This window comes from Perognathus longimembris, chromosome 13, assembly GCF_023159225.1.
Source record: "Perognathus longimembris pacificus isolate PPM17 chromosome 13, ASM2315922v1, whole genome shotgun sequence".
NCBI lineage: Eukaryota > Metazoa > Chordata > Mammalia > Rodentia > Heteromyidae > Perognathus > Perognathus longimembris.
The window spans coordinates 60,348,144-60,483,791 of record NC_063173.1 but is presented as its reverse complement, the minus strand read 5'-3'; the positions used below and the strand labels follow the sequence as shown (position 1 = coordinate 60,483,791).

General features: G+C 61.6%; 6 protein-coding genes across 8 annotated transcripts; 3 read left to right on the top strand and 3 right to left on the bottom strand.

Moving 5' to 3' along the window:
- Window positions 1-8,219: 8,219 nt before the first annotated feature.
- Ighmbp2 (immunoglobulin mu DNA binding protein 2) lies at window positions 8,220-25,512 on the bottom strand. The gene is made up of 15 exons (XM_048361447.1): window positions 25,384-25,512; window positions 24,221-24,390; window positions 20,824-21,016; window positions 20,609-20,706; window positions 19,190-19,353; window positions 18,197-18,397; window positions 16,109-16,256; window positions 15,251-15,425; window positions 13,802-13,984; window positions 12,931-13,049; window positions 12,075-12,169; window positions 11,699-11,822; window positions 10,504-11,520; window positions 9,356-9,528; window positions 8,220-8,604 (listed from the first exon to the last, which is right to left on the bottom strand). The coding sequence occupies exons 1-15, from the start codon at window positions 25,467-25,469 to the stop codon at window positions 8,401-8,403; spliced, it is 3,150 nt and encodes a 1,049-aa protein (XP_048217404.1). The 5' UTR covers window positions 25,470-25,512; the 3' UTR covers window positions 8,220-8,400.
- Window positions 25,513-25,571: 59 nt separating this feature from the next.
- Window positions 25,572-36,175, top strand: Mrpl21 (mitochondrial ribosomal protein L21). 2 transcript variants are annotated; one of them, XM_048359753.1, is made up of 7 exons: window positions 25,572-25,680; window positions 28,646-28,703; window positions 30,103-30,188; window positions 31,057-31,220; window positions 33,242-33,294; window positions 33,612-33,715; window positions 35,970-36,175. In XM_048359753.1, the coding sequence occupies exons 1-7, from the start codon at window positions 25,581-25,583 to the stop codon at window positions 36,032-36,034; spliced, it is 630 nt and encodes a 209-aa protein (XP_048215710.1). In that variant the 5' UTR covers window positions 25,572-25,580; the 3' UTR covers window positions 36,035-36,175. The 2 variants fall into 2 exon arrangements, with proteins under 2 accessions (XP_048215710.1, XP_048215711.1); XM_048359754.1 differs by lacking the exon at window positions 25,572-25,680 and having other exon boundaries at window positions 28,646-28,715; window positions 35,970-36,174.
- An 8,513-nt stretch (window positions 36,176-44,688) lies between these two features.
- On the bottom strand, window positions 44,689-45,830 carry LOC125362632 (vegetative cell wall protein gp1-like). The gene is made up of 2 exons (XM_048361446.1): window positions 45,815-45,830; window positions 44,689-45,386 (listed from the first exon to the last, which is right to left on the bottom strand). Exons 1-2 carry the CDS (start codon window positions 45,828-45,830, stop codon window positions 44,689-44,691), a joined length of 714 nt encoding a protein of 237 aa, XP_048217403.1.
- A 12,112-nt stretch (window positions 45,831-57,942) lies between these two features.
- Cpt1a (carnitine palmitoyltransferase 1A) lies at window positions 57,943-93,860 on the top strand. 2 transcript variants are annotated; one of them, XM_048359695.1, is made up of 19 exons: window positions 57,943-58,051; window positions 70,724-70,875; window positions 72,472-72,617; window positions 74,440-74,611; window positions 75,111-75,212; window positions 76,512-76,649; window positions 77,170-77,247; window positions 77,354-77,461; window positions 78,640-78,727; window positions 81,101-81,296; window positions 83,291-83,479; window positions 83,569-83,674; window positions 84,612-84,728; window positions 86,764-86,928; window positions 88,106-88,240; window positions 89,714-89,866; window positions 90,655-90,768; window positions 90,867-90,959; window positions 93,280-93,859. In XM_048359695.1, exons 2-19 carry the CDS (start codon window positions 70,735-70,737, stop codon window positions 93,364-93,366), a joined length of 2,328 nt encoding a protein of 775 aa, XP_048215652.1. In that variant the 5' UTR covers window positions 57,943-58,051; window positions 70,724-70,734; the 3' UTR covers window positions 93,367-93,859. The 2 variants fall into 2 exon arrangements, with proteins under 2 accessions (XP_048215652.1, XP_048215651.1); XM_048359694.1 differs by lacking the exon at window positions 57,943-58,051 and adding an exon at window positions 60,931-61,218 and having other exon boundaries at window positions 93,280-93,860.
- Window positions 93,861-97,430: 3,570 nt separating this feature from the next.
- On the top strand, window positions 97,431-126,770 carry Tesmin (testis expressed metallothionein like protein). Its single transcript, XM_048359723.1, has 9 exons — window positions 97,431-97,823; window positions 98,035-98,193; window positions 99,339-99,459; window positions 100,072-100,148; window positions 101,676-101,767; window positions 118,839-118,941; window positions 122,422-122,559; window positions 125,899-126,074; window positions 126,578-126,770. Exons 1-9 carry the CDS (start codon window positions 97,431-97,433, stop codon window positions 126,768-126,770), a joined length of 1,452 nt encoding a protein of 483 aa, XP_048215680.1.
- Window positions 126,771-129,866: 3,096 nt separating this feature from the next.
- On the bottom strand, window positions 129,867-133,606 carry Gal (galanin and GMAP prepropeptide). The gene is made up of 5 exons (XM_048359762.1): window positions 133,526-133,606; window positions 133,274-133,328; window positions 131,011-131,100; window positions 130,781-130,858; window positions 129,867-129,931 (listed from the first exon to the last, which is right to left on the bottom strand). Exons 1-5 carry the CDS (start codon window positions 133,604-133,606, stop codon window positions 129,867-129,869), a joined length of 369 nt encoding a protein of 122 aa, XP_048215719.1.
- Window positions 133,607-135,648: the final 2,042 nt, after the last annotated feature.

Below are 135,648 nucleotides of genomic sequence, written 5' to 3'. Positions count from 1 at the left end.
TCCACGCAGACGCCCGACGTCATCCACGCAGACGCCCGACGTCATCCACGCAGGCGCCCGACGTCATCCGCGCCGACGCCCGACGTCATCCACGCAGGCGCCCGACGTCATCCGCGCCGACGCCCGACGTCATCCGCGCAGGCGCCCGACGTCATCCGCGCAGGCGCCCGACGTCATCCGCGCAGGCGCCCGACGTCATCCACGCAGGCGCCCGACGTCATCCACGCAGGCGCCCGGACCCTCCCAGGGCGGAACCCGCGGAGGAGACCGCCGAGCGGCCCAAGCACGGCTTCCGGGACAGAACCCACGCGCAGGAACCGGCCCTCCCCACGGGGGCCTTGCTCTCAGGCCTGGACGCCCCCGCCACTCCTCGGGGGGCTCCCACCCCTCAGGGTCCCCAGAAGAAGGGCAGCAGCGTCTCCTCTGGGACGACGAGGCCCGACCTGCCCTCCCAGTCCTCTGGGTCCAGACTCAGGCCCCCCACCCTCCCCACTCACCGATGGGGGGGACGCGGCCCGCGCGCCAGCGCCTGAGCTCATCGGGGCGCAGGGCGCGGGTCACGCCCCCCACCCCGAAGCACCCGGGGGTCGTGGCGGCCAGGCGTGGGGGCCGGCTCCTCGGGAGCCGCCCGTTCCCGGAGCCCCGGCCCGGCCCCGGGGGTCGGGGGTCTTCCGCTCGCGCCCGGGCTGGGTGCTTCTCCCCCGCGGCCCAGGGGCGCCCCCGACCCCACGGCGGGCGGGCAGGGGAGGGGCTGCGAGGAGCGGCCAGGAACCGGAGCACACGCCGGCCGGCACGGCGGGTCGGGGCCCTGCCTGCCATCCCAGCACCGCGGGAAGCGAGACCCCATCTCCAAACACCCCGTGGCGGGGGCGTGCCACGGCTCCCGCCTGCAATCCCGGCTACTCGGGAGTCCTGAGGGAGGCCGCCCTCTGATTGCAGGGGAGGAGGGCACGGAGGCGGCCCGGCCCGGGGCTCACGAGGGCACTGATGGAAACCCACAGCCTAGCCGAGCTCCGTGGCGCCTCCCTATACTCCCGGCTACGCGGAGGGTGGAGATGGGAGGATTCTGGCTCGGAACAGAAGCTCGCCCAGCCCCCATCTCAGTCAACGTGTCAGGTACGGCAGTGCACACCACCCCCCCAGGACTGAGGTACAGGGGCTAAGAGCTCCGTCTGAAGCCAGCCCTGGGCAGAGACCCGAAGCCCTACGGAGCAACTAGAAGCCGCGGGAGGGCGGGGGTCATCGCGGAAGTGGGCGAGAGCCCCGAGTTCAAAACCGGGGCCCATCAACATAAACAACACAGCACTGAGCTGGGCATGGGTCGCTCGGCGATCCCGGAGGTCCGGGCTCGCGGGGGACGGGCCCAGGCCCCCCCACATGCCCCGCTGAAGAAGACAGAAGACCCAGAAAGCCAAGCTGGAAGAGCAGGCTAGCGGGTGTTTACTTAATAGAAAAAGCGAGCGGAAGGAAAGCGCTGCGGAGTGGAAAATCGCCCCCAAAGCCCCGGCACAAACAAGGCCCCCCGCGGGCTTTCTGGGGCGCCTGTGTACCTTGGACAGCAGCGCAAAGCCGGCAGCCCAGTGCCCGGCCCAGGCATGGGGAGGGTGGCACATTCCTGCCCCGGCGGCCACGGGCTGGGGGGGGGGGGCCCAGTCCTCCCGCAGGCCCCCCAAACCCGTGATCGCTTTGTTCTTGCGGTAAACACGGGGTGTGGGGTTCTGGGTCCTGGAGGCCGATGCGGTGCCTTCTGGGGCATGGGGAGGGCGGGAGGAGGAAGGGGTGAGGCCAGCGAGGCGGGGGGGGGGGGCGCTCAGCCAGGCCTGGTGGCGACCACTCAGTGGCCTTGGGGCTGTAAGTGGGGACCTTCCCAGCTCACCCCACGTCTCCTGCTGATTGTCCCCCAAAGCCTCGGCCACACCTTCATCCCGAGGGCACGTGTGCCTTGTGTGTGCATCATTGTGCACGTGTGTGTTGCGTGTGCGTTGCGTGTGCATGTCTACGCGTGTGCTTCCCTTCGATGGGGGATCTTCCCCCCCTCCCGCCTCTCCCTGGTGGAGGGAACCTTGGCCAGCCCGCGAGCCCCGAGAGCCCCCCCCCCCCCCCCCCCGCCTTTCAGCCTGCTGTCTCCCTCGCCCTCCTGTCTGGGAAGCGGCCTTCACTTCTGCATCCCCCCCACCCCCCACCCCCAGGCCGGGCCCAGAGGCCCTGGACGGCAGGACAAGCCAGTAACATGGAGCAGATAGGACTGAGGCATCCTGTAGAAAGGGGGGCCCTCCCAGCCAGGAGGGGGCCCTGCCAAGGTCACGGCATGGAGGGAGTGACCACCAGGCTTCCCAGGAGAGCAGGACATGGTCTTCTGCGGGCCAGGAGGGCTGTGGCCGGAGCCCGGAAGCCTTCCAGAAGCATCCGTGGGGATGGGGCAACGTTAGAGGGGGAGGGGGGCTCCGGGCAGGGGATTCAGGGGGGTTTCTGGCCCCCCCATCCCCAAGAATAAATAGTAAGACTTCCCGGGGGCCGCTGCACCTCTGGGCTGGGCAGCTCGGGCCGGTGGGGATCTGGCTCTGGGGTGTGGGGTTGCGGGGTGCCTCGTGCCCCTCACCCAGGAGAAGCACCCGTGTCCGGGACGCTGGGGGACAGGAAATGGAGGCGGAGCCCGGTGACCCGCAGAGGGAGGCGGGGCTGGGACATGGGACACACCTCATGCCGCTCCTCCTTCCTCGGGGTGAGGAAGCCGGCGGCGGGGGGGGGGGGGGGGGGGGTGGGGGGTGGGGGTGTGTGTGTGTGGTCCCCCCTCACCCCCACGGTGGGCCCAGTGGGGGGCCCGGCTGCCGAGTCTGTGCACAGGGGGCCACGAGGACCCTGGGCTGCCACTGGGCCCCTCATCCTGCGGTGCAGGTGCCAGACCCTGGGGCCCCTGCGGGCGTCCTCTGCCCCCCCCACCACAAGGAGCACGGACACGCCTCAGGCCCAAGCCTGCTGCCAGGCCCCTCCGCGCAGCCCCCTCCGCGCAGCCCCCTCCGCGCAGCCCCGCGTGCCGGTGCCCCTCGTGCCACAGGCCCCCGCCGGCGCGGCCTCCTCTCCCGGCTCCAGGTGGCGGACTCCGCATGCCCAGCCCGGCGACCCCCCCCCATTCCCACCTGTGCCCGGCTCTGGGCATCGGCAGGCTTGGCCTCCGCCGGCGGGCACAGGGAGCGAGCACAGGGGCGGCCACAGCGCCATCCCCAGCCTGGGCAGAGCCCCTCGCTACCTCCCGGGGGGCACTCGGGGGGGGGGGGGGCTGCCGAGCCAGGCAGAGGGAGGAGCAGGGGAGGGGAGGGGATCCCCACCCCAGGGAGGGGGCCTCGCAGCAGGGGGAGGGGGCAGGGCCCGGGGCACTTGGGGGGCTCCTTCCCGGCCGCGCGGGCTGCAGCTGAACGCCAGCAGGTGAGCGGCTGCGCGCTGGCAGCACGTCGGGCCATCTGAGCTGTGCAGATGGCCGGCCCGGGAGAGGACACAGCGGGGCCGGCCTCCCCCCCCCCCCAGCGGCAAGCCCTCGCTCTACCGGGCTCCACCCCCCACCCCTGCCCGCCCCTTCAGACCTGCCTCCCCCCCAGCGGCAAGCCCTCGCTCTACCCTCGCTCTACCGGGCTCCACCCCCCACCCCTGCCCGCCCCCTCTTCAGACCTGCCCCGCCCCCCAGCGGCAAGCCCTCGCTCTACCGGGCTCCACACCCCACCCCCGTGATAACCGCAGCTCCTACACAACCCCCCATCCCGTCCCCCTAGAGACCTGCTGGGCTCCAGCCCCGGCCCCTGCTCCACCCGCCTGCTCCCCACTCTCCCCGGCTCCCGTCTGGCCTGATCCACTCTAAAGCCCTGGGCTGCCAGGCACCAAAGGAACCCCCCCCCCATACTCCCCTGTCCCCCCCCATGTCCATAGCACCCGTCCAGAAACAAAGTTCAAAGGGAGCTGGAGGGGGTGGGCATGGGGGGGGGTTGAGGTCTACCGGCCGCGCAGTGACGTCAAGAACGGGCCCCTTCCGCACGCACGGAGGAGCTGGGTTTTGCTCTCAGGCACGTTCCTAGACACAGAAAGGCTGCAAGGCCCCCGACATCACACATCCGCACAGGACGTTTAAAGGCCCCTCGGCACGTGTGCTCCTCCTCCACGCCCCAGGCCTCCCCGGCTCTCCCCACAACCCAAAGCGGCCAGCACGCCCCCCAGCCACGGCCCTGGCCCGCGATCGCAGACCGAAGCTGAGCTGCAGGTGCGGCTCCGTGGTGAAGCGCCCGCCCGGCAAGTGCAAGGCCCCGAGTTCAAACCCAGGCGCCAAGGGGAAAACATTAAGAAGGAAAGGACCGCTCTTCAGCCTCTGTGCCCGGTCAGCTTTGGGCCGCGTCGTCTCCTGGGGCTGGCGGAACCAGCCCAGGGCTGGCGGCACACACCCGTAACCCCAGCTGCTTAGGAGGCTGAGCGCCGAGGATCGCGGTTCAAAGCCAGCCCGGGCAGGGAAGTCTATGAGACCAATTTCCAGTTAACCACCACAGCAGAGCCGCGGCTCGTGGGGGAGGACCTCAGCGCAGAAGCTCGGGGGCAGGGCCCGGCCCCGAGTTCAAGCCCAGGACCAGCACAAAAAGAAAAGGAAAATCCTTTCCTAGCAAGCGCGAGACCCTGAGTTCCAACCAGTATCACACGCGCGCATGCGCACACAGCCAGGGGTGGCAGTGGCAGGTGAGGAGACCCCAAGGGACACCCAGTGACCTGAAATGCAGAGCCGAGAGGACACACAGACGGCATGGGGAGGGACGCAGGAACTGGCGGCAAATGGCTGCCACCGCAGGGCTGGCGTCCCGGAGCAGAGCCCGACGGGGGCACCAGCCGAGCTTAGCAAAGGCTCGGTGTTCTGAGCTCAACACCCCTGGGCAGGCCAGGGGGCAAATCTCCCCTCGGGGTGGAAGCAAGCGGCTGCCCCTCCCATCTCCCGTCCTGCTGTCACAGACCCCAGGAAGGGCGGCCGGTCCCCAGAGTGTGGGGAAGTATGCTACGCTGCCATGGTAACAGCAAGGGCCTTCTCCCCGGGGAGGAGGGTGGGGGTTTGGGGCCAGCCCTGCCGACAGTCCAAGGGCCTTGTATCCCAATCAACAAACAGAAAACCGTAAGCGGAGCTGTGGCTCACGGGGCAGAGTGTTAGCCTTGAGTAAAAAAGCTGAGGGAGAGTGTGAGGTCCTGAGTTCAAGTCCCACTACCAGTGCGCGCACACACATGCACCACACACTTGCTTGGCGAGTGTTGCAAGGCCCTGACTCTATAGTGCCATCAAAACTGAATTACTTAGGCTGGGTGCGAGTGGCTCACACCTGTCATCCCAGCTACTCAGGAGGCTGAGACCCAAGGACCATGGTTTGAAGCCAGCCCAGGCAGGAAAGCCTGTGAGACTCTTGGCTCCATTCAACTGCCAAAAAAGCCAGGAGTGATCTGTGGCTCGTGCGGTAGAGCACGAGACTTGAACAAAAAAGCTCAGGGACAGCGCCCCGGCCCCGAGTTCAAGCCCCAGGACTAACACTAAATAAATATAACTTGAAATGGATCACAGACTCACATGTGAGAGCTAAAGCTAGAAAATATGGAGAAGAAAAAGAGACCTTCAAAAACGTTCTCAGAAAAATGACCTTAGTCATGACACCAAAAGCAAAGCTATCACAGAAAACCAGCCCTGACAAATCTTAACTTCCATAAATTAAAGCTTTCTGCGGCTCAGGGTGAGTGCCCGGGGCTCAGGCCTATAATCCTGGCTAGTCAAGAGGCTGAGATGTGAGGATTGCGGTTTGAAGACAGCCTGGGTAGGAAAGGCCATGAGACTCAATAAACAACTCAAAACAAAATTGGAAGTGGCGCTGTGGCTCAAGTGGTGGAGTTAGCCTTGGGCAAAAGAAGCTCAGGAACAGTGCCCAGGCCCTGAGTTCAAGGCCCAGGACCGACACAAAAACAAACTTTCTCTACTTTTAAAGACAGTATGAAAATAATGGAAACACAAACATAAAAGAGGAGGAGGAGGAGGAGGAGGAGGAGGAGGAGATGAAGACACAGGAGGAGGAGAAGGAGGAGGAGGAGGAGGAGGAGGAGGAAGAGGAGGAGGAGAAAGAGGAGAAGGAGGAAGAGGAGGAAGAAGGGGAGGAGAAAGAGGAGGAGGAGGAAGAGGAGGAAGAAGGGGAGGTGAAAGAGGAGGAGGAGGAAGAGGAGGAAGAAGGGGAGGAGGAGGAGGAAGGGGAAGGATGGGACACAGGCAGGCAGGCCAAGCCTGGGAGGGGGGGGTGGCCCTCTCCCCAGAACAGAAACAGCTCAAATCTGGATGCCAAGTGTAACAGCAGGGAAAGGCGGGGTGCCTCGGGGGTACAGCACTCCCCTAGCATGTGGGGCCCTGGGCTTGATGTGCAGCACAAAACCGGGGGGCGGGGGGTCCTCCGGGCGCTTTCCGTCGCCCCGAAGCAGGTCCTGGGTGGTGGGCGCAGCCACGTCGCCGCCCGCCCGCCCGCCCGCCCGGCTGCTCGCCCCGCGCTCCTCTCTTCCTCCAGCAAAGAAGTTTCCACACCAAATAAGGCTGCGGCTTTGCCCGACTCCTGGCACGGAGCGAAATTCCTGCTAAATGCCAAGACTGCAACGCGGGCCCGAAGCCTCCCAGAGCAGCCGGTGCCCAGCACCCCCTCGGCCATCTGTCCCTCTGGGTAGCGCCCCAAACAAAGCAGGGTAACCAGAACACGGGGCTGGCCGCCCCGCAGAGCAAGCCGGGCACTCGCGCGGGGTGGCCGAGGGGCTCACGGGGCCCTCCACGCCGACACCCCGGCCGTGGGGAGCCCTCAGCCAGCCACGATGCGTCCTCCTCTGGGGTGACCCGTCCCGCCCGGCTTCCCGGGCGTCTCCAGGGTGAGGGGCGGGCACTGCCGCCAGCTCCCACGGGGCCGTGTCACCGGTGCCCGTCAGAGCCGCAGGGGGGCGCTGTGGGGCGCAGCGGGCGAGGCGGGGGCTTTCCAGACAGGCAGACCAGTGCTCGTCGGAGCCACGCGTGGGTGGGAGGTCGAGGCCCGTTCGCACCCCACTGCCCTCCTGGCTCCTGCGCCCCAGTCCATCCCGCTTTGTGGGGGCGGCGCTCGGCCCTGCCCGCAAACGCGCAGATACCGGGGCGGGGCGGGGCCGCGCGGGCGGAGACCCTCCCCCCCCTCCCCCCCCCCCCCCCGGCCGCCAGCAGCCAGCTCCCCGCAGCCCCGCTCAAGCCCAAGTTCAAAGAGGATGGGGACTTGCTAGTTCCGAGCTCTGGGAAGGCCGGGGCGGCGTCAGGCGCGGCCCGATCCAGGCCGCCAGACCCCCAGCGCCACTTCCGGACGTGCCTCTCTGGCCACGGCGCCTTGCGCGGCCAGGCTTTCTCCAGGGGGCCGGCAGAGGGGAAGGGCCGGCCCCGCGATCCAGCTGACCCCCCAGCATCAGGAGACTTGGCCGGGCCTCCAGGAACAGCGCGCCGGCTCCACACTGCGGGCTCGGGGCACCTCGGGGCACGGGCCCAGTCCCCGGCTCTTGCCTGGCCCACCCAATTCAGCTCCAAAGCCAGCAGGGGCAGCGAGGAGGGGTGGGGGGGTGGGGGCGGGGCCGGCTCCCGGGACGCGCAGCGGGCGCTGTGGCCCACACCCGCCATCCCAGCTGCTCAGGAGGCCGACGCCGGAGGATCGCAGCTCAACGCCAGCCCGGGCAGCAAAGTCTGTGAGACGCCCACCTCCGGTTCATCACCAAAAAGCCCGAAGCGGCGCTGTGGCTCCAGTGGTACAACACCAGCCTCAAGCAAAAAAGCTCAAAACAATGCCCAGGCCCCGAGTGCGAGTCCCAGGACCCGCACAAAATGAAAAAAAAAGCAGGGACTCTCAGCTGCCGGGCCCTGTGGGGCGTGTAAGGAGAGGAGGAGGGCTGGAGGCGGGCCTGCGGCGGGGCTGGGAGAGGGGCTTTGGGGGCGCAGGGAAGCCCGGCCCCTCTTCCCCTCCCTCGGAGGCCGCAGCCTCCCCTCCGCCCGCCGGGCTTCGCTCCCTCCCTCCCGCCCACAGGGCCGGCACGATGCCCGCGCCAACGCCCCCCCACGCGCACGCCTGCGGTCTGCCGCTCTGCGTGGCAGCCACGCCGCGGAGCGGCATCGGGCGGAGGGAAAGAGCACACGGAGGCCACGCGGGGCGTGTCCACACGTCATTCCTAAATAACTTATTTCCTGAGGCTCTTCAACAAAGTAGGACGGCCGCGTGGAGGCCCGATCCGTGGGTGACAGGTGGCCCGCCCCCCCCCACGCGTCCGTCCGGGGCCCCTCGGGGATGCAGAGGCCGGGCGTGGCTGCAGGGCTCACCGTCCTCCACGCCGCCGGACCTCCGTGCCGCCCTGGGGCGCGCGGGCTCACGTCCCCCTCTCCTTCTCCTTCTTCTTGCTGCTCCTCTGACCGCTGAGCTCGCCCAGCCTCGCGTCCAGCCTCCTCTGGAGCTGGGCCCTCCTGGCGGGGTCCAGGGGCCGGGCCTTGGCCCCGCCGCCCGCACCGGGGAGCCCCTCCCGGCGGAGCCTCTGGCGGGCGTGTGCCCGGGCCTTCTCGCCGCAGCCGTGGACCTGTGGAGGGCACGCATCAGGGCCGGCCACCGGGGGCGGAGGGCCAGGGTCAGCCATCACGGGACCTGCGGCGAGGAGGCCGGGGCGGGGCGGGGCGGGGCGGGGCGGGGCGGGGCGGGTCCCGACGCCCCACCCGAGGCCGGGGCAAAGCCTGGCGGGAGCCCTGGAGCAGGCTCGGGAGGGGAGTAGCCCCCCCGACCACTCGGCCCGGTCTCCTCCCGCTGCCCGGGCCCCCAGTCTCTCCAGGCTGCCGCAGGCGGCGTCAACTCTGCCCGCACTTCACCAGCCAGGGCCGCCCCCCCCGCCCCCCCCCCACCGGCCACGTCCGCGGCCTCCACAGGCCTCAAGGGCCGCCCGCCTTCCAGCCATCAGCCGAGCTCCCTGGGCCTTCGCCCTGCCCTTGGGGTGGCGGCTCCAACTCCACAGTCCCGGCTCGGGCTTCCCCTCCCTCCCCCCTCGGCCCCCGCACGGGCCCCGCGCCGGCCTCTGTGCAGAGCCCCACCAGGCCGAGATTCCCTCCCACAGCCCAGCAAGACGGCAAGGCTGGCCGTGAGGGACACCGATACCCTCCACCGTCCACCGGAGGAACGGAGGAGGAAGCGCCTGCACCGTACCGTGCACGGGCCACAGGCCCTGCCGGCTGCACCGGGCGCGGGCCGGGCCCCCGACTCCCCCCGGCCCCGCCTTGCTCGGCCAGCGCCAGCTCAAACCGTCCCCCCGAAGCGGCTCTGCCCGCCCTCCCGTCACCCACCTCGGGCAGGTGGTGGCTGAGGCAGTAGCGGCGGCCGCAGTGCTGGCAGAGCTGGCCCAGGGTCGCGAGGCCGGCCGCACACTTGGCAAAGCTGCAGGTGTTGTCGGCCTTGGTCACGGCGGACAGCAGGGCGTCCAGGTCCTCCTCGGCGGGCAGGGCCGGGCCCCCGGGTCCTGGAGGGAAGTACCACTCACGCCCGTGTCCCTACCGCGTGCGTGCCCAGAGCACACGCGTGCACCCCGGTGGGACTCGTGGTTCACCCAGGCTGCCAAGGCCCCTCCATCCTCACTCCGCCGCGAGCCGGGCGAGGGCTGCCGCGGCACGGCGGTGCACGGCCGAGCACAGAGGACGGGCACAGAGGACGGGCACGGAGAGCGTCTCTGGAGGCGCCCTCTCCGCCCAGAAGCCCCAGCCCCCAAGGTGGGGACGCCAGCGCCCCAACACGGGCAGGTCCCCCAACGGCCAGGTCCTAGCGACCTCAAAGCCCAGAAAGGCGCAGCTTCTGCTACGAGACAAGGTCTGTGGTCCCAGGGGCCGCGCCGTCCACAGGCGAGAACCAGAGCCTCTGTCCTCAGCGCCGCCACGCCGCCACGGGTGGCCTGGCCTGCCACCGGCACGGGGCCGGCGTGGCTGCTTGGCAAGTGTCCGAACCCATGAACAACACCTGAGTGGCTCCGCTCGGGGGGACAAATGCCCCGGAGCCGCCCCCCGCAAGCCCGCCCACGGGAGCCCACCGTGGCCACAGCCCGCCCCCCGCAAGCCCGCCCACGGGAGCCCACCGTGGCCACAGCCCGCCCCCCGCAAGCCCGCCCCCCGCAAGCCCGCCCACGGGAGCCCACCGTGGCCACAGCCCGCCCCCCGCAAGCCCGCCCACGGGAGCCCACCGTGGCCAGAGGCCGGGCCGGATGACCAGCCACCCCAGCCCGTGGACACAGAGTGGGCAGCGTAGAGGACACAACTACCCTGCAGCTGGCGCAGCCTTAGCCGAGAGGCCACAGTCGCCCTGAGCTCAGAGCCCCGCCCAAGGCCGCTGCCACTGCGGTGGCAAAGGCCCCGCGGGGTGGAGGGCAGCGGCTGGGAGCGGCCACTGCCTCCTGTCCCCAGGGGGTGGCCAAGGAGCGCCTCCCGGGGGAGAAGCCTCGACTTACCCTTTGCCTCCTTCTTCTTCTTCTTCCTGCTCTGCGGAGGTCTCTGGGGCTGCTCCTTCCTGGCTGGCTGCTCCTTCTCTGGCTGCTCCTCCTTGGCTGGCTGCTCCTTCTTCTCTGGCTGCTCCTTCTTCTCGGGCGGCTCCTCCTTGGCTGGCTGCTCCTTCTTCTCGGGCGGCTCCTCCTTGGCTGGCTGCTCCTTCTTCTCGGGCGGCTCCTCCTTGGCTGGCTGCTCCTTCTTCTCGGGCGGCTCCTCCTTGGCTGGCTGCTCCTTCTTCTCCGGCGGCTCCTCCTTGGCTGGCTGCTCCTTCTTCTCTGGCTGCTCCTTCTCCTCCGGCGGCTCCTCCGTGGCTGGCTGCTCCTTCTCCTCCGGCGGCTCCTCCGTGGCTGGCTGCTCCTGGCTGCCCTGCTCCCGCTGGGGCTCATCCCGGGGCTCATCCCGGGGCGGCGGGGGCGGCGGGGCGGGGGCCCTCTTGCTCACGGTGACGCGCCGCGCCGCGCCCTCCCCCGCGCTGTCGTGCCGCAGCCCCAGCTCCTCGGCCAGCCGGTGGACGCGCAGCCTGTCGTGGGCGCTGAGCGACGCGGGGAACTGCAGCCGCGTCTCCTCGCCGGCCAGGAACGAGGCGATGGCGGCCCGCAGGCGCTCGGGGCCGCCCGGACGCCCCTCGTCACCGCGGGGCCGCGGGGGCCTCGCGCCGGGCGTCCCGGGCGCCCGCCGGGGCGCAGCCCGGGCCTCGCGGCGGCTCGGGGGCCTGCCGAGGAGCGTGGGGCTCCCGGGCCGGGGGGCGGCGGCGCGGCCGGGACCCCGCGAGCCCTCGTGGGCGTAGTTCTCGGGGACGATGTCCTCCAGGTACTCGAAGGCCGTGCGCACCGCCCCGTGCTCCACGAAGTAATCCACCAGGGTCCTGAGGAAGGCGTGGCTGCTCACGGTGTGCGAGTCGCAGATGACGGCCACGTGGCGCCGGGCGCGGGTGACGGCCACGTTGATGCGCCGGTCCTCCGCCAGGAAGCCGACCTCGCCTAGCGGGGGGCCCGCGGGGGGAGGCTGAGGAGCGGGCTACCGGCCGCACCTCGCTCCCCGTCCTCGGTCCCGGCCCGTCTAGCCTCTCGCTGCCCCGCCCGGCCCTCCCCTCGGGCAGGGGCCGCCCCGCCCTGAGCCCCCGGGCCCCCCCCCCCACGGCCCCGCCGGGCTGCCCACCTCTCCGGTTGGACCTGACGAAGGAGAGGACCACGGCCTCCTTCTCGCGGCCCTGGAAGCCGTCCACGGACTTGACCTCCAGCGCGGGGTGCCGGTGCGTGAGGCTCTGTCGGAGCAGGTCCACCTGAGACGGTAAAGCCACACGCGTCACTCCACACCGGCCTCGCCCTGGCGCCCGGCGCCTTCACAGGCACCCCCAACCCCAGGGCAGGCGCGTGACCACGGGGCCCGTCCTGTCCCCGCACGGTCCCGTCCCCTCCGTCACGCGGCCACTGGCGTGAGGCAGCCGTGCCGTCCGTGCTGGGAGAGGCCACCGTCCCCGCGGCCCTCCCCCACCTGGGAGAACGGAGACGCGGACAGAAGGGGGCCCCGGTACCTGAAGGTTGTAGGGTGCGATGACCGCGATGTCTCCTGCCTGGACACCGGCGTCCACCAGAGCCTGGACGTGCAACGAGACGAGGCGGACCTCACCTGGGGGACAGAGCAGGCGTCAGGACGGGGCGCCCCTCACTGACACACGCCCCGCAGGCCCCGTGTGGCCCGAGGCAGGCGGCATCCCGGGAACGCGTTTCACACGCGTGGGGAGGACCAGCCGCCTCGACGCCGCGGAGGCAGAGCCAACGGCTCGATGGTCTCCCAGCCGGCCCCAAGTCGGGGGCTCACGCCCGTCACCCTCGCTACCCGGGAGGCTGAGATCGGAGGATCACAGCACACAGCCAGCCCCGGCAGGAAGGTCGTGAGACTCTCATCTCCCACCGACGGCAGAACACGCGGCCGTGGGGCGGTGGCTCACGGGGCAGAGCGCCAGCTTTGAGCAGCGGAGCTCAGGGACAGCGCCCAGGACCACCGCGCAAGATCGGGACAGGCCAGAAGAAGCAGCAGCTCACGGGCAGGGCCCAGGCTCTGAGATCCAGCCCAGGAACAGCGTGTGCAACATACACACACACACACACACACACGCACACACACGTGCGCGCGCGTCTCAGGGCACCGGGCAGGTTAAGGCACGCTGAAGGACTAAGCAACGCTGACAGTCCGCCGGGCCCTTCCTCGGGGGCACCTGGGCCTTGGGAAGAGCACGGCGTTTCCTGCCCCTCCGAGCGCCGGCCTTCCCCAGCGGCTCGCCGGTGCCCTCTCCTCTGCCCTCCCCATGCACCTCCCCGGGGGGGGGGGGGGACCTGGCTGGCCTGAGGCCCAGGGGAGGCGCGCGGAGGTGTCCGCGGGGAGCTCACCCGGGTTCCCCCGGGACTGGCTGTCGTCCTCCTCCAGCTCAAACAGGCCGCAGCCGGCAGTGTCCACCAGCAGCAGGGGGACGCTGGTCTCCTCCGTGTCCGCCACGCCGGGCAGGTCCCTGGCACCCGGGGGACAGAGGGCAGCCATGAGCTCCTGTGTGCCAGCCCTCGCCCTTCCCGTCTCCGCAGCGGAGGGGCCGGGACGGGCGAGGCAGGAGGATCAGAGCCACGCGGGCCGGGCGTCCCGGCGAGACCTGGTCCCAAAGGCCGAAACGGAAAGAAACAGAACCGAGGCTGTCTGCTGCCCGGTCCCCAGGCGGGCCAGGGCTCCCCGGCTGAGCGGGGGGGGCGGGGGGCGGGGTGCTCAGCCCCCAGGCGGGCCAGGGCTCCCGGCTGAGCGGGGGGGCGGGGGGCGGGGTGCTCAGCCCCTAGGTGGGCCAGGGCTCCCCGGCTGAGGGGGGGGGGTCGGGGTGCTCAGTCCCCAGGCGGGCCAGGGCTCCCCGGCTGAGCGAGGGGGCGGGGGCGGGGTGCTCAGCCCCCAGGCGGGCCAGGGCTCCCGGCTGAGCGGGGGGGCGGGGGGCGCGGGGTGCTCAGCCCCTAGGTGGGCCAGGGCTCCCCGGCTGAGGGGGGGGGTCGGGGTGCTCAGCCCCCAGGCGGGCCAGGGCTCCCGGCTGAGCGAGGGGGCGGGGCGGGGGGGCGGGGTGCTCAGCCCCCAGGTGGGCCAGGGCTCCCCGGCTGAGCGAGGGGGGGCGGGGTGCTCAGCCCCCAGGTGGGCCAGGGCTCCCCGGCTGAGCGAGGGGGCGGGGGGCGCGGGGTGCTCAGCTCCCAGGCGGGCCAGGAGGGGATGGGGGGCCGGAGCCCGGCCTCTCACCTCAGGAGGTGTCCCGCCACCGAGGGGTGGGCCGTGAGCTGCCCGCGGTACATGGCTTCCGAGGCCCAGCGCATGACGGCCTGGTGCATGCGGTACTGCACGGTGAGCATCCGCACCACCGCCGGGCCGAGCTCCTGGGCCAGGCGCTCCATCAGGCTGAGCGACAGCCCCGCCAGCGCCGCCCTGCAGGGGACGGGAGGAGGGGCGGCTGCAGGGCGGCGGCGGCACCGGGCGCGGAGAAAGCCGCCGGCACCGCGTCCAACCTGCCCGGCCACCTGCATCCTGACCGCCAGGATGGGAGACTCCGCCCCTCACGTGACCCCCCAGGACCTGAGACCCCCCCCACCCCTCACGTGACCCCAGGACCCGACACACCCTAGCCCCTCACGTGACCCCCCAGAACCCAACACGCCCCCACCCCTCATGTGACCCCAGGACCTGAGACCCCCCCCCGCCCCTCATGTGACCCCCCCAGGACCTGAGACCCCTCCGTCCCTCATGTGACCCCCAGGACCTGAGACCCCCTGCCCCTTATGTGACCCCCAGGACCTGAGACCCCCCGCCCCTCATGTGACCCCCAGGACCTGAGACCCCCCACCCCTCATGTGACCCCCAGGACCTGAGACCCCCCCCACCCCTCATGTGACCCCCAGGACCTGAGACCCCCCCACCCCTCATGTGACCCCCAGGACCTGAGACCCCCCCACCCCTCATGTGACCCCCAGGACCTGAGACCACCCCACCCCTCGTGACCCCCCCAGGACCCGACACGCCCCCACCCCTCACGTGAACACAGGTGCTGTGCACTCTAGGGGTGTACGAGAGATGGGTCAGAGTCAGAGGAGCCCCCGGGGAGAGGAGAGGTGAGGGGCTTCGCTGCTGGCTTGGAGGAGGGGACGAGGTGAGAGCCCACACAGGCAGTGACCCCGGGGCCTGGAAAGTGCCAGAACCCAGACCCCCCCCCCCCCCGCAGCCGATTCCACCCCCCCACCACCCCAAAGCCACGGAGTGTGCAGTAACACACCACAGCACCACACTGACTGGAACCCGACAGGGAAGCCTTCAGGAAGGATTGCAGCCGGGCGCCGGGGGCTCACGCCTCGAATCCTAGCTACTCGGGAGGCTCGGGGATCAAAGCCAGCCCAGGCAGCAAAGTCCTCGAGACTCTCATCTCCAACGACCCAGCAACATAGCCACAAGGAGAGCTGTGTACAGCTCAAGAGGCTGAGTGCAGAAAAGGCTGAGGGGCAGCACCCAGAACCTGAGTTCAAGCTCAGCATCGGCACACACGTACACAAATGCCCCCACGCCCCGGGGCCTGCTTGTAACCGAGAGGAGTGGAGCGAGCCACACACAGGAAGGCCCGAGCAGTCCTGGCAGTGGGCCCTGAAGGACGGGGGTGGGGGTGGGGGGGCGGGGGGCGGAGGCTCCGCGGGCCGAGGGCCTTACTTGTGGGAGACCGTGGTGGGCGGCAGCTGCCGGTGGTCGCCCGCCAGGACGCACTTGCTGGCCTTCAGCAGGGGGATCCAGCAGCTGGCCTCCAGGGCCTGGGCGCACTCGTCAATGACCACCAGGTCAAAGTGGCCCTCGGGCAGCAGCTTCAGGGGCCCGTCGGGAGACGCGCCTGGTTGGGGAGGAAGTGTGAGCGGCAGGCGCAGACCGCCGCGCTGGGTGGCTCCCCACGCAACGCCCGCCCGCACTAACGCTGTGTGCAGGTAGCAGGGGGGCAGACACGGCAGGAACCCCACGGCCAGTCAAGGGCGATGCATCCCGACAGACGGGGGACAGAGGAAGGAGGCAGCAACCAGCAGGCGTGGAGCCCTGAGCAGGACCCCCAGCCCCACAGACTCATACAGAGAGCATCCACTGGACATGGCCGACTTGCTTAGAAACACACGAACTAAATTAAAGGTCAGCATCAGAAAGACGCCTGGGAAGCCAGACACGGGTGGCTCACGCCTGGAATCCTGGCTACTCAGGAGGCTGGGTTCTGAGGATCACGGTTCAAAGCCAGCCCAGGCAGAAAAGTCCCAGTAAGACTCTGATCAACAATCAACCACCAGAAAACCAGAAGTGGAGCTGTGGATCCGAGTAGCAGGATGCCACCCTTGAGCTCTAAGAGCCCAGGGACAGCGCTCAGGCCCTGAGTTCAGGCCCCACGACCCACAAACAAACAAACAAAGGAAATGTAGAGTTACAGCCCTGCCTCACCAGAGCCCCGCAGGTAGGGCCGGCTTCCCGGAACCCCCGCCCCGCTGGAGGCCCAGGCCCTGCTGGCAGAGACAGAGTCCCGGGCTCGCCGCTCACCGGTGTTGGTTGCTAGCACCACGCTGGCTGCGGTAAGGCTCTCCACCATGGCTGCTTCTTCCCTTTCCTTCAGCTCTTTCCTCAACAGCTTCATCTCATGGCGGAAGTTGTGTTTCTCCCTCTTATCCTGGGTCTTTTTGTTCTTCAGCTGCAATGATGAAGAAGATACAATGATTTCAACAGGACCTCGTACTTTTACTTTTTTGGGGGGAGGGGGAGGGAGGTGGACAGGCAGGGGGTTTACTGGGGCTTGAACTCAGGGCCTGGGTGCTGTCCTTAGACCTTTTCACTCGAGGCTAGTCACTTCCAGTCTTTTAGTAGTTAAGTGCAGATTAGTCTCTGGGGCTTTTTTGCCTGGGCTGGTTTTGAACTGCGATCCTCAGATTTCAGCCTCCTGAGCAGTTAGGGTTACAGGCATTACGCACAGATGCCCAATTCCCCATTTACTTTGACAGCGCAAGAAGCCCACAGCCCTTGCCTTACTTGTGAAGTCTGCTTTGTAGACTAGAGCTTGGCAGGGGGGAGGGGAAGCGGTCCAGTGTCTAATTCACCAAGAACCAGTCCTGAAAAGCAGGCTTGCGCAGACACAGAGAACAGCATGGCCCACGTGAACGGCTCCACACCTGCTCGACACCTTGACAGTGACCTTGGCGGTGAGCAACACCCACCCCCCCCATGGCCCCGGGCAGGCTGTCTGCCCAGGCCAGCCTCTGCTTACAGGGACTGCCTGGACTCCAGCCCCCCTTCCACCACCCTCCCAAGGCCAATGAGGGTGCAAATATAGGCAATGGTTGACAGCTAGGTGCAGACGCTGGCCAGGTCATTATAAAAGTAGACACGAGGGCAGACGCATAAACCAGAGGACAACAGGGCAGATGCATAGACCAGAGGACCACGGCCTGACTTTGAACGCCCACCGGCTCTGCAGGAGCAGGGAGGACAGGACTCGGGAGGAGGCTGGATTTTCAAATGTGTTTTCAGGCTACTCTTCTCCCCTGCCAATTTCAGCTAGGCCACATGCCTGGCTATAGGGAGACACCTGGAAAATGTCTTCTTTAATTAGGACGATTTGTCATCTGCCCCGGAGAACCTGAGCGCCCGGATCCCCACTCAATGAGCATCTAAAATGAGAAGTCCACGTCAGTGTGGGGTACGAGCCGGCAGCCCAGGTGCGCAGGGGGGCAGAGACAGGAGGAGCCCCCTGGGAAGGTTAGAAAAGACCCTCCCTCACAAACAAAATGCAGCTGGGTGTCAGTGGCTCACGCCTGTCATCCTAGCTACCCAGGAGGCTGAGATCTGAGGACCGTGGTTCAAAGCCAGCCCAGGCAGGAAAGTCCATGAGACTCTTATCTCCAATTAACCACCAGGAAACCAGAAGTGGCGCTGTAGCTCAAAGTGGTAGAGCACTAGCCTTGAGCAAAAAGAGCTCAGGGACAGCGCCCAGGCCCTGAGTTCAAGCCCCACAACTAACCAGAAGTCAAAACAATCATTGAAATGCCACCGCTGCGACCATTAACAGAGCAGAGGGGGTGAGGGGCTGGAGGTGTGGTTCGAGTGGTAGAGCGTCTGCTTAGCATGTGCAAGGACCTGGGCTCGATCTCGATACCTGAACTAAAATGTAAAACTATAAAATGAAACAGCCATCCCAAGACAGGAATAACAGCACGACTTCAGTTCCCGAGAGAACAGACGGGGAGGACAGGAGGGTGAGCGGAGGGGCAGCGGGGGTCAGGGTCATGCAGCGGGGGTCAGGGTCATGCAGCGGGGGTCAGGGTCATGCAGCGGGGGCCAGGGTCATGCAGCGGGGGTCAGGGTCATGCAGCGGGGGCCAGGGTCATGCAGCGGGGGTCAGGGTCATGCAGCGGGGGCCAGGGTCATGCAGCGGGGGTCAGGGTCATGCAGCGGGGGTCAGGGTCATGTAGCGGGGGTCAGGGTCATGCAGCGGGGGTCAGGGTCATGGAGTGGGGGTCAGGGTCATGCAGTGGGGGTCAGGGTCATGCAGCGGGGGTCAGGGTCATGCAGCGGGGGTCAGGGTCATGCAGCGGGGGACAGGGTCATGCAGCGGGGGTCAGGGTCATGCAAACTTACGAGGACCTGGTCCATGTCCCTCCTGATGTCGGCGACGACCTGGGCGCCGTCGCTGCGCGCCAGCACGGCGTCCAGGCAGTGCTGCTGGACGGACTCCAGGAGGCGGGCGGGGTGGCCGAGGCGCAGGACGCGCAGCCTCCGGCGCGCCAGCCGCTCCACCAGGTTGTCCACGGCCACGTTGGAGGGCGCGCAGCACAGGACCTGCGGCACGCGAGCGCGCTGGGCTCCCTCAGGGCCCTCGCCCGCCAGTCACCCCGACAGCCCCGCCCCCCGCTCGGCCCGGCCCCGCCCCCCGCTCCCGCCCGGCCCCGCCCCCCGCCAGGCCCCGCCCTTCCTTCCCCCACTGCCCCGAGCACAGCAGGGGAACGCGGGCTCTTGGGGTACAAGGAAACCGAAGGCGGCCCGTGAACACCTCCGGCCCCGCGCCCACGAGGAACACCCCCAAACCCAGCCACAGCGGGAAAGGCCGAGGACGCGGGCGGGCAGCGAGCCCCAGCTTTCCGACCTCGGCCCAGCCTCCCCGCCTCCCGCCCAGCCCCAGAGCCCCGGCCCCGTTTCAGGGGCCGCCACGCGTCCGTCCTCACCCCAGGGTTCGTGAGGATCGCTGTGGGGGTTCACAGGCCCACAAACACCCGACCACCCCGCCAGCTCCTGCTGGAAACAACGCCGGGGTGGGCGGCAGGGGCAGCGGCGCGCACGGCGTGCAAGGCCCTTCCTACGCGTGCGCACACTCGAGCGGCTCACGGCACGCGCCGAGGCGCTGCGGGCGGGGCCTTTCCCTCTCCCGGGCACCCGCAGGGCACCGGGTCCTGGGCACCTGGGCGCCAGCAGCCTGCGCCCACAGAGGAGCACGAGCGCGTGGCCAGGCCGTGGCCCTCCTCATGGGACCAGGAGAGCGGGGCAAATGAGGAAGGGCTGGGCCCCTGGCGAGCGCCTGTCCGAGGACCGAGCGGCCGCCCACAGGAAGCCACGGGCAAGCCGTGCGCTGCCCACCTTGGAGCCCTGCTTCACGGCTTGGAGGATTATTTCCACCACGGTGGTGGTCTTCCCGGTGCCAGGAGGTCCGTGGATGATGGCAATTTCTTTCTGGGCCAACGCAAAGGAAACGGCTTCCTTCTGGGAGGCATCCAGCTCGGGGTTGTAGAACGTCAGCGGGGCTGCAGGAGAGGTCTGGGGTGAGGCCACACCTGCGGGGAGGGGGGCGGGCAGGAACCACCGGGGCACCCATTGGGGCGAGCTAACCGGGGGGCAGGAACCGGGGCACCAGGAGTAGCCAGGGCTCCCGGGCAGGCCAAGCAACTCAGAAGCAATCTGCACAGTGTCAAAAGACGCCCCCTAAATCAGGACCCGGCATGCCCCTGCTGCGTGTCCCCGAGCTTTGCCGGAAAGCAGACGTGTGCATATGCAGCGTGCAGACGTGTGTCTATCTGTCATTTATGTGGGGCTTGGTGGGGGGTGAGGGGAGGGAGAGAGGGAAGAGAAAGAGGGAGGGGGACAATTTCTAAGTGTATCACAACAGCGATGTATGAAGATGGCATCCGCAGGTGCAGGGAGAGCTGTGGAGGAGCAGGCAGCCGGGAGGGAGGGAGGGAGAAAGCAACGGAGGCTCTTGTGAGCAAAATACAACGTCTGAAATGCCAGGGGGAAACTCCTTGGTGTCATTAATACATGCTTTAAATAAAAACGTCAAGCCAGCGCAGGTGTGGAGTGGGCGCCTCAGGAGGGGGAGGGGAGGGAGGAGGGGAAGGGGGGAAGCCCACCAAGAAGAGACATGAAGATGACTATGGCCAACAGAGGCCGATGGGGTACACTGTGCACAAGGGTGGAAATGTCACAATGAACCCCCTGTGTACAACCAATGCACAATAACTTTAAAAAAAAAATCTCTGCATTAGGAAGGACAGACACAGTGGTGCCTGCCTGTAATCCCAGCTACTTGAGCAGCAGGGGCAGGAAGACCACAACTCTGAAGCCAGTCCTAGCAGAGGCACGGGTGAGACCCTTTCTCAAAAGCAAAACAAAAATAAAATGGCCGGGAGCATAGCTCAAGGAATAGATCATTTGTGTACAAGGCCCTGGGTTCAATCTCTAGTACAGGCAGAAACAAGATAGAGAAAAAGAAAAACAGAATGGGAAAGAAAAAAAAAAGGAGGAAGGGAAGCAGGCGGGTGGGAAGGAAGGAGAAAGAAGAGAAGAAGAGGGAGGGCAGGAAGGAAGAAGGAGGGAAGGGGAGGGAAGGAGCTGCCACTTCGGTCTAGTTCAGGGAGGACAGACTTGTTCACACTAGAAATCCACAAGTCACATGTGCAAAGGTGTAATTAAGGCAGACTCTTCTAACTGTACATTCTCAAGCCTCTGCCAGGGAAGCCCAAGGTCACGGTGCCCTTGATCGTTTTGGCAGCCATTTCTCACGTATTTCACTGGCAGGACTGGGGGCAGCTCCGCCGAACAGAACCTCGATGAGCGAGGACGCGGGCCCAGAGTGGTGCTTCTTCAGAGAGAGCAGCGCACTGCGAGAGAGGAGAGCCCAGGTGAGGGGAGGGGGGAGGGGATGGCGCAGCTGCTGCTTCTCAGGAGGGCGCACAACCACGCCTGACCAGTAGGGGTCAGCACGAGCCGGGACGTACTTCTTGAGTCGCTTGTAAGTGACATCGTTGGCAAGCTTTAGCAGTCTGTAGGAAGCTTCTGGGTCCAGGTTCAACTGGAAGTCCTGAGACTCGTCAAAGGCCACGGTGACCGACCTCGGGGTGACACGGGTCAGGACGCCGGTGGCCAGCTGACCATCCTGGTTCCCAGTGCTATACAGACCCACGATATCACCTGCAAAGAGCAGAACTCAGCGGCACAGAACACCGAGAAAGCTAGACGTCATCACAACGTGGTACGTCCTAGCACGTTTCAAATGCACGTTACTGTCTCTCTTTCTTTTTCTTTCCTGCAATGCTGGAGACAGAACCCAGCAGGTTCCCGCAGGCCAAGCAAGGCCTACCACTTCAGCCACCCACCAACCCTTACTCCCTCTAGTAAGTGAGCGCAGAAGGAAAAACGAGCTGGGAGGGGCCTGGGAAGGTGGCTGAGTGGTACAGTGCTTGCCAAGCACACATGAAGCCCTGGGTTCTGTTCCTCAGCACCAAATAAACAAAAGTAAAGAAAAGAAAATTGAAAGAGAAAAAAAGTATTAAAAATAAATAAGGGCTGGGAATATGGCCTAGTGGCAAGAGTGCCTGCCTTATATACATGAAGCCCTGGGTTCGATTCCCCAGCACCACATATATAGAAAACGGCCAGAAGTGGTGCTGTGGCTCAAGTGGCAGAGTGCTAGCCTTGAGCAAAAGGAAGCCAGGGACAGTGCTCAGGCCCTGAGTCCAAGGCCCAGGACTGGCTAAATAAATAAATAAATAAATAGCTGGACATCAGTGGCTCACACCCATAATCCTAGCTACTCAGGGAGACTGAGGTCTGAGGATCAAAGTTCAAAGCCAGCCCTGGCAGGAAAGGCTGTGAGACTCTTTTCTCCAATTAACCACCAGAAAACCGGAAGTGGTGCTGTGGCTCAAAGCTCTTCAGCACAAAAGCTCAGGGACAGCAGCCAGGCCCTGAGTTCAAGCCCCATGACCACCACCAACAACAATAAAGTAAAAGTAAAAGCAAACGCTGCCCTAACCCCTAAGTCACCCATGAGTGGGATCTACCTGAGGATGAACTGCTAGGAAGAAGCACCACAGTCGATCCAATCCTTAAGATGGTGCACAAAAACTCTCCTGCTCGTGGACACGGGACTGGTGTGGGTGGTCAGAACCACCCATAACACCCAGCTCCAGTGGGGGCTCAGCAGCCGGGGGGACCTTGTGCCTGGGCTTGAGCCTCTCCAGGTGGACACACGCTCTGAGACGGTGCGGGGCTACAACGGTGCCGAGTAAGCGGCCCAGAAGCCAGAGCCAAGAAATGGAGAAAACAGTCGTGGTGACCTCCCAAGCCCAGCAGCCAGCCTGTGCACTCCAGCTGCCGGGCGTGACCGGCTCGGGCAGGGGGTGGGCGGCAGCAGCCTGCGTGACTAGCTGGGGCCGGCGTGTCCAGGTTTCCGTCACCTGGAGCAGAGGCCATTCTGATGGGCGCAGAATCCACTGGGAAATAAAAGCTGGATCGCCTGCCTCTGTTCACACCCCACAAGCCCTTCCCAGCACCTGCACCTGGAGCCTTAGCCTGGGGACGGGGGGGGGGGGGGGGGAGGGGGGAAGGGGGGCCTGTGGCAGGAGCTAGACATCACCAGCTAAGCAGAGGAAGTCTTCCCCTGCCCCCACCCCGTCCAGGACCCCACGTTTCAGGATTTGTGATTCTGAGTCACTGAGGCTCGAAACTGTGCCCCAGATGGGCCGACGGCCACACCCCCTGATCTGCTGCCCTCCCACCCCAAGCCTGCCGCCTCTGGTTTCCCCTGGCTTCGCTCATGTCTCCATGCACTCTCAGAATGGATCTGGAGCTCCGCCTCAGCTCTCGGTGCTTATCGGCCCTACACGCTCCTTCCTCCCGATGGGAAGCTGCGGGTGCTCCCTCCTCCTGATGGGAGGCCGCGGGCAGGCCATGCTCCCGTGACTCCTCTAACAGGTTTCCCTCGTGCTCTTCCTTGCTCCTCTCCTCTCCTCCACATCCAGCCAGGATTGCAACCATTGCTGGGACAAAGGTGAACAACTCAAAATACAAACTCCAGCCAGGCATTGGTGGCTCTCGCCTGTCTTCTCAGGAGGCTGAGATCTGAGGATCGCGGATCAAAGCCCGCCTGGGCAGGAAAGTCCATGAGACTCTTAGCTCCAATTAACTACCAAGAAGCCAGAAGTGGCACTGTGGCTCAAAGAGGCAGAGCAAGAGCCTTGAGCACACAAGCTCAGGAACAGTGCCCAGGCCCCGAGTTCAAACCCTAAGACGAGCACAAGCCCCCCCCCCCCCCAACACAGTCACCACTGAAACAAGGCAGAGCCGCTGACGGTGGAAGCAGCGTACTGGCAACGTTGCTGTCTGGTTCCAGGGCTGAGGGTGTCAATACAGCAGTCCCCGTGGGGTCCAGAAGTTTCCTCTGGCCTGGGGTAGAGGGCTGGACCCACGTGCTTGAAGCCCTCGGCTCCATCCCCAGCACTGCAAAAACTAAGCAGCCTTTCTTTTCCAGAAGGGCTAGCGGGAGCTGAGCCAAAGCAGGCTTGGCAGAGAAACACCTAGAACATAAAGCTGCGCAGCCCTCACACCCAGCAATCTACACGCTGCTGTCAATTCTACGGGAATGTCAGGTCATACCATTTTAAGCTTTCTGGTAGCCATATTCAACCACTTTAGAGAATTAGAATATACAGCCGGGCCCGGTGGCTCATGCCTATAACCTTAACGGGAAGGAAGCTGAGATCTAGGGATTGAGGGGCTAAGCCAGCCCAGGCCGGAAAATCCATCAGGTTCTTATCTCCAATTAATTAGCAAAAGGCCAGAAGAGCTCAAGTGGTGGAGTGCCAGCCTTGGGAGAAAAAGCCCAAGGGACAGCACCAGGTCAAGTTCGAGCTCTGGTATTAGCAAACAAAACAAAACAGAGTACACAGGCCTGCCTGAGCCCCTGGTAAACTCTGGACTCGGGTGACAATGACGTGTCACTGTGGGCACACAGGCTCTGGGAGGGGGCCCTGACCGGGGAGCTGAGCGTGCTGGAGGACACGGCATGCGAACCCCTGCTTTTAACAATCACTGCGCCTAACCCACTATACGCACCCCGTCATTGGGGCTTGCTGCCAATGTTCCACACAGCTACTCTTTCCCTACTCATTTGCAGCAACAGCTGGCCGTGGGTCGTGTTCTCAAACCATGAGGGCTGTGGTTTCCACATTGGACAGTAAAGACTCAACAACTAAAGAGCCAGGTAAACCGTGGGACTCCTAGGTAAGAGCTCTTGAGAATGGTGCTTTGCCATCTGGCTGGGCCCGCCGTCCAGTCTTTGGGGGAACACATGCGGCGGTCTGAAGGCCGGCACTGTTTCTGGTCTGCACATACCGGAAGTGAAGCTGTTGCTGGGAAGGCCTGGCACAGACCCACACCGCCCGGGCTCGAAGGTGACCAGAAGCTGTCCGTACAGCCCTGTGCGCTGGCTGGCCACCTGCAGCTTCAGCAGACACACACCCCGGCTCTGGAGCTCTTTCAGGGAGCTGTTCTCCTGCCAGGCCCTGCAAGACATCCGGAACCCACACTCCAGGACTTGAACCCTTACCAGTTACTTCTGCCCACAAAGGCAAAGAAAACCAAAGCTCTGTGCACAGGTGCTAAATATGCCCCCGTGGGAACTCAGAATCTGCTCCACTCCCAAAGCTGTTCCCCCTGCAGCCCGAGGGCAGCTCCTGCCTGGCCCTGCCCTCTGTTACCCAAGATATTAAGGAAACCACACACACACGCGCGCGCGCGCACACACACACACACACACACCAAGTCCTGATTCCCTTCTACCACGAGGTCCTGTGGGGCTCCTCCTAGCACAACCGGACTAGCGCTGTCATCCTCAATACCACATCCTGAACACCTGGACCCACACAGGCTCTGTGTCTCTGGGTTTCCCCATCCAACCACCACCCAAGTAGCCCTAGAGCGTCGATCTCTTCGCTTCCCTGGCCTGCTTGGCTGGGCTGGGCTTCTTGCACAGCACAGCACAGTCTGGCCGAGCTTCTCTGTGAGAGGAGGACCGGCCACCAGCCAGGCTGCTCAACTCTACCTGCATCTGCACTCAGTCCTTGTTCATCCTCAAAGCAAAACCGGGGGGCGGGGAGCTCCCACTCCACAGATGAAGGGAGGGGGGCTCGGAGACGAGGCGGGCAAAGCCTCACCGTGTACACGGGGAGCTGGGACTCTGCTAAAGTCGGGGTGGAAACCCGCGCCCACGACCAACCCGCCCCCGCCCCCAAGTCCCAGGGCCCGCCAACTCGTCGTCTCCATCTCAGTCCGGGTGGCTCGGGGTGGCGGAGGATGGAAGCGCGCTAGCTCTAACCGGCTCAGGCAGGTGCACGTCCCCAGGAGCGGGCCTCGCTCCGCGGGCGCCCACGTGCGCCGGGGCCGCGCCGGGGCCCCCCGCGTCGCTCCAAGCCGCGCTCAGGCCCCGGTCTCCGAGGAAGGTGCCGACCCGCCCCAGGCTCGCCCGCAGGCCGGCCTGGAGCCCGCGCCGCTCGCACCTGCGCTCCTGCACCTCCGCGTCCCTCTCGAGGCCCAGCAGGGACAGCTGCTTGGCCACGAAGTCCTCCACCGCCGCCGAGGCCATCGCCGCCGCGGGCCCGGCCCGCCTCAGCGCCAGGTCGGCGCTCCCCGCCGGACGCGTGCACCGACGCACGCGGCCCCGCCCCTTCCGCTTCCGGGCCCGGCGGCGGGCAAGATGGCGGCGGCCGCGGTGGCTTCGGCGCTGACGGGCGCCTTGGGGCAACTGGCGCGCGCGTGCGGCCGCGGCGTCGGGGCTCCTTGGCAGCCCGGGGCGGGTGAGACCCGGGCGCCCGGGGGGAGGGCGCGGCGGGGCCGGCCGGGCGGAGGCGCGGCGGGGCCGGGCGGGCGGAGGGCGCGGCGGGGCCGGCCGGGCGGAGGCGCGGCCGTCCGCCGCTGCGTGTCCGCCGGGTGCGTCGTCGGGGAAGCGCGGGACTCGGAGTCGGGGCGACCCCGGTGACAGCGTCGGTCCGGACGGCCCCCTCCAGCTTCTTCACAGGCCTTCCGCCACGGAGGCCCGGAGGAGCTGGGGGGGGGGCCGCACAGCAGGGCAGGGGCACGGCCCGAGCGAGGACCCCGGCCCGCCCCGCGCGAGCCCTGGCGGCCCGGGCCCGGACCGACGCCGCGCCTGGCTCGAGCTGGCCAGAGACGCCAAACGGCAGCGGGCGCCGGTGCCCACGCCTGTCATCTTGACTACTGAGGCTGAGGAGGGGATCTGCGTTCGAAGCCAGCCTAGGCAGAAAAGCCCATGAGACTCAAACCCCAATTCAGTGGGCTGGGGGTGTGGAACAAGTGGTGGAGCACCAGTCTAGCAGATGGTAGGCTATGGAGTTGAAGCCCCAATACCACGAACAGCAGCGAACATCCGTCAGGAGTTATGGAGGGTGAGGGATAAACAGGCAGAGCAGGGAGGATTTTCAGGGCTGTGACACTTCCATGGGATACCATAGTGGAAGATGCCCCTCATTAGATAAACCCACAGTCTGCATGGCCCCTAGAGAGCCCTAAAGTAAACTCTGGACTGCTAGATGCACTGCTCAGGGAGGGGACGTGGTTAGTGAGGGGCTGGTATGGTATTTTAAAAATGACCATTATCGGGGCTGGGGATATAGCCTAGTGGCAAGAGTGCCTGCCTCGGATACACGAGGCCCTAGGTTCGATTCCCCAGCACCACATATACAGAAAACGGCCAGAAGCGGCGCTGTGGCTCAAGTGGCAGAGTGCTAGCCTTGAGCGGGAAGAAGCCAGGGACAGTGCTCAGGCCCTGAGTCCAAGGCCCAGGACTGGCAAGAAAAAAAAAAAAAAGACCATTATCTGAGATGATTTTGTCCAAAAGAAAAGTGTACACATTACCTGAATTATAAAATTGTAACCCTCTGTACACACTTCGATAAAATTATACATTTAAAAAAAACCCATAATCACAGAATTGGGCCTAATATGACTGAGGATAAGACTGGCTATAAGTTGGTAACTGTTGAGTTGAAAGAGAAATTGCCCCCCACATTGGGTTCTCTCGGCAGCACTGGGGTTTGAACTCAAGGCCTCCCGCTTGGTAGGCAGTTACTCTACTGCTGAACCACGCCTGTGCCTTAGTTATATTTCAAATAGGGTTTCAGGCTTTTCCTCAGGGCAACCCTTGCACCTCCATTCTGTACTTGGGCCTCCCAAGTAGCTGAGATCATAGGTGTTCACCACCAAATCCAGTCATATTCTGTTTACTTTGATGCTTGACCCTTTTGGTAATAAAACTTAGGCTTTAGTTGGGAGGGACATTTTTCCAGGAGCAGTAGGACTTCCTTGTTCTGGTGTAGATCAAATGCTGTTCAAAGTCCAGACAGGGAAGTGAGGACAGAGAGAGTGACCAAAAAGTGAACAGACAAGGCCTTGAAGAGGGAGTAAAGGACCCAAGGTGGACAAACAGTCCCAGCTCTCAGGAGCCTAAAGCATGGCGTGCTCTCCAGCTCTCCACTGGGCCGTGGGCAAGGCCAAGGCCATAGGTTTGGGTTACACGAAGAGCAGATTGGTTGCAAGAACTTTCTCCCTGAGCCGTCACCAGTGCACGGCTCTCATGACAGGTACCAAATCCCTGATCCCTGGAGTGACGGCAGAGCCTTTACCTGAGGACTCAGGAAGGCGACCAGTGCCCCTGTCCCCTGTCACACCTACATTGTGCTTTGAGGGAGCTGGTGCAGGAGAGACTCGGGCAATTTTGTAAAGTAACTCATAGTGTATTTGGAAGCTCGTAGGGCTTATGGGGAATAATAAAGCATGGATTGGGAGGGGGTTTGGTTTGTTTGGTTAGTGGGTTAGGTTAGCTGGATTACTTGGTGATACTGGAGTTTGAATTTCGGGTCTTAGCTTGCCAAGCAAGCTAACAGCGGAGCCATGCCCAGCTCTTCCCACTTCATTATTTTTCAAATAAGATCTAGGTTTTTGTCCCAAGCCTGCTTGGACCGCAATCTTGCTATTTTCGCGTGCCACGTGGCTAGGATAACAGGTTGTTGTTCCGCTGCACCCAGTTTCTTATTGGCTGAGATGGGGGTCTCATACACTTTTCTGCCTGAGCTGGTCTTGAACCATGATTCTCCCAATCTCAGCTTCCTGAGTAGTTAGGATTACAGGTATGATCCCCCTCCTCCAGCGGTTTGCTTTTTGTGACGGTCGCCCTCTGTAGTCCAGGTTGACCTGGAACTCGTAATCCTCCTTCTTCTACCTCCTAAATATTGGGACGTAGAGGCGGGAAGACTGGTATTACAGGCATACACCACCACACTCGGTGCAATTCAACTTGAGAGGAATATTTGGGGAAGTCCTCTCTTCTGAGGCGGAGCTTGGTGGGCACCCAAAGGATCAGTTTGTGGGGACCCGGTAAGGCTGAGGGTGGGGATGTGCCAGCCCCGGGCAAGGCTGGAAGGTTCCACCGGGACCCGGAAGCCAGAGGTGAACCAGGGAGGTGGGGAGCTGGAGCCTCCGGTGCTGGGGGACTTGGCGTTTTCACTGAGTGAGATGGAAGCTGCTGGAAGGTTCTGGCCAGAGCAGCGTGAGAGCTGACTGGTGTTTTCGCCGAAGCCCAGAGCCCCCGTGCTGCTCCAGCAGGGAGGGGGCTGCGGTGACATCCCCACGTGCGCGCCGGGGTCCCTCGGTGAGCTTCCTTGAGGCTGGCGCAGGCCGGCAGAGGGCGTGGACATCGGGGCGGGACCGTGCGTCCGCGGTGATGGACACGTTCTCTTGTCCCCCCAGGCTCCCTCTGGTCCGTTGCTCGAAGGATCAGCTCGCAGAGCGCCCCGTCTCCATCTGGGTAATATCAAATGTGGGTTTGCTGATCCCCTCCCTCGGCATGGGGCTTCCTGCGGTGGCGTTTGGGTTTGCATTTTCTCTTTAGCTTTTTTTGGCCCTGTTTTCCACAGCCCTCCAGTAGCGTCGGCACTGTGGAGGCCAAGGCTGGGGTGACCAGGCTGCGTCCCCCACATGGTCACCCACCACACCACCTTGGCCGTGGGAGGCGCCGTCAGGGCTTCTAGACAGAGAAGGCATGTTCCTCCTTAGGATGCTAGGCTTAGAAAGACCTTGATGTGCACCAGAGACAAAATGACCCAGTCGCAGCCGGTGGTGGGGAGCGGCAGGAGGCTGAGGGCCGCCGTGGGTCCAGTGCCAGCCGCGCCTCAGCCAGGGACACCCCGCGGGCTCCTGGGGTGCGGGCCACCGGTGCTGATCTAGTGGGGCCTGAGTCTCCAGCAAAGGGAGTGTTTAAGGAGCTAGCGGGGGGGGGGGGGGGCTGGTTCCCTCCCCAGAGCCGCAGAGTCGATAAGCGGCGCACACGTCTCCAGTTCTCAAAAGCAGAAGTAAAGGCTGGATGTGGAGCAGGAAGACCCTCAGGTTGCCAGAGCCCGTTTTCCCCTTTGTGGCAAAAGGCCCCAGCCCCCCGCCTGCCATTTCTGCCAAGCCCTCTCTGCTCGTGGTCTCTACCTGGTCCTGGACCCCCGGGCCGGGAGGCTGACCCGGACAGACGCCAAAGAATAGCTTCTCAGCCCGTAAGCCTAGCTGCTCTGGAGACTTGACATCAACCAGGGCAGGAAAGTGTGTGCGACTCGTATCTCCAGATTACCAGCAAAAAGCCACAAGTGGAGCGCCAGCCTTGAGCAAAAACACGTAGGGACAGTGCCCAGACCCAGTGTGAGTGCATGCTCACGCATACCACACACACACACACACACACACACACACACACACACACAGAGCTTTCCGTTCCTCCTCGCTCCTCGAGGTATTCCTGCCCCAGGGCTCAGCAGGGTGGCAAGCGCCCTCCGCGGCTCAGTCTGCACACGGCCCTGGGCTGTGCGGTCACCGCGGGCCGCCCCGACCTCGGGTCAGCGCGTGCGCATGGAGCTGGACACCGGGAACTGGGGAGCCGCTGCTCCAGGCTGCACGCAGTCCTAAGGGACGTGTGGACCCCTCGGGGTTCGCCAAGGCCCTGGAGCACCAGCGTTGTGGGGCCCCTCCACCTCTCCATAGCTCACTCCCAGCACCTCCTGGGCACCCAGGCTGGCAGGGTGCAGGGCCGAGGGCGGCTCACCCGGGGCTCTGAGGACACAGGCTGAGGGGGGGACACAGCCCCCACTCCGGACACGGGGCCTAGAGTTCTTTCTTGGGGACTCAAAGCTGCCTGTGACACGTGACGTGTGTGAAATGTGTTCCAGGTACGTCCCCAAAACCTCCCTGAGCTCCCCACCGTGGCCGGAAGTCGTCCTGCCAGACCCCGAGGAGGAGACCAGGTACCACACAGGTAAGGACGGGAGCCAGCCCGCACGGTCCTGCCTCGCTCGGGGCAGGAGTCGGGTTCCCACCTGTGCCTGGCCAGAGCCGGGGTGAAGGGGCCTGCTCGGTTCCAAGGTGAAACACCCACATTAAGAAGCTCATTCATGGAACAAGCAGCCTCTGGCACTTGTTTCCAGCAGGTGGGTGGGGGAGCCCTCTCCACGGTGGTGTGAGTTCCGGGGCGGCGTTCCCCGCCACACTGAAAGCCGGCGCCAGGGCTCATGCCTGCCGCTCTAGCTACTCAGGAAGCTGAGCTCTGAGGATTGCAGCTCAGAGCCATCCTGGGCAGCGAAGTCCTGAGATATGCATAGCTCCACTTAACCAGCGAAGGCTGGAAGCGGAGCCGCGGCTCAAATGGTAAAGTGCCACCCTTGAGCGAAAAGGGCTCGGGAACAGCACCCAAGCCCTGCGCTCAGGACCCAGTGTGGGCATCGAAAAGGAAACCAGGCTGAGCCATGCGCGGTGGCTCACACGGATCCCAGTGGTCGGTAGGAAGAGGAGTCTCTGGCGGCACAGAACCTGCCGGTGTGGGGGGGTCTCATTGGCTGCCCCTCCAGGGAGGCCTCCCCTTCCTTTCCTCGGGCTGCACACTTCCCCCGTTTTCTGGTTTCGTCACAACCCCCGCAGCTGTAGGAGCGAGCCCGGCTTGCTGTGCACTGGGCCTGTGGAGCTGGGGACACGCCAGAGCTCCCAGGAGCACAGCCGGGGGGCAGGGGGGCAGGCTCGGCAGCTGAGGGTACATCTGGCACTCCGCGTTGGGTGGAAGACCGGGCAGGGCAGCTGCCATTCCAGGTGGGTGACCTTGCTGCCTGTTCCCGCCCCCCCACCTCCCCCAGAGGTCGTGAGGAAGGTGAACGAGCTGATCGCCGCGGGCCAGCACGGCCGGCTCTTCGCCGTGGTGCACTTTGCCAGCCACCAGTGGAAGGTGACCTCGGAGGACCTGATCCTCATCGAGAACAAGCTGGACGTCCAGTGCGGGGAGAGGATTCGCCTCGAGAAGGTGGGCCTGGCCGCCCACTGTGCCCTCCCCCCTGGGGTGCCGGGCGGGAGGTGAGGGCGGAGCAGGCTGCATGCCCCCCACTGGGGTGCAGGGGTGGATGATTGGGGGGGGAGAGGCGTGGGCAGAGCAGGCCGCATGCCCCCCACTGGGGTGCAGGGGTGGGTCGTTGGGGGGGTGGAGGCGTGGGCAGAGCAGGCTGCATGACCGCCACTGGGGTGCAGGGGTGGGTGGTTCGGGGCGGGGGGCGGGGAGGCGAGGGCAGAGCAGGCCCTTCCTCCCAGTTTGCCTGGCCGGGTGGATTGACTCCTAGAGGACAGAGGTGTGCCCAGCGCTTTGCCCTGCCGTCTGAGCCCCATCACCGTCGTATGCCCCTTGCCCCTTGCCTGGGTGACCCCTGGATCTCAGGGGTAGGGGAGTCCGGGGAAGACTGGGTGGGTCTTCCGGCCCCCACAGGGAGGCGCAGTGCCCACCCCCCCTGTCCAGCGGGCTCCCTGGCCCCCGGGGTGGCCCCCCTCGCCTGCCGAGCCCAGCGTGCCCAGCGTCCTGCGAGTCGCTCTTCCTGCAGGGGCTGTTAGGGTGTGGTTAGCTGGTAACGTAGGAGCAGGGTTTCCTTCCCTCACTAAAGCGCCGCTTCGCGGTTAGTTTTGTGTGTTTGGATCTGAGGTGCGGGGCGCGGGGCACCAGGCCCGAGGCAGGCTGGGCGACGCGCTCTGCTGCCCCCACGGGGCCTGCACGGGGCACAGAAGCCGCCGGGCTAGGGCGGAGCCGGGGCAGAGCGCAGTCACCGCGTGCGCTGTGTTCTGGGCCATCACCAGTCCCCCCGAGTCCAGAAACGAAGGCGGGGGACATGGCGGACCCTCCTCCTCACCTCCTGGGGCCTGGGGGCCAGCAGGGCCCCCCGTCCCTGATGCTCAAGCCCCCTGTGTGGCATGGCCCAGTGCCCTTCACCTGCAGTGCCCTCACACACGCGTGCACACACTCGCACACACGACCCAGTGCGGCGTCGAGGCTGCCGGGCTTGCTGTTATTACTTTAAGATGCATTATTTCCTGGTTGTCCTGTGAAAATACGCGTCCCTGCTTTGCTGGGCGTGGTGGCTCCTGCCTGTAGTCCCGGCACTCGGGAGGCAGGGGCAGGACCTGGCGAGCTTGAGGCCAGCCTTGCTCGTCCGCGTGGCCTGTCTGTGGCCTTGCTCGTCCGCGTGGCCTGTCTGTGGCCTTGCTCGTCCGCGTGGCCTGTCTGTGGCCTTGCTCGTCCGCGTGGCCTGTCTGTGGCCTTGCTCGTCCGCGTGGCCTGTCTGTCTGTGGCCTTGCTCCTCCGCGTGGCCTGTCTGTGGCCTTGCTCGTCCGCGTGGCCTGTCTGTGGCCTTGCTCGTCCGCGTGGCCTGTCTGTCTGTGGCCTTGCTCCTCCGCGTGGCCTGTCTGTCTGTGGCCTTGCTCCTCCGCGTGGCCTGTCTGTGGCCTTGCTCGTCCGCGTGGCCTGTCTGTGGCCTTGCTCGTCTGCGTGGCCTGTCTGTCTGTGGCCTTGCTCCTCCGCGTGGCCTGTCTGTGGCCTTGCTCGTCTGCGTGGCCTGTCTGTCTGTGGCCTTGCTCCTCCGCGTGGCCTGTCTGTGGCCTTGCTCGTCTGCGTGGCCTGTCTGTCTGTGGCCTTGCTCCTCCGCGTGGCCTGTCTGTGGCCTTGCTCGTCTGCGTGGCCTGTCTGTCTGTGGCCTTGCTCCTCCGCGTGGCCTGTCTGTGGCCTTGTTCCTCTGCGTGGCCTGTCTGTGGCCTTGCTCGTCTGCGTGGCCTGTCTGTCTGTGGCCTTGCTCCTCCGCGTGGCCTGTCTGTGGCCTTGCTCCTCCGCGTGGCCTGTCTGTCTGTGGCCTTGCTCGTCTGCGTGGCCTGTCTGTGGCCTTGCTCGTCCGCATGGCCTGTCTGTCTGTGGCCTTGCTCCTCCGCGGGGCCTGTCTGTCTGTGGCCTTGCTCCTCCGCGGGGCCTGTCTGTCTGTGGCCAGCACTCAGTGCTCCGCGTCTCTTCCTCAGGTCCTGCTGGTCGGGGCAGATGACTTCACGCTCCTCGGCAAGCCGCTGCTCAGGTAGGAGCTGGGGAACGAGGGCTGGGGGTGCGGGTGGGCTGCGGGTGGCCAGCCCGGGGGGGGGCTGTCCAGGGCGCCGGCCAGCAGCCCTGAGACCGTGGTGGGGGCTTGCCTTGGTGTCCCAGCGGAGCCGAGTCACCGGCTCACCCCCATGCCGCACTCGGATTTCCCAGGAGGCCGCAGTGCAGACCTAGAACTTGCAGCCGGAGGAAGCAAAGGCAGCTTCACTGCGGGACTGGCATTCTAGAGTCTTCTGAGGCGGTAGTAAACCGAAGCTAACCGGGAGGCCGCCTCCTCTCCCATGTCCTTCCTCCCAGTAAGGATCTGGTTCGGGTGGAAGCCACAGTCATTGAGAAGACAGAGTCGTGGCCAAAAGTCAACATGAAGTTTAGAAAGAGGAAAAACTTCAGGAAGAAGCACAGTAAGTGACAGAGGGTAGCGACCCTGGGTGCCCAGGCGGGCCCTGCGGCCGTCACGAGGGCTGTGCGGCTGTGTCCCGGCCCTGCGGCCGTCACCAGGGCTGTGTGGCTGTGTCCCGCGGGGGCCGGCCCTGCGGCCGTCACCAGGGCTGTGCGGCTGTGTCCCGGCCCTGCGGCCGTCACGAGGGCTGTGCGGCTGTGTCCCGGGCCCTGCGGCCGTCACGAGGGCTGTGCGGCTGTGTCCCGGCCCTGCGACTGTCACGAGGGCTGTGCGGCTGTGTCCCGGGCCCTGCGACCGTCACGAGGGCTGTGCGGCTGTGTCCCGCGGGGGCCGGCCCTGCGACTGTCACGAGGGCTGTGCGGCTGTGTCCCGGGCCCTGCGACTGTCACGAGGGCTGTGCGGCTGTGTCCCGGCCCTGCGACCGTCACGCGGGCTGTGCGGCTGTGTCCCGGCCCTGCGGCTGTCACGAGGGCTGTGAGGCTGTGTCCCGGCCCTGCGACTGTCACGAGGGCTGTGCGGCTGTGTCCCGGGCCCTGCGACCGTCACGAGGGCTGTGCGGCTGTGTCCCGCGGGGGCCGGCCCTGCAGCCGTCACGAGGGCTGTGCGGCTGTGTCCCGGGCCCTGCGGCCGTCACGAGGGCTGTGCGGCTGTGTCCCGGCCCTGCGACCGTCACCAGGGCTGTGCGGCTGTGTCCCGGGCCTGTGGCCATCACGAGGGCTGTGCGGCTGTGTCCCGGCCCTGCGACTGTCACGAGGGCTGTGCGGCTGTGTCCCGGCCCTGCGGCCGTCACGAGGGCTGTGCGGCTGTGTCCCGCGGGGGCCGGCCCTGCGACCGTCACGAGGGCTGTGCGCTGTGTCCCGGCCCTGCAACCGTCACGAGGGCTGTGTGGCTGTGTCCCGGGCCTGTGGCCGTCACGAGGGCTGTGCGGCTGTGTCCCGGCCCTGCGACTGTCACGAGGGCTGTGCGGCTGTGTCCCGGCCCTGCGACCGTCACCAGGGCTGTGCGGCTGTGTCCCGCGGGGGCCGGCCCTGCGGCCGTCACGAGGGCTGTGCGGCTGTGTCCCGGGCCCTGCAACCGTCACGAGGGCTGTGCGGCTGTGTCCCGGGCCCTGCGGCCGTCACGAGGGCTGTGCGGCTGTGTCCCGGCCCTGCGGCCGTCACGAGGGCTGTGCGGCTGTGTCCCGCGGGGGCCGGCCCTGCGACCGTCACGAGGGCTGTGCGGCTGTGTCCCGCGGGGGCCGGCCCTGTGACCGTCATGAGGGCTGTGCGGCTGTGTCCCGGCCCTGCGACCGTCACCAGGGCTGTGTGCTGTGTCCCGGCCCTGCGACCGTCACCAGGGCTGTGTGCTGTGTCCCGCGGGGGCCGGCCCTGCGACCGCCAGTCACTAGGCCAGTACTCCTGGGGCTGCTCACACTGTTGGTCAAGACCAGGGCAGTCCCAGAGGAGCCATGAACCCTGACCCCACCGGGTCAGCGCGAGACACGCGAGCGAGGACGGTGCTGAGCTCCCAGCGGCGCTGGCAGCGTGCCCCCCCCCCCCCCCCGTGTTGGCCGTGAGGCCGGGACACGGGCAGCGGTGCCGTGGTGGAGGCCGTGCGGCCGCCGTCCGAGCCAGGCCCGGGACAGCACGGGGTGGAGCGTCATAGAGCTCGCTGCCAGGGAGGCCGTCGCGTCCTGCGCCTGGGCGGTGGCGGTGCCCGAGCTTCGCCGCAGCCCACAGGCGGGCGCACTGCACGGAGCCTTCCAAACCACCGCAGAGCCGCGGCCTCCCGAGGCTGTGCCCCACGGGACCGACAGCCGAGGCCAGGGCCGGGCGCTGGGGGCTCACGCCTGTCATCCTAGCTACTCAGGAGGCTGAGACCTGAGGACCGCGGTTCAAAGCCCGCCAGGGCGGGACAGTCCCACGAGGCTTACCTCCCGCTGACCACTCAAAAACCAGCAGTGGGTGCCCATCGCCGGCCTCCTGCCCGCCTCCGCGGGGCACACCCTTCCTCTCTGCCCTGCTCCGGGCACCGGCGTGCAGCTGGGAAGCCCTTGGGGGTCCTGGCAGTGGCCGCCCCCTCCTCCCCATCCTGGATTCGTGCCCAGCAGAGGCCTGCCCTGCCAGGCCTGGGCCCCACTTGCCGCACTGGGGGGCTAACCTGTACCCCGCAGGAGCACACAGCGCGGGTGGGGTGGGAGCTGTGGTCGGCACTCACCTGGAGGAGGGCGAACGGGACCTGGCCCCCCGTGACCTCCCCTGCTCCCTCTTCCTCAGTTAACGTGAACCCCCAGACTGTCCTGCGCATCAACAGCATCGAGATCGCGCCACGCCTGCTGTGAGACCCGGCGACCGTCCGCAAGGGGAGGCCGGAGGCCCAGGGCCTGACCGTGGCCGTTCGGAGCCAGTCCACAGGAAGGCCCGGAGGCCCCTTCTCCAATTAACCACCCCAAAGCCCACGGGACACTGTGGCTCAAGCGGTAGAGCACTGGCCTTGAGCACCAAAGCTCACGGACAGCGCCCAGGTCCTGAGTTCAAGCCCAGGACCGGCACCCACAAGAAAAAGAAAAGAGTGACAGTAAACTTGTGTCCTCAGAAGGCGGAGTCGCTGTTGTGATATAAATCCCCGACCAAGGATGTTTTCCACCATCAGTGCCCGCTGGGCGAGCGGCTTGGGGTTCACAGCAGGACCTGGGAGCGGACGCCCCCCTCGGCCCTGCCGGGAGCTGGGCGGAGTGAATCCCATCCCAGTCTGAATGCGCGCTCCGCCCCTGCCCCGCCCCTCCGCCCCTGCCCCGCCCCTCCGCGCTGGGCGGGCGCAAAGCTGACCACGGCCCGGGATGGGCTGAGAGTCAGGCCTGCTTGCGGAGGGCAGGGAAGACCTGGGGGGCTGGGCAGGAGGGGCTCCCCGGTGACCCCAACCCTGCACCAGTGCCTCCATCCAGGCTGACACGGAAACCCTCTCCCTGCTGCCCCAGGGTCTGGGACGGGCAGGCCGAGGTCAGGGGTCAGTGGGACACCCCACCGGGCACCCTGCCTCGCCCTCTGTGGGGCACTCACCCCTGCAGGGAGCCAGCCAGGCCACCGTTGCACGCGGGCTGAGGGCTGTGCCCAGAGGGGCCGGGGCCTGGGGTGTGGGGTGCCCTGCGTCAGCGCAGAGCGGTGACATGTCTGAGGCCATCTGTTGGGAGTCTCTCTGAATCTGGGGGGCCTCTGTGCCCCTCCAGTGCCATGCTGCGATCCGAGCTCTGCCGGCTCACGTCTGGGCCGCAGTCCACCCTCGCCCACCGCAGCGCCGCCCGGCTTCTCCCCAGCACCCGAAGTCTCCTGTCACGGGGAGGACGCCTGTCCCCCGCGGCCAGCCGGCACTCGGCCCCCCGGGGCCGGGCATGGCACCCCCTCTTGCTCCCAGACCCTGGCGGGAAGCAACTAGAGCCCCGCACACCTTGTACAGGTGCCCGCCGGGCACTGGGCTAAGCCGGCCACCGCCCCGGCCTCGTGCCCACACCTTGTGCCTGCATGAGCCGCACAGGCTGCGGGGTCCCCCTGCCTTTGGAGCCCCTGGGGGCCTCCGGGGCCTTTGTGCCTGAGCCCTCTCTCTCCATGGGCGCGGCTTTGAACTCGGCCTCACCCTTGCTGGGCGCCTTCCTGTTTGAGCCACACCTTCAGCCTTTGGTGCGGGTTATTTTCAAGGTAGGGCTTCGTGCCTGGGTCCGACAGGGCTGTGACCCTCCCCCCCATGCTTCCCCTTGGGCTGGGACGGCAGGCCTGCACCACTGCACTCCACCCTGGCTTGGCATGGAGTCTCGTGAACGCTTACTGTGGCCTGAGCTCTCTGCCTGACCCAGTGGTTTCTCTGTCTCGGGTTGTTTGGGGTTTTAGTGCTGTGATAGAATCCACCCCCCCGCCCTGTGCCGCAAACCCCGTCCTGCACACCAGGCTGCGCACGGCACTGGGGCCTCGGGATGGCCTGGGCAGCTCGGTGGCGGCACAGCCGAGGCTGGGACCCCGTCAGGAGGCTCGGCGTCGGGCAAGGCCGGCAGCACGGAGTTAGCCGGGAGCACGATTCCTTGCACATCCAAGGCCCCGCTGCCAGGCCTGGCCCTGAGCCACGGCGCTCTGGATCGGCCAAGGGCAGGAGGCCACAGGACCTTTGCACAGGGTTCTGGGAATGTGAGATCAGGGCAGGAATGCCTACCGCATTTCCTCCCAGCCTGTTACCCCCAGACCTCAACCTGGGGGAGCCCCAGACCTGCAGCCACCCGTGGGGATAAGAGAAGCACTTGGAAGGCTAGATGCCCTTTGCCCCACGACGGCAGCAGGACCCAGCCCGGGGGGAGCTCAGCCGCCTGCTGCTCCGCTTTGTGAGCCTGGCGGCCATCGTGGTGCTGGACTGGAACCTAGAGTCTGCCCGTCCTGACACCAAGGCCTGCCAGTCCAATACCCACTCAACCCACAAGCAGGACTGGGGTGCGCCCCCACCCCACCCCAGGGTGCTCACCGTGCCGTCTCCCTCCATGCCCTTCACAGACTGACAAGGTCACTGCACCAACCGTCCCTTTTTAAAGTAAGATCACGGGGCTGGGGATATGGCCTAGTGGCAAGAGAGCTTGCCTTGTATACATGAGGCCCTGGGTTCGATTCCCCAGCACCACATATACAGAAAACAGCCAGAAGTGGCGCTGTGGCTCAAGTGGTAGAGTGCTAGCCTTGAGCAAAAAGAAGCCAGGGGGCTGGGGATATAGCCTAGTGGCAAGAGTGCCTGCCTCAGATACACGAGGCCCTAGGTTCGATTCCCCAGCACCACATATACAGAAAACGGCCAGAAGCGGCGCTGTGGCTCAAGTGGCAGAGTGCTAGCCTTGAGGGGGAAGAAGCCAGGGACAGTGCTCAGGCCCAGAGTCCAAGGCCCAGGACTGGCAAAACAAAACAAAGTAAGATCACATCTCGTACGAGTTACCCTTGCACACCAAAGAAACCCAAGACCTGGAAGGTTCTAGAACATGGAGCTCAGGAGTCACAGTAAGGTGCGCCCTGCCTCCCGGGGCGCGTGCCGTCTTCAGGGCCCTGGGGTTCATTCTTAGTGTGCCCAAGACCTGACAACATAAGCCGGAGCCCGCGGCTCACGCCTGTAATTCCAGCCGCTTGAGAGGATGGGTGCTCACTGCCAGCCTGGGCAGAAGAGTTCTCGAGACCCCATCTCAACGAAGAGCCGGGTGCAGCACTGCACAGCTGCGGTTCCAGCCACAACAGGAAGCCTAACGTTGGTGGATGGCACCCAGAAATGAGGCTCTACCTATCCCTAAAATGACAGGCAAAAACCTGGACTGGGGCGTGGCTCAGCGGCAAGAGCAGCCACGCGGGAAGCTCCAGGTCCTGGAGTCCAAACCCCACCACCGCCTACATAAATAATAAAGCAGAAAAAGCTCAGGACAGAGCCCTGGCCATGAGTTCAAGCCCCCGCCATGCAACGTAAGAGTACATACACAAGCCTGCACACACACACGCAGTGTAAGAGTACGCGCATGCACGCAGTGAGATACACATGTGGATACACACGTGCGCACACGCAGTGCAAAAGCAGGCTCACCCCCCGCCAGGACCCCCACCGGCTCTGCAGGCAGCTGTGGAATTTGTGGGGACCCACACCCAGCCCGCGCCTTCGCTCACAGGTGGGTTCCCCGTGCCCTGCGCCACGCCCAGGGCCCCGTGGGGGGCCGTGTGGCCCCCGCCAGCCAGCGGGCGGCCTGGCCTCGTGTTCCTCCCTCACTGCAGTGGGGGCTGGTGTCCCCCCCCCCGGCCTCGGCGTTTTCACGGAGTGACAGCAGCATGGGCTCCGGGGCGCCCTGGACAGCATCACTGCCCGCGTCACAAGGCTGTGCCAGCCTCCCTTGAGACATTCTGCCAGTGCCGGGTGGTACGGGGCTGCGGAGAGCTGTGTGTGTGTGCGTGTGCGCGCGCGTGTGTGTGTGTCCACACGCACATGCACGCCACTCCTCAAGCTCAAACTCAGGCGTTTTCCTCAACGTTTCCACTCCTGCTTGGTGCTCTACCACTTGAGCCACAGCTCCCTTTCCAGATTTTGACTGGCTCACTGGAGCTGAGAGCCTCACAGACTTTCCTGCTCCGGGACGGCGTCAGATCTCAGCCTCCCGAGTAGCTGGGACTACAGGCGTCAGCTCCGGCACTCCTCCCTCGTGTCACCAACTGGGAACACCCAGGTAGAGCAAGGCCACCAGAACCAGAACCAGTGGACAGGAGAACAAGGTAAGCCACGACAGAGCCACGGAGACAGCCCCAGAGCTCCCCACGCCCGCCCCGTGCCGCTGCTCTGCTTCCGCGTCCGCTGAGGGGGGTTGTTAGCACGCTCCTGGGGGCGGCTGCGAGGACGTTTCCAGACGCCCTTAGGCCCTTCAGTGTCTGTTCCCTAAGCCCCCAGCCGTTGGCACCTTGCCGCCCCTGGAAAGGCCACGGGGGTGTGGCGGGGAGCCGTGAACCTCGGCACGCATCTGCCTCCACTCCCGCAGCGCACGTGCAGGTCCGCCTGTGGGCTCCGCCACGCATGGCTTTGTTTCCTTTGAAAACCAGGCACAGGAGGGGGAAGGTGGCTTAGCGGTAGTGTGCGTGCCTGAAGCCCTGGGTTCGATTCCCCAGCACCACATACACAGAAAAGGCCAGAAGTGGCGCTGGGGCTCAAGTGGCAGAGTGCTGGCCTTGAGCAAAAAGAAGCCAGGGACAGTGCTCAGACCCTGAGTGCAAGTCATAGGAATGGCAAGGGTGGGGGGGGGGAGAGGGAGGGAGGAAGGGAGAGAGGGAGGGAGGAACAAGGAAGGAAGGAAGGTAAAGCTAGGCGCTGGTGGCTCCCCTCTGCAATGCTAGCCTTTCAGGAGGCTGAGATCTGAGGATCACGGTTCAAAGCCAGCCAGGTAGGAAAGACTTGGAGACTTAGCTCCAGTGAACTCCCATAGCGTCAGAATACGTGAACTTTTCAGGGCAGGAGCGCAGTGGAAGTGAGCTTTGGAGCCATCGAGCCCGCTTCTGCTAAGGGTTGCAAAAGTCCTAACGCGCCTCACGTGTGTGCCAAGAAGGACGGTTCCTGGAATTTATCTAAAGAAAATAATCTGCTCCGTGGAAAAATACCGCGTGTGCAGCTGTGCGTTCTAAAGGCCTCGGGGAACAGTAGAGACGGGGTCTCGAGGATGTGCGCTAATAGGGGAGGTACGAGCCGCACCACGCCATGGGGGCCCAGACTCACGCCTGCCGTCCTGGCCACTCAGGAGGCTGAGGTTCAGATCAGCCCCGCTGAAAGCCCTTGAGACGCTTACCACCCGCTGACCCCCACAAGGCAGAAGGGAGGACTGTGGGTCCAGTGGTGGAGCACTCGCCTTGAGGGGAAAAGCTAAAGGACAGCGCCCAGGACCACAGTTCAAATCCTAGTACTGGTAGGAAAAGGGTGGGAAAGGAGAAAGAAAGAAAGAGAGAGGGAGGGGAGGGAGGAAGAAAGAAAGAGGGGGGAGGGAAGGAGAGGAGAGGGGAGGGGAGACGAAAAGGAGGGAAGGCACACACAGGCAGCCTAGGAAGCCAGTCTCTAGCCTTTCCCTGCCTTAGGCTCTAACTGCAGCCCCCCACCCTCCTCCCCTACCCCTACCCCCCACCCCTGTCCCCCCCTCCAGCCAGACCTCCGCATGCAGGGCAGCGCCTCCAGCTGCAGCCCCAGGACTGGACAGTGAACCCCCATGGCTCCTGGGCCCCACAGCCCTGACTAATGAATGCAGGCGGCCCCAGGAGTCACCACTGTGCGTGTGGCCTTGGCCTTGACCCGGCAGCCAGAATTCCCAGAACTCACCCCCTGGGAGGGGAGCAGGTGCCCGGCCAACCTTTGTACACACTTAGCCATCGCAACAATGTCTCTGGGAGGGAGACTGGAAACAACCCCTGCCCCAGTCACCAGGAACAAAGTAATTAGAGTCAAATAAAACTATAGGCTGGAAGGCCTCAAGGAGCATGTAACATATATAAACAGGGTGAAAGGGAAGGAAGCGCTCTATTAAAGGGGAAGTGACAACAAAGCATATAAATAAACAAAGGCTCTTGTATGGTTTTTTTGTGTGTGGGGGGGGGGGGGCGGGGTGTTGTGTCTTTACTGGGACTTGAACTCAGGGTCCGGGCGCTGTCCCTTAGTTTTTTTCTGCTCATGGATGGCACTCTGCCACTTGAGTCACAGCTCCATTTCCAGGTGGTTAATTACAGATACAAATCTCATAGAATTTCCTGCCCTGGCTGGCTTCGGGCCCCAATCCTCAGATCTCAGCCTCCTGAGTAGCTAGGATTACAGGTGTGCGCCACCAGCTCCGGGCTCCCGCTTTTTCTTTTCTTTGTAAATCCATTGTGGGGCTTCTACTCGGGGCCCCCGCGCTGTCCCTGAGCTGCTTTTGCTCAAGGCTAGCGCTCTACCACTTGCAGCCACAGCGCCGCTTCCAGTTTTCTGGTGATGGATTGGAGGTAAGGGTCTCACAGCCCTTCCTACCTGGGCTGGCTTTGAGCCACAATCCTTAGACTTCAGCCTTCTGAGTACCTGGCATTACAGGAGTGAGCCACCAGTGCCTGGCCCAGGTTTGTTTGTTTGTAGCTGGGCTTTCTTGTCCCCGCTGGCTTCGAACTGTGATCCTCCGATCTCATCCTCCAGAGTAGCTTATATCGCAGGTGTGGGCCTCTGGCGCCCAATGGGGAGCAAGAGTTCCCTCTCTTGCTGGGATGAAAGCCCTGTCACTGGACCACACTACTGGTCCCCTGGATGCCGTTTGCATCTTATTCAAACCTTCCCCACTCAAAACCCAAATGCGCCTCCTCCCCCGCGGGAACCGGGTCAGCACCGGGCCGCCGCCCTGGCGCTCGCCTGCCTGGTCCAAGACTGGTGCTCACGCAGTGCGCATGCGCCCACGGCGGCGGCGGCACCGAGTGCGCATGCGGCCACGGCGGCGGCGACACCGTAATGAAAGGCAGGGGCCTCGGACTGCTGAATCCGCCAGAGCCACCGCCAACGGGGCCACGAGGCCCACGATCGGAAAGACTGGCGATTGAGAACGAGGTAAAGCGGGGCTTATCCTGGCTACTCGGGAGGCTGAGATCTGAGGATTGAGGGTCAAACCCGCCTGGGCAGAAAAGTCTGTGAGACCGTCATCACCAATCACCCACCACAAAGCTGGAAGTGGAGCTGCGACTCAAGTGGTAGAGCGTCAGTATTTAGTAAAAAAAGCTCAAGCACCCAGGCCTTGAGTTCAAGCCCTAGGACTAGTGAAAGAAAGAATTAAGAATGCACTAGGGCTGGGGATATGGCCTAGTGGCAAGAGTGCCTGCCTCGGGTACACGAGGCCCTAGGTTCGATTCCCCAGCACCACATATACAGAAAACGGCCAGAAGCGGCGCTGTGGCTCAAGTGGCAGAGTGCTAGCCTTGAGCAAAAAGAAGCCAGGGACAGTGCTCAGGCCCTGAGTCCAAGGCCCAGGACTGGCCAAAAAAAAAGAATGCACCAAACAGCTGGGGATATGGCCTAGTGGCAAGAGTGCCTGCCTCCCATACATGAAGCCCTGGGTTCGATTCCCCAACACCACATATACAGAAAACGGCCAGAAGTGGCGCTGTGGCTCAAGTGGCAGAGTGCTAGCCTTGAGCAAAAAGAAGCCAGGGACAGTGCTCAGGCCCTGAGTCCAAGGTCCAGGACTGGCAAACATAAATAAAGAATGCACCAAACAGGGAAGGGCAAGTTCCAGGAATGCACAGAAAACTCAGTGCCAATGTTGCAAACAAAACATTTCTAGATGTGTGTTTACACATGAAATATATACATATATGCGTATGAGATATGTATATACATATAACATATGTACACACACACAATCTATGGGAAAATAGGCGTAGCTCAAGAACAGAAGAGCTAGCTAGCTGCCGGTGGGTCACACCTGTAATCCTAGCTACTCAGAACAGTGAGATCCCGAGGACATGGTTCAAAGCTAGCCTAGGGAAGAAAAGTCCATGAGACTGGGTCTCCAAAATAAGCAGCAAAAAGCCAGGTGGGAGTGTGACTCCCACCTGTAGCACCACAGCCAGTGCAAGGTCCCGAGTTCAAATCCAGGTACTGGCAAACAACAACAAGAGAATAGGGGCTGGGGGCCTGCCCTGGGGAGCAAGCACCACGCCCAGGGGGCCACACCCACCAGCACCCAAACAAAGTCATCCAGTGAAACACGGGGGGGGGGGGGGGGGAGGAAAGTGGAATGTCTTAATTATCTACCGATTGCTTTCCTCGGAGTAAGCGGCACAAAGAATGAAAAAAGCACCGGGCCAAGTCCCCAGACCCGGGACCAAGGAAGCAGGGCGCGCATCGGACAAGATTTCGGGCGGGGTGAAGCCTTTCCTTTCCCCACGTCACAGCTCGCGCACTCTGTAATTAAACTCGCTCCACGCGCGTGGCAACCCCAAGTCCGTTCAGAAGGGCTTCGCCGCGGGGCCGGGGGCGGCATGGGGGGCGGCCTCGGGCTCCGGCCCCGCACCCCCGGAGGAGCCCGCCGGCGGGCTGAGCCGGTCCCTCCCGCGATCCGCCCCGCGGAGCAGGGGACCGGCCGGCCGGCTCCCCCGCGCCCTCCTCCACCGCTCCCGCCAGCCCCCACCCTTCCTCCCCAGACCCGCGATCCGACCGGGACACCTCGCCCCCCCCCCGCCCCCCGACACCGGCCCGGGGATTGGCAGCTCACCGCGCGCCCCTGGGCGACCCCGCCTCGAAACCCAGCCCCACCTCCTCCTCCCGACCCGCGCCGGGCCCTGAGCTCCCGCCGCTTCCCGACCGGCCCCGACCACCAGAGGCCGACGGGGAGGGCCCGGGCTGGGAGGGGTCGGGGGATGGGAGGGGCCCGGGCTGGGAGGGGTCGGGGGGATGGGAGGGGTCTGGGCTGGGCGTGGTCCCGGGGTGGGAGGGGTCTGGGCTGGGCGGGGTCCCGTGTTAGGAGGGGTCAGGGGATGGGAGGGGTCCGGGGGTAGGAGGGGTCCCGGGCTGGGAGGGGTCCGGGCTGGGAGGGGTCCGGGCTGGGAGGGGTCTGGGGATGGGAGGGGTCCGGGGTGGGAGTGGTCCTGGATTGGAGAGGTCCTGGCTGGGAGGGGGTCGGGGGGATGGGAGGGGTCCGGGGATGGGAGGGGTCGGGGGATGCGAGGGGTCCCGGGGTGGGAGGGTTTCTGGGGATGGGAGGGGTCCGGGAATGGGAGGGGTCCGGGGGTGGGAGGGTTCCGGGGTGGAGGGTTCCGGGTGGGGAGGGGTCCGGGGTGGGAGGGGTCCGGGGTGGGAGGGGTCCGGGGTGGGAGGGGTCGGGGTGGGAGTGGTGCCCGCCCTGGAGTAGGTCAGGGCATTGGGGGTGCGGGGGGGTCCCCGCCCCGTAGCGCCCGCGTCCGGCGGTGGAGCGGAAGCCGCGGGTCGGGCCTGGCGGCTTCCCCTGAAGAGCGGGCACCGCTCAGTCCCTTCCACGCTGGCGGCGGGGGGACCCAGCCACGTCCGCCCCCAGCCCGGGGCGGGACCGGGAGGAGGCCCGGGGAGGGAGCCGCTGGGGGCCTCGCCCGGCTGCATCCGGGAGCGGTCGGGACCCGGGACCCAGCGACTGCCAGCGGCTCCCAGCGGCTCCCAGCGGCTCCCAGCGGCTCCCCGGTCCCCTTCAGGGGCGAAGGTTCAGGGAGATGCCTCGGGAATCAAGTGGGGAAGCCGGCTCGCGGCCCTGTGCGTGGTGCGTTTTTAAATGGCTGGTGACAGTCCAGTGCCGGGGACACCGGTCACAATCCTGAGGTCCACTGGGTCGTTCGAAGCTGGCCTGGGCAGAAAAGCCCACCGGGCTGCGTCTCCCCGTTAACCAGCAAGAAGCCAGACTGGAAGCATGGTTCTAGTAGTCGAGTGCCAGCCGCAAGCAAGAAAGCAGAGCTAGCTAGACAGGCCCGAGCTCAAGCCCCAGCCCCAGGGAAAATTTTTTAAATATACAGATTTTACGGTCATATCCAAGCAAATTTAAAAGAAATTTGGGCAGAGCTGCCTGGGGGCCTGCACTGTATCTGTTTCAGCGTCGTGATGATCCCATTTTGTCACTTACAGTGGGGTTTCCCCATTGGGCCCCACTGGTACCTCGGCTCTGGAATTCCCTGCTCTCTTGCTTTCTTGCTGGTCCTGGGGCTTGAACTCAGGGCCTGAGCACTGTCCCTGGCTTCTTTTTGCTCAAGGCTAGCACTCTGCCACTTGAGCCACAGCGCCACTTCTGGCTGTTTTCTATATATGTGGTGCTCGGGAATCGAACCCAGGGCTTCATGTATATGAGGCAAGCACTCTTGCCACTAGGCATATTCCCAGCCGCAGCCCTATTTCTTTTTTTTTTTTACTTTAATTTACTTATTAATTGAACACAAATTTTTTGACGAGGTGTTGTGCAAAAAGGGTACAGTTACATAGTAGGGCAGTGTGTACATTTCTTGTGATATCTTACACCCTGTTTTTCTATCCCTTCTGTAGATCAGGTAGACATATATACAATATACAATGTATCAAGAACATATACAGTAGCTACGTGGCCACACCCAAGAAAGTTCGCCTAGGGCTTTAAATGTAATGTCGATATTAGACCATATGTCGACAGTAGTCTTATAGGAACGTACATACATAGCTTTTGAGCTATTGTATTCCCCTGAGAGGTCAATTTTTGACCTTTATATGTTGAGTAGTGTTTGGTTTTAGTTACATAATGTTGGGTCGCTTGCCCCAATCCTGTGGGAATACCATTTGACAAGCAGTTTTTGGTTTCACAGACTGGTCTCTACTGTCTCTCCGTCTCCCTTTGTTAACAGTCATATATCAGGGAGACCATGCCCCCTTGTTTTCTGTGTTCTAGGCTTGTCTCGCTCCACATTATTTGTTCAAGTTCTGACCATTTCCCTGCAAATAACAATATTTCACCATTCCTAATCGCTATGTAGTATTCATTGTGTATAGGTACCATATTTTTTGGATCCATTCGTCTGTGGAGGGGCATCTGGGTTGTTTCCATATTTTGGCTATTGTGAATTGTGCCGGGATAAACATGGAAGTACAAATGTCTTTTTGATATCTTGGGGTTTGCTGTTCAGGATAGATGCCTAGGAGTGGTATGGCTGGGTCATAAGGTAGGTCTATATTGAGCTTTTTGAGAAACCCCCCATACTGTTCTCCAAAGTGGTTGTACTAATTTGCACTCCCACCAACAATGGAGACGGGTTCCTCTTTCCCTGCACCCCCTCCAGCATTTGTTGTTTCCTGAGTTCAGAGTATAGGCCATTCTAACTGGGGTGAGGTGGTATCTCAGGGTTGTTTTTATTTGCATTTCCTTTACTACCAGGGATGTTGAGCGTTTCCTCATGTGTTTCTTTGCCATTTTTTTTGGGGGGGGGGCAGTCCTGGGGGCTTGGGACTCAGGTCCTGAGCACTGTCCTGGCTTCTTTTGCTCAAGGCTAGCACTCTGCCACTTGAGGCCACAGCGCCACTTCTGGCCATTTTCTGTATATGTGGTGCTGAGAATCAAACCCAGGGCCTCATGTATACGAGGCAAGCGCTCTTGCCACTAGGCCATATCCCCAGCCCTCTTTGCCATTTTTCTCTCTTCTCTTGTGAGGTCTCTCTTGAACTCCTTTGCCCATTTCCTAATAGGTTTATTGGGCTTGGAGGGGCTTAGTTTTTTGAGTTCTCTGTAGATGACAGATATCAGGCCTTTGTTTGTTGCTATGCTGGTAAAGATCCTTTCCCATATGGTTCCCAGCCCTATTTCTTAACTACTTATATTTACTTCCCTTTCTTTTTCTTTTCCAGTTCTGGAATTTGAACTCGGGGCCGGGGCACTGTCCCCAAGCTTTTGTGCTCAAGGCAAGTGCTCCACCACTGGAGCCACCTCTAACTCTTCGGTGCTTAAGTAGAGGGAAGAGCCTCACAGACTTCCCTGCCTGGACACGCGTGGGCCAGCCAAGCTCACACCTCAGCCCAGCCTCCCTTTTAATTTTTGGCAGTATCAGGTTTTGAACTCAGGGCCTTAAGCTCACTGGGCTTGCTTGCTCAGTTGATGCTATGGCACTTGAGCCACTCCTCCAAGCTAAGTTTTTGTTGGTTATTTTGGAGTGTCATGGAGTCTTCTGCCCAAGCTGGCCTTGAACTGTGATCCTCCCGATCTCAGCCTCCTGAGTCGCTGGGATTCCAGGTGGGAGCCGTTGGCACTGGGCTCTCTTCTGTGAATGTTTATTTTCGGGACTCTCCGCTCTCGCACCGTCCCACAGCTAAGCAGGAAGGCAGGAGGGTGCACGGGGCAAAGCTCCAGGGACAGAGGGCCTGCAAAGAGCTGCGGCCTCGGGGAAGGGTGGGGTGAGGTCCCCGTGCCAGCAGCACAGATGTTGGTGGCGCTGGACAGCACCGGCTGGCACGATCCCTGCAGGGCAGAGCTCAGCAGGCCAGCCAGCTGCCCTCTCGGCAAGGCCAGCTTCGGGGACACGCTCCTGGCCACTGGTGCTGAAGTGCCAGACACGTGAACCCCATTTTAGAATCGAACCCTGAGCCAATCAGATTTGTACCTGTGTCCTAATCTTGCTTGCACAGCTGATTGTTGTAACCTTGTTCTTTGCCTTTATAAGCCCTTTACAGCTCGGGGCTTCCTCCTAACCTCCGCTGTGTCGGTGGGTAGGACGAGGCCCGAGTTGCAGCTCGCTTAAATAAAGCCTTGCCTTGCTTTTGCATTTCGGAAATGTCTGAGTCTCGGCGGTCTTTTTGGTGGTGGTCTTGCGACTTGGCACAACATTTGGGGTTTCGTCCGGGATAGCCCCAGAGACCCCGAGATCCCAGACTCCGAAGGTAAGAAAACAGCGCTGTTCATTTGTCTTGTCCTGTAATTTGTCTGTTTGTCTGTTTTGCTTTTGCTTATACTTGTAGGGCGCGAGTCAGTTTGGTTTTTGGCTGGAACTGACCAGGAGGGCCTCCTAAACGAGACTCAACCTGCCCACCTTGTACTTGGGTCTGCTCCTTCTGTTTATCTGGCAGGAGGTTGTGGGCCAACTTGGGAGATCTCCAACTTGTAACTCGGGTCCACTCCTTCTGCACCCTTGCAGGAGGTTGTGGGCCAACTCGGGTCCACTCCTTCTTGCAGGAGGTTGTGGGCCAACTCGGGTCCATTCCTTCTGCACCCTTGTAGGAGGTTGTGGGCCAGCTTGGGAGATCTCCAACTTGTAGCTTTTCTTGTTCTCAGGCCTGTGTGTTTTCCTCCTTTTGTATTAATTGTTTTATTTTTTGTAGCCTTTTGGACTGAACATCTGATCAGAGCTATGGATAACGTTCTATCTTGAGGACCTCCCTAGACTTGATCCTAGCTCACTGGAGGGAGGTTAAGGAGATAGCTCAGAACCAAGGTGTGGCCCTTAAGAAGGAAAAGTGGATCACCCTGTGCAAGTCAGAATGGCCCACCTTTGAGGGAATTGAAGGAGCTTTGACATAGGTAAAATCGGGACTTTGCAACGCCTAATCTACGCCTAATCTTCGGGCCATCCAGACAAGAGAGAAACAAGAAGGAAGAGAAGAAATTATACCCACCTGTCCTCCAGGGAGGAAGCACGGAGGAAATGTTTTCCGCTCCATGCTCCCCACCCCAGTTAACTCTACAAGAGGAGGACTCTGAGGAAAATGTTTCAGCTGTGCCCTCCGCTCCAGAGGGTCCTGCCCAGTCAACTTGCCGGTGCCGACAGCCCAGGACACGGACACATCAGCCCCTAGTCCAAGTCCTGACCCGCAGCCGCCGACGGGGTGGACGTAGGGCCAGCACAAGCCACCCACAGGTGGCAGGGAGTGACCTCACCATGCCGCGCTGTCATCTCTGTGTTGTTTGTAAGTCTAACAGTCTCTTTTGTGTTAAACCTGCATAGCTCATTGGAAAGATGTACAGGCGATGGTTCACAATCAGAGTGTGAGTGTCCACAGAAAGAACTCTGGGGGCACCCCCACCCAGCCTTCTTAAGCAGAAAATTGTTTGGTGCGCTAAATGTTTTACTAAGACTAAAAATGTTTTACTAAAACTATCAAGCCCTGGAAAATGAGGCTGGAGAATGCTAAAATCATTTGTTAAAGGTTTTTGTCTTAAAATGTACGGCCGATGCTTATTCAGCGCACTTTAAGATCTTTTGAAAATGTATGTGTGTGTGCATGTGTGAGTGTGAACATGTTCAAGACTGCAGTATGATGCAAAACTAAGTTTAAATTCAAAGGTCTTCATGCCATGCAGTAACTGGGACTGAAAAAAAAAAAAAAAGAAGAGGCTCTTTTGAAACAAGCAGCCCTTAGGCAAAGGGCGGCACCTGGTTTCAGATTGCCTGTGAGCTTCAGTTTTTCCGATGCAGATAAAAGCTAAAGTGTTGTGTTAGTGTTAGAAAGGCTTTGGAAATCAAGAATACATTTCTAGATAAGAAATTTGGAAGTAAAATTGTCCTAAATAATTATTGCAGAGTGAGAAAAGGAGAATTATGGCTACCAAAATGTTTAATTGCCATTCCAGCTTCTTTGTAGGTTTTTTGTAACAGTTTCCAGCAGGCCCACAGAGAAGCACAGGTGATTCCTACAAGTTTGTCAAGATCTAATACTGACCCTTAATAAGTTCCAGGTAAGAGCATGCTTAAAAACTACTTCTGTGTGGACCCACCTTGTTGCTTATAATTGGAGTAAAGTGGCCCCTTCTTGTAAGAAATGGTGACAGGCCCTTTGGTTACTACATTGGGCCCTACTGGCCCATGCCTTACCTCTATATCATCCCCCTAGACATGCAAGCCATTGAAATGGACAGAATGGAGCCATGATTGGCTCCCAAGGTACCAAAAAGAAAAATGGGGAAATGAAGTGCCAGACACGTGAACCCCATTTTAGAATCGGACCCTGAGCCAATCAGATTTGTACCTGTGTCCTAATCTTGCTTGCACACCCTGATTGTTGTAACCTTGTTCTTTGCCTTTATAAGCCCTGTGTAATCACAGCTCGGGGCTTCCTCCTAACCTCCACTGTGTCGGTGGGTAGGACGAGGCCCGAGTTGCAGCTCGCTTAAATAAAGCCTTGCCTTGCTTTTGCATTTCGGAAATGTCTGAGTCTCGGTGGTCTTTTTGGTGGTGGTCTTGCGACTTGGCACAACAGTGCAGTCCGTCACTAAGGCAAGAGTTGGAAGGCTTCCACGGTTGTTTCATGGTCTGTGTCTTCACACCTCTTCATCTTTCACTCCGAGGCCCCAGCGCCCCCCCCCCAGGTGTGACCCCTGGTCAGCTGCCATGGGGAAGGGCCCTCAGAACACAGTTTAGAAAGTACTGAGGGACGCCTGGAGAGGGAGCGAGGCTGGGAAGGAAAAGCTACATGGCAGGGCACCAGGTAGCTAAGCCTGTAGAGCTGACCTCCACCACTTGCTGATCTGCCCATCCATGCATTCATCCACCCACCCATCCACCCATCCATATACCCACCCATCCATCTACCTATCTATCACCCATCCATTCACCTACCCACCTACCCATCCATCCATCCACCCATCCATTCACCCACCCTCCCACCCATCATCTACCCATTTATCCACCCACCCATCCATCCATCCACCCACCCACCCACCCATCATCTACCCATCTATTCACCCCATCCATCCACTCACCCACCCACCCATCCATCATCTACCCATCTATCCACCCATCCATCCACCCACCCACCCACCCACCCACCCATCTACCTATCTATCCACCCATCCATTCACCTACCCACCTACCCATCCATCCACACATCCATCCATTCACCCATCCAGCTGTCACTCAACCCATCCAACAGTCATTGCTCAGTTAACACGTCAGAGACTTTCTTAAATACTATGCTCTGTTCCAAGGGTTCAAACCCCGGGAACCCCACTGCCCACACCACCCACATTCTGTCCCACTCTCTGTCTTGCTCTTGACATGATTCTGTTTATGTCTTCCTCCCTGATCACTAGTTTGTGAGCTTCTAAGAACAGGGCTTGGTCTATATGCTCTCAAGAGTCAAGATTCTACAGAGTTCTAGGACAGAGCACTGGTATAATTGCAGGTGTGTAACAATATTTCCTAAAAGACTGAATGAGAGATCAAAGGGATGAATGCAGCTAAAACCACAGTGAATTTGGGGTGTTCCAGGCGTATTGTATTAAAAAAAAAAAAAGATAGCCCTGGGCACTGGTGGCTCACGCCTGTGATCTTAGCTACTCAGGAGGTGAGATCTGAGGATTGCAGTTCAAAGCCCACCCAGGCAGGAAAGTCTGTGAGACTCTTACCCCAGATTAACCACCAGAAAACCAGACACTGTGGCACTGTGGCTCAAATGGTAGAGCACTAGCTTGAGCAAAAGAACTCAGGGACAGCGCCCAGGCCCTAAGTTCAAGCCCTGTGAGCAAAAGAAGAAGGCTGAGATCTGGAGGATTGCATGCTACAAGCCAGCTTCCACCTTCAACTTACCAGTCAGAAGTCAAGCTGGAGGTGTGGCTGACACGGGAGAGCCCCAACTGAGAGCAAGAAAGCTGAATGAGAACCCTGAATTAGGGCACCCGTACCAGCACCCCCCAAAAAAGAAGATAAAGCTCTTGCTCTCACATGGTGAGGAGACACAAATGTGAAAGGAATGTGTGTCAACACCAACTTGTATTTTAGTGAGGGACCCAGCAGGATGGCACAGCAAGGAACGTTCTGGAAACTGCGTGGAGGAGTTCTGGAACATGCAAGCTGAGATGTAATGGCTCAGGAAGCCGTTCATGCCCAACAGAACAATAGAGCCTCAGCCCTGGGTGTCTGGCTCTCTGTAGACCATAAAGGAATGGCTTTTGTTGGAGCCAAGTCTACCAGTCCCTCGTAACTTCACAGGCTCTGGGCCTAGTTAAGGACTCCTGTGCTTTTTGCAGCTAAGATTACCGGCATAAACCACTAGCAACTGGCCTGGATAAGGTTAACCTAGGTGGTTAAGTTTAACCTAGAAGGCACAAGTTTATACAGGAGCCTTTGGGAGCTCAACGGCTGAGGCCGTTCACTCCTGTTTGCGAATGTGTGCCATCTTCTAGACAAGAGATTTATAGTTGTCGGCAGCCTTTTCAAGCTTTCTCAAGTGCAGAGTGTGATAGCTCACTCCTGTAATCCCAGCTAGTCAGGAGGCTGACATGTCAGGATGAAGGATTGAAGCCAGCCAGGTGGGGAAAGTCTCTAAGACTCTTACCTCCAATTAATCAGCAAAAAACAGGAATGGAGGTTTGGCTCAAGTGGCAGAATGTTAGCCTTGAGCACAAAAGCGCAGGGACAGCACCCAGGCTCTGAGTTCAATCCCAGTGCTGACACAAAAAGGTGGATTTTGTTTCTGTCTGTTTGGGGACTTGAACTCAGGGATTCGGGCGCTGTCCCTGAGCTCTTTTGCTCAAAGCTAGCATTCTGCCACTTCGAGCCTCAGCTCCACTTCCAGTTTTCTGGTAGTTAATTGGAGATGAGTGTCATGGACTTTCCTGCCTGGGAAGGCTTTGAACTGAGCGCTTTAGAGCTCAGTCTCCTGAGTAGGATTACAGGTATGAGCCACCAGGGCCCTGATTAAAGGTTTATTTTGACTTGTGATTGCACAGACTTCTTTCCACGGTCACATGGCTCTGTAATTTCTAGGCCTGGCATGAAATCAAGTGTCCTGTGTGTTTGTGTCAGGGATTAGTTCATGATACAGCAAAGCTACTCACGGTATTAAGATTGGGAGGGAAAGGAGGGAGGGAGAGGAGCAAAGCCCCCCTTCTAGGCGCTGGCCTCCTCCAACTCCACCCCCACCTCCTTTAGTATTTATTTATTTTCTCTCCAGTCCTGGGCCTTGGACTCAGGGCCTGAGCACTGTCCCTGGCTTCTTTTTGCTCAAAGCTAGCACTCTCCCACTTGAGCCACAGTGCTGCTTCTGGCTTTTTCTGTCTATGTGGTGCTGAGGAATCGAACCCAGGGCTTCGTGCATGCCAGGCCAGCGCTCTACTGCTAAGCCACATTCCCAGCCCTTATTTTTATTTGTTCAGGGAGGTTCTCCTGTGTTTGCCTGGGGCCAGCTTCAGACCATAGTCCACTTACTTAAGACTTCTGAGTAGCTGGGATTACAGGCTTGTACCACCATGCCCTGCGAGACGAAAGGCTTTGGGATACGGGCATTGTGGAGGGAGAGCGGCGGCCATGGCCGTGGACCGGGGCTGCTCGAGGCATTTCCACCAGCTTCTAGCTTCGTGAACCCTCCTCCCTGCCAGGAAGTTTCTACTGCTTTCCTACCGTACAGACACAGAGGTCTTAAGACCACTACCCTAGAATGCGGCAGAGCCAGAATTTGAACCCAGACAAAGTGGCTCTGGAGTTCACACTCCCAAGTACAACAATGACTACTTTTCCAAATAAATAAAGGAAAAGGAAAAGAAAATAGTAGTGAGAAGGGTGTCCCTTAGTGGCTTTGTCCAAGGCAAACTGCTTCATTTTAATTTTATTTAGTAGTACTGGGATTTGAACTCAGAACCTGGGCACTGTCCCTTGGCTTTATTGCTCAAGGCTGGAGCTCTACCACTTGAGCTACAGCTCCACTTCTGTCTCTTTTTTTGGTGGCTAGAGTTAAGAGTCTCATAGACTTTCCTGCCCAGGCTGGTTTCCAACTGAGGTCCTCACACCTCAGCCTCCTGAGTAGCTGGGATTATAGGCGTGAGTCACGAGTGCCCAACCCCATGCTCTCATTTTTAAAATGAAGGAGCCAGGGCCCAGAGGGGTCAGGGAAGGGCCCCACGGTCCCTTAGTGCACCCCAGGGCTTCGCAGGCCTTCCTGGCACAACCTCGCGTATCCTCACGGGACCCCGGTGTTGTTGGCTGAGCGCACACCGAGGCCTACGGGAGCTCAAGGTTCAACTTGCTGGGCACGTGCGCGGCTCCGGGGGCCCCGGAAGTCAGCGCTCCGAAGTCCCAGCCCCGCTTCCCCGGGGACCAGAGCCCAGGTCCAAAGCCTCTTCCACACGTCTGGAAGGGAACCTGCTGGAAGGCGCCAGGCAGAAAGGAGGCTGGGAGACGGCTGGGCACCGTGCGCTCTTGGCAAGGTGGATGGAGGTAGGGAAAGGAGGCTTGGCGGGCAGGCTTTCAGTGCACGCTCCCGCGCGTGCGTGCGTGCGTGCGTGTGGATTTGCATGAAAGTGCAGAGGTAGGTTGAGGCTGGAGGATGGCTTGTCTGGAGGAGGTTGAGGCTAGCCTGGGCAATACGGAGAGACCTGAATGTCTAGGATAAGATAAAAGAAAAAAAAAGATGAGAATGTGGCTTATGGAGGCATTCTGGTAGTTAACTAGAGATTAGAGTGTCATGGACTTTCCTGCCCAGGCTGGCTTCAAACCAGGGTCCTCAGCTCTCAGCTTTAAAAAAAAAAAATAGTTTAACAGGTTGGATGCCAGTGGCTCATGTTTGTAACCTGAGCTACTGAGGAAGTTGAGATCTGAGGATTACAGTGGAAGCCAGCCCAGGCAGAAAAGCCTGTGAGACTCATGTTTTCAATTAACCAGCACAAAGCTGGAAGTGGCATTGTAACTCAAGCGGTAGTATGCCAGGCTCAAGGGAAAAAAGCAAAGAGATAGCCTCCAGGCCCTGAGTTCAAGCCACAGTTCCCAGTTCTCTCTGTCTGTGTGTGTGTGTGTGTGTGTGTGTGTGTGTGTGTGTGTGTGTAATGGGCTGGAGGCCTGGATTAACTGGTAGACACCTGCAGGAGGCCCTGGGTATAAACCTCAGGACCACTCCAGCCCTCCTCCAAAGAGCATAAATAAACCTTTCCTCATTCTTCCATTCTTTTTTTTTTTTTTGCCAGTCCTGGGCCTTGGACTCAGGGCCTGAGCACTGTCCCTGGCTTCTTTTGCTCAAGGCTAGCACTCTGCCACTTGAGCCACAGCACCACTTCTGGCTGTTTTCTATATATGTGGTGCTGGGGAATCGAACCCAGGTCTTCATGTATACAAGTCAAGCACTCTTGCCACTAGGCCATATTCCCAGCCCCCTTTCCTCATTCTTGAAAAAGTGTTCCAAAACACTAAAATAATGAAAAAGAAAAGGCAGATGCTACCGTATGTATGACCAGAACACTACAATAATGAAAAGGGAAAGGCGTCCGTTGTAGGCAGATGCTACCGTATACATGATCAGAACTGGGGAAGGATGTGAAAACCCAAGGAACATCAGGAAGACGGTTCCAGCTTCTCAGTGGGACACCGGGGGTATTTGTGGCCGGCAGGGAACATAAGCTGGAGCTTGGAGTTCCCTGGGGATCTGGCTCCCCGAGGCACCAGGGAGCTGCGGTGTGGGGGGAGCAGAGCGGGGACAGGGGAAGAGGAGGGGACCCTGGCGCCCCTGGCCAAGCGAGGGCTCCTTACTGCGATCCCGGTCCCCGCGCCGCCACCACCTGGCCCGGCCCCGGCCCCGCCCAGCCTGCAGGTGGCCCGGACGCGGGGCCCGAAGGGAGGGGCGCGCGGTCCAGGCCGCCGAGCCTTTCCCACAGACAGGGCGCGGGGCCAATGGGAGCTGGATGCCGAGCAGGGCACTGAGGAAGGGAGGGCCAGGCTTGGGGGGGGGCGGGGGCGTCAGCGCCGGGGCTCCTGGGAGACGGGGGAGGGCATCTGGGGTGAGCGTGCCAGGCAGGCCCGCGGGGCGCCAGGCCCACGAGTTGGGAGAGGCGGAGGTGACCGCGGAGTGGGCCTCGCCGCGCGCCCGGCCCCGAACCCCTGCCTTCCCGGGGTCCGAAATGCACGCTGGGCGGGCAGGGGGCGGGCAGGGGGCGGGCAGAGGGCGGGCAAGACTCCGGAGATCGTGCAAATTAAAAATAAAGCGAGACCCTCGCGGCCCCTCCCGCGTCAGGCGTGGCCCGGCTTCCCGCCGCGGGGGAGCCGCGTCCTGGGGGCCCCTCCGGTGGCCCCGGAATGTCGCACGTGCCCCCGGGGAGCCGGCGCCCGCCCGTCCGCGGTCGTGCAGAGGGGCCCCCTCGAGGCAATCTTCGGGGTGCGGCGGGATGCCTGACGGCAGGTGGTCAGAGAACCCACGCGGGTCGTCTCTCTCGGGGTCCCCACGGCCTGGGCCCGGGGGGAACGGACGCCCGCGCCCGCGGAGACTTCCATTTTCTGCTCCTAGCCTTGGTCGGTCGCCACCGAACCACCGAGAAAGATGGAGGCGCCGAGAGCCGCCCGAGCCCGAGGGCTGAGCCCGGCCGGCCCGGTCTTCCTTTCCCACCGCTCTGCGCTCTCGGAGCCGCGGGGGCGAGGACGGGCGGCGCGGCCCCGCTTCCCCCTGAGGATCCCCGGCTCTGCCGACCCCGTCCCAGCCGAGCGAGGCCTGGGTGCTCGGCTCCAAGCACCCTCCTCCGGTGTCCTCTGTTCTTGACGCCAGGAAAGTTATTTTATTGGGGTTATTTATTTTTGGGGGGGCGAGAATTGAACTCATGCTAAGCACACATTCTGCCAGGTCTCCCCAAGGTCTGCGCGGGGGCCGGGGGCGAGGAGAAGCGCGCTGGAGTGCGGCCCCCGCGCCCGTGCAGCCCCCGTGCAGCCCCCGCGCGCCCGTGCAGCCCCCGCGCCCGTGCAGCCCCCGTGCAGCCCCCGTGCAGCCCCCGCGCGCCCGTGCAGCCCCCGTGCAGCCCCCGCGCGCCCGTGCAGCCCCCGCGCCCGTGCAGCCCCCGCGCCCGTGCAGACCCCGCGCGCCCGTGCAGCCCCCGCGCCCGTGCAGACCCCGCCCCCTCCCCGTGCCCTTGCAGCTCCCGGCTCCCCCGGGCCCCCCGTAGCCCCCGGCGCCTCTGCTGGCGCCACTGCCACTTGGGGAGAGACTTGTGATCTCGGGCAAGTTAGTCATCCTCTGTGCGGGGCGGTGTCGGGGATAAACAGCATCAGCCCTCGGGGCGCCGTGGGGACTGCGGGCGGCGATGCCCATAAACCTGGCGCGCGAGCGCTCCAGGCACCGCGCTCGGGGCTTTTACGGGCACGGCCCTCCTGAGCTGGCCCACTTTACAGATGCGGAAACCGAGGCTCACCCGACAGGATTCTGTCCTCAGACCCAGGCGGGCCCAGACCCGAGGGGGCGCGCCGGCGCTCCGGAGCCCCGCCCCCGACGCCCCGCCCCCCCCCCCGCGCGCCGGGAGTCGCCCGCCCGCCCGTGCCGCAGCCCGGCTGCGCTCAGCCAATCCGCGGCGGCCGGCGTCGGTGCGCTCGGCCTCGCCCGCGGCCCTCCCGCCCCCGGCGCCCGCAGGCCGGTCGCTCATTCCCACACCGCTGCGCCGCCGTCCGCCGGCTCGGTAAGACCGATCGCGCCGCGGGGTGCGGAGCGGAGCGGGGCCGCCCGGCGGGGCCCGGGCGGGGCGGGGCGCGCGCGAGGACCGCCGGGACCGGGGCTCGGGAGGGGGGCCGCACCCCGGGCGGGCGCGGGGGTCCCCACCTGGGCCCGGGGGCCGTGGGGTGTGCGGGGAGGAAGCCGCCCGCGGGCGCGGCGGGCGGGTGCGGGGTCCGCCCGGGGTCGGTGGGCTGCGCGCGGGTCCCCGGGAGGGATGCTCGGCCTTCGGGTCGTGGCGGGACACCTGCGGCCGGGGACCGGCGGGGCTGCAGGCGCCGATCCCCGTCCCGCGTCCCTCCGGGTCGCGGCTGTATTGGGTCTGGGGCCCGCGCGAGGGTCGGGGGGGTCTGGTCCCGACGTCTCTGTCGCGGACGGGGCTGGTGGGGCCACCGGTTTCTTCCCGGGCTCCGCTCCTCGCCGCCGGGGCCCGGGGTCCGCCCGAGGGCGGGCCCTCCGCGGGCAGGTACGGGGCGGCGGCGGCCGGATGCCCGGGGAGCTGGCGGGTCGCCGCCGCCGGGGCCCCTCGCCTGCCCCCGCAATGCAGCCGTCGGGACACGCCCATGGCGCGGGGCGGGAACGGGACGCACCCCGGGCCTGGGTGCGCCCCCCCTCTCCCCCCTCCGCCCCCCCCCCGGCGCGGTGCGGGGTCAAGGGCAGGTGGGCGCGGACGGTCCGCGCAAGGTCGCGCGGGCCGGCGGGGCCCCGAGCGGGGCGTCACGTGACCAGGCCCGGCGAACTTGGCCTGGGAGGCGGAGGGCGCGGCCGGGCCGCCCCGGGACCCGCCGGCCGCGGGGGGCGTTCGCGCGGCGCGGGGGAGGCCACCGGCCGGCGGCTGTTAGGATGGAAACCGGGGTTCGGTTTCCGGGAACGAAGACGAGGCCTCGATCAACTTTCAAGAGTTAAAAATGACAAATACTGACCCGATTTCCGGCGCGGAACCAACTTAGCCCCCCCCCCGCCCCCCGGCGGGCTTTCCGCCCCCCTCCACCGCGCGCCCCGCCGACGCCCGGCCGCGTTAGCCCAGCACCCGGCAAAACGAAAGCGAGTCGGGGAGCGCGTGTTGCGTTTCGCCGTCCTCTCCCGCCGGAGTCCGGTTTCTGGTCGGTCCAGATATTCAGGCGTGTTTATTCTGTCAAGACCACAAGCTTAAATGGATTAAATAAGCCGGGGGGGGGGGCGGCTGGACGGCACCGTGCCCGCCCCGCCCCCTCCCCCGTTCCCTGGTCCCGGGGGCGGCGCCGCGGGGCGCGGGCTCGGCCGGCCGGTGCCCGGCGGTGCGGTGGGCACCATTAGCATGCCGAGGCGGTGCCCGGTCCCCGCGGCCCGGAGCCAGGGCGGCCCTTTCTCATGCAAATGGCTGGTTTCCTTCCCACCAGGCGTCGCCCGGTCGTGACCTTCCCCCGGCACCCCGTCCCCCGCGTCGCGGGGCCGGGGACAGGTGCCGGGGCGCCCGCCGCGCGCTCCCCGCGCGCGTCCGGAGAGCGCTTAACGGAGTTGCTTCGCCCGGGAAACCAGTTGCTCCACCAGCGGTCGGCCCGGGTCTCCCGGGAGTCTCGGGGCTCCCGCCGGCGCTTGCCCAATCCCGGGCCCATTCATAAAACCCCGGCGGGCCTCGCCGCGCCCCCCTCCGCGCGCGCTCCGGAGGCGGCGCGGGGGCACCCGGCGTCCGGCACCCGCCGCCCCGCGCCCCGGGCCGTCCGCGAGGCCGAGCGGGGGCCCCGGCCTTCCCCCGGGAAGCGCGGCCGCCCCGGGGCCCGCTGTCGCCGGGCGGCGGCCGCGCTGGCTCCGGAAGGGCTCCGTGGGCACGGCCGGGGGAACTGGATCTGCGCGCCCGCGGCGCGCCGGGGGGGGGGGGGAGGGAGGGGGGGCTCCCGTAACCTTTCCCCTACTTTTCTCCGCCGTCACGTGACGCGGGGCGGGGCGGGGAGGGCGGGGCGCGGAGGCCGCAGCTGCCGGCCGCGTCCTCCCGGGCCGCGGTCCAAGCGCGCCCGGATCCGATCCGCAGGCGGGGTCCCCCCCCCCCCCCAGCCCGGATCGGCGCCCGCGGGGACCCAGGGCCGCCCCTCGCACCGGGGTTGACCGTTTTCCTTCTTCCTTTTGTTGGAAAAAGTGTCTAGTCACTCCGCGAGGCTGCGGCGGGCCGCCGGGCCCTGTGGCTCTGAAGGCTTGAATTCCGGAAGAATTGGTGCGTTCGGTACAAAATGGTGGTTCAGGGTGGATTGTTGTTAGGAGGCTCCCCCCCTGAGGAGACCCCAGAGCCCAGAGACCCCATCTTCCTCTCCCCCAGTGGAGATCTCAGAGCCCAGGGACCCCATCTTGTCCCTGTGGAGAGCCCAGAGACCCCATCTTGCCTGTCCCCAGAGAGACCCCAAAGCCAGAGACCCCATCTTTCTCTCCTCAGAGAAGACCTCAGAGCCCAGAGACCCCATCTTCCCTATCCCCCTATGGAGAGCCCAGAGACCCCATCTTGCCTGTCCCCAGAGAGACCCCAAAGCCCAGAGACCCCATCTTTCTCTCCTCAGAGAAGACCTCAGAGCCCAGAGACCCCATCTTCCCTCTCCCCCTGTGGAGAGCCCAGAGACCCCATCTTGCTTGTCCCCAGAGAGACCCCAAAGCCCAGAGACCCCATCTTCCCTCTCCCCAGCAGGGATCTCAGAGCCCAGAGACCCCATCTTCCCTCTCCCCAGCAGGGATCTCAGAGCCCAGAGACCCCATCTTCACTCTTCTTTTAAAAGGGGGCATACCTAGCAAATCCCACACTTCAACCATGGAAACCTGGACTGTCTTAGGAGCCTTTCTTATAAGGGCTTTATTGTTGTGAAAGTAAACAATACAGGGCCACAGGCGAACTTAAAAGGGCAGAGTGGCCTTATCCTTTTCCACTCCTGAGGCTGTAGCTAATGTCAGTCTTTGATTTTGAAATAACGGCCTGACTTGTGCCGGATGCATGATTCTTTTTGGTCTTGTTTTTATTTTGTTTTAAATCCGCTCTCTGACACAAGGAACATGTACCGTGGCTGATTTCAAATATTTGTTATCTTTTGTAGCCTTCAACTTCAACCCCGTGCCAATAGCTGCTGGACATGGGGTGCCCGCAGCCCTGACTTGACGCCAGGTTGCCTTGTTGTTTGGGTAACGTGGCAGCCCGGTTCTGAAAAGAGTCCACCTTTGCCCTTCCCCGTAGCTCCTCTGACGTCCGCGTCGGATGGGCGTTCATGAAGCAGCTGCCGTCCCCCGAGCTGGCCCCGGTGCTCCAGTGGCCTCTGGGAAGGTTCACAAAGAGGGCAGTGACTCTGCCTGAGGATGGAGGAGCCATGGTAGCCCCTGGAATTCTTGGGTGACAGGAGAGGGCCCTCCTCATGTCCTGGTGGCACACGGCCTTGTTCTGGGGACTGGAGGGTCACTTGGTTCCACTCCCAACTCGCCCTGTGTAGGCAGGGCTAGGGCCAGCCGCCTGGCCTCAGTTTCCAGGAGAGGTATACAGCCTGAAGGAAGGACAGAATGTCAGGGCACCGCTTCTCCCGCGGCTGGCTGCGGGCTCCTGGTGTCGCGGAGTCCTTTGCAGCCATCGTTAACCCAGTGTGTGCCCCAGGAAGCCCGCCGGAAGGAAGCGGGGAGCAGAGGGAGTCGGTGGACTCTCAGAACTTGTGCACCTGAGACCAGGTCAAAGGCACCATCGCAGTGACCCCTTCCCTGGGGATCTCTTCCTCTGTGTCCCCTGACTCTTTTTTTTTTTTTTGGCCAGTCCTGAGGCTTGGACTCAGGGCCTGAGCACTGTCCCTGGCTTCTTTTTGCTCAAGGCTAGCGCTCTGCCACTTGAGCCACAGCGCCACTTCTGGCCGTTTTCTGTATATGTGGTGCTGGGGAATTGAACCCAGGGCCTCATGTATACGAGGCAAGCTCTCTTGCCACTAGGCCATATCCCCAGCCCCGTCCCCTGACTCTTGAGCTTGTCCCTCGATGGGGAGTGGACCCTGAGGACAGGGACGTTAGGCTAATCTCTCTCTCTCTCTCATGCTGGGACCCTAACACTTGAGCAACACCTCCACGTCTAGGTTTTTGCTGGTCTGTCAGATTCAGCTCCCGAGTAGCTAGGGTTATAAGCGTGAGCCATCAGCGCCGGGCCCAAATTGTCCATTACGAATCCTCTCCCATCCCATTGGAAATACCTGTTTGTGTGCAGAGTGCACACCCGGTAGCTTTGAGGAGTTGTCACACGCGGTGACTCCCGGGTGACTAATGGAAGAACTGCTTCTTCGTTTGTGGAAGTTTTCGGCGTGGGCTCCGGGCCGCCCCGCCGGGCTTGCGCGCTCTCCTCTTTGTTGTGCACACCCGGTGGGCGTTGGGAGCTGGGCGCCAGTGTGGAAGCCGGAAGGGGGGCCGAGGAAGGACAAGCGGACCTGGAGCTGGGGGGGGGGGGGGCAGGGGGCACGGTCACGTTCCTGAAGGACGTGGTGGCCCCAGCCGGACCGGTAGAGAGCATGTTCTTCAAAGACTTGACGGCCGGGGCCGTGAGGGGAGAGGGGTGGGGAGGGGGCTCGGGCCAGGGGTCACGGTGTGGGGGGGCAGGTGGTGACACGTCCTCCAGGTCCCGGCGCCGGGGAGCCGGAGTTCACACCCAGGTCTGTCCTATGGCTCTTTGCCAAGTTGCTCCTCCGTCACCCGGCAGGCAGAACCCCCCTTCGTCTCCCCCCCAACCCCGTCCCGTCCCCCGGTGGGGTCCGGTTGGACGTGACGAAGCCTTTGACCAGGGCCTGTCTGGGTCTCCATTTCCTCCTGCAGGGTGGTGGCTCAGCACCTGGGGCCCGTGTCGTGGGAGTTTATGAGCATCGAGAAGCAGGGTGTGAAGGGGGCGTGCGTGCGCGCACACGCGCGTGCGCGGCGGTACTGGGGCTTGACCTCGGGGCCTGAATTCTCTCCCTTTGCGTGTGGGCTCCAGGCTGGCGTTCTGCCGCTCGAGCCACGCCCCTCGCGCTGGCTTTTTGCCGCTCACTGGAGACGAGGAGCTCGGGTTTGCCTGCCTGCCCGCCTCCACCTCAGCCTCTGGGTGGCTGGGGTCGCAGCGCGAGCCGCTGGCACCGGGCTGGGACGGTTTTGAGCACGCGCACAGTACGATCCCCGACATAGACAGCGCTGCCGCCCCCTGGGTGGGGACGCGGCCAGCCATTCTCCGCTGCCTGGAAGCCGTGGTTCCCCAACCTCTGTCAGCCAGCGCCTGGGTGCGTTCAGGGCTGGGGTCATGGGTGGGTCTTGTGGGTGTAACCGTACTGTGTGTTGCCCCAATTACAAGCCAGGATCTGACAAGCTCAGTGCCACTCTGGGTGCCAAAGGGGGGGGGGTGGCAGGCACAGAGGAGGCAGAACAGCTCAGCTGTGGCCTCAGAACTTTTGGGGGGACAGAATCCCATACAAGGAGAGGTCTGGGCTCTTGGTGGGTGGGTTTTTTTTTTTTGTTTGTTTGTTTGTTGTTGCCAGTCCTGGGGCTTGGACTCAGGGCCTGAGCACTGTCCCTGGCTTCTTTTTGCTCAAGGCTAGCACTCTGCCACTTGAGCCACAGCGACACTTCTGGCCGTTTTCTATATATGTGGTGCTTGGGAATCGAACCCAGGGCCTCATGTATACGAGGCAAGCACTCTTGCCACTAGGCCATATCATCTCTTTATCATCTCTTTTGTTATCTCTGCTCCCAGGTGATTCAATCCTCTGGCCTGCACCACTAAGTAGCTGAGATTATTATAGGCTTGTACTATCCCACCCAGCTTGGGTATTCTCTCTCTCTCTTTTCTTTCTTTCTTTCCTTCCCTCCCTTCTTCCTCCCCTCCCTCCCTCTTTCTCTCTCTCTCTGTCTCTCTCTCTCTTTCTTTCTCTTTCTCTCTTTCTCTCGGTTGTGGGGCTTGAACTCTGGGCCTGGGCGCTGTCCCCGAGCTCTTCAGCTCAAGACTGGTGCTCTACCACTTGAGCCACAGCGCCACTTCCGGTTTCCTGGTGGTTCATTGGAGATAGGAGTCTCACCCACTTTCCTGCCCTGGTTGGCTTTGAATTGCGAACCTCAGATCGCAGCCTCCTGAGTAGCTAGGATTACAGGCCCGTGCGTGTGCTTGCACACACACACACACACACACGTACACACAGAGGCTGCTCCTCGGAGCTCCTATCCACAGCACGCATTTTTTTTTTCCTGCCTCCGACTTCAGAGTCGTGGCCATCCTTGCGCCAAATGCTGGTTCTAAGGAAACCCATGGGCTGAAGCTTTCCTTCCGGAACTTTCCTGGGATCCCCTTGTCGGCGTTTGGGGTACCACCTCGGAAATCACACCACAGAGCTGGGAACAGGCTTCCCCCGGATTGGAGGCGGTGTTGGAGGGCTGGAGTTGAGGCCTCGCCTGCAGTGTCCCTGGTGCTCCCTGAGGCTGTCACCCCCTGTGGCTGGCCTGTCTTGGGGCGCTCCCAGCCCGGCTGCGTCTGCATTCATGGCGGGCGGCGTGGCCCGGTGCCTGGGAGCGGGGCCGTTCTTCAGGAAGATGGGAGCGTGTGTGCGTGTGTGCGTGTGTGCGTGTGTCTGTGTCAGAGAGAGGGAGTGAGAGCGCGCTGTCGTTTTCCTGCTGGCTGCAGTTGCATTTTGCTTACTCCGCTGACCTAATTTTACGTGTGTTGTAACTTCGGGAATCTCCCTCCCCGCCCCCCCCCCGCCCCTTTGATAGCGGTACTAGGGCTTGAACTCGGGGCCTCATGCCATCCCGGAGCTTCTTTTTCCCCAAGGCTGGCTCCCTCACCCCTTGAGTCACACGCAGCTCCGCGTCCAGCATTGTAGGCGGTTGGTGGGGGGTAGGAGTCCCCGCCCGGCTGGCTTCCGAAGGGAGATCCTGGTCCCTCAGCCTCCTGAGTAGGCAGGCAGGGTGGGTGGATGCCCGGCGAGGGCACGGGGGGGGGGGGGGCAAGCGCAGGCCCCTCTTCCTCCTCCTCTTCTGTTTTCCCAGCCACCACCTACTCACCTGCCCCCCCCCCCCCCGCCCCGTGGCTGCTAGGCTGTGTTGAAATCTGTCCTCCAGCACAATCTATTTACATAATTCCGGTGCTATAAAGATGTGTTCTTGGAAGCGCTCTCCCCCGGGCTGGTCCTAGCGTCCGTGGGGATGCGGGAGGGGCTTTCCACGTGGCTTGTTTTCTCTGGGCAGGTTCTGGGCTCTGGCGGTGAGGGGGGAGGCCTGCCGCTGACCTGTTCCCTCCTCTCCTCCCTGGCTGCCTGCGTGGAGGGCAGGGGCTGGGCCAGGCCCCTGGCCCCCCGAGGAAGCTAGATTCTCTTCTGGAGGCTGCCCCGTTGCCTGGCCTGCTGCGATCCGGCCTGCTCGTCTCGGAGGTGAGAGGCTTGGGGGGCCAGGGTTGTGGATGATAGGGGATCACCCCGGCACCGGCATGCGGAGCCATGCGCCAAGGCCCGAAGGAGGACCTTGGACAGACTAATGAACGGCGTTTACCAGACTTTAGTGGAGTGGAGCCGTGGCTCACGTGGTAGAGTGCCAGCTTTGAGGGGAAAGAGCTAAGTGAGCGTGCAAGGACGTGAGTTCAAGCCCTGGTGCCTACACAAGGAGGAAAATAAAGCAAAACCCCTAAATGCGACGTGGTCTGCAAGATTAAACACAGCGTGGCAGCCAGCGTAGATAACAGCGTAGCACCCGTCTTGGAGAATTCCTGAGCCTGGAAATGTGGGTGCAGGGGCTGGCAACTCCCATGGCAGAGAAAAGCCCCCCCGGGGGGTGGGGGGGCAGAGGGGGACAGCTCCCATGCGGCCCTCCTTCCCAGAGCACAAAAATAGGTCGTGGCTCCCCGCCCGGGCCCCTCAGCCGCCCCTGGGTGCCGCCGTGGGAACGGATTACCGTAAGGTGCTTAGTGCCGGGCGCAGACCTCGCACGGAGCCCACCGCGCCGTCACCGTGGCCCAGCCTGGCGGTAGGCGGCCCCCGGGGGACTCCAGGCCAGGGGGTGTGGGTGAGCTCCCCGTGGGCCTGGTGGGCACCCCCCCCCACCCGCCACGGCCCCTCTCAGAAGCGGTTCTCCCCCTCGAGGGGTGGCAGCGCCCTCTAGAGCCCAGGCGAGCCCTGGTACGCGGGATGGGAGCTGGAAGGCCCTGCCTGCCCTGCACCCCGAGGCTTTGCTCCCCGAGGCCAGTCTGGGGGCGCAGGGCAAGGAGCGGCCGTTCCCTCCCACCCGGACAGCCTGGGGCATCGTGGGGGCCTCATGCTTCCTGTCCCGAGCCCCGGCCCAGAGGCGGGGGGCATTCTAGAATGTTCCCTCCGTGGTGGTGGTGGGGGGGAGTCGAGTCCTCTCCCCGCCCCCCTGTGTGTTTCCTTCGCTCCCTTCTCTCTGCTGCTTTCCTTCCTGTGTGCTCTTTCCGGTCTCCGCTGAGAGCGTGGGGCACAGGTGCGGGCGAGGCCCTGCGGCAGAGCCGCGTCTCCCGGGGCCACCCCCCCCCCGCGCTGCGGGGTGGTAGGTGACACCCCCCCTCCCCCATTAAGCCCAGCAGAGCTCCGTGGGGCCCTGGGGACGCCGGGGCGGGGCGGGCGGCAGCAGGTGCTGGCTGCGCAGGTGGCAGGGCCCGGGTCGGGGGTGGCGGGCTGCCCGTGGCTGGGGTGAGGTGTGCCGGGAGCGGGGCGCGTGGGCGCGTGGGAGCCGGGTCCGGGCAGGCTTGGGAGGGTCTGGCTGACTGAAGAGTGGAGGCCCCGCCCCCCTCGTCCTGACAGCCCTGGCCGGGGCAGCGCGTGGGACGGGGTGGGTAGGGGATCGGGAACCCCCCCAGGTGACAGGAATGTGTCACGGGCTCCAGGCGCCTCCTGGCTGGTGGCAGTGGAAGGTGAGCTTCCCCCCCCCCCCCCAAGCCGGCCCCCCGAGGCCCCCCGCACGGGGTGTGGGGCGGGGTCCGAGGACGGGGCCTCAGTGTGGACACGGGGCGCGGCCGTGGCCTGCGGAGGCTCCGGTGTCCTGGCCAGGGCTTCCTTCTCCCCACCGCTGGCCTTGAGCTTGGGCCCCTCTGCTTCTGCCAGGAGGGGAGGGCGGAGGGCAGGCGGGCTGTTTCTCTGAAGGAGAAAGTTCCGGGTCCCGGCGGCCTCAGGGGCACGCTGGGGCCGGGGTGCAGATCCCGGTCGCCGTCCTTGCTCCCCGGCTGCAGCTTCTGGGAGTGGCTCTGGTGCCCAGGCTCTGCGCACACCCACCTGGTGGCGGGCGGGAGGCAGGTGGCAGAAGTCCCTGTGGTGGGGGTGGGGGTGGGGTGGGGGGGTGGGGGGTCAGGGGCAGGGTGGCCGGGCCTGGCACGCAGATCCCCCGTGACTGAGGCACAGGAAGGTGGCATTTGGGCCTCTTCAGCCTCCTCCACCGGCCCTGGCTGCCTCAGTCTACCTTCCTGTCTCTGCACTTCTCTGTGGATCCCATGAGGGGCCCACGGTGGGGGGGGGGAGCAGCCTGCCTGGGAGTGGGCACCTGGAACGTGTGTGTGTGTGTGTGTGTGTGTGTGTGTGTGTGTGTGTCCCTCAACCCCCCCCCCCCCAGCTTACGGGAACTTCTGCCCATCCCCCACCAGGAAGCCACGCTTGGGCATATTCAGCCGGGGAATTTAATCAGGATAATTGAGGTTCAGGGAAAGACGAGATAACGCAGGGTGGCCCCAGACCTGTCATTCTGTGGCGGGGACCAGGCGGCCCTCCTCCCTGCCCCCAGGCCAGGGGTTCGGCTGCTCCAGTGGGACGGACGGCACCTCTGGTCAGGCCCTTCCGCCGTGTCCTCTTCTAATGCCTGTGCTTCTGTGGGTTTTTTCTTACTTTTAAGAGAGTTCGTTATGGAGGCCGGGAAGGTGGCCTCGTGGTAGAGTGCTCGCCTAGCGTGCGCGAAGCCCTGGGCTCGATTCCCCAGCACCACATATATAGAAAGAGCCGGAAGTGGCGCTGTGGCTCAAGTGGCAGAGTGCTAGCCTTGAGCAAAAAGAAGCCAGGGACAGTGCTCAGGCCCTGAGTCCAAGCCCCAGGACTGGCAAAAAAAAAAAGGTAATTCATTTTAATCTAATTATTAAGTTGTTATTATAAAGATGATGTACAGAGAGGTTATAGTTACATACGTCGGGTAAAGAATAATTTCTTTTTGGACAATGTCACTTTCCCTTGTTCTTTCTGTAGTTTTTAAAAAAATATTTACATGTTCTGCTATTGCCATAGTTTTAGGAATTGTGTGTGCATGCACAGGTCCTGGAGCTTGAACTCTGGGCCTGGACACGGTCCCAAGGCTAGCACTCTACCACTTGAGCCACAGCGCCACTTCCGGCTTCTTGAGGGTTAGTTGGAGGTAAGGGTCTCAGAGACGTTGCTGCCCGTGCTGGCTTTGAACCGCGACCCTCAGCTCTCAGCCTCTTGATTGAGTAGCTCCATTACAGGTAGGAGCCCTTGGCATCCAGCCTATAGGACATTTTTCTTACTCTCCACAGAATTGCGCTTTTCCTTTGTCATTATCCCTGGCAGCCCCAATCTGGCTTCTAGATTTGCCTATTTGGGACGTTTTGTGTATGAGAAGCTGGATGGAGGGGTGGGGGTGGGGGTGGGGGTGGGGGTGGGAGGGGTTCAAGGATCATTTGACTGCTCAGCAACGTGGCTGTTCTACGCCCCCTCCCTGCAGCGGCTAGGGTTCTGACTTTACGTCCTCTGCAATGCTTATCCCCTTGGAACTGGGATTCGAACTCAAGGCCTGGAGCTCACCACGGGCGTAGGCCGCAGACCCACCCTTTTGGCTTGGCTTGTAATTTTTGGATAGGGTCTAGGAGGTTTGCCTTGGGCCAACCTCAGACTTTGATCCTTCTTCCGCAGAACTTAAATTACAGGTGTGCCCGACCTTGCCCGACTTGCCGGTTAAGAACGGGCTCTCGCTTATGTTTTGCCAAGGCTGGCGTCAAACTGCCATTAATTGGGATTGCCCTGGCCTGAGCAGTGGGGCTGTCAGAGCCTCACCGGCAGCAAGAGCGTTCTGGGGGGACGTTCTGCCCCTGGAGTGAACACTGCTCATGCCGGAACGGAAGTCTCTCTGACCCGGGAGTCCGCGTTGGATGCGCGTGCAACACCGCTCTCGTGCAGGGCCTCCCCTCGGTTTGCGCGCGCACGTGCGCGTGTGCCCGTCCTGGGGCTTGAGCTCAGGGCCTGGGTGCTGTCTCTGAGCTTTTCCCCTTGAGACGGGCGCTCTCCCGCTTGAACCACAGCTCCGCGTCGGGCTTTCTGGCGGTTACCTGGAGCTGAGCGGCCGGGACCGTGAGCCTCGGCCCCCGGGGGAGCTGGCCGAGAGGACGGGGGTGAGCGCGGGGAACACGCGGCGCAGGCGGAGGGGCTGAGAGGGGACCCCCGGGGCCCTCGTTCCCAGAGCCTCCCACGCGGGGGCTCTCGGCTCCCAGCCCCCACCCGGGCGGAGGCTTCCGGAGCCGTCCGTGTCCCCACCTCCTCCCTGGACATTGTCCCCAGCTCTGCCAGCATGGCGCGGGCTGGCTGCGGTCCCTGCCGTGACTGCCCAGGATGGAACACGAGACCCGGCCCTTCCGGGCCCGCACCGGTGCCGCCCAGCTCCCCGGCACGGCGCCCTCCCGCCCCTGGGCTTCCCCCCCCCCCCCAGCCCCGTCGCCGGCGGGAGCGGCCCACGCTGACCTCTCCTCGCCCCGAGTGCGGGGACACGTGTCCGCCCTTGGCCCGGGCCAGGTCTAGGTCTCCTCCTTGCTGGCACCTGAGAAGCAGCCGGCAAATATTTGTTGAGGGAACACAGGGCTGACCCAGCTGGTCGCCGTCGGGGGCGGGGGGGGGGGTGGATGGCTGCCCGGCTCTCGCTCGTCCAGGCAGAGCCGTCCAGGCTTCCTGCGGCCCTCGGTGGGCAGACAGGAAAGTGGTTCCTGGGCTCAGGACGCGCACGGCCCTGCACGAGGCAGATTTCCCCGCGCTTCCGGGCGGCCTTTCCTTTCCATCTTTTGCCTCTGTGGTTCCAGTTGAGCTCGGAGCCCGGGCGCTGCCCCTGAGCCTTTGTGCTCAAGGCTGGTGCTTTACCACGCGAGCCGCAGCTCCAGTTCTGGCTTTTGGCTGGTTTGATTGGAGATCACGTCTCACAGCTTTCTTTCCCCAAGCTAGCTCGCAGTCACGATTTTCAGATCGTCACATACACGCGTGCATTGCTGGCTCCGGACCCCGTTTATTTATTTATGGTAGCTTCTTGGGGATAGGAGTCTCGTGGACTTCCCGCCCTGGCTGGCTTCAAACCGTGATCCTCAGATCTCAGCCTCCAGAGGCGGCTGGGAGGGCGGGAGGGAGCCACCAGTGCCGGCCCTTTAGTCTTTGTCGACGTCGCTGTGCTCTGTGGGAGCCGTCTGGGGAGAGGGGGCTGTGGGGGGGACCGGGCAGCTCTTCTGGGCCCAGGGCATCCTTGGGGAAAGGCGGCCTGTCAGCCGGGCCTGAGGTGCCGGCTGGGAATGGTGGGGAGTTTTGGGGTACAGGGGTGCTGCAGGTGGGGCCCTTGTGATGCCCCGGGGCTTCCTGGCAGAAGCGTCGGGGGGACAGGACCGGCCACGGGGGACAGGCGAGCGCGCAGCGGGAGAGGAGGACTCTGGGCGCCCATCTCCGCCTCCCCCTCTGCGCAGGTAATCTCAGGATGGCAGAGGCTCACCAGGCTGTGGCCTTCCAGTTCACCGTCACCCCCGACGGCATCGACCTCCGGCTGAGCCACGAGGCCCTGAAGCAGATCTGCCTCTCGGGACTCCACTCCTGGAAGAAGAAGTTCATCCGCTTCAAGGTCTCCCCGCCTGTGGTTCAGTCTCTGCCTAGGAGGACGTAGCCTCCAGCCCCAGCCCCACGGCTCTCCCTCTTGTAGTAGCCCACAGACTTTACTAGTACTCTTTTCTGGCCGTGCTGGGGCTCGAACCCAAGACTCAGGCTTGCTAGGCAGGTGCTCTACCACTTGGGTTATGCCTCCAGACTTTTTAAAAACAATTTTGTTGTCCTGGGGCTTGGACTCAGGGCCTGAGCACTGTCCCTGGCTTCCTTTTTGCTCAAGGCTAGCACTCTGCCACTTGAGCCACAGCGCCACTTCTGGCCGTTTTCTGTATATGTGGTGCTGGGGAATCGAACCCAGGGCCTCATGTGTACGAGGCAAGCACTCTTGCCACTAGGCCATATCCCCAGCCCAGCCTAAACAATTTTAATTTTGCTTTTGTGGCATAGTCTCCCAGGCTGGCCTTGAACTTGCAATCTTCCCACCCCTGTCTCCTGCGTAGCCGGGACTGCAGGCCTGCCCCCCCATGCCTGGTTGGCTCACTGGGTTCTTGGTTCGAGCCCGTAGCGCTGGTGGAGCCCTAACCTGCCTGTGGTCAGGGGAAGGACCCGGGCGGTCAGGGCCAGAGGGCAGCTCTGCTCTGCCCAGGCCAAGAAAGAAGAAAGGAAGGAAGGGAGAGGGAGGGAGGGAAGGAGGGAAGAAGGGAGGGAAGGGGAGGGGGGGAGAGAGAGAGAGAGAGAGAGAGAGAGAGCTCAAGGAATGTTTCAAAACGTCAGTGGTGTTATGCACCGACTGATTTGCTGATAAAGTGTTCAAACACTGAACACGGTCCACGGGAATTCCAGAACACACGTGTTCTCAATTATCTAGACACGTGGAACGTTATCCTTTTTTCAAAGTAGACATCTTTCTTCATTAATTTTAGTTGTTTTCAGATGTCCCTCCCTCCCTCCCTCCCTCCCTCCCTCCCTCCCTCCCTCCCTCCCTCCCTCCCTCCCTCCCTCCCTCCCTCCGCTGGGTTAGTGCTTTACCACTGAGCTACTTCCCCAGCCCAAGTTGAGTGTTCTTTCTCAAATCCTGGAAGGGCGACTGTGGGCTTGAAGACCTTGGTGGTCCCAGGCGGGCCGCGGGCAGAGGGGGGCGCCCCCCGAGGGTGAAGTGGGTGTAAGAGCTGGCCAGGCCCTCGAGACCTGCCGCGCGGGGGTGGACGGTCACTGGAGGGAGCCGGGCCGGCAGGGCGTCCGCGTGGACTGGCGACCCATGATGTGAAGCGTGGGGCCGTCCTGTCCACGTTGCTCTGTTTAACTTTAATGAATTCATTTATTTTAAAATAATGTTTTTATCTCTAAAAATAGTAGGATCGGTAGGCCTAGCCCCCCAAAACCGAGACCCTATCTCAAAAATAACCGTAGCAAGGGGAGAGCTGACGGGCCACGCCTGTCACCGAGCTACTCGGGAGACGGAGATCGCCACCGTCACTGAGACTCTTATCCCCACCTAACCACCCCAGATCCAGAGATGGACCTGTGGCTCGGGTGGCAGAGCATTAGCTTTGAGCAGAACCGGCCAGGGACGGTGGCGTGGGCAGGGCTGCTCACCGCTGGCCCCCGTTTGCAGAATGGCGTCCTGACCGGCGTGTTCCCGGCCAGCCCCTCCAGCTGGCTCATCGTGGTGGTCGGCGTGATTTCGTCCACTTACACCAAGGTGGACCCCTCCTTGGGGCTGATCACGAGGATCAACCGGACCCTGGACACGGTCGCCACGTGAGTATCCCGAGTCCCGTCCCGTGGCCATCCCTCTGGGCCACGGCTGTCCTGTCGGGTGTGCGTCCGGCTGACACGCTGCAGTCCGGTGACCCACAGTCTCGCGTCCCCTCCTTCCTGTGCCACGCTCCCCTTCCCTGGCCTGGTGGTAAGGCCCCCCCCCCGCCCCACCCCACCCCGCCCCGAGTTTGAGCCCCGACTTCCCCCTGGTGACTGGGCCGAGAGAGTGGCCAGGGCCCCAAGGCCTTGCTGCCAGCATGGTGGCCGGCGGTGGGGCCACGTTTTAAACGTTACTCTGTGTGGTGCTAGGGATTGAACCCCGGTCCTCACACTCTGGCTTGGGATCTTTGCTGAGGGCTGGCGCTCTACCATGTGAGCCACCGCGCCACTGGCTCATTGGAGATAAGAGTCTCGGGGATGTTTCCCCCCGGGCTGGCTTTGAACTGCGATCCTCAGACCTCAGCCTCCTGAGTAGCTGGGCTGACAGGCCTGCCGTCGGGCTTCTGCATGGCGGGGATCCGGATGGCGTTGGGACTGGGGCGGAGGTGTGGCCGGGGCCCCCTGGCTCCGCCTGTGCTTGGGAGGCGGCGGCCCGAGGGTCTGCACGGCCCCTGTGGGGGGCGCCCCGGTAGGGCTGAAAAGGAGGCTGTGGGTGTCCCTGATTGTGGGAGGCACGACGGAACCCCCCCCCCCCCAGCCGGGCGTCAGCGGCTCACGCCTACCTACCGGCCCAGCCCCGCGGAGGCTGAGGGCTGAGGATCGCGGGTCAAAGCCAGCCTGGGCGGGAAGGCCCACGAGGCCCTTAGCGCCGACGATCCGCCAAAAAGCCAGAAGGGGCGCTGGGGCTCAAGTGTATGAGCACAAAACCAGACGGTGCCCAGGCCCTGAGTTCAAGCCTTAGGACTGGCGCGCGCGCGCACGCACACACACACACACACACACACACACACGCTCACTCACTCCTTGCTCCTCTGGGCCTATTTCAGTAAACGGGGCCCTCTGTGGCCCAGATTTAGCGAGGCCGGGTGAGAGGCGAGGGGCTCCGGCCTGCGGGGCTCTTCAGACCGGCCTTGTGGGGGGGGGGCGGGGGGAGGCGCGCCCATCCTTGGGCTACGGTTTGTTTTGGAGGTTCTGAACTCAAAGCCTAGGGCGTGCTGGGCAGGTGTCTACCACGTGAGCCGGGCCTCCAGCCTTTTCTGACGTGGTGATTTCTGAACGAGGGTTTCCCTTCCTGTCTGGGCCAGCCCTGTTGGGTTTCTCTAGTAGCTGCGATAATACGGACCTGTCGCCGTGCGCAGATGTTGTTGAGACCCCCCCCCCCAAGCTGTCACTCTGTTTTTGTCACTGTGTTTTGAGACTTCCAGGACAACTAGACCTAAGACCGCCCCCCGCCCCCCCCCCCCCGGCTGGTGATTTGTCTCCTTTTCTCTTTGGTGATCTGTGATGGCGTTTCCAGGCATTTGAAGTCTGGGGATGACAGTGCACAGGTCTGTGTGACCGCCACACCTCCTACCTGGTCCTTCCGCGTTGGCACGCTCTCAGTGCACGACGCCGGCCTCAGCCGGGCACCAGCGGCTCTCCAGGAGGCCGAGATCGGAGGATCGCGCTTCCAAGCCAGCCCGGGCGGGAACGTCCCTGAGACTCTGATCTCCAGAGAACCACCAGAAAACCGGGAGCGGGGCTGTGGGTCAGAGCGTAGAGCGCCAGCCTTGAGCTGAAGCGCTGAGGGACAGCGCCGCCCCCCCTCCCCCAGGCCCGGAGTTCAAGCCCCACCCCCCTCCCCACTCACGCCCGGCCTCCGCCCGTCCTGTCTCCCCCGCAGCGGCCGCTTGTCCTGCCAGGCCAAGAGCGTGGTGAGCAGCGTGCTGTTCGGCACCGGCCTGTGGGTGGCGCTCATCGTCACCATGCGCTACTCGCTCAAGGTGCTCCTCTCCTACCACGGCTGGATGTTCTTGGAGCACGGCAAGATGAGCCGCTCCACCAGGGTCTGGATGGTGAGGACGGGGTGGGGGTGGGGTGGGGTGTGCGTGTGTGAGAGAGCTTTGTGCGTGTCAGGGCCGGGCGTGGACTTGGGGCCTCTGCGCGTCCCTGTGTGTGTGTGTGTTTCCGCTCGAGGCTGGCGCTCTGCCGCTTGAGCCAGGCCTGGCTCTCCCTCCAGCCGCTTGCTGGTTAACCGTCCTGCCCAGGCTGCCTTCGGAGCGCGCGCCTCGGCTCTCAGCCCCCCCCCCCCCCCACTCGCTGGGGTTACAGGCGTGAGCCGCCGACCCCTGGCTCAGCCTGGTTTCGTTTTGTTTTCTGGAGGTGCTGGGGCTTGAACTCAGGGCCTTGAGCTTGTGAGGCAGGTGCTGTACCCCGTGAGCCATGCCTCCAGCCCTCAGCCTGGCTCTTGTGGGAGTCTGCCTTTGTTTCCCAGGGCCACGGGCCCACGGGGTGCGTGGGGAGAGGCCCGGCCTCGGGGCCCCCCTCCGCTGAGGCGCTGGTTTCCTCCTCCAGGCCATGGTCAAGGTGTTCTCGGGCCGGAAGCCCATGCTGTACAGCTTCCAGACGTCCCTGCCCCGCCAGCCTGTGCCCGCCGTCAGCGACACGGTCAACAGGGTAGGTGCGGTGCGGGACGGCAGGGCGGCCTCCCACGCCTGCGGCCAACTGTGCGCGACGCGGGGCCTCCACGTGAAACTTCCCATTTTACCCGTGTCTGGGTTTGGGGGCGCCAGGGCTTGAACCCACAGCCCTGCACTCGCTAGGCAAGGGCCCCTGCCACACCTCCAGACCCCATTTTTAACTTTTTTTTTTAAGCCTCTACTGGGGCTCGAACCCCCGGGGCCTTGCACTCTCGGTGGTGCTCTGCCACTAGAGCCACAGCTCCGCCGGTAGCTTTTCGGAGATTAACTGGAGATAAAGAGTCTCACAGACGTTCCTGCCTCAGCTGGCTTTGAACTGTGATCCTCAGGCCCCAGCCTCCCGAGAAGTTGGGGTTACAGGTGGGAGTCACCAGCACCCAGCCTCTTTTTGTTTTTATCGGTCCTCGGGCTTGAACTTGGGTGCTGGGCACTTTTGCTTAAGGCTAGTGCTCTACCGTTTGGTTTTCTGGTGGTTAATTGGCGTTAAGAGTCGCACAGACTTTCCTGCCCGGGCTGGCTTTGAACCGTGATCCTCAGATGTCAGCCTCCTGAGTAGCTAGGATGACAGGCGTGAGCCGCCAGCTCACAGCTCACAGATTTAGCAGTGACCGTAGCCCTGTGGTCCTTGGTTAAACTTGTGATGGGGATTTGGGGCTATTTTCCTTGGTTCATTCATCTTTTTTTTTTTTTGCCAGTCCTGGGCCTTGAACTCAGGGCCTGAGCACTGTCCCTGGCTTCTTTTTGCTCAAGGCTAGCACTCTGCCACTTGAGCCACAGCGCCACTTCTGGCCGTTTTCTGTATATGTGGTGCTGGGGAATCGAACCCAGGGCCTCATGTATACGAGGCAAGCTCTCTTGCCACTAGGCCATATCCCCAGCCCCAAGGTTCACTCATCTTTAACGAGCAGTGTCTTGGTGCTGGCGGCTCACGCCCGTCATCGTAACTACGCAGGAGGCTGAGATCTGAGGATGGCGGTTCTAAGCTAGCCTAGGAAGGAAAGTCTGGGAGACTCTTATCTGCAATGAACCACCCAAAAGCCAGAAGTCAAAGGTGTGGCTCAAGGGGCAGAGCCCCAGCCTTGAGTGGAAAAGCAAGCAAGAGCCCAGGGCCCTGAGTTCAAGCCCTAGGACCGGCACAGGTAAAAAGTTACCATGGCAGGGGATGGGAAGGTTTTAGGGCCTTGGGGACGTGGACGTGGTGGGCCTTCTGGGCCCCCCGCGAGGCGGGGCGCGCGGGTGGGGGTCTGACGGGGTGCCTGCCGTCCCCTGGCTGCAGTACCTGGAGTCCGTGAAGCCGCTGATGAAGGACGGGGAGTTCCAGCGGATGACGGCGCTCGCCCAGGACTTCGCGGCCAACCTGGGCCCCAAACTGCAGTGGTACCTGAAGTTGAAATCCTGGTGGGCCACCAATTACGTGAGTGTGGCCGCGTGTGACTCCGCGGGGCGAAGTCTCTCTGCAGGGGGGTACTAACTGGGGGTACTTAGGTACATTTGCAGTTTTGGGGGGCGGTGCTGGGGAGCTCCGTACCGCACACCCGCTGGGCGGGGGCTCTCCCCCCTAAGCCAGGGCCCCCCAGGCCTTGTGTGTCCTGGTTATTCTTCAGGTAGGGTCCTTGCGTGTTCCCTTGGGCCGGCCCGGGCCTCTCGCGTGGCCGGAGTGGCCGGCGTGGGCCGTCCTGGCCTTCCGGCTCGTTGAGCTGGGGGTCTTGCTTTTTGCTGAGCCGGGTCTTGAACTGCGTGGCCTGCGGAGACGTTTTCTCCGTGAAATTCTTCTGTGTAACGTTCCAGTGTTGGGGCTGGGGTCACCGCGGGAACTGCGGTGTGGACCAAGGGCAGTCGGTGGTTTTCCTGGGGGGCCGCTGTGCCCTCGGGGGCGCGGGGCCGCTGGGGGGGGGGCGCGGCCGCTGAGCGTGTCTGTCTGCCCCCCCCCCCAGGTGAGCGACTGGTGGGAGGAGTACATCTACCTCCGGGGCCGAGGGCCGATCATGGTGAACAGCAACTACTATGCCATGGTGAGTGGGTGCTCCCCCCACCCCGTGGTGAGTCCTCCCGCCCCCCGTGGCGAGTCGTCCTCCCCACGGTTGACCCGCCCCGTGTGGTCGCCCCTCCCTTCCCCAGGACCAGATACTGGCCGAGTCCACGCACATCCAGGCCGCCAAGGCCGGCAACGCCATCCACGCCATGCTGCTCTACCGACGCAAGCTGGACCGGGAGGAGATCAAACCAGTGCGTACCGCGGTGCCTCGGGAGCGCCGCGCCCGCCCCCGTTTTGGCGGTCCTGAGGTTTGAACTCGGGGCCTTGCGCTCGCACTCGAGCCGCACCCCGGCCCTTTGCGCGTATTTTTTTTTTAAATAGATTCTCACCGTTTTGCTGGGGCTGACCTGGACCTCGATCCTCCCCTTGGCGCTTGCTGACGCGCTGGGATGAGGGGCAAACGCCATCTTCCCCAGCTTCGCCTCCGGGGTGTCTGGGATTACAGGCGTAAACCGCCATGCCCAGCAAGAGACGGAGTTTGCATTTTCACTAATCTAGACACTCAGTTTGAATTGTTCTTCTGGCACTGGGGATGGAACCCTGGGCCTTGCGCACGCTCGGTTAGTGCTCTCCACTGAGTTCCATCACTAGCTTATGAGATTCTTTCCTGTAGACCCTGGGGCTTGAACTCAGGGCCTCGTGCTCTTGCTTAGCCTTTTTCCCTCCAGACTGGTGTTCTGCTTGAACCACACCTCCAGTTCTGGCCTTTTGCTGACTAACTGGAGATTTTAAAAGACCTGTGGATGTGTGTCCCTGGGCTGGCTCTGAACCACAGGCCTCTCATTTTATGCTCTTAGCTGGGGTAGTAGCTATTTAAATGGCTTACATGTATTTTTTTGGGGGGGGGGTTAGTTTTTATCAGCCATTTTGTTTTAAGAGTTCATGTTTTTTTTTGTATTCTAAATGGATATTTGTCTATTGTACTTTCATTTTGTTTTAATGTTTGTGCTGGTCCTGGGATTCAGTTCAGGCATCACTATGCCTGCACTTTTGGCTTTTTGGTGGTGAATCAGATGAGAGTCTCCCGGACTCTCCTGCCCAGGCCGGCCCTGACCTGCGACCCTCACGCCTCAGCCTCCCGGGTCGCCAGGGGTCCAGATGTGAGCTTGCCCCAGGCCCCGGCTTGCGTTCCCCTCCAGTTCTGTAATTGGCCTTGGGGTTGGTTGAGATAAAGCCTGGCTTACGGGACGAGACATTGGTCTTGTGGTGTCGGTGCCAGTTCAGGAATGATCTGTCTGGATGGACTCTTCCAGAAGCAGGGGCGGAGCGTGGGCCCTGGCGCCTCGGGGAGCGGCGCGAAGCCAGCCGCGGCCGTCGGGAGCCTGGTCCGTGCGTGGGCCCCCACGGGTGACCCTTGTGTCCGTTGCAGATTCGCGTGTTGGGGTCCACGGTCCCGCTCTGCTCCGCGCAGTGGGAGCGGCTGTTCAACACGTGCCGCATCCCAGGGGAGGAGACGGGTAAGTGGGGTGCCGGGGGCTCCCCGGGGCCGGGGCGGGGGGGGGCCTGTCCCCGGATTCTCATTGCTCTTCACTTGAGGGTTATCCTATGGAGCTCGTTTTGGTGGGATGGGGATTTGAATTCGGGGCCTCGTGCTTGCTAAGCCCCACCGCTCGAGCCACGCCTGCAGCCCCCCTGCCTTTTGCTGGTTATTTTGGAGCTGGAGTCTCACTGCGTTCCCTGCCGGGCTGGCTCTGCGTTGCGATCCTCAGATCTCAGCCTCCCGAGTCGCTGGGGCTACAGGCAGGAGCCGTCCTACCGAGCGGCCGTTCTACTTCAAGGGCGGTCTCCGTGCACACTGGGTCTTGGGAACTGGTCCTCTGGGACCCCAGGAGCTGACCGCCCGGACGGTCCCCAAGCTCTTCCACGCGGGCCCTGTATCGCCCGTGGGAATTAGCCCTCGGCCCCGTCACAGTCGCAGGTCGTAAGGGTCTCCCGGCCTCCTGCGCTCCTTTGTCCGTGAGGCCCCAGGCCGCCCGGCGGGGGGCAGGGGGGACCCTAAGTGTACTGATGATGCAGTGGAGGGGGCCCTGCACCCAGGCCCAGTGGCAGTCACAGTGGACATTGCTCCCCAAAGTGGTTTTTACCAGTGTATCCTTAAACAGTCCAGAAAGTTCCACCCCGCCCCCCCCCCCCCCCAGCTACTTGAGAGGCTGTGATCCGAAGGATCCTGGCTTGGGGTCGGCCCAGACACGCAGGAGAGGCTGCTTCTAAACCAACAGCTGGGTGCTGTTATCCCAGCTAAGCAAGAAGCACGCATAAGAGCATGGCGCTCCGTCCACACTGGCCCAGGCAAGAGCGGGACCCGATCCAAAGTCGCCAGTGCAGAAAAGGGCTGCAGGTGCGGCTCCGCGGAAGAGCGTCTGTCTAGCAAGTGGGAAGTCCTGAGTTCAAATCTCAGTACAAAAAAAAAACAAACCAAAATAACCTGGGAGTTCCGTCGCTTTTCTCCCTCCAGGCTTCTGTGCCTTAACAAGACATTCCCTTTTTCATGAAAGGTAAACAGTGTTGCTTTGTTTACTTACGAACTTTTGGTTCTTGAGCTCAGGCCCAGGGACTGCCCCTCCGCTTTTTAGCTCAAGGCCAGTGTTCTGCCAGAGCTCCACACCCCACATTGCTGCTTTCGTGGAGGTAGGGGTCTCATGGACGCTCCGGCCTGAGCTGGAACCACGATCCTCAGATCTCAGCCTTCTGAGTCGCTAGGATTAGAGGTGTGAGCCACTGGTGCCAGTCCTGGCAACGTGCGTGCATTGCGCACGCGTGCGTGCCGGTCCCGGGGCTTGAACTCAGGGCCTGGGCACTGTCCCTGAGCTTTTGTGCTCAAGGCGCTCTACCTCTTGAACCAGAGCTCTGCTTCTGGCTCTTTTTGGTGGTTAATTGTAGGCGAGAGTCTTGTGTATTTGTCTGCCATGACCGGGTTGAACTGCAACCATGATCCTGAGATCTCTCAGTCTCCTGAGTAGCTGGGATCATAGGTGTGAGCCACTGTGCCTGCCAACTTAGAATAACTGATCTACTTAGACGTGACTTTTCTGTTTCCTGTGAGATAAGGATCTGGATTTACCCTCCGGCCCCACACAGAAAGCCACAGAAGGACACCCCCCCCCCAACGCGCGGTGGATGCCGGGAGGGGTGGACACTGGGCCTTCTCACGTCTAAGCATCCCCTCCCCGGTTATTTTGTCCTGGTCTGAGACTGTTGAAGCGCTGTGAGGAATCCTGGAGTGTGCTCTGGCAAGTCCGTCCTCGGGGCGTGTCCTGGCTCTTCTCTCCTCCACGGGGGCTTTAGGGTTAGGCTGCCTTGGAATGTGGAGGTGGGGCAGGCTACCATTCTTACAGTCAGTCCAGCTGCCCACCGGCATGGTTTCCTTCTCGGTTCTTCTGAGCTCTCTCTTTTCTTAATGTCACTGCAATAAAAAGTTCTATATTTGCCACGTACAGTGGTGTGCTCAGGCCTGTAATGCTAGCTGCTGAGGAGGCTGAGATGAGGAGGATCACGGTTCAAGGCCAGCATAGGCCGGGAAGGTCTCCAGGCCCTTTCTCAATCAGGGGCTAGGTGCACTTGTGCACACCCAACTACACAGGAGGCCCAGGTCAGGAGGATCACGGTTCCAGGCCAGCCCAGGCAGAAAAGTCCACGCGACTGGATTGTGATCCCGGGCCGGAGGCATGGTTCAGTGGCAGAGGGCCCGGGGCTTAGCAAGTGCAAGGCCCTGAGTTCGAGCCCCAGTACTGCCGGAGGAAAAGGAAGTCGTGGGGGATTTCCCCAGGGGACGCGGGCTGTCGGGCGGCGTGTCCCCGAGGCCGGAGTGACTGCCCGCCTCTCCGCTCTAGACACCATCCAGCACCTGAAGGACAGCAAGCACCTCGCCGTGTACCACCGGGGCCGCTACTTCCGGGTGCCCCTGTACCACAGCGGGCGGCTGCTGCGGCCCCGCGAGCTGGAGCAGCAGATGCAGCGCATCCTGGACGACCCCTCGGAGCCGCAGCCCGGGGAGGCCAGGCTGGCCGCCCTCACCGCCGGCGACAGGTGCGGGGGTTCCGCGGGCTGTGCGGGGGGCGGGGCTCCGGGGGCGGGGCTCCGCGGGCTGGCAGGGGCGGGGCTTTGTGGGGGCGGGGCTCCGCGGGCTGGCAGGGGCGGGGCTTTGTGGGGGCGGGGCTCCGCGGGCTGGCAGGGGCGGGGCTTTGTGGGGGCGGGGCTCCGCGGGCTGGCAGGGGCGGGGCTTTGTGGGGCGGGGCTCCGCGGGCTGGCGGGGCGGGGCTTTGAGGGGGCGGGGCTCCGCGGGCTGGGTGGGGCGGGGCTCCGAGGGCTGTGCGAGGGGCGGGGTTCTGCGGGCTGTGCGGGGGGCGGGGCTCCACGGGCTGGCGGGGCGGGGCTTTGAGGGGGCGGGGCTCCGCGGGCTGGGTGGGGCGGGGCTCTGCGGGATGGGCTGGGGTGGGGTCGCCGTCCCTTTGTCACCCGAGGCCCCGCGGCCCTGTGGATGACCGCGACACCCCGAGATTGCAGCGATGCCCCGAGGAGACGCGCCCACACTGCAGTCCTGGCTCCGGGCCCCGCGTCTCCCCCCTCCCCACCCCCTTCGCTCCTCGCGTCTCCCGATACGCACCGCGTCCCACACGCGAGGGACCCCACGGGGGCCTGTGAAGCTGGGCTGCGCCAGCTCCAGCGCGTGGCTGGCTCTGCTGGCTCCCTGGCACACGCACGCGCGCACACGCACACCACAGAGGGGAAGGTTATCAGGCCTTGGTTGATCGCCACGTAAGATCCAGTAGGGAGGGAGGGAGGGCAGGGGCTCCGCGTCTGGGGGCTCCATGGTGATCCCCGCCCCGACCCCCGGCTGTGTCGTGAGTTTCCAGCCGAGCCCTCCCTCCGGAGGCAGGGGCTGGGCTGGGCCTGGGGCCTGAGCACAGCCGAGCTGGGACGGGCCGCCCGGGCCCTCGCGATTCACAGCACGGGAGGAGAGGTGTAATGGCCGTCTCTCTTCATGGGGTTGGAGTTGAGCATCCACAGGTAGAAGGCCGCCATGTTGCTCCTCCTGGATGGAGGGTAAGGGAGTGGGGGGAGCTTGCTGTTGGAGTTTTTCAGCTTCTCACCCGGTTCGTTTTTGGCCAGTCCTGGGCCTTGAACTCAGGGCCTGAGCACTGTCCCTGGCTTCTTTTTGCTCAAGGCTAGCACTCTGCCCCTTGAGCCACAGCGCCACTTCTGGTTTTCTGAGTGGTTTATCGGAAATAAGAGTCTCACAGACTTTTCTGCCCAGGCTGGCTTTGAACCGTGATCCTCAGATCTCAGCCTCCTGAGGAGCTAGGATGACAGGGGGAAGTTACCAGTGTCCAGCTAACAAGATCTTTAGTGACTCACATTTTAAGTTCTGACTTCTCCGCTTCCAGGCTGTAGACAGCAGGTGTCCCCGAGGGGGCGAGGTGGGGGTGCTGTGCCTGGCCTGGGAGGCTCCGGGATGCCTGGCTGCCTTTAGACTCGGGGCGGGTATTTCGTGGGGACCCAGGAGCAGTTGAAGAAGGAGGCAGCCATGATCCTTGGGGTGCATGTGGAGAGCACAGGGGCACGGGGAGGCGGCCCGCAGTGTCACGTGGTCACCTGTGTTCTGCACGGGGGGGGGGGGGGCAGCCTAGGTTTGCATCTCTCCCTGCTGCTCAGTAGCCGTGACTGAGTCTGTGCCTCGATTCCCACATTGGACATGGTTGGCCTGGAGCCTCTAGGATGGGAGTCCGCATGGGGAATGTTCTCCGCGGGGCTGGCTCCGAGGGAGGGGAGGGCGCATGGGTGGGGGTGGCCTGGCCCCCCCTCCGCTGTGTTCTGGCCGGCCGGCGTTCAGTGGGTAACAGCCCCACGGTGCCGCCGTCCTGGCTCTGCCTGGGTCCAGACGTCTCCTTCAGACAGACACCGTGGCGTCCGTCCAGCCAGCGGGCCGTCGGCTGCTCCCTTCAGGGAATTTCTGGAAGGGGCGGGAAGGTGCCAAGGCCCGTCACGAAAGTGCCATCCCCGGCATCCGATCGTTGCCACAGGGTGCCGTGGGCCAAGTGTCGCCAGGCCTACTTCGGGCGGGGCAGAAACAAGCAGTCCCTGGACGCGGTGGAGAAGGCGGCCTTCTTCTTGACGCTGGACGAGACGGAGCAGGGGTACAGGAAGGAGGACCCCGTGGCGTCCCTGGACGGCTACGCCAAGTCGCTCCTGCACGGCCAGTGTTACGACAGGTGCCGGCCCGCCCCACGCCGCCCCCCTACCCCCCCCCCAGGTTGGGCTGTTCCCGGCGGAGCTGCCTTAACCACACGCGCCCCCACAGGTGGTTCGACAAGTCCATCACGCTCATCGTCTTCAAAAACGGCAAGATGGGCATCAACGCCGAGCACTCGTGGGCGGACGCGCCCATCGTGGCCCACATGTGGGAGGTGAGCGGGGCGCGGGGCCGGCCTGGCCGCAGGGCGCGTCACGTGTGTGTGCGCGCGTGTGCGTGTGGTCACAGCTCGGGGCGTGGCGGTCCCGGCACTGCAGTAAAGGTGGGGGGGTCGTGCACAGGGGGGCTCACCGCTGTGCCCCCGCCGGTCTCCCCCTCCTGAGACAGCTCCCCCGGCTCGTTCCGTTCCTCCACTTGCAGAGACTCCAGCCGCGTTAGCCCAACCCCTCCCCTGGTCCCCACCCGGGTCTGTGTCTTCCCCACCCACCCACTGCTGAGCAGCGGCTCTCGTGGGGGCTCTTTACGCTGTGGGGAATGTGGACATTCTTAGGATGATCAGAGCGTTTTCAAACCTCTTATCTCCAACCAGCTTTCTTTGTGCCAATCCTGGGGCTTGAACTCAGGGCTGGGCGCTGTCCTTGCGCTTTCTTGCTCAAGGCAGGTGCTCTACTACTTGAGCCCCAGCGCCACGTCCAGCTTTTTGGTGGTTAATCGGAGGTAGAAATCTCCTGGAATTTCTTGCCGGGCTAGCTTTGAACCGTGCGCCTCAGATCTCTGCCTCCTGAGTCGCTGAGGATGGCAGGCGTGAGCCACTGGCACCTGACTCCAGTCAGCTATTTTGCTTTATTTGTTGTGTGGGACTTGAACCTCTAGCCTTGAGCTGCCCTAACGTGTTAGGGAGTTGCAGGGGAGTTTCTGGGTCAGCAGGAAAGATTGCCCACCTGGGCGTGGGTTGGCCCTGAAAGTAGGGGCGCCCCACTTGCATCCACGCGGCTGTGTCAGTGGTGAATTAGGAGGCGCCGGCCGGGGTCCGTGGCCGGCTGAGCTGCTGGGGCGGGGGGGGCCCCATCTTCTCCCCCAGAGCTGGGCCGAGAGGGGGTGAGGAGCCCCGAGTTCGGGTTTCTGCTCAGTCTCCGCCTCTCCTGTTCCAGTTTGTCATGGCCACCGACAGCTTTGCCCTAGGCTACGCGGAGGATGGGCACTGCAGAGGAGAGACCAACGCCAGCCTCCCCCCGCCCACGCGGCTGCAGTGGGACATCCCGGAGGAGGTGGGTGCGCCCGCCCAGGGGGTGCGGGCACCGAGCCCGCGGCGCCCGGGCAGCTGTGCCGGGTGGCACGCTCTTCACAGAAGAGGGAAAACCAGCACCTTGAGTCACGGCCCTCCTCGCTGTCTGTCTCTCTCTCTCTCTGTTGAGACGGAACCCAGCACCTCCTACTTGCTGGACGAGTACTGGAGTCCCAGTCTATCGAGGCGAAATACTCTAAATGGCTAACTTAAAAGACAGCTTGTTCCTCTTAAAGAATCGTAGGCTGAAGCCAGGCAGTGGCTCACACCTATAAACCTAGCTACTCAGGAGGCTACGAACTGAAGATTGAGGTTCGAAGCCAGCTTGGGCAGGAAAGCTTGTGAGATTCATCTCCAATTAACTGCCCCAAAGGGCTGGCGGTGGAGCTGTGGCTCAAGCGGTAGAGCACCAGTCTGGCATGAAGAAAGCTCAGGTATAGCACCCAGGCCCTGAGTTCCAGTCCCGGGACTGGCGCACACACACAGTCAAAAACAAAACAACAGGGCTGGGGATATAGCCTAGTGGCAAGAGTGCCTGCCTTGGATACACGAGGCCCTAGGTTCGATTCCCCAGCACCACATATACAGAAAATGGCCAGAAGTGTCGCTGTGGCTCAAGTGGCAGAGTGCTAGCCTTGAGCGGGAAGAAGCCGGGGACAGTGCTCAGGCCCTGAGTCCAAGGCCCAGGACTGGCCAAAAAAAAAAAAAAACCAACAAAGCTTCTTGGGCCGATACCTGGGCGTGGTGGCCCAGGCCGGTAAACCCGCGCTCGGGAGGCCGAGGCAGGCAAGCTGGCAGCCGGCCTGGGCAGCGGGCTAGACTGTCGCACGGGACGCCCTGGACGCAGCCCGCCAAGTAGGAGCCTTCCAAGGAACAGTTCTGAGGCTGGTACCACCAAGGAAAGCCACCTCTTCCGAGGGCTGAGGGGCTGAGCGGCCCCTCCCCACTCCCCACGAGATTCCCCTTCCCCCCTTTGTGCATTTCTTTGGTGCAAACCCCAGGGTTGGAACTCGGGGCCTGGGCTCTGTCCCTGCACTTCTTTTTGCTCGAGGCCAGCACTGTGCCACTCGGGCCACAGCTCCTTGGAGATAAAAGAGTTTCATGGACTCTCCAGCCTGGATTCCAACTCAGCCTCCCGAGTAGCTGGGATTTTCAGCCGTGAGCCCCCGGTGCCCGGCCGCGCGGGTCACGTGTGAGGCGGGGAGTTCTGCTGACGGCAGGCTCTCCTCTGTCGCTGGGGTCGCCAGCTGCTGCCGTCGGGGCAGTCTCTCTCGGACTGTTCTGCCCGGGCAGGTCTGGAGCGGAGCTTCCCCAGGCACGGCCTCCCGGGGTGTCAGGCACACACCATGGGGCCCAGCCCTGGGTGGAGGTGGGATCTGGCACGCATGCCCAGGTTGGCCTTGAACTGCAGTCCCCCTGAGCTCGGTCTCCCAGGCCGCGTGGGTGGCAGGCATGAGCCCCGGGTGCCCGCTCCTTCCAGGTCTCTTGTGGCCCTGCCGCTGGGTTCTTTTTCTTGCTGAGTAGATCTCCACTGCCTGTCTGTCTGCTCCTCTCATCAGCTAGCCACCCGGACGTCACAGGACAGAAGGCAGGGTCGTTTGAAGCTCCCTTTGGGGGTGTCACTGGGAACAGGCCCTCGCCTGCGGCCCCTTGCCGCTTTCCTCCACTTGTGGGGGGGAGAAGGGGTTCTGGAAACCAGTGCTGTTTTGTTTTGTTTTGTTTTGCCAGTCCTGGGCCTTGGACTCAGGGCCTGATCACTGTCCAGCCCTGGCTTCTTTTTGTTCAAGGCTACAACTCTGCCTCTTGAGCCACAGCACCACTTCTGGCCATTTTCTATATATGTGGTGCTGGGGAATCGAACCCAGGGCTCCATGTACACAAGGCGAGCGCTCTTGCCACTAGGCTATATCCCCAGCCCCCGGAAACCAGTGCTGCCCGCGTGGGGTGAGCTGGGGCGCTGGCCGGGGCTTCCCCGCCGTGCCAGCGTGCCCACTGAGGGCGCGTGGTCTCTCCCGCAGTGCCAGGCGGTCATCGAGACATCCCTGAACAGCGCCAGCCTCCTGGCCGATGACGTGGACCTCTACTCCTTCTCGTTCAGCACGTTTGGCAAAGGCCTGATCAAGAAGTGCCGCACGAGCCCGGACGCGTTCATCCAGATGGCCCTGCAGCTGGCGCAATACAAGGTGGGGGGCCCGGCGTGGGGGTCCATCCCGAGCCCTCCCGGGGGGCCCTGACACGCCCAGGCCGTACCCCCAGGGGGCAGCGTAGGGGAGGGCGGCCGGCCGGGAAGTCCAGCCCTCTGTCTCTTGCGGCTATTGCGGCTGCCTTCTGCCTGGCCCCAGGAGCGGCCAAGCCCGTGCGAGGCCAGGACTGGGACTTCCGGGGCCGTGGCAGGGAGCCTTCTTCCCCACAGTCTGGTCTGGGCTGCGGGGGCAGAAGATGTCATGGTGGGGTGCTGAGCTCCGGCCCAGTCTTGCAGCTGCTATCGTTTGTTTTTGTGGGACAGGGTCTCTAGGTGGCTAGCCGGCCTCAAGCTTGAGGTCCTCTTTCTCCCGCCTCTTGGGGGTGCCGGGATTACAGGTGTGAACCACTGTGCCCAGCCAGTGTGAGGGGCGTGCACACACGCAGTGTCTGGCAGCCCTGGGGGCTGTGGCTGGGTGCCAGCTGCCGTCCAGGGGCAAACGCCAACATGTAAAAGAGACAGCGGGTGGGAGGAAGTTGGCAGCCGCTGTTTCTCAGCTGGAGGTGCAGTAACTGAAAGACTGGTCATTTAGCGATGGCCCCAGGGCGGGGTGTGAGGGATAGCCCAGGGTCACCTGGGGCAGAAGCAGACCGGGGCAACTGCCTGTAAAGGGGGCAGTCTGGAAGAAATAGACAATGGGTGGAGGGAGCCCGGCCCTGGCGCTTCACCCCGGTAATCCCAGGCTCCCCGCCTCGGCTGCTCTGCCCTGGTCACCTGGTAGTGTCCCTCCCTCTCCCGTCTTCTGCCCCCGTCCTGGGGCTCTTAGAAAGACCCCCAAATGCCATCTCACCCCCCCCTCCACCTGCAGCTCCTGCGGGGGGCTCCGGCTGTGCTTCTCTCTGCACTCCCTCCCCCTCCTCCGCCCCCCTGCACCCTCCCCCCACGCCTCTGCTGTCCCTCCCCCCCCCCCCCACCCGCCTTCCCCGCCCTCCCGGAGTGCCATCCTACTCGCTCAGGCCCACGTGTGGGGAGCGTGGGGAGCCGATGACTCCAGGCTCGTCCAGGTGGCAAAGCCCCCCCCTTACTCGCCCCCCCCCCCACGAGCCTGGGCCCCGGCCGAGCCCACGGCGCCTCCGCCTCCGGCTGCCCGCCCGCGCTGAGCGTCTCTCCTCCCCCAGGACATGGGCAAGTTCTGCCTCACCTACGAGGCCTCCATGACCCGGCTGTTCCGCGAGGGGAGGACGGAGACCGTGCGCTCCTGCACCTCCGAGTCCTGCAACTTCGTGCTGGCCATGGTGGACCCCACGCAGACGGTACGTGCCGCGAGCCCCGCCCCCCACGCAGACGGTACCTGCCGCGAGCCCCGCCCCCCACGCTGGCGGTACGTGCCGCGAGCCCCGCCCCCCACGCAGACGGTACCTGCCGCGAGCCCCGCCCCCCGCAGGCGGTACCTGCCGCGAGCCCCGCCCCCCACGCAGACGGTACCTGCCGCGAGCCCCGCCCCCCGCAGGCGGTACCGGCCGCGAGCCCCGCCCCCCACGCAGACGGTACCTGCCGCGAGCCCCGCCCCCCGCAGGCGGTACCTGCCGCGAGCCCCGCCCCCCGCAGGCGGTACCTGCCGCGAGCCCCGCCCCCCACGCAGACGGTACCTGCCGCGAGCCCCGCCCCCCGCAGGCGGTACCTGCCGCGAGCCCCGCCCCCCACGCAGGCGGTACCTGCCGCGAGCCCCGCCCACCGCCACGTGGCTTCATTCAGGGCGCCCCGAGGCCGACCTGGGCCTGCACAGAACCTGGGTGCTTCTCTTCCTGCCTTCATCTTCTCCTCCCAGCTTCTCCTTCCTCCCCGGCTTCTCCCCCTCCCCGGCTTTTCCCCCTCCGACCGGCTTCTCCTTCCTCCCTGGCTTCTCCCCTCCCCAGCTCCTCTTACCCCTGGCTTCTTCTTCCTCCCTTGGCTCCTTTCTCCCCTGGCTTCTCCCTCCTCCCCGGCTTCTCCCCCTCCGACCGGCTTCTCCCCTCCCCAGCTCCTCTTACCTCTGGCTTCTTCTTCCTCCCTTGGCTCCTTTCTCCCCTGGCTTCTCCTTCGCTCTAGCTTCTTCTCCCTGACCCGGTTTTTCCTCCCTCCCCCAGGCCTTGTCTTCCTCCCCCGGCTTCCCCTCTAACGGGCAGGGAGAAGCGTAGCCATGGGCCCCGGGGTGGAAAGCTGTCCCCTGGGGACGCGGAGGGAGCCCCGCGAGGTCCTGCCATTCATCTACAGAGATGGACAGATGAACAGCCCCAGCCCACAGCTGGTCCCCCAGGCAGCGCGTGGCCTTGTCCCTCCCCTCCGCCCTCCCCAAGCACCGGCAGCCAGGCCGAGAGGCCCCGGGTCAGGGCCTGCGTCCCCGGGGGAAGAAGCCAGCAGGGCCAGGACGGCAGCGCCCATAGCACTGGGGGCCTGCGAGGGAGGCAGAGGCCGGGCAACGCAGGGCCGGCTCCCAGCCTGGCCAGAGCCTGCTGTGCCAGGGCCAGGCATTGACGGCCCCTCGGGGCTGCAGCGGAAGCCCAGGGCGGGCCATCTGAGCCCCTGTGGGGTGACACAGGTGGCCCAGGGCAGACTCAACGCCCAGCCTCGGTGTGCGGCGTCCCCGTGGGCCTTTAGAGCCCAGGGTGGCCAGCAGCGGGCGCGCCGGGCGTCCCCGCGGCCTGGAGACAGGACGCTGGGCGAGGGCGCGGGGCGCGGGGCCCGGTGGCCGTGGCCCGGGGGCGGTGGCGGGCCCGCAGCACACCCTCCCCTCGCCCGCGTCGCAGGTGGAGCAGAGGCTCAAGCTGTTCAAGCTGGCGTCCGAGAAGCACCAGCAGCTGTACCGCCTGGCCATGACGGGCGCGGGCATCGACCGCCACCTCTTCTGCCTTTACGTCGTGTCCAAATACCTGGCCGTGGAATCCCCCTTCCTTAAGGAAGTAAGTGGCCCTCGCCGGGGGGGGGGGGACCTCGGTACATCGCTCCCACAATCCTCCCACAGGAGGATTTACCCTCCCATGTAATGGGCAAGGCCCGCCACGAGCCCTTAGGCAGCACTGAAAGACCCCCCCCACATTCGGATCTCGAGAGCCCTGCGGATCTACGTGTGTGTGCACGCGTGTGCGCGTGCCGGTACTGGGACTGGAACTCAGGACCATGAACTCTCACTTGGCTTTTTCTTCTCAAGGCCAGCAAGCTGCCATTTGAGTTGGCTTTTTTTTGGAGTTGGTTATATGAGATCAGAATCTTGAGAACCTTTCTCCCCGGGCTGGCTTTGAACTGTAATTCTCAGAACTCAGCCTCCTGAGTAGCTAGGGTTACAAGTATGAGCCACCAGAGCCCAGCCTCCCTTTGGTTTAAGTATGAGTCAATGGTGAGTTTATGTTCTTTATTTTTTTTAATGGATTTTTGGGAGATTGCTCAGGCATTCCTCCCACTTCTGCCTTCCAAGCAGTTGGGACTTCAGCCGTACACCACCATGCTCAACCTCATTAAAAAGTGGTTTGGTTTTCTTTTCCTCGGCACTAGTGGCTCCCTCCTAGCTACTCAGGAGGATCAGGTACTGGGGTGGCACTATTCCAAGTCTCGCCGTATACCACCGCCGGGCGGCATGCTGGCCTCGGAACCCCGGTGCCGGGGGTCCTTTCCCTCTCTGCATGTTCCTCGGTGACCCAGACCGGGGTGTGCAGAGCCGTCCCCTCAGCGGAGCCCGCCTCCTTCCGCGCAGGTGCTGTCCGAGCCTTGGAGGCTGTCCACCAGCCAGACGCCTCACCAGCAGGTGGAGCTGTTCGACCTGGAGAACAACCCGCACCACATTTCCGGCGGCGGGGGCTTTGGGCCGGTGAGTGCGGCGCTGGGTGGGCCCCGAGTGGCCTGGGGGGCCGCCCTGGTCCTCTGTCCCCACCGGGGTCAGCGAGGCCGTCTCCTGCCCGCCCGCAGGTGGCTGACGATGGCTACGGCGTGTCCTACATCCTCATGGGCGAGAGCTACATCCACTTCCACGTCTCCTCCAAGCTGTCGAGCCCCGAGACGGTGAGGCACCCCGGAAAGCCCTTCTCTGCTTCTCCCTTTTTCGTCTGTGCTGGGGGGGCGGGTTTGAACTCAGGGCTTCCCGTCTTTGTTTGGCTTTTTCATTCAAAGCTGGTGTTCCACCACTAGAGCCCAGCTCCACTTCGAATGTTTTGCGAATTAATTGGAGATGAGAGTCTCGTGGACTTTTCCGCCCAGGTTGGCTTTGAACCACCGTTTTCCGATCTCAGCCTCCTGCGTCGCTGGGGTTGCGGGCGCTGAGCCACCAGCGCCTGGCTAGAAATTCCTCTTGTAAACATGGGAGTTATTTCTTTTTTTTTCAGGAGATTACATCTTAGAACCGAAAATCTCGGTCTGGTTATCAACTTTGACTTGCCTAGGATTCCTTCACACAGAGGAATTTTACAATTCTCCTTACTTGGTTTTAAAGAAATAGGTTTAGGGGCTAAGAATGTGGCCTAGTGGTAGAGCGCTTGCCTCGAATACATGAAGCCCTGCCCTGGGTTCGACATTCCTCAGCACCACATACACAGAAAAAGCCAAAAGTGGCGCTGTGGCTCAGGAAGTACAGTGCTAGAAAAAGAAGCCAGGGACAGTGCTCAGGCCCTGAGTTCAAGTCCCAGACTGGCGAAAAAAAGAAAAAAAGAAATAAGTTGACTTAGTTCCGCATGCCTACCTTTACTGTAGCAGCCATATTAAACTTAAATGCCCACATGCTTCCTTGGCTTTCTTGCTTTTTTTTTCTTTCTTTTTCCTAGTCCTGGGGCTGGACTCAGGGCCTGAGCACTGTCCCCAAGCTTCTTTTTGCTCAAGGCTAGCACTCTACCTCTTGAGCCACAGCACCACTTCCGGCTTTTTCTGTGTATGTGGTGCTAAGGAATCGAACCCAGGGCTTCATATATACGAGGCGAGCGCTCTACCCACTAAGCCACACTCCCAGCCCCACTTCTGCAGCTTCCTGTGACTTGGAAGATGGAGTGAGACTGTTGTGTAATAATGTTTTGTTTTGGGGTTTTTTTTGGCCAGTCCTGGGGCTTGGACTCAGGGCCTGAGCACTGTCCCTGGCTTCTTTTTGCTCAAGGCTAGCACTCTGCCACTTGAGCCACAGCGCCACTTCTGGCCGTTTTCTGTATATGTGGTGCTGGGGAATTGAACCCAGGGCCTCATGTATATGAGGCAAGCACTCTTGCCACTAGGCCATATCCCCAGCCCTGTTGTGTAATAATGTAACGGAGCTGGGCACTTCCATCCTCATGATGGAGCAGGCTGCACACGCAACCTGGAATTTATCTACGGATCTAGCTCTTCCTCTCCTTTCCACGTTGTACTTCACTTGACAAGCAATGCCAAAGCTTGCAGGGTTCTTAAAAAATTTTATTTCATTGTAAGGGTGACATCAGAGGAGTGACAGTTACATAGTAAGGCAATGAGTACATTTCTTATCAAACACTGTTATCCCTTCCTTGTTTCCTTCCATTTCCCCTCCCCACAGTCTTTGTTCTGTTTTACAACAAGAATAGGGATTTAGGCTAGGAATTTAGGCAACATGGCTCAAATGGTAGAACGCCTCTCTAGTGAGTATAAGGCCCTGAGATCAAATCTTGGTGCCATCAAAAAAAAAAAACCCAAACCAACCCCTGCTCTGTGTGCTGTGGCTCATGCCTACTGTCTTACTTGAGAAATTGGGATTGGTTCGTGGTGTTGGCCAACCGGGGCAAAAAGCTTGTGAACCCCTACCTCAGATGATTGAGAGCTGGGTGTGGTGCTGAATGCCAGTCTTCCCTGCTACGCTGGAAGCATAGGAAATGGAAGTTTGGTTCAGGCTGGTCTGAGCATAAGTGTGAGTCCCTATTATAAAAACAACAACAAGCTGGGCGCTGGCAGCTCACGCCTGTAACCCTAGCTACTCGGGAGACCGAGATCGGAGGACCTCAGTTCAAAATCAGCCCAGGCAGGAAAGTCTGATACTCCATGTGACCACCAGAAAGCTGGAAGTGGCCCTGTGGCTCACAGTGGTAGAGCACTAGCCTTGAGCCAAAGGAACTCAGGGACAGCGCCAGGCCCCGAGTTCAAGTCCCACAGCCAAGGAAAACAACCACAATAAAATCCAGACTCTGAAAATGAAACCCCTTTGTACACGGAGGGTTAAATACCCCTGCACCTAAAGGGGCTGGGGGTGTAGCCCAAGCTTAAGGCCCCGAGTTCCAACCCCATTACCTCCAACCATCCTCCCGTCTCCACCTTCCCAGGAGCCAGGGGTTACAGGCGTGCGGCACCGTGCCCGGCCGGGCTGATGTGTTTGTGTTTTCTGTGTTTACACCAGGATTCTCACCGCTTTGGGAAGCACCTGAGGGAAGCCATGACGGACATCCTCAGCTTGTTTACGCTCGCATCTAATTCCAAAAAGTAATTCCAGCAGGCCACCGCGAGGGACAGTCCTGTGACCCACACCAAATGAAGAGTAGGCATGAATCCCGATCCTAGTTCAGGACCGGGGAAAAACCACAAAGCTCCAAAGTTTCCCTTCCCGAGAGCGCTGGCCGCCCTGGTCTCCCCGGACCGGCGGCCCCGCGACGCAGGCCCTCCTCGGCTTGGGAGCCCCGAAGCCAGCCTGGGCGGGGCGCCCCCTTGGCAGGGCTGCAGCCGCACACCGGGAGGGCATGGACGAGCCGCTGGCCGTGTTCCCAGCGTCGCCCACGCGTGGCGCTCGCCCGCCCCGCCCCTCCCCGGGCTGGGGGCCACCTCCTCCCGTCCCGCTGGCCCGGCCGTGGTTGGAACAGGCGGTCCCCACGTCTGTCCTGTGGCTGACCCCGCACGTCTTCAGAACCCAGTGCCTTAAAGACGGAGGCCCTCGGGGGGCGGGAAGCCTCGCGCGGGGCTGTTGCGGGGGGGAGGGGGGGTGTCCTGCTACTTCCCCCACCCTGTGGCCGGGAGGAGGCAGTGAGGGTGGAGGATCCCGATGGCCGAGGCCCTGGGGGCGGGCCAGGGGTCAGGAGGCGCAGCTCACCCTCGCGTCACCCCTGGTCCCCAGAGCCGCCCTCACGTCCGCGGGGCCTGGCTGTGCATGTCATGTTGGCCACATGGCGGTGACAGGTCCCGGTCCCAGGGGACTGGTGCTCGGCCCCCAACTCCCTGCCCCAGGAGTGCCTTTCTCCAGCGAGCAAACCACACAGAGCCCCCCTCGGTATCCAGTGTCACCCCAAGGCTGAGCTCAGCGGCACCCCCACCCCTCCGGCCCGCGGTGACCGGCTTCCCCGTGGGCTCCGTACGGTCGGACGCGGTGTATTTATTTCTCCCAGCGCCTGCCTGGCCCTCGCCGGCTCGCTTCCCCCCCCCCGGCTCCACGGATGGAGGCGGCGAGGGGCATCTTGGGGGGCAATTCTGTAACAATCTGCCTGGAAGGGCCGAAGATCCTTCCCCTCTCAAAAGCAAGGGTGAAAACAAAAGGCAAAACCAAGAAACCGCAGCAGCAGCACCGCCCCCCCCGCCTGGTCGTCTGTGGTGTTCAGTCAGGCAGGCTGTGGGGCAATGACCCCCCCCCCCCGCCCCGGCCAGGGCAAGAGGCGGCAGCTGGCGGTAGACCTCACAGAGCCACGAGTCAGGCGCCACGTGTGCGCGTGAGCACGCGAGACCGCGCTCCTCTCTCCGGTCTGACGTCCCCAGTGTCACTGTGGCTGATCTGTGCAGTTATCAATGCAATTTTTCTATTCCTTAAGCGGGAGAGTGGGTTTTTATTGTATATGTGGGAAGGGGGAGGTAAGAGTATTATGTATTTTAATTTGGAACAAATTAGTCTTACCGCAGCCGTGGCTTGAATTCGCTCCTTAATCCATCGCATGTAAATACAATGTGCTCTTCCGGTGTAAGTCTTAGAAACGCAAGCTGCGGGTGTAGGGAGCCCTTAATAAAGCACTGTCTGTCTACTACGCTATCGTTCTGGGCTCCTTTGTCGGGGACTAGCCTCCGTCCAGGAGGAGAACCATTTGGCTGGGGCCCGTGGACTGTCCCGTCACTCGCCTTCTCTACTGCCTGACGCATAATAGGTGCCCAATAAACAGTGCTGCTGCATCTTCTAAGTCTTTTGCCAATTTAGTCTTTCCCTCCCCACTCTTTCCCAACACCACCCCCCCCCCCGCCCTCAGGCTTCAGGCTTGCTAGGAAAGCACTCTACCACTGAGCTATGCCTCCAGCCCTTTGCGTGTGTGCGTACCCGTGAGCACCTGTGCCAGTCCTAGGACTTCAATTCAGGGTCTAGGCATTGTCCCTGAGCTTTGCTCAGGGCCGGGGCTCCACCACTTGAGCCACAGCTCCACTTCCAGCCCCCGCTGACTTTGGACTACAGTCCTCAGATGTCAGCCTCCTGAATAGCTAAGATTGCTATGAGATGTGTGAGCCTTCAGTGTCTGGCTTGTGCTAGCTATTTTTGATAGGGTCTCACATTCTACCCAGTCCAGCCTGGACTGTGAGCCTCCTATTCTTTGATTCCTACTATCCACCATAGCTGGGATGACAGGCATGCAGCGCTCTCAGTTTCTTCAATGGAAATGGACTTTTTTTTTTCCTTTTCTTTTCTTGGTGCTAGTTCTGGGGACTGAACTTGGCCTGGGCACTGTCCCTGAGCCTTTTTGCTCAAGGCTAGCATGCTACCACTTGAGTCACAGCCCCACTTCTGGTTTTTTTGTTATTTGGAGATCAGAGTCAGGTGGACTTTCCTGCCTGGGCTGCCTTTGAACCTTGACTCTCAGATCTCAGCCTCCTGAGTAGCTAGGATTACAGAAGTGAGTCACCGGTGCCTAGCAGAAATGAATTTTTATGCCTCAGCTGGCCTTGAATTGTGATCCTCCCAATCTCAGCCTCCCATCCATCTGGGATAACAGAGGTACACCACCCTTTTTGGGGTTTTTTGTTTATTTTTTTTGCCCAGGCTAGTTTCAAAAGAGTTCAAGGCTAGACCAGGCAAAGTTAGGTGAAAACCCTGTCTCATAAACAATACAGAATGGCTAGGAGTGTGGCTCAAGTGGCCCTGAATCTAATCCCTAGTACTACAAAACAAAACCCCAAGACAGAAAAGCTCAAGCTTCAAGGAAGGAGCCTGCCTAGTGCTGCCTCAGTTTCCCCACCCTAAGCAGAAGCAATTGATTACCCAGAGTTCTCCATTCTCCTCACCCTGTAAGGCTACGCCCCTTCTTCCAGCCCTACAAGTATCGCCCCTTCTACAGCTCTTCATCCCACAGTCCTGGCCCCGCCTGTCCTGACATAGGCTCCGCCCCTTCCCTTCTCCAGGCTCCTCTCACTAGTGGTGGCCCCGCCCCACCTTTACCCTGGCAGCCTCTGCCCCTTCGCCAGGCCCCTCCCACTAGTGGCTTCCTGGCCCCGCCCCCTTCCGGATAACAGACCCCGCCCCTTCCCCTTTCCAGGCTCCTCCAACCAATGGCTCCCTGGTCCCGCCCCTGTTCGGAGAGGCTCCACCCCCACCCCGTGCCAAGGCCCCGCCCCCTCCCAACGGTCAACTGCCGTCCAGCCGGCTGCTCTGCCCGGCCACAGCATTGACGCAGCTGCCGCCGGTCGGCCCAGGTGCGTCCCTGCGGAGGCCCCGGCGCCCGGGTGTCCCCCGAGGAGGCCCGGTGTCCCCCGAGGCCGCCCGGTGTCCCCCGAGGCCGCCCGGTGTCCCCCCAGGAGGCCCGGTGTCCCCCAGGAGGCCCGGTGTCCCTCGAGGAGGCCCGGTGTCCCCCTAGGAGGCCCGGGTGTCCCCCAAGGAGGCCCGGTGTCCCCCCAGGAGGCCCGGTGTCCCCCGAGGAGGCCCGGTTTCCCCCTAGGAGGCCCGGGTGTCCCCCGAGGAGGCCCGGGTGTCCCCCCAGGAGGCCCGGGTGGAAGGCTCGGGTGTCTCCCCAAGAAGCCCCGGGTGTCCCCCAGGAGGACCGGGTGTCCCCAAGGCGGCCCGGGTGTCCCCTCAGGAGGCCCCGGGTGTCCCCCCACGAAGCCCGGGTGGAAGGACCGGGTGTCCCCCAGGAGGCCCCGGGTGTCCCCACACACAGCCCGGGCGGAAGGACAGGGTGTCCCCCCAGGAAGCCCCGGGTGTCCCCCCACGCAGCCCGGGTGGAAGGACCGGGTGTCCCCCCAGGAGGCCCCGGGTGTCCCCCCACGCAGCCCGGGTGGAAGGACCCGGTGTCCCCCAGGAGGCCCCGGGTGTCCCCCCACGAAGCCCGGGTGTCCCCCCAGGAGGCCCCGGGTGTCCCCCCACGAAGCCCGGGCGTCCCCCCAGGAGGCCCCGGGTGTCCCCCCCGCCCCCCGCGAGGCGGCCGGGGTGCGGAGTCGCGGCCCAGCCGCGGTCCCGGGCCCCCGCGGGACGTGGACGCGGGGCGCGGGCGGCGGCTCCCCCGGCTCACGGGCGCCCGCCCTCCCCGAGCAGGTGCGCCGGCCGCCCTGGCCCTGGCCGGAGCCCGCGGGGAGCCGGGCGCGGGGCGATGCCTGGCCATGGAGGAGACGGCGCTGCTGGGCGCCGGGCCGGGCCCCGACGATGAGATGGTGACGGAGCTGTTCGGCGCGACGGACGGCCTGGCGCTGAGCCCCGCGGCGGTGGGGAAGGCGGCGGAGCGGGACGAGCTGCCGGTGCTGGCGGACGCCTACCTGGGCGCCGCCGACCCCGGGGACCCGCTGCTGCGCGCGCTCAGCCCCGCGCCGGGCGCCGACGGCCCCGCCGACGTGCCGGCCGCGCTCCTGGGGGACCTGGCGGGGCTCCCCGAGCTGCGCGCCCCGGACGAGGCGGCGCCGCCGCCGGCCTACAGCGTGCACGTGCTGTCGTCGCTGCTGCCCGCGGCGCGCGGGCCCGCGCTGCTGCCGCTGCCCGCGGGCGTGCGCGTGATCCCGGTAAGAGCCCGGGGCCCCGGGGCGCGGGGGGCGCGGGGGCGCGGGGGGCGCGGGGGGCGCGGGGGGCGCGGGGGGCGCGGGGGCCGCGGGGGGCGCGGGGGCCGCGGGGGCGCGGGGGCCGCGGGGGGCGCGGGGGGCGCGGGGGGCGCCGGGGCGGCCGCCTCGGGTCTGGGTGACCTCGGAAGCACAGCCCGAGCTTTGGGCCTTGCAGGTGGAAATAAAGGAAGCGGGAGGCGCGGCGGCGAGTAACGGCCCCGAGGAGGCGGCTTTCCAGCCCCCGCTGGCTCAGGAGTCGTGCTGCAAGTTCCCCGCATCCCAGGAGGCGGAGGACGCCTCCAGCTGCGCTCGCAAGAAGGATGCCAGCCCCATGGTAGGGGGCCTGCCCGAGCCACTCGCTGCCTCGGCCTTTGGGGTGCCGTCGGGGGCCCTTGACCTTTCACCCCTAAGATGCTAGGTCCACTGAGCCTTAGCAAGTTGAGAGAGGGTTAGAGCTCTGCGGACCTCATTACGGAGAGGAAGGACAGGTCACATCAGTCCCTACTGTGTGGCTTGCCAGTGCGCATGAGGTGGGGGCTCACGGGCCGTCCTGCTTCCATGCCTTCAGAGTTCTGTTGCCAGAAGCTGACGCGGGTAAAGACATACAATCAGTCACCTCTGAGGGATGTGTAACATTTTTACAACTGTGATATGTCATTTCCTTCTCCTAACACCCCAGGACGTTAACCTTTACCCCCATTTCATGAGCTAAGGCAACAGAAATGTGACCTTGCCTGCCTTGTCTTCGGTGTTACAAGGGGTGTGTCCAGAGCATGGGACTCGTTGCACTGAGGACTAGGCCTGAAGTAGGAGGGAATCCCCCCCCCCCCCACTCCTTTAGCAAAGTGTTTAGAGTTCCTACTGTCAATGAGCACCTTCCCCCCTCGTCCACCCCCACATTTTCCTTTCTTCTAATCTTAGGGCTTGGGTACTGTCCTTGAGCTTTTGGCTCAAGGCTAGCATTCTACCACTTCAGCCACACCTCCACTTCTGGTCTTTTGCTAGTTATTTGGAGATAAAAGACCCAAGACTGTCTTGCCCAGGCTGGTTTTGAACTGCAATCCTCAGATCTCAGCCTCTGAACAGCTAAGATGATAAGCGTGAGCCATCAGTATCCGGCTCCCCCACGCTTCTTCATTTAGAGAATGGGCTATACTCAGGAAGTTCTTGAAATGAGCTCCCCACCAAATTTGGGTTACCTGTTAATGTGGGCAGTGGAGTGAAAGACAGGACAGAAACTCTTAAATGGCACCTGGTCCTTGAGCTAAGTCTCAGTGGTCAGATCACTCTGGAAGAAGTCAGGAAAAGGAACTTCTGTTAGCACGTGGAAGACACCATGAAAACACTGCTGGAGGATTTTAGAGAGCAGCTATTATAAAAGAACAAGTCTGTAGTCGTGGATTAGCACTTGTTCCTCAGGTATGAGTGTGTATAAGTTCACATTGCTAGATGGATGAGACCTGATTGTTTTCATTTTAGGTGATTTGTCAGCTGAAAGGGGGCACCCAAATGCTGTGTATCGACAACTCGGGCACCAGAGAGCTAAAAGCACTTCATCTGGTTCCTCAGTATCAAGATCAAAATAATTATCTACAGTCAGGTACAGAGTAATGAACAAAAGTTGTCATTTATCATGATAAGTGAACTGATGTGTGAATATGTTTGACTTTTGCTTAGAATGAAAGGAAAGCACCATTTTTTTTTCCACATGGGCCCAGAAACATGAGACCCAGAGCACTGTTAGTATCTCAGGACTTCATAGAGCCCATAGAAATACTTTTTCATTCCCCTATGGGTAGATTGGTACAAATTGTTTAGTAAGTATATCCCAACAAGTTAGAATCCATTCCAAGAAAAGCAGGCACATAAGTTGAAAGTAGTTCACAGCTGTCACTGGGCTTTCTTTAAAAATATAAAATACCTAGTAGGGTCCTGGTGAATTTGTTATGGCCTCCAAATAGCACCTTAGTATGCAGTTTGGAAACTTAGGTACTAATAACATCTTTTCAGAGTAGTAGATTCTCCCTTGGAAGCTCAGGTCAAATAGCGTTATGATGGAAGAACAAAACAAAAACACAATGACCTGAAAGGTTTTATAAGTAAAAAATAGAATCACAATGTTTAAATAACGTTGTCCATGATAAAGCTGTAATTAGCCTTTATACTTTCTTCCACAGGCTTATGCTACCAATTTTAATTGTCTTCCTTACAGATGTCCCTAAGCCGATGACTGCTTTAGTCGGAAGATTTTTGCCACTACCAGCAAAATTGAATCTCATCACACAACAAGTGAGTCATTGTTTTAATATAAAACATATATTAGAGCTGGGGATGTGGCTTAGTGGTAGAGGGCTTGTCCAGCATGCATGAAGCCTTGGGTTTCATTCCTCAGCACCACATACACAGGCAAAGCCAGAAGTGGCCCTGTGGCTCATGAGGAAGAGTGCTAGCCTTGAGCAAAAGAAGCTCAGAGACAGTGCTTAGGCCCTGAGTTCAAGCCCCAGGACTGGCAAAAAAAAATTGATCCTATATTGGATCCTTTCATCCATGGCCCCGTGCTTATGGTTGGGCTATAGTCACCTCCTGCAGTGTTGTGGACATGTATTGTGTGTGTGTGTGTGTGTGTGTGTGTGTGTGTGTGTGTGTGTGTGTATGTGAATACTAGGGCTTGAATTCAGGGCCTTGGCACTGTCCCTTCACTTTTTCACTCTACCACTTGAACCACAGCACCCCTTGCAGCTTTTTGGTGGTTAATTGGTGATAAGAGTTTCATGGAATAATCCCCTGCCTGTCATGGCTTTGACACGATCCTCAGATCTCAGCTTCCTGAGTAGCTAGGGTTACAAGGAGGGACCCACTAGTGCCTAGCCTGGACATATGTTTGTTTTTGTTAGTTGTGGGACTTGAACTCAAGACCTGAGCACTGTCCCATCCCTGAGCTCTTTTGCTCAAGGTTAGCACTCTACCACTTTGAGCCACAGTGCCACTACCAGTTTCTGAGTGGCTAGTTGGAGATAAGAAAGTCTTTTCTGCCTGAGCTGTCTTTGAACTGCAGTCCTCAGATCTCAGCCTTCTGAGTAGCTAGGATTACAGGCGGGAGCCACCAGTGCCCAGCTGGACATGTGTTTTAAAAGTTTGCTCTTATCATGACATCCTTGTCGGCCTAGAGTACGCTCCACTAAAAGATGAGTGTGCTGTGTCTCTAAGAGAGTGTGCACGGTCAGTACTGTCATGGCACTGGACTCAAGTGTAGCACGCACAGTTGGTACCTTGCATTTTTTGGTTGATTTGTCTGCATCTGCCCACAAGAATGCAGGCCGTACAGAAGCAGAGTTGCTGTGTGTCTTGCCCATCTCTATACACTGGTGCAAGGCCTTGGCATATTGGGTATTCCCACTCTCTGCCATAGGGCAGACCTGTCCAAGATATCAGTAAGCCAAGTGACCCCAAAGCAAGCCAAATGTCCTGTAGGGCTTACATTTTAGGGTAGTTGACGGGGGGGGGGGGGGGTGCGCATTGTGCGGCTCATGGGGCTGGGGCCTGGGGCCTGGGATGGAGGAGTTTGCGTGCTTAAGCAAGGCGGCCACAGTTCCTGAGGCCGTGCAGCCAGAAAGGCCTGGGAAAGCACTGGGGTGGCGTGCTCCCATGCTGGTGTGTTTGCAATGCTGTCAAGACCTGAGCTAGTTATAAAGGATTACGGCATAAACCTCTGGAGGAAAACGAATCATTTTAATCATTTTAACTTTACATTGGGATTGGCTAGCACTTTGAATAAACATGCTAAGAGAAAACATGTTTGCCTTTGACTTTGTACAGCTTGATAATGGCGCCCTTCCGTCTGCAGTCAATGGACCTGCTTTCCCTTCAGGACCAACCCTGCCAGGACCCCCCAAAATAACTTGGGCTGGGTAAGGATTAAAAGCAATCCGTTGTAACTTCCTTTAAAGAGGCTAAGTTGCTTTTGTGTACTTGGGATTTTTCATATGCTTAGAACCGGCTTCACCTGTAAGTCTTCGTGGCTCCAGAAAGGTCATTTTCCCCTGCACAGGGTTGTTGGCAGGCTGCCTGCCTGTATGTTGGTGCTGAACGGCCAATCTGTCACTGCTGTCGTGGGCCAGCGGCTCAGGGGCGTGCGGCCATTTCTAGCTGTGTCTTGGTTTCATATGGAGTTCAGCTGTGCTGGTGTAGTCCTTTCTTGTGGTCATCGATGCAAGTTATGCAGCCCCGGCCGCTTCATCGGGACAGCCTCCAGGGCTGCTGCTACCCGCTACCTTCCGTGCTCTGTGTCAGGGACTCGGCCTGAGTCTGTTCTCGTGAGCTCCAGCTGCACATGGGCTGCCATGTCGAAGTTGCATTTGTAACCGTACCTCATTAAACTAACCATGCCGGTTGAAGCGCTGCGGTGCTCACGTACGCCCTGTGTTAGCCTGTGACGATGAGTTGGGCCAGTCGGTGGCGTGCAGAGAGGCAGCAGGCAAGCTCTTAGGACATGTGGCCCGAGCAGCCCTAATGCCCTGTCCTGGCCATGTTCAGTGTCATGTTAGGGGCCGGAACGAGTGAGCCCACAGCCATGCACAGGACCCTGGGGCTCTGGAGGCAGACTGGTTGGGTCCACACTGTGGCCTCTGGTATCTCTCGCTGGGAGCTGCTGCGTGGGTTTTAGCGGAGGTTCTTGCGGCTGGCACAGTGCTGTGTCTGAGGCGTTAGCATGGATGAGCTGGGAGGAGAATGGAGAGCCATCCTTGCTTAGGTTAGTGTCACGTCTGCGAGGCCCCGGTTGCAGTGAGGTGGTAGATGTCTTCCCGCTGTGGTTGTGTTTCTGGGTGAGCCAGGGCGTCTGGGCTGACGGCACTGTCTGTGGTGGCACAGGGCGGTCTGAGGCGGGAGGACCGCACGATGCCCCTGGCAGTCTGGGCCGTGTGCTCGTCTGGCTGCACCGCCACGCTGGGCCCTCGGCAGCTTTCCTGTAGCGCAGCTCCTGTGCGCTTTCACGAAGGAACTGGTGTCTCAGCAGCATATTTCTTTCTCTGCTTCCCCACCCACTTGTCACAACTTTTTATTTTTCGGTAGTTCTGGGCCTATTATAAAATGTGTCAGGAGGAATATAGTATTGTGTTTGTATAATTTTGCTGGGAATAAACACTTGATTCACCGTCTGTCTGCTGAGTCAGCACAGGTTTACCTCCGCATCCCTAATACTGGTAGCAAACTGGGACCGCTGCCCACGGAGGACCCAGAGAGGGAGCAGCCAGAGAAGGCTGAGCGGCTTTGTTTCCTTCCCTAGCAGGTCCTAATCAGGAGGACTTAGTAAATGACTTCTTCTTCATAATGCTTCTTTGGCCCAGACTTCCCCAAGATAACAGGGTCAAACTACATTTACCAGAAAGGAAACTGTCCGTTAAGAATGGCTCCAGCATATCTAAGCTAGGAGATAACACAGAAGCAGCTTGGTGTTGGGCCTTATGGCAAAATGTAATGTTGGGCCCAGTCATTCTCAGAGCTGGGTAGCCACTAGCTAAATTATTAACCATTTATCATCGTTTTACTAAAGCCTCGTGTAATAAAAATGTATGTCCGATTGCTCTGATTATCAGTCAGATAATGAATATGAATCCTGATGTGTGGTTGATAATATTATTCTGGGTAACATACTGAATATCATAATAAGGAATCCAAGGAGCCCAAGTCTTTGGGTTGTTTTTCTTTTCTTTAAAAAAAAATTCTGTATGGGTTTATTATTTGTATTTCTGCCCAAGTACTTTATTTTGCAAAGATTTTGGATTCATGTGTTACCTACTAGATTGTTTTTCTTAAAGATGAGACTATATCTTGCCATGGTATAATTTATTTATAATGTTGCTCTGAGGCAGGGTTTTCGAGGTCTTGGATAATCCTTCTACTCTTTAATTTTTTTAAACTTTTATTTATTTATTTCTTGCCAGTCCTGGGGCTTGGACTCAGGGCCTGAGCACTGTCCCTGGCTTCTTTTTGCTCAAGGCCAGCACTCTGCCACTTGAGCCACAGCGCCACTTCTGGCCATTTTCTGTGTATGTGGTGCTGGGGAACTGAACCCAGGGCTTCATGTATAGGAGGCGAGCACTCTTGCCACTAGGCCACATCCCCAGCCCTGCTCTTTAATTTTTAGCTTAACACTTAGAGGATAGTCAAATTATTTAGAGCCTGCAAGTTATTGCCACCTAGCTCCCACTGCAGTCCGTAGGTCTCCTTCCTGACCTTCCTGTCCTGTTCCTTCTTCACGCTGTATCTCTGTCCAGATGTGTTTCAACCACCCGCAGCAAGACCCCCAGCTTTAGACATTGGCATCTAAGTCCACCTCTTTCCACAGCAGTCTTCCTTAGCCACCTTCATCTGTGTTCAACTTCCTCTTTCTGAACATCATTACCTACCAGTTACAGTTACCAAAAAGCAGTTTGCCGTGTTCCTATGTCACGTTCTCCTCCTTTTCAGTTACATATGTCTCCTGTCCCCATTATTTGAGGGCTCATCAGGATAGATGCTCTGATAGATTTCTGGTGTCCTCGGAGGCACACAGATGTCCCTTGTGGAAAGGCTGCTGGCTCTCCTGCCACTGCAGTGCCCCCGTTGCCTCCCTGCCAGCAGGGCTGCGGCGCCCCACAGAGCTAGGGAGCGGCGTGCTTCTTTCACCCAGGAAGAGCCGGGCCGCGCTGCACCTAGCTAGCTCAGCACAGGGCCGGGCCATGCTGCACCTAGCTCAGCACAGAGCCGGGCCGCGCTGCACCTAGCTCAGCACAGGGCCGGGCCGCGCTGCACCTAGCTCAGCACAGGGCCGGGCCGCGCTGCACCTAGCTAGCTCAGCACAGAGCCCGGCCGCGCTACACCTAGCTCAGCACAGAGCCCGGCCGCGCTGCACCTAGCTAGCTCAGCACAGAGCCGGCCACGCTGCACCTAGCTAGCTCAGCACAGAGCCGGCCACGCTGCACCTAGCTAGCTCAGCACGGAGCCCGGCCGCGCTGCACCTAGCTAGCTCAGCACAGAGCCGGGCCGCGCTGCACCTAGCTCAGCACAGAGCCGGGCCGCGCTGCACCTAGCTAGCTCAGCACAGAGCCCGGCCGCGCTGCACCTAGCTCAGCACAGAGCCGGCCACGCTGCACCTAGCTAGCTCAGCACAGAGCCCGGCCGCGCTGCACCTAGCTCAGCACAGAGCCGGCCGCGCTGCACCTAGCTCAGCACAGAGCCGGGCCGCGCTGCACCTAGCTAGCTCAGCACAGAGCCGGGCCGCGCTGCACCTAGCTAGCTCAGCACAGAGCCGGGCCGCGCTGCACCTAGCTAGCTCAGCACAGGGCCGGGCCGCGCTGCACCTAGCTAGCTCAGCACAGGGCCGGGCCGCGCTGCACCTAGCTAGCTCAGCACAGGGCCGGGCCGCGCTGCACCTAGCTCAGCACAGAGCCCGGCCGCGCTGCACCTAGCTCAGCACAGAGCCGGGCCGCGCTGCACCTAGCTCAGCACAGAGCCGGGCCGCGCTGCACCTAGCTAGCTCAGCACAGAGCCGGGCCGCGCTGCACCTAGCTAGCTCAGCACAGGGCCGGGCCGCGCTGCACCTAGCTCAGCACAGAGCCCGGCCGCGCTGCACCTAGCTCAGCACAGAGCCGGGCCGCGCTGCACCTAGCTAGCTCAGCACAGAGCCGGGCCGCGCTGCACCTAGCTAGCTCAGCACAGAGCCGGGCCGCGCTGCACCTAGCTCAGCACAGAGCCGGGCCGCGCTGCACCTAGCTCAGCACAGGGCCGGGCCGCGCTGCACCTAGCTCAGCACAGAGCCGGGCCGCGCTGCACCTAGCTCAGCACAGAGCCGGGCCGCGCTGCACCTAGCTAGCTCAGCACAGGGCCGGGCCGCGCTACACCTAGCTAGCTCAGCACAGAGCCGGCCACGCTGCACCTAGCTAGCTCAGCACAGAGCCGGGCCGCGCTGCACCTAGCTAGCTCAGCACAGAGCCGGCCGCGCTGCACCTAGCTCAGCACAGAGCCGGGCCGCGCTGCACCTAGCTAGCTCAGCACAGAGCCGGGCCGCGCTGCACCTAGCTAGCTCAGCACAGGGCCGGGCCGCGCTGCACCTAGCTAGCTCAGCACAGGGCCGGGCCGCGCTGCACCTAGCTAGCTCAGCACAGGGCCGGGCCGCGCTGCACCTAGCTCAGCACAGAGCCCGGCCGCGCTGCACCTAGCTCAGCACAGAGCCGGGCCGCGCTGCACCTAGCTCAGCACAGAGCCGGGCCGCGCTGCACCTAGCTAGCTCAGCACAGAGCCGGGCCGCGCTGCACCTAGCTAGCTCAGCACAGGGCCGGGCCGCGCTGCACCTAGCTCAGCACAGAGCCCGGCCGCGCTGCACCTAGCTCAGCACAGAGCCGGGCCGCGCTGCACCTAGCTAGCTCAGCACAGAGCCGGGCCGCGCTGCACCTAGCTAGCTCAGCACAGAGCCGGGCCGCGCTGCACCTAGCTAGCTCAGCACAGAGCCGGGCCGCGCTGCACCTAGCTCAGCACAGAGCCGGGCCGCGCTGCACCTAGCTCAGCACAGGGCCGGGCCGCGCTGCACCTAGCTCAGCACAGAGCCGGGCCGCGCTGCACCTAGCTCAGCACAGGGCCGGGCCGCGCTGCACCTAGCTAGCTCAGCACAGAGCCGGCCACGCTGCACCTAGCTAGCTCAGCACAGAGCCCGGCCACGCTGCACCTAGCTCAGCACAGAGCCGGGCCGCGCTGCACCTAGCTAGCTCAGCACAGAGCCGGCCGCGCTGCACCTAGCTCAGCACAGAGCCGGGCCGCGCTGCACCTAGCTAGCTCAGCACAGAGCCGGGCCGCGCTGCACCTAGCTAGCTCAGCACAGGGCCGGGCCGCGCTGCACCTAGCTAGCTCAGCACAGGGCCGGGCCGCGCTGCACCTAGCTAGCTCAGCACAGGGCCGGGCCGCGCTGCACCTAGCTCAGCACAGAGCCCGGCCGCGCTGCACCTAGCTCAGCACAGAGCCGGGCCGCGCTGCACCTAGCTCAGCACAGAGCCGGGCCGCGCTGCACCTAGCTAGCTCAGCACAGAGCCGGGCCGCGCTGCACCTAGCTAGCTCAGCACAGGGCCGGGCCGCGCTGCACCTAGCTCAGCACAGAGCCCGGCCGCGCTGCACCTAGCTCAGCACAGAGCCGGGCCGCGCTGCACCTAGCTAGCTCAGCACAGAGCCGGGCCGCGCTGCACCTAGCTAGCTCAGCACAGAGCCGGGCCGCGCTGCACCTAGCTAGCTCAGCACAGAGCCGGGCCGCGCTGCACCTAGCTCAGCACAGAGCCGGGCCGCGCTGCACCTAGCTCAGCACAGGGCCGGGCCGCGCTGCACCTAGCTCAGCACAGAGCCGGGCCGCGCTGCACCTAGCTCAGCACAGGGCCGGGCCGCGCTGCACCTAGCTAGCTCAACACAGAGCCGGCCACGCTGCACCTAGCTAGCTCAGCACAGAGCCGGGCCGCGCTGCACCTAGCTCAGCACAGAGCCCGGCCGCGCTGCACCTAGCTCAGCACAGAGCCGGCCACGCTGCACCTAGCTAGCTCAGCACAGGTCTGGCAGGGCCGAGGGCAGAACAGCAAGGTAGTTGTCAGAACGCCTCGTGAACAGGCCTGGGTCCGTCTCACGTGTGTGTCTGCAGCTCTGCCACCTCCAGCCCCCACGAGGTCGTAACAGAGCAATCTAGATGGATACCAGTCAATAGCGCGTTTACAGACGTAGCCTTGAAAACGAGAATTATCCCCAGAAGTAACCACTCAGTCTGTTCAGGTGTCAGTGCCTCACGGTTTCATGTGTGTGAGCAGGCGAGAGAGACCGAGTCAGGCTACCCAGCCACAGACGTGGAGGGCTCCGCGGCAGGGCAGAGCAGAGGAGGAATGGCAGGCCGGGTGGGGACAGTAAAGCAGGGAGCGGAAGGAGGGGCCCCAGGCGGGAAGGCAGGCCTGCGCAGGAATGAGTCACCCCGCACACAGCACGGCGCCCACGCGCCAGCCGCTGGCCTCGTGCTTGTAGGGTCCTCAGGCCCGACGCGTCCATGTCCAGCGGTGGCCATGCCCTGCAGAGGCCAAGCCCGTGGCGGTCTCGGCGCTCAGTGCCCTGTGCCACCCGGGCTTCCCTTGCCGCGACCTCCCCGTCTCCATCCCCATCCTCCCCCTGGGCACCGCGGTTTCCATTCCCACAGCCAGCCGCGCTTCTGCACGGTGGCCTGGGGAAGCTGCAGTACCCAGAGACAACAGAGGGGGCGCTGCTTCCCCTCTTCCCCGAACACCACGGCCAGGCTGGCCTCGCTACCCACACTGCCGCTAGGGGGCGCGAGAGCACCCGCTTCCTAAGATGAGGGAGGCCGCCAGACTTCTCAGACACACCTTGTTGTCAGTGACGGGCGTGTCTGCTGCTCTCTGAGACATACTTCCCAGGGGTGTTCTGATTTGGTGGGGGAGGCTGTTTGATGGGAGGCACACAGACCAGAAGTTGAACTAGGGGAGAAACTGTGGGGAGCCTTCTGGAAGTGTGACTAGTGATGGTACCACCCCCCCCCCCCCACCCAGGTCGGCAGGCCCCTAAGGCATGCCGCCGCCGTGATTAGGCACCTGTAGATAATACCTGTAATTAGCTGCTCTGAGATTCTTAGTGTTTGTTCAAAAATACTAAGCTTCGCCAGCTTTTAGCTAATCCTCTTTCTAAAGGGTAACCATCTGAATACATTTTCTTTTTTAATCTTTGTAGAGTAACTCTTAGTTCATGGGACACAAAGTCTAGAAAGCCATGTAACTGTACCAAATCCCAGTGTCTGAAATTGTAAGTAATCACAAATCCTTCGTTATTAACTATGAATAAGGTTGTTTAGAAGTCAGTAAGGAGAATGCAGTGTAGACAATGGGAATGGCTGCCGTGTGCACGAGGCAGTTCTCCCCAGCCGCTTCCTGACCCCTCCTGCACATGGTCAACCTCAGTAGGGAGGAGACACGCTAACTTGAACCTGCTTCCAGCCCCTTGCCAGAGGCGGTGTCATTGTCTTGGTTGTGGTTTACAACCACACTTGCCAGTCCCCTTCTGGCAAGTGCTACATGGATCTTGTTGAGCATTGACTGTCACATGTCCACACCCTACTTTCTACAAGCCTGAGAAGTGGTTTATTCTATACTGGAATGTTATCAGAAAATTCTGCCCCTAAGGGTGCCAGCTTCCTGCCAGGGGGCTCCGTTCAGGGGGTGGTAAGGAAGGCTGTCCTTGAGAATCGTGGGTGGAAGGAGGAGGTATGGCCCAAAGCGGAGGCCGCCCGTGATCCTCAGCTCCTGCCAACGCTGTCAGAATCTGTGGCGGTTGCCTGCTCTGCACTCAGCTCTTAGGACGGGCTGCTTCTTCCTTACCCTACGCCTGCCTAGCTTTAGCTCCGTGTTGGAAGGGGAGAGCGTGTCCTAGTGCAATGTCTGACAACCCTAACCACAGTCTCCACACAATTTCTCCGTTGCAGAGCTCCGCCGAGGTCGCTGAGAGCTCCATGGTGATGTGGGTGACCACGGGTAAACCCCAGAAGGAAGTCTGAAACTTGGTCCACAAAACAAAACTGAAAAGACAAAAATTGATTGTTTAAAAATTAATGCTGAAGTCAGAGGTTGACTGAAAATATTTGGGGTTAGCCTGTGACTGTGAGCCACGGGCCTCGCCACGGGGCTCCGTGGACATTGGAAGCACCGAGGCAGCTGATGAGGAACCCCTAGAAGTGCAGCTGTGGGTGAGGAGAGGCGAGCCAGGGCAGGCGGCAGTGTCGAGCGGACGGGCGCTCTGCTGCTGGCTGGTTTGGGGGACGGGCAGATCAGACACTGGTACAGCTGTAACTGCGCTTTTCTTAATTTGTATGTATTCTAAGCAATGATTTGCCTCAAGATTAGCTTTTAAATACATCCGCTGTGTAAAGCCTATTTTCATGACCGATAAGAGAAAGCAGCAATGTACTGTTCAATTCTAAATCTGCGCACAGTAATTTCATAGAGAAAGAGCGACTCTCCCCTGTTTCTTCCTCTTTCACTGACACTCTGGAAATGGGAGGTGTGTGTATACCATGGATGTAGATGTTTTTCAGGACAGTATTTTAAAAATTACTTTATTGGGTTTTTTTTTTGTTATCTTTGTGTGTGTGTGTGTGTGTGTGTGTGTGTGTGTGTTTTGCCAGTCCTGGGGCTTGAACTCAGGGCCTGAGCACTGTCCATGGCTTCTTTTTGCTCAAGGCTAGCACTCTGCCACTTGAGCCACAGCGCCACTTGCGGCTTTTTCTGTTTCTGTGGTACTGAGGAATCGAACCCAGGGCTTCATGCATGCACTAGGCCAAACTGCTGGCCATTCAGGACAGTTTTAATTGACCCTCTTATATTGGCCTTAAACAAATACTAACTCCGTTTTTTAAGCATCTTCCATTCCAGTTTTTGCTGACATGTTGGATAGGTCTGGTTGGGAACTGTTCTACTATCTGCCTATTTTTTATTTTCTTGACTTTTTAGAGACAGGGTCTCATTATGTAGCTCAGGCTGGCCTAGAACTCACAATCCTCCTGCCTCAGTTTCCAGTGTGCTGGCATCACAGAGGTGTCTATCACCACGTCTGGATCCCTTCCGAACTTTTTGTTTGTTTGTTTTGTTTTTGTTTTTTGCCAGTCCTGGGCCTTGGACTCAGGGCCGGAGCACTGTCCCTGGCTTCTTTTTTGCTCAAGGCTAGCACTCTGCCACTTGAGCCACAGCACCACTTCTGGCCATTTTCTATATATGTGGTGCTGGGGAATCGGACCCAGGGCCTCATGTATACGAGGCAAGCTCTCTTGCCACTAGGCCATATCCCCAGCCCCGCCGAACTTTTTTTAACCCTAAGATTTCAGTGATTGATTAAGCAGTCTTCCATGGTGCTGCGCCCCTGTGGCCTTTTGTCTCTGACTAACTAGATGAACTACTGACACCAGAATTCAATGAAATACAAAGTCAAGTCTGAATGCTACTTTTATAGTCTTCTGTTGCTTACTTATTCTTTTGATTACTTCTTATATATTCTAAGATATTAGATCACTTGAACCCTATATCTTATAATCCTAATACTTAAGTCCCTGCTTCTCTCCAGCTGCTACTTATTGGGTTTTTACTGACTTCTTGTTATTTGTGTGTGAGTGTGTGTGTGATTTTTTTTGTTAGGAATTAAAGTCACTGGAGGTTTAGATGTTCCAATTCTTTTGAGTTTGGCTTCCTCCAGAGAGTCTGTGTTTGCTTTCACCTGGTGCCAAGTGATTCTTCCTTCTAGCATGGACAATTAAAATTTTGGCCTTGAGCAAGAATAAGCCAAGGACAGTGCTCAGGCCCTGAGTTCAAGCCCCAGGACTGGCAAACACACACACACACACACACACACACACACACACACACGAAAACTTTTCAGGGCCAGGTCTTGTGACTCGGGCCTATAATCCCTGCTACTTGGAAGGCAGTAGAGGAAGGGTCAAGGTTTGAGGCCAGCCCAGGCAAAAATTTAGTAAGACCCCATTTAAACAAAAAACAAAAGAAAACAAAACAAAAATCATGTCCATGAGATCTCACCTTACGTGTGTGGCATGAGTAGAATTGTGGTTCAAGCTGGCCTTGGGTTTAAAAAACAAAACAAAAAACAGAAGCCTATTTAAAAAGCAAAATGGATTAGAAAGGTGTCACACTGGCAAGCATGACCGATAGTGCCGAAATTTAAGTTATTTCCTTTTTTTTAAACCATCTCAAAGATGTATGTAAAATGTTTAAAACATTGATTAATTGACTGACTGGAACAAGGTCTCACGATGGGTCCTATCCTGCCTCACACCTGCTAGCGCTGCAGGCGTGCACTACCACATCCAGTGGTATTTTAAATAACTATTTTGTTTATTTGAAATATTGGAATATTTTGACAAATGTTATATTAGATGATTTTTCAATATGTTCAGTGGATTAAGAATTGTTGGGCACTGGTGGCTCACACCTATAATCCTAGCTACTCAGGAGGCTGAGATCTGAGGATTGCTGTTTGAAGCCAGCCTGGGCAGGAAAGCCCATAAGACTTTTCTCTATTTAACCACCAGAAAGCCAAAAGTGAAACTGTGATTCTAGTGGTAGAGTGCTAGCTTTGAGAAAAATAAAACAACAAACGACTTCAAGTCTCAGGAGCAGCAGAAGGAAAGAAAGAAAGGAAAAGAAAACCAAGAATTAAGAACATGTGTCCTCAGGGGTCTCAGTTCTAGGGTACAGCGAGCCGGTGTCGGGGAGCCTAGCACAGGGCCCCAGGCATTTCCTTCAACAGTGGTAGTTACACAGCAGAGCAAGATCACTGCGAAAGTACTGCCGCGTTGCCAGTCTGCCCACCTGGAACAGTGGCCCTCGAGGGGGCATGTGCAGCAGGGCCGTGCTCATTCAGTGCTTCACGGTTCGGCCGCAGTGATGGCTTTACATGTGGTCTCCTGGGCAGCAGTGGCGTAGACGGATGATGTGGACAAGGCAAATACCTTGTACAGAAACATCTAGACAGTGTGGTGCTGATGACCCAGGAATGCGCATGCTCTGAAAGCACAGCCGCGCGCATGCAGCAACCCACGGGCAGAAGATGCAGAGCGCAAAGCTGAGCTGGCCTTCCCCGAGCTCTTGTTGTTGCCATCACTGTTGCTGTTTCCAGCGTTACGAGACAGTCGCGCTGCTGACAGAGGGGAGCATTCCTACTTGGGGAGGAGTCCAGGTGGCAATAAGAAGGAAGCAGGCGCTCAGTTAGGGCCCCAGGTCTATAGCCTGGCTGAATGGGTTTTTACTTCGTTGGCAACCTAATCCTCACAGATGGGCACCTATGCAAGCCTGAGTCTCATGAGGATGGACTGTTTCTTGTTTACTTCTGTCTTTATTGTTGTGCAAAAAAATCTTCAAGAGATCTGAGACTGTGTACATTACAGCCCTGAGTTCAAATCCAGTAAAGCCCCAATCCTCACCACCCCCAGGTTAGAGACATGTGCTAGTAGAGTTGTTCTAAACGTCCTACAGGTTTTTTGTTAATGAAACAACAGGGCTGCAGGAAAATTTTGTGAATAGACAGTTCATTGTCAGCAACTACAGTGGATGTGTGCTGGTCTGCTTGTAAGTTCTCAGTGCTGCGGCTTGATGAACACAGGAACGGGGCTTTCCGAGAGTGCTGTGGTCTTACATTGTTGGCACCATACCCTGTCTAGGTGTTTTTATACAAGACACTTCTCTTTCTAATAACATACATTAGCTGAGCTTCACCATACACCCCTCCTGCCTTCTCTCCTTTTATGGAGCTCTGAAAAAAGTGTGAGTAAGGTAGGGCCTGCTTGTTCATTGATAAAACCTTGTCTGCCAGACTCTAAGGGATCTTGGGATTGGAGTGGGAAAGATGGGTTACTTGGCCATTTTCTGTTTTCATTAAGCTTTGTATTTCTTCTTGAGTTGATTTTTTTTTTTTTTTTTTTTTTTTTTTTTTTTTTGCAGTCCTGGGCCTTGGACTCAGGGCCTGAGCACTGTCCCTGGCTTCTTTTTGCTCAAGGCTAGCACTCTGCCACTTGAGCCACAGCGCCACTTCTGGCCACTTTCGTATATGTGGTGCTGGGGAATTGAACCCAGGGCCTCATGTATACGAGGCAAGCACTCTTGCCACTAGGCCATATCCCCAGCCCCCCTTGAGTTGATTTTTATATATTTTTTCTTGAAAAGTAATGAATCCTTTACATTTTCAAATGTCCCATGTAGTCTTTTATTTAAAAACGTCCCTGGCTGGGAGTTCACACCTGTAATCCTAGCTACTCAGGAGGCTGAGATCTGAGGATTGTGGTTCAAAGCCAGCCAGAGCAGAAAAGCCCACAAGACTCTCCAATTACACACCAAAAAAGCCAGAAGTGGAGCTGTGGTTCAAATAGTAGAGCACCAGCCTTGAGCAAAAAAGCTCAAGGACAGTGCTCAAGCCCTGATTTCTTACCAGGACTAGCACAAGACAAAAACAAATAAACAAACAAAAAATCCTATCTCTGCCTCTATAGTTGTAGCCCTTTTAATTTTCTCATCTTATTCTTTTATTTCTTACTTGTGCTTTTTCTGGACCAGCCTCATGAGATATCTATTTTGTATGTCTTCTCAGAGCCCCGCTTTGGGCTTTATTGGTTCTCTTGCTTGTAATTGTTTCCAATTTTGTGAAATACATTAATTTTCCTTCTTTACTATTATCTCCCTCTATATTATTTCACACTCACGTGTTGCCAGCATTTTGTGTTACCTGCTTATTTATTTTCAACCCTTGTATTATTTTTAACATGCATTTAGAGCTATGAATTACTCGTATGTATAGCTTTGCTGAATCCTACAAGAGTGAATAAAAGGGCGTTCACTGTCATTCACTCGAAAGAATTTTGTAATCTTTGTTGTAATGTTCTTTTTACCTTATGAATTACTTAGGTGTATTCTTCAAAATACTCAAACTTGTATACATATGCATATGCGTGTATTATTTATGTATTTTTAAGATATAATTTTATTGTTAACAAGTTATTGTACAGAGGGGTTATCATTCCATAAGTGAAATAATGAGTACATTTCATTTTTGGACAATGTCACCCCTTTATGTATTTTAAGACTACATTTTATTGTTAATTTTTTAAATTTAATTACACTAGTCAGGTAATGTCATCATGTATAAGTTCTTTGAAGTTAATGAAGATTTCCTCCACAATGCTTAATCTATTTTGAAACATTTTTGTTAATTTGAATATATATACACACACATATATAATCTATCCCTTAGCTCATTTGGTAATTTTATTGTTTAAATACAGTAAATGGTTGTTAAATTTCTGTGTTATATCTATTTTTGATAAGTGTTAAGATGTTTTAAAGTTGTAAGCTTCTTTGTTTCTTATAATTCCATTTCAATACCCGTTTGGGGTGTGTATTTTGAGTCTGTCAGATGGAGGGCACCCCGATTGGTGTTTGTCGCTGTCTTTTTGATGATTCGTCCATCCATGTCCAGTCCTATACCTTGTACCCCAAAGTTTCCACCGTAGACTCTTGGTCTGGCCTTAATGTTTTCTTCAGCCTAGACCAGCTGCTGCCGGTCAGATGCCCTTTTAATGTGTTCCAGTTTGCTTACCGATAATGTCTCCTGTATTTTAAAAGCAAATAATCCATTTTAATGGTTTTCTTTCATCCGTTTGCATTTTTCATGTAATTATTGGTATAGCTGGACTTGTGTATGCCATCCTTTTAAGTTTTAAAATTTAAACATTCAAGTTCTTTTTTCATGTAAATGGCAGCATTCCATATATTCTTCTTTGCCTTCTGCTTTTCAAAATTGTGGCAAAATAAGTTACATATTTTACATAAAATTTACTGTTGTAACCCTTTGTAAGTGTATGATTCAGTGCTACGAAGACATTCCCAGCTTGCTGGGGGCCCTGTCGTCCCACGTCCTCAGGGGGCTGAGGCAGGAGGATTGGAGGTTCAAGGTCAGCCTTGGCTGTGTAGTGAGACCCTGCCTCAAACTAAACAAAGAAGACACAGTGCTGAGAACGCCGCCCCCCCCCCCCCGCCCACCATCCACTTCCGACGTTTCCCTCATCCCAGCCCCTTTCCCTGGCTCCTGGGTGGCTCCTCGGTGACCTCACGTGGGGGGACCGCCCGCCTCTCTGTCGTTTTGTGGCTGGCTTGTTTGCAAGCCGCCATGGTGTTGTGACACACGTCAGTGCTTCGCTAATTGTTCCACTGCGCACACGCATTCTAAACATGCGCTGCCGTCTGCAGTGGTGCTGCTGTGAACACTGGGGTACGGTCTGTCCAGCCTGCCTCTGTTGTTTGGGGTACCCCAGGAGTGAGGGGCTGGCCCCAGGGTCATGCCAGGCGGAACATTTTGAATCGGCAGCAGGGCGGGGCTTGCACGCCGGCCTGGAGCCCGTGTTCAGCCGCCGCACTGGGCTCTTGCTGCTCTCTCGGCTTCTTTCTGCCTCGCCAATGTTTTAGGGAATCTGCACTGATGGCGAAGCAGAGGGAGCCGAGTGAGGGGAGCACAGGGGCCTCTTTGCCTGGCACAGGGCAGAGGGGAGGAGAAGCCCCAGGGCAGGGCCGGGAAGGCAAGGGAAGTGTGTGCGTGCCTGCAGTGTCCGCTCACACATCTGTCTGCGGCACAAGTGCTTTGGCACAGCCACGGTGGCAGGCGCGGGCAAGCCCGTGACACAGCTGCATCGCAGACCTCGGCAGCAGCCAAGGGCTTTCCCGAGACAGTTCCCGCCGCCCAGAAGGTTCCAGGCAGGGAAACAGGTGCAGAATCTCCCCAGTGACAGCGAGGGGGGTTGCTAGACCTCTGCCGAGCAAGGCAATGGGCCTGCTCCCATGTTCACACGATGCTCCCCAACTTACTGTGCCCCCAAAAAGCCCAGCACAAGTTGACACACTCACAAACCCAAAGCCCACGCAAGCTGCACGCACGGGGCTCGTGCCGATGAGCTGAGCTGCTCAGGAGCTAGCTGCTCAGGACGCGAGGGTCGTGGTTGGAAGCGGTGCAGAACCCTGCTCTCTAATTCTTTTTATTTCTTAGTTTACCTATACATCTAGATCACATGTACACTTTTTACAATTTTTATTGTACAATTATTGTGACCAAAAGTATTTCTCTGACAATGTTTCCTTCTTTTCTCCTCTCCAAAACTGTGAGTTCTTTTAGTATTTGCCTCTAAGTAATGGGCCTGAGCCTCCCCCCGCCCCCCAATGTGAAGATGCTACATCGGGGTTTGAGTCCACTATTGTGTTCAGTGCTAGGTGTGCTCTTACATCACCTCTCTCCTTCTTTCCTAAAGGTGTCTATTGCTGGAACTCTTTGTTTGTTTATATTTCAGGAACTCTTTGTATTTTTTCATAAATGTTGGGGTTTCTGGCCTGATCTGCTGCTGCCTTCTATCCATTTCTACATTTTTTTGATTCTAGTTTATAGAACTGTTTAAACTTTTTCACCTCTTACTTTCTAGAATATCTTTTGTAAATTCTGAGTTTCTTAAGCATCCTGTTCTAATTAGAGTTCGACAGTAGTTTTATTATCTCCTAGGCCATGGGTGTGTCCCTCCCCTAGCCCCCCCCCCAGCAACCTCTGCTTCTGCAGCCGTGTGTCCCGTGGGGAGGTCCCTTGCTTGTCTGCTGGCCTTTGGGGTGTCTCTGCTCAGGTTAAGGGTGCGGCGTAGGTTGACCGGGCACGTTGTGGTGACTTGTTGGGGCGCACCGTGGCTTGGGGTGACGGGACGAAGCCATGTTGTGGGAACCCCTCGGCATTCTCTCCTGGGTTGGCTTCATCTGCCTCTTGGCAGGAAGATTCCAGAAGCTGGATAGGAAAAGAAACCTCAGGCCCCGCGCCCCCGCTGCCCAGACTGCAGCGCCCCAATCTTCCGTCCTGTGCCCCGAGAATGCCGGCTGCCCTGCAGCAGTGCCGGGGCCAGAGAGGGCTCTGGACTCGGGGGCTGCTGCCAGAGGGCAACCTCGACCCCGCGACCCTTGCTGTCCCCCCACCCAGCGGGCCCCCACCCTGAGGGCCCCCCAAGCTGCCTCTCAGCCCTTTCCGCTGACACGGGATTCCTGCTTCCGCCCTGTGCGCTCGACAGCGCCCTCTGCCCGCCTCCAAATCCCCCTTCTCCTTCCCTTCTTTCCATCCTGCTGCCTGGAGAGGCCTCGCGGCGCGCACACACCCGTGGCTTCCATGCTTGCCTCGCTGCTTTTTTTTTGTTGTTTTAATTTCTGAAACCAGGACCCAAGCTCGGTATGTGGCGCGTTGACTCTGGCGGGTGCTCCACCGCCGAGCCGCTCCTCCCGCTGCTCCTCCTTCCCTGGCGGTTTCCAGGTCCCCACTGGCGGCGCCCTGCAGTGAGGGGCGCTGGGGGGCGGGGGGTGCTCTGGTCTCACTCACCTTCCAGAGCCCAGACTTTGTTTCCCGTCTCTTGTATAAGCAGCTGTGGGAAGGCCGGCGGTGGGCGCCTGGGCGGCCTGGTGCGGGGACCCCGCGTCCCAGGGGCCGGGCCCACGGGAGGCTGCCCGCCCGCCTTCCTGCTGCCCGCCCCCATCTCTGCCCTCCTCCTGCCTTGACATGCGTGTAACCAATAGTGCTTAACAAGGTGGGTCACGCCCGGGACGCTGCGGACATCTGGTCTACCCAGGGCCCGGCGCCGGGCCTCCCATGCCCACTGCGGCCCAGACATGGGCCCGTGCTCTCAGGGATTGCCCCGCACTGCGGGCCAACGCCAGGGCTTCTGCCTCCCCGTCCGGAGGCTGACAGGCGATCGCCTGGGTCAGACCACATGGGGACCGGCGGCAGACCAGGAAGGCCGGGCCATCACGCTTGCCTTCCTCCCCACGCGCGGAAGCCATGCAGCGGCTGTGGGCTTCGTGGCGCTGCCGGGCTGCAGGGCACCGGCAGGGTCTTGGGAGTCCCATTCTGACGGCTGAAGCTTGGCAAAGCCCACACTGAGATTAAGCCCCGCCTGGGGAGGCCTCTGCGCGCAGCACAGGTGGGGGCGGGAACGCAGGAAGTAGAAGCCCAGGCGTCACAGGGCACGTGCACGTCCTCGCAGGGCGGCGCTCACGGAGCTGCGGTGTGGGATCTCAAAGGGCGAGCAACCCGTGCACGACGCCAAGCCCCCCCCCCCGCCCCCCTCCCCTCCCTCCCGCCTCCTCCCCTTGGGCGGGTCTCTGATAAAGCCTCCTCAGCTCACTGTGCCTCAGGGCAAACGACAGGCCCTCCGCTGCGGACAGTGTCCAGGACGGTGTTTCAGCCTTACCGAGTCCTCTCGTAGCCGCGATGGCCTCGGCTAGTCTCTCTTCTTCTGGGTTAGACATGCAAGGCAGGACCCGTATGATCAGGAGCCAGAAGGCAGCCCCCCAGCCCAGCCGCCCTCCCGCCGCCCGCCCCGCGCCCGCACTCACGCCGCTGTTGTCTTCGCAGGTACTGCGACTGCTTTGCCAGCGGGGACTTTTGCAACAACTGCAATTGTAATAACTGCTGCAACAATTTGCGTCATGAAATCGAACGCTTTAAAGCCATTAAGGTAATCCATTTTTAAAGCATTCTAGAATGTGTGAGATGTTCAAGCTGGGCGCTGGTGGCTCACGCCTGTCATCCTGGCTGCTCAGGAGGCTGGGATCTGAGGATCACAGTTCAAAGCCAGCCTGGGGCAGGAAAACCCATGAGACTGAGCTACAATTAGCCACCAAAAAACCACCACCACCACCAACAAAAACCAGAAGTGGAGCTGTGGCTCAGAGTGGTAGAGCACTAGCCTTGAGGGAAAGAGCTGAGAAACAGTGCCCAGGCCCTGAGTTCAAGCCCCAGGACTGAATATATATATATATATATGTATATATATATATATACATATATATATATATATATAGTGTGACGTGCTCATAAAATGACCTCCAGAGATCCTTCATTTCTTTACTGGGAAAACCTAAAGTGGTGAAGAGCACATAGATTGATTGTGATCCTGTTATTGGCATGTGGGTACCAGCCCATGACAAGGATCAGGGGAAGATCTTTATTCCCCACCAGCATGGGGTTTCAGGGTTCTGATTCAGAAACACGCACAAGTCTGCTTAGTCTTGGTTTGGGGTTTGACCATCTGGGCTGAGAAGCAGGGTAACGTGAGAAAAAGAGACCATCCTCCACCAGTGCAGTGCCACCTGACGCAGGTGAAGGTTAGTACAGTTTCCAGTTAAAAGTGGAGATTCAGCTGGGTGCCAGCCGCTCACACCTCGAACCCTAGCTACTCAGGAGACTGAGATCTGAGGATCACAGTTGGAAGCTGGCCTGAGTGGAAAAGAGGCTCAGGGACAGTGCCCAGGCAGAGTTCAAACCCCGTAACAACAATATAAAAACAAAAGTAGATACCTCACTTAGGGTCCTCAACTTCAATCGCAGAATAAGAATTTCTGGACAAGTCACAATGGTATGAAAAGTTGGAAGAGCTTGTTTTTTGTTTGTTTTTTTTTTTGGCCAGTCCTGGGCCTTGAACTCAGGGCCTGGGCACTGTCCCTGGCTTCTTCTTGCTCAAGGCTAGCACTCTGCCACCTGAGCCACAGTGCCACTTCTGGCCGTTTTCCACATATGTGGTGCTGGGGAATCGAACCCAGGGCCTCATGTGTAGGAGGCAAGCACTCTTGCCACTAGGCCACATTCCCAGCCCTGGAAGAGCTTTATTGAGAAAGTAAGCAAGCAGACAAGGAAGACAGACAAGCAGAACGGCAAGGGGCACACTTACGAGAAAGGGCCCGTCTCGCTCAAAGAGAGAGAGGCACGCACAGCACTTCGCTGTCAGGGTTGTTGGCATGGTAAAGGCGGGGGATCTGACTCAAAGACAGGGAAAGATAGAAGCGTCTCAATTCCCAATCACTCTTGATGTTCTTACACGTTCTAAGTTTCTGGCTCTTGTCTACCATTTTGGTTGCTTGCTTTTGGGGGGAGAGTTTCTCTCAGGAAGGGATACATCCTGTCAAAAATCTCTCAGGAAGGGATGCCTCCTGTCGTCTGTCTTTGAGGCAAAGTTGGTGCTTCTGTGTTTCTAAATACCCTGTCTCTGAGTTGCCTTCCCTCCTTTCCCTCACTTTATTTATCCTACCTCACCAGGACACACTCAGCCTCACATGCTGTCACCAGCTTCAGGTGACAGGGATGTAGTCTACCCTGAAGGCCAGAGGACTCGGGCCCTGGAGAACGCCCTGCTGGAGGCTAAAGGCCGCAGGGCCGGCTGATACCCCTTTCTGGGAACATGAAGCTCTGCTTGGGGGAGGGGGAGGGGCAGCCAGGCTGAGCTGGCAGCCTGCGCCAGGGGGGCACAAAGGAAATGGAGGGCCGTCAAGGGCAGGCTGGAGGCAAGCCGGTACAAATGGGACAAAACGACGTGCCATGGTTGCTCTGATTATTTTTCCTAAAAGAATTTCTCTCTTGAGTTACGGGATAATAACTCAGGATATTGATTTTGCTATGACCAGACCCATCAGACAGAAGAAACTTATGATGCTTCTAAACTCCACGAGACTCATGTTTTATTTTGAGGTAAAATATAGTGCAAAAGTTTTAGAAGTTGGCATTTTCATGAATTGCTTATAGGACTATAAATGGGTATGGCCATTGGGAAACTGGATGGTAACTAGCTAGTAACAGGTATATTTGTCTAGACTAGAGCCCAGCACTGGCTCTCCCGAAGTTACAGCCAGGAGCCAGGCGTCAGTGGCTCATGCTTGTAAACTTAACTACTCCGGAGGCTGAGATGTGAGGATCAAGAGTTGAAGCCAGCCTAGGTTTGAGAGTCTATGAAGCTCTTATTTGCAATTAACCACCTAATGGCGCTATGGCTCAAGTGGCAGAGCACAAGCCTATCAAGTGCAAGGTCCTAAGTTCACATCCTGTGCCCGAAAAAAAAGAAAAGAAGGAAGGAAGGAAGGAAGGAAGGAAGGAAGGAAGGAAGGAAAGGAGGGAGGGAGGCTGGTCAGGATAAACCAGGATGAGATGTCACGCTCACATGACTTGGGTAGCTCAGTGGTGAGCACCAGATCCTAGGAGCCATTGCCAGAACCCTAGGAAAACAAAACCCAACGTGAAGTGTGGCGTGCTGTGTGCAGGAGGTGAGGCCCCATCAGGGGAAGGGGACGCTGAGCTCCGCCACTCACTGTGGGTTACCTGGCCTTAGGGTGGCGCGGTTTCCTCATCTGTAAGAGTGGTAAGTGTGGCAGCTCTTCCCTTCCAAGATTGCTGATAGGGCTAAATGAGAGAAACAAGACCCATGGTCGAGACGGTGCCCGGCAGGGCGCACCCAGTCATGGCCCGTTGGTGCTGTGGTCTCCGCCGCTCTAGGAAAGTGGTACACGGTGACTTGGAGACGTCCCCCACGTGAGCAGTGCCCTGTGCGGTGTCCTAATGGCTGCAAGCGTTTGAGACTCAGAAAGAGGCATTTCTGGGGGAAACGGTGGCTGCCGTGGCTCTGTGTGGACATGGAAGGCCCACGCCGGGCGCCAGGCCGCGAGCTAGCTGTGTCTAGAGGCTCTGTGCTGCTCGTAAAGCAGCAGCTGCTTCCGCTGACACACTTTGCAGTGGGCGTTGTTTCTGAATCGTAAAACACTGCTTTGTTTTCTTTTTCGTGTGTGTGCGCGCGCGTGTGTGCGTGCGGGTCCTAGGGCTGGAACTCGGGGCCCGGAAGCGGTCCCTAAGCTGCTCTTGCTCCAGGTTAGTGCTCTGCCACTTGAGCCACAGCTCGTCTAGGTGGTTAATTGGAAATAAGAGTTTCACAGACTTTCCTGCCCAGACTGGCTTCGAATCTGATCCTCAGATCTCAGCCTCCCGAGAAGCGAGGACGACAGCCGCGAGTCAGTGGTGCCCAGGTTATTTTTATCATTATTTTGAGGCCAGGTCTCACTCTCCAGCCCAGGCTGGCCTTGAACCCCTGGTCCTCCTCGAGTGCTGGAGTTACGGGCACAGGCCACGGCACCGATCCGTGGACGCGCCGCGCAGTGGTTCTCGTGTTCTCTCTTAGGCGTGTCTCGATAGGAATCCAGAAGCTTTCCAACCCAAAATTGGGAAAGGCAAGTTGGGTGACGTCAAGCCGCGGCACACCAAGGGCTGCAACTGCAAGCGGTCGGGCTGCCTGAAGAACTACTGCGAGTGCTATGAGGTGAGGGCGGCGGGGCCGGGCGGGCCCGCGGCTCGGGTCCCCCTCGCAGGCCTGAGCGCCGCTCGCTCCGGCCCGCGCCAGCTTCCCAGCTACCAGCTGACGGTGACGAGACGTCAGCCACGCGGTGGCTCCCGCGCGCCCGTGGGGCCCGCGCGCTGGCGCTGTCCTCTAGCTGCCTCGCCACGCGCCCGGCCTGGGCACCGACCACCGCTGAGGGGCTCCCGGAGGGCCTGTGCCCTTCCAGCCCGAGCAGGGACTGGGCGCTCCCAGGGTGGACCAGGGCACCCTCCACACCCGCTTCTAGGGTAACCCCAGAGTGGCTCCCCATCACCTCAGAGACCAGCAGGCAAAGCCAGAGGCTGCACCCGCTCTTGGACAGAGTGGGGGGTTCCCCCCCCCCAGTGCTATTGCTCACTGGCTGGTGCTCTACCACCTGAGCCACATCGCCAAACCCAGAGGTGTTTTTTAATCCAAGACTTGTTTCCCGGTAGTAGGAGCACTTGCTTCCCTCTTTCCTCTGCCGCTCTAGGAGGGAGTGGAGGGCCCTCGGGTCCCAGGGCGGCAGTGAGGAGGAGCCTGCCTGCTTCGCCCAAGGCCCTCAGGGACCTGGGAGTTTACTGATGTTCTAGAACCATGTGCGGTTGTGCGCCTCTATGGTCTAGATGCCCGGGAGGCGGAGGCGGGGGACGGAGCCCAGGCGCCACTCGGGCTCAGTCCCTCTGGAACTCCATGAAGACAGACGAGTCGCTTGCGAGAGACGGGGCGGCGCGTGAGGCCCGGGCCACACAGCTCCCAACAGGAGACCGCGCACAAGATGGCCGTCCCCGCCGAGACCCGTGCATGGAGCGCAGGCCGCCCAGGCCGCCCGGCAGGTCCACCAGGGGCTCCGCCCTGAGGCCCAGCGCGCTGTCCTCCCCTGGTGCAGGGAGAGGGCAGGGTGGACGGTGCGTGTGGCGACAGCCTGGCCCAGCTCGAGGGACCCGCGTGCCCCGATGTGCCCAGCGTGGAGAGGGAGCAGATGCTCCTCCGGAAGCCCGCACGGGGCGGGGCGGGCCTCCAGGGAGCCCCGTCCCGGCACCTGGGTCTTGGCAGCGTGCTCCCTGTCCCCTTGACTTGACAATGCTAAGGACACGTCAAGGATGGGGCCTGGTCAGCAATACACAGGCGGAGAGATCCGGGCACGCTGAGATTCAGAAACGGACAGTGAGGATATTGCTGAGATGAGAACTGCAGCAGTGTCTTTGCCTCAGGGGAATGGTGGCCATACAGCAGCCTTGCTGGTCGCGGCCAGCCAGTAGCACATACTTTCTGAAGGAGCCACGAAGGCAAAGAGGAAAGGTTGAACTGTTCTGTTCACAGCTGGGCAGCGGTACGTGCCTACCATCCCAGCTACACGAGAGGGAGGGTCTCTGCTCCAGGCCAGCCCACCCTAAAAAGTTTCCAAGCCTACATGTCATCAGACAAAGCTGGTAAAGCCTGGCACTGGTGTCTTGTGCCTGTAGTTACTAGTTACCCAAGAGGCTGAGATCTGAGGCTCTTGGTTTGAATCTAGCCTTGGCAGAAACATCCATGAGACTCTTTTTCCCCCAGTCCTGGGGCTTGAACTCAGGGCTTGAGCACTGCCCCTGGCTTTGTTTTGCTCAAGGCTAGCACTCTGCCATTTGAGCCACAGCGCCACCTCTAGCCTTTTCTGTTTACATGGTGCTGAGGAGTGGAACCCAGGGCTTCATGCACGCTAGACAAGCCCTCTACCACTAAGCCACATTTCCCAGCTCCAATGTCAAAGGTTGGGTTTTGTTTTTTGCCTGTCCTGAGGCTTGAACTCAGGGCCTGGGCTCTGGCCCCGAGTCTCTTTTGTGCTCAAGGCTAGAACTCCACCACTTGAGCCACTGTTGGACCTCAATTCCACATCCCCCCCCCCTTTTTTCCCTGGGAGACGCCAAGCCCCCAATTGAGAGGGGCAGTCGGCTCCGCTTCCCCCGCCAGCAGCAGAGGCGAAGCGTGTCCCTGTCGGCTAAGCTGAGCTGAGGTAGGATGCCGAAGACCCCCGGTCCCAACCCCTCTCACGGTTAAGAGCAGACGCAGACACGAAGATCTCGGGGAGCCGGTCCGTTGTTCCACCAGTCTCAAAAGGTTTTATTCAAGGGAGGGGTTTATATAACAGTAATGGCGGGCAGGAAGAGGAGGGACTAACTGAATATTAACGATTGGCTAATGGGCTGTCCATCACGGTGATGTCACGGAACTTCCTCTATGGGCGGAGACCACAGCCCCCCAAGGACCAGGGTCTCTGGGGTCTCTGGTGCCATTACACACGTGGCCGAGACAGAAGGTGGGGCTGGTTTGCTTCTCTTCCGGCAGAACCCGGAAGATGGGAGTGGCTAGCTCTCACACTGCCCAGGGCGGGAGGGAAGGCAGCGTCTCAGGACCGCCCTCTCCCCCTCAAAGCCAAGCTGAATCCCCAACAAGCCACAGCGCCACTTCTCCTTGAGACTTTTATTTCTAATTCATCACCCAAAAAGCTGAAAGTAGAGCAGTGGCTAAAGTGGTAGAGCACTAGCTTTGAGCAAAAGAAGCTTGAGGAGAGCTCCCAGGTCCTGATTTCAAGCCCCAGGACTGGCACAAAAGAAATGTAAGTAGGAGGACCAAGGTTCATACCTGCATGGACAAAAAGTGAGATCCGATCTCAAGAACTACCAGGAGAAAAAGAACTGGGGCTTGATTCAAGCACGGAGCCTAAGTTCAAACTCTATGCCACAAAGAGAAAGAAGCCCAGAAGTGCAACTGAGAGACCTCAGGCACGGAAAGCTACCCACGCAGGGAGTGTGCCTGTGTGCCACAGAGGAGGCAGGGTGGCCGTGGCGCAGGGAGGGAGCCAGGCCCCACACAGCGGCCGCCACGCCACTCCGCGCTCCTCCCAGCGCCACGGAGAAGGAGTGGGCACAGGTGGTCCGAGCACTGCGGTGTTAGGAGGGGCGGGGCCGAGCCTGTCTGCGGGGGTGGGGGAGCAGGAGGGCCCCGGGCGTCCAGCAGGCCTCCCGGCAGCGTTCTCCGAGGTGGTGGGCCCGCCTGGCGCACTCCACAGAGAGCTCCGTCCGGCTTTGTGCAGGGGGGTGCTGGGCAGAGCAATCCCTGGGACTCACCCCCGCTTTGTTGTCTGCAGCACTACCGTGTCCCCACAGTGGGATGTGGGGTACACCTTGCCCTCCTCGTGTCTCCACCTGCATTCTTCTTGGGGTTTTGATAGGGACATTGACAACTGCACACGCATACGGGAGCAAATACAAGCCAACAGGAAGCTTTCAAGCCTCATTCTGTCAATGCGTTTTCTATTACCAGGCCAAAATTACGTGCTCATCTATTTGCAAATGCATTGGCTGCAAAAACTATGAAGAAAGTCCAGAGCGCAAATCACTGATGAGCCTGCCCAACCACACGGAGACTGCGGAGCTCGAGGGTCACCCCGCTTCGTCAGCGGGCAAATCCTCAGGAATACCAAAGTTCCGAAAAGATAGGTAAGTGCCCGAGCAGACTGGGGGGGGGGGGGGCGCAGGCGTGGGGGGGGCGGGAGGGGGGAGGGAGCCATCCCTCCGCCAGTGATCCTGGCCCCGGCGGGCCAGAGACGCCCACTTGTGCAGGCCAAAGCGCGGGGTGCTGACCCTGCCCGGCGAGGGAGCGGCGTGTCGCGGGCCCGGCCGCTGCCAGCCGCTCGGCGGGACACGGGGCCGGGCGGACGCCCGCCCCCTCCCGGGGAGCCTGCGCCCCAGATTCCCCGGCCCCCTCACCACCCTGGCGGGCCCTGAGGCCGGGTGGGGTGTCCGCTCCCCTGAGCTCCCGGTGCCCGCGCCCGCGGAGGCGGCAGCCGCCGTTCATGAACGCGTCTCGGCGTACAGCGCCAAAGCCAGGCTTCCCCGGCTAGAAACACGAGAAACGCCGGGCCTGGCCGCCTTCTGCCGGGGTCCCTGCGCCCGGAGCGGGGTGGCCGTGCCAGGTGACCGAGGTGGCCGTCCCCCCACAGGCAGCCGTCGTCCTGCATCTCGTGGGAGGTGGTGGCGGCCGCGTGCGCCTGCCTGCTGGCTCAGGGCGAGGAGGCGGAGCAGGAGCACTGCTCCGAGGGCCTCGCGGAGCAGAGGGTCCTGGAGGAGTTCGGAAGGTGCTTGTCGCAGATTCTCCACATCGAGTTCAAATCCAAGGGCTTGAAGCTGGAGTAGAGCGCCAGGGGCCGGGTGCGCGTGCGTGCGGGCTTGGCCTCCGCGCTCGGCATAGCCTGGGGGCGCCGGGCCGGGGCTCGAGCGCCGTGGGGCCCGGAGCGCCGCCCCGCAGGCGCCCCCGTGTGAGGTGAGCTGCGGTCCCGAGGAGGGGGCGCAGGACGCGGCGGGGAGCTGGAGCCGCCGCCCTCTGGGATGAGGATGGCCTCCCCAGCACCCCAAGCTGGGCTGCTTTCTTTGTTTTGGTTGACCTTTGTTTTTCAGATTGTTTAGAAATAAACTCTCCAGATGGGTGTTATTATATAACTTGAAACCCCGAGAGAGCACCCCAAGGAATTTCTGCAATGGAGATGTCCCCCCCAAGTCTGGGGACTGTCGGCCTCCCCGGGCCGGGGCGGGGTGGGGAGGGGCTCTCATCAGGCGTGCTGGGTTTCAGGGCTTCACACTGTGTCTCGTTTCTTGCACGTTTGTACACGAATTGTGGGAACGCTCCATAATTATTGTTCTGATATTCTTAATACTTGTAAAACATGGTTAAACTAGCTGGTAGAGACAGCAGGAAAGGTTACTTATTATGTTGACTTTTTGGTTCTATTACACAAGTGAAGATGTAATTACTAACTTGGTAAGTGAGAATGTATTTATCTTATTAACAGCTCCCTGAAACATATTGCAAGAGTGTTGCGTCATGTCTTTGCGGTGATCGATACCGTGGGCTGCTTGGAGCACCGAGAGGTGGGGGGAGGGCTGGGGGGGCTGGCTGCGGGGCCCGGGGCCCAGGGGTGTGGGGGAAATGACCTTGCAGAGCTGGGGTGCAGCAGGCTGCTTCGGAGCAGGAGCCTCAGAGACAGGAAGCCCGGCCTCGGCATGTGCGGCCCCTCGGGCCCCTTGGAAAAGCGATTCCCGGGAAGAAGCCTGGGTGACTGGTCTTGATTGGGGAGGGGTGGGCCCTCTGCCGCCCCAGTCCCTTCTAGAAAACAGCATGGCGCTGCCTGAGACCTAGGCACGTCCTCCCGGGACTCCGCTCGAGTCCTCGCGCGGCGCGGGTGCTGGGTGAGCGGCCGGTACCCGGCATGCATCTGTTACCTTTACTTAGGCTGAGCTTGAACCCGGGGCCCAGCGCGTGCTAGCCGGGCACACGCCACTGAGCCCTGCCTCGCATTAACTAGGTTTGGCCCCCCTTTGCTTGAGTTATTCTGGGATAGGGTCTCATGCTTCAGCCTGAACCGGCCTGGCCTACACCTGCTGCTATGCCTCTTGAGTAGGTGAGACGGAGCGCCATCCCGCCGTTGGCTGAAATGGGCTCGCACTAGCTTTTTGCACGGCTGACCTCAAATCTCAGTCCAACCCATCTCAGCCTTCCACACAGCTGGAATTACACCACGCCGGCCTTCCTTGTATCATTATGATCATTGTTATGATGATTGCATACTTCGGGTGTTTTAAGCAAGGTCTCTGCAGCCCAGGCAGGCCTTAAACTTGGCATCCCTGCTTCAATCTTCTGAATGCTGGGATTACGAGTGTGCACCACCGTGCCCGGTGTGCCCCCTGGACATTTCCGGTCCACTCCGGTTTACTCTGAGGGTGGGAAGCGGATTGCGGGGCCAGCGGTGCGGCCCTCTACAGACCCACTCGCTCATCCGCTGGGCTGTCCTGACAACACCACCTCCTCCGCCCCTCCCCTCCCCTGCCTCCAGGGGCCGCCCTCCCCTCCCCTCCCCTGCCTCCAGGGGCATTCCCCGAGGGAAGGGACAGGGAACTCCCGGCAGCCCTTTCGAGAGGCCGAGGGGCCGGGCCACTGGGGGGGGGGGGCAGGGGAAGCAGGAGGGGCGGGGCGGCCCCACGGAGTGGCCCTGGCTTGGGGTCCTGAGGGGTGTCTCGGGGTTTGCCAGTGCTGGAGACACGTGCACAGGCCGCGGGCCGCCGCAGGTGCTGGCCTGGAGCACCTGGGCTGGGGCTGCGTGGGGCGGACCCGAGGGGGCGGGCACGAGGCGGGGGGGGGGGGGGGCGGGGGACGCGGGCTGGCGGCTGGGGGGGCGGGGACGCGGGCTGGGGGCTGGGGGAGTGGCTGGTGCTCCCCAGGATGGGCAGAGGCGGCGGCGGCCTCCTGAGCCGGGGAGCAGGAGCCTCACCTGGCGGAGGCAGGGGCGGAGGCGGGATCAGGACCCACTGCCGTGGGCTGCTCTGTCCTGGGGGGGCTGGGCCACTGGCCTGGGCGTCTTCCCATCCTGCCCCCCGAGTCGTCCCCTGCAGACACAGCCCAAGCCCCCTGCTCCGAGCACCATGGCGCCCAGGCCTCAGGCTGCGGCTCGGGGAGCGGCCAGGCCGGGCCACCCTAGCGGAGCTCAGCGGCTCTGCCCGTCCTCCGCCTGCCTGCACAGTGCTCCCCTCCCCGCACTCCCCTCCCCCGCCCACTGGGCCCCTCTCCTGTGCCCCCCCCCCCACGGCAGCTGCGCCTCCAGGCAGGCTGGCGCCTGTGTGCTTTGTTCATGGCAGCGACACAGCTGTGTTCACAGCTAGGAAGACTGCTTCATCGCGAACCCCGCTGCGCTGGAGGAGGCGCCCCGTGACCCCTGCACAGGCGGGGAGACGTGGCGTCCACGCCCGCGCTCCGTGCGTGGCCGGGACCGAGGGGCCTGACGCGGAGGGTGAAGGAGGTGAGCTACCACCTTGTGCAGCTATGGCAACAGCCACGGCTGGGCGCCGGTGCGCACGCCTGCCGCCCCGCCACCCAGCCCGAGAGCTGAGCATCGACGGGAGGCCCGCCTGGCTCCCAGCTCCGGTGACCACACGAAAGCCGAGGGCCGCCCTGGCTCGGGGGTAGAGCCCTGGCCTTGAGCCCACGAGGCTCGGGGACAGCCCGGGCCCTGAGTTCAAGCCCCACCCCCACCACAAGGCATCACAGGCGATGACCTGCAGCCCGCAGCCCAAGCACACGGCGCCGCGCGGGAGCATCCAGCAGCGGCTGTTGATGGTTTATTTATCGCTTAGAGTAATCATGAAAGTCAGACAGCGTTGCTGCAGCCACGCGGTGAGAAGCAGAGCGGAGGGGTGGCGGGCTGCGCGCTGGGCGGCCTCCTCCCCCGGGGCGGCGCGGGGCTACGCTGCGTCCTCCGAGGATGCGGCCGGCGGGAGGCCCGGCAGGCTGCCCAGGGCCCCGGCCTCTGGAGAGGGAAGAAGCGCGCGGAGGTGGCTAGCTCCAGAGCGCCGCGTGCCACCTACCCAGCACCCAGCACCCAGCACCCAGCACCAACACCAGCACTGGAAGCCATGGAGATCCTCTCCAGAGCCCAGCATTCTGTCCTACCTTAGCTCAGCACCCCGCACCCCCCTCCAGTGACGCAATCCTGCACACGTCACGGGCTTGCACTCCCGCTCGAGTGACAACCGCGTCCCCATGGAAGGACTGCCACCCCACTCAATCCCCGGAGGGAACCGGGGACCCCTTAGCCTCAGGCTCCCTGGGCCCCCCTCCCCCACGTGCACCCAAGTCCTGCAGCCGGGGCAGGGCAGCTGGGGTGCGGGCCACGGAGAGAATCCCCCAGAGACGCCACGAGCCAGCGGCGGCTTCGCGGGGGGACGAAGCAGCACATTCCGCGCCCAGGGGCCCCAGGCCACCCCTGCAGTGAAGTGCTGGCCACTCCCCATCTCGGGGTCCCTCGCCACCCTCCCCAGTGCTGACCGTGGGGGCCGAGGGCCAGCCAGGACCAAGTCCTTTCCACGGGACCCAAAGGCCGCCTGAAGCTCACTGCCCAGCCCCTGTGCCCTGAAATCCGGCCCGCGGGGGGGGCGATGGAGGGCATGCTTCCAGACAGGTGCCAGGACCCCCCCCCGGGGGAGCGAGGGGGACCCCGGCACAGCAGCTCGTGTGACAGCTACTTCCCACTGGGGTTTTCTGCAGCCCTTCTCTGTGTCCTGCAGCGGTGCTGGGGTGACCCAGCCTCCTGCGCCAGGCCCCCCCCGCCCCCCCCGCCCCCCCCCCCGCCCGACATGTCGTCTGTCAGCTCACAAACCTTTCAGATGCAAGAAAGTCAGAAACTCAAGGAGGGTGCGCACGATGTTGTTCTCGGGCAGAGCGCGGCCATAGCTCCCTGCAGGACACAAAGATGACCGGTCACAGCCTGCGGGGGGGCTCCCGTACCCCACCCCTGCGCCCCTCCTGAGGAGGAGCCTCGAGGGCCGCTGCGGCCGGCTCCCACGCTCCCTGCCTCTGCCTGGCCGGGGCGGGGGTCGCGGGCCTCACCTGGCTTCACCTCGGCGGCGTCCGCGTGCAGCTCCCGCTTGCCAGCCAGGCTGTGCTTGTCACTGAACGAGCGGTGGTTGTCGATGGCGTCTGCGGAGAGGGCCGGGCTCACGGCTGCCCTGCCCGCCACCCCAGGCTGTGCGGCCGCTCAGCACACACTCAGCCTGCCTGCCTGCCTGCCTGCCTGCGGCTCAGCCGCCCAGGACCGCGACAGGGCCGGGCCCCCACCCAGGACCGCGACACGGCCGGGCCCCCACCCAGGACCGCGACACGGCCGGGCCCCCACCCAGGACCGCGACACGGCCGGGCCCCCACCCAGGACCGCGACACGGCCGGGCCCCCACCCAGGACCACAACAGGGCCATGACAGGGCCGGGTCCCCACCCAGGACCACGACACGGCCACGACAGGGCCGGGCCCCCACCCAGGACCACGACAGGGCCGGGCCCCCACCCAGGACCACGACAGGGCCGGGCCCCACCCAGGACCACGACAGGGCCGGGCCCCCACCCAGGACCACAACAGGGCCGGGCCCCCACCCAGGACCACGACACAGCCACGACAGGGCCGGGCCCCCACCCAGGACCACGACAGGGCCACGACAGGGCCGGGCCCCCACCCAGGACCACGACACGGCCGGGTCCCCACCCAGGACCACGACAGGGCCAGGCCACCACAACCCAGATTTTTTTTTCTCTCAAAGGACTGCATGGACTGGAGTCAGAGGAAAAAGGGAGGGAGGGGCAGGGGGAGGGAGAGAAGGAGGGCAGAAGAGAAGGAGGAAGGGAGGGAAGGGGAGAGGGTGGGACCAGGCACTGGCGCAGTGTACAGGAGCAGAGTGAAGGCAGAGACACCGAAGAGCACAGTGCAGCGCTGTGGCTCAAGCAGGCAGCACGGGCCTTGAGGGGAAACGCCAAGGGGGGGGGCCCTGACTCCACGCCCAGTACTGCACACACCACCACCAATAACAAGAGCCGGGGGGCGGGGGGGGGGCCCTGACTTCACACCCAGTACTGCACACACCACCACCAATAACAAGAGCCGGGGGGCGGGGGGGGGGCCCTGACTTCACACCCAGTACTGCACACACCACCACCAATAACAAGAGCCGGAGTGGGGGGGAGCCGGAGTGGGGGGGGGGGCGGGAGGCCCTAACTTCACACCCAGTACTGCACACCACCACCAGCACCACCAATAGCAGGAGCCGGATTGCAGGCGGGCGGGGGCAATTCCGCGGGGGAGAGGGCAGGGTTCGGAGTGTCTGGCTATGGAGCCTGGGTGCGCAGCTGTGGGGAGGGAGGTGAGTGGGGGGCAGAGGTGGGGGCCGCAGTCACCAGGCCCTGCCCACTCCCCAGCCAGTCCTGGGGGTCAGGACGGGGAGCACTCTTCCTTTCTGTGGGGTCTGAGAGGGTGGGGGGCACGGAGACCTGTAGGCCACCCCAGGACAACAGGGCCAGCGAGGCTGGAGAGCGGCGGCCCCCCCCACGCCCCCCCCCAGCCAGGGGAGCAGAGCCCGGCCTGGGCCCCCGGCTGGGAGGCCGGAGGGGGGGCGGCACGGCTCCCCCTTGCGCTCCGGGAGGGAGGAGAGGAAGGCTGGAGGTGGGGGCATTTTTAAGGCAGATGGTGACCCCAAATCTAAATGTGCCACCGCGTGAAAGCCACGGTAGGCACGGGACCCGCAGGGGGTGTGAGCTGGGGGTGCCATCGGGGCTCCCCACGTCTCCACTGGGCGCCCTGACCGCTGGCTCGCGCCTGAGGGCCGCGGTTCAAAGCCAGCCTGGGCAGGAATGTCCCCGGGACTCTGATCTCCAGGGAGCCGCGCTGTGCCCGGGGCGGCGGCGGGCGCCCGCCTGGAGCTGGAGCGCGGAGCGGCGCCCAGGCCGAGTCCGCTGCACCGAAGCACACGGAGCCCGAGGGGCCGGAGCCTGCGGGACGGGCCCAGCCCTGGCGCCGGCGCTGAGCCGCGGAGCGCGGGCCCCGGGTGACAGCGGGCCGGGCGGGGGCCGCGGCTCAGCCCAGTGCCCAGGCGCGGGGTGGGGCGCTGCGGGACACCGGAGCCCGGGAGGGGCTCGGGGCTTCCGGGTGCTGCGGGAGCGCGCGGAGGGGTCCCACTAAAGCGCGGGGAAGCAGAAGGCGGGGAAGCTTCTGGAACAGGTGCCCGGGTCCAATGTGTGGGGCAGCGTGGTGGAGATCCCCGGGCCCCTCGGAAGCTGGGGGAGGGGAAGGGGTGCGGATGGCCTCGGGGTCCCCTGCCGGCACTTACGGGGGCCCAGGAGGTAGCCGGCGCTGTTGAGGGTCCAGCCGCGCTTCTCCTTGGCCTGGAGCAGAGAGAGGGGGTCGGCGGGGCTGGGCGGGACGCCCCGCTTCCTCCCCCGGTGGAGCCAGCCCGCCAGCCTCCGGGGTCCGCGTCCCCGACGGGCAGCCCCGCTCCGCCCCCCCGCCCCCGGCCGTGCGCTCGGGCGCGGTGACCCCGCTCCCGCCCCGTCCGTGCGCCCCGCGCGCTCCCCGCACTCACCGCTGTCCCGAGCCCCGGGGCGGCCGACAGGGCGGCGGCGAGCAGGAGCGCGGCCAGCAGCAGGGCGCGAGCCCGGGCCATCTGCGGGGAGCGGGGCAAGGGGTGACGCGGGGCGCTGGGGAGCGCGGAGGGGCGCGGGGCGCTGGGGGGGCGGAGGGGCGCGGGGCGCTGGGGGCGCGGGGTGACGCGGGGCGCTGGGGGAGCGGAGGGGCGCGGGGCGCTGGGGGAGCGGAGGGGCGCGGGGCGCTGAAGAACGCGGAGGGGCGCGGGGCGCTCGGGGGCGCGGAGGGGCGCGGGATGGGGCGCGGGGCGCTGGGGAGCGCGGGGCGCTGAAGAACGCGGAGGGGCGCGGGGCGCTCGGGGAGCGGAGGGGCGCGGGGCGCTGGGGGAGCGGAGGGGCGCGGGGCGCTGGGGAGCGCGGGGCGCTGAAGAACGCGGAGGGGCGCGGGGCGCGGGGCGCGCGGAGGGGCGCTGGGCCCGGGGTCGCGGGTACCGTGAGCGGCGGGGCGGCGGACGGGCGCGGGTCCGGGGCTGCGGAGCGCGTCGTTGGGCGGGCGGACGGGGCTCAGCGCATGGCCGGCGGGGCGCGGTGCGGGTCCCCCGAGTGTCGGGTCCCGAACGGCCACCGCCGCTATTTATCCCCGCGGAGCGGCCGCATCACCGCCTCTGCCGCCGCCTCCGCCTCCGCCCTCGGGGCCGCGGAGCCCGGACGACGCCGCTTCCCGCGGGGCGGGCGGAGCGGTGATCGCCCGGGGCCGCCGAGGCCGGGGTGGGGGTGGGGGTGGGGGGTGGGGGAGGATGGCGCAGGCATTCGGAACTGGGGACACAGGGGCGGCCTGGGGCGGCCGCCGGGGGGGGGGGGCAGCGGAGTCCCCCTACACTGTAGTCCCAGGAGCACACGCACGCGTACACACAGTACACACGCACACACAGTACACGCACACACAGGCTCACAATACACACTACACACGCACACACGCGCACACACATACACACTACACACACATACACACAGTACACACGCACACACATACACACAGTACACACGCACACACATACACACAGTACACACGCACGCACACAGTACACTCGCACGCACACGCACGCACACAGCACACTCGCACGCACACGCACGCGGGTGAGGAAGGGCAGCAGGCTCTTGAGGGCCCGGCTGTGCCCTGCTGTCCCGCGGGGCGCAGAGCCACCGTGGGCGACAGAGGGGAGGTTGAGGGGCGCCGGTCCTGACGGCGAGGGGGGGCTCAGCGGGGCGGACAGGGCCCTGCAGGGGGCGAGGGGCCCTGGCGCGGGGCCGGCGGCGGCGAGGTGGGCGCCGCCCGGACGCAGATGGAGAATGGCCGCGGGCATCACCGCCGGGGTCGCCCTGGGCTGGAGATGAGCTCTGCTGCCAGCGGGGCCGCAGCCCCCCAACCTCCCCAAGCCCGGGGCGGGCACCGCGGGGAGCTCTGGGAGCCACCCTGGGGCGCAGGGCCTCCCGCCCTCCTCCGGGCCCCCTTCCCCAGCCTCCCCAGTCCGCGGCCGCCCCTGCTCTCCACTCCCCTCCCCAGAAGGCCCTTAGTCGGTTTGAAGAAACAAATTTTTAAATCCAAATCCTTGGGATGAATTAAAGAAGAGAAAGGAACCGCCGGGAAGCAGAGTGGGGGGGAGCACAAGGCGTGGGGAGGAGCACAAGGCGTGGGGAGGAGCACAAGGCGCGGGAAGCGGAGTGGGGAGGAGCACAGGGCGCGGGAAGCGGAGTAGGGAGGAGCACAAGGCGCGGGAAGCGGAGTGGGGAGGAGCACAAGGCGCGGGAAGCGGAGTGGGGAGGAGCACAAGGCGCGGGAAGCGGAGTGGGGAGGAGCACAAGGCGTAGGAAGGAGCACAAGGTGCGGGAAGCGGAGTGGGGAGGAGCACAAGGCGCGGGAAGCGGAGTGGGGAGGAGCACAAGGCGCGGGAAGCGGAGTGGGGAGGAGCACAAGGCGTAGGAAGGAGCACAAGGTGCGGGAAGCGGAGTGGGGAGGAGCACAAGGCGCGGGAAGCGGAGTGGGGAGGAGCACAAGGCGTGGGGAGGAGCACAAGGCGTGGGGAGGAGCACAAGGCGCGGGAAGCGGAGTGGGGAGGAGCAC

Excerpts from the sequence above, each read along its gene's own strand:
- Cpt1a (XM_048359694.1), top strand. The coding sequence starts at position 70,735 with ATGGCAGAGGCTCACCAGGCTGTGGCCTTCCAGTTCACCGTCACCCCC. Across the intron at positions 74,612-75,110 it reads GCTCCACCAGGGTCTGGATG|GCCATGGTCAAGGTGTTCTC; the intron begins GTGAGGACGGGG and ends TTCCTCCTCCAG. Across the intron at positions 89,867-90,654 it reads AATCCCCCTTCCTTAAGGAA|GTGCTGTCCGAGCCTTGGAG; the intron begins GTAAGTGGCCCT and ends CCTTCCGCGCAG.
- Tesmin (XM_048359723.1), top strand. The coding sequence starts at position 97,431 with ATGGAGGAGACGGCGCTGCTGGGCGCCGGGCCGGGCCCCGACGATGAG. Across the intron at positions 98,194-99,338 it reads AGAAGGATGCCAGCCCCATG|GTGATTTGTCAGCTGAAAGG; the intron begins GTAGGGGGCCTG and ends TTTTCATTTTAG. Across the intron at positions 101,768-118,838 it reads CCCAAAATAACTTGGGCTGG|GTACTGCGACTGCTTTGCCA; the intron begins GTAAGGATTAAA and ends TTGTCTTCGCAG.
- Gal (XM_048359762.1), bottom strand. The coding sequence starts at position 133,606 with ATGGCCCGGGCTCGCGCCCTGCTGCTGGCCGCGCTCCTGCTCGCCGCC. Across the intron at positions 130,859-131,010 it reads CGCCGCCGAGGTGAAGCCAG|GGAGCTATGGCCGCGCTCTG; the intron begins GTGAGGCCCGCG and ends TGTGTCCTGCAG. Across the intron at positions 129,932-130,780 it reads GACTTTCTTGCATCTGAAAG|AGGCCGGGGCCCTGGGCAGC; the intron begins GTTTGTGAGCTG and ends TTCCCTCTCCAG.
- Ighmbp2 (XM_048361447.1), bottom strand. The coding sequence starts at position 25,469 with ATGGCCTCGGCGGCGGTGGAGGACTTCGTGGCCAAGCAGCTGTCCCTG. Across the intron at positions 21,017-24,220 it reads CAGCAACAGCTTCACTTCCG|GTGATATCGTGGGTCTGTAT; the intron begins GTATGTGCAGAC and ends TGCTCTTTGCAG. Across the intron at positions 13,985-15,250 it reads CCCACCACGGTCTCCCACAA|GGCGGCGCTGGCGGGGCTGT; the intron begins GTAAGGCCCTCG and ends CGTCCCCTGCAG.
- Mrpl21 (XM_048359753.1), top strand. The coding sequence starts at position 25,581 with ATGGCGGCGGCCGCGGTGGCTTCGGCGCTGACGGGCGCCTTGGGGCAA. Across the intron at positions 28,704-30,102 it reads AGCGCCCCGTCTCCATCTGG|GTACGTCCCCAAAACCTCCC; the intron begins GTAATATCAAAT and ends AATGTGTTCCAG. Across the intron at positions 33,716-35,969 it reads AAACTTCAGGAAGAAGCACA|TTAACGTGAACCCCCAGACT; the intron begins GTAAGTGACAGA and ends CCTCTTCCTCAG.